Below are 144,179 nucleotides of genomic sequence, written 5' to 3' on the forward strand. Positions count from 1 at the left end.
TGACTGCACCTGAAAATTAAATATATCATGTAATTACAAAGAACATTCCTTGACAAGGTTGTGCAAAGGGATCGTTGACTTTATTTATAATTTTATTGGGGGGCTCGTACAATGCTTATCACAATCCATCCATCCAGCCATCCATCCATCCAATCCATCCATCCATCAAGCACATTTTCATATTTGTTGCCATCATCATTCTCAAAAAATCTGCTTTCCACTTGAACCCCTCGCATCAGCTCCTCATTTTCACTTCTCCCTCGCCATTCCCTCGTCCCTCATGAACCCTTGATAATTTACAAGTCATTATTATTTTATCATATCTTACACTGTCCAGCGTCTTTCTTCACCCACTTTTCTGTTGACTGACCTCCAGAGAGGAGGTTATATGTAGATTCTTGTAATCGGTTCCCCCTTTCTACCCCACTTTCCCTCTACCCTCCCGGTATCACCACTCTCACCAATGGACCTGAAGGGTTCATTTGTCCTGCATTCTCTGTGTTTCCAGTTCCTACCTATACCAGTGTACATCCTCCAGTACAGCTGGATTTGTAAGATAGAATGGAGATCATGATAGTTGGGGGGAGGAAGCATTTAAGAACAAGAGGAAAGTTGTATGTTTCATCATTGCTACACTGCCCACTGACTGGCTCATCTCCTCCCTGAGACCCTTCTGTAAAGGGAAGTCCAGTTGCCCACAAATGGCCTTTGGGTCCACACTCTGCACTCCCCCTCATTCATAATGATGTGATTTTTGTTCCTTGTTGTTTGATACCTGAGTTAGTTAGTTTAGTATGCCAACCTGGCCAATAAACATGTGGGATTAATTGAAGGGCGGAGGGATAAATGGCTTGGTGAGCCTCGCCTTTCGAGTTCTCAGATCTCTTGCTTTGTGATGGTCGGACCAGGGTGCAGCTGCCTTAGCAGTTCCCTGCTTCAGCTTGCAAGGCTGACTTCCTGTAAGACATCTCCAAGGAGAAGCCACATGAACCTACCCCGATTCATCCCTGCGTGCTGGAGCAGCCGTGTGGAGATGCCTGCCAGCATTGAGATGTTTACACATTCACTGACTCGGCTTTCCTCCCTGCAGTCGGCATCATTGTCTCTGCTTTGTGAGATGGAAGAGGACGGTGTGAACTGGTGTTGGACATATGGGTTAATGGGTGAATGTTGGGCTTGGGCAGAACTGGGTTGGGATGTTTTCTTGATGCACAGTTAACCTTTATATAAAACTCTCTCTTTTACATGAGTTTCTGTGGATTTGTTTCTCTAAAGTATCCAGACTAACACAATGCCTGATTCCTTGGACACTTCATGATCACACAGGCTGGTGTGCTTCTTCCATGTGGGCTTTGATGTTTCTGTGCTAAATAGCTACTTGCTTACCCGCAAGCCTTTAAGACCCCAAAGGCTACTATATCTTTTGATAGCCGGGCAACATCAGCTTTCTTCACTACACTTGCTTATGCACTCATTTGTCCACAGCAATCATATCAGGAAGATATGATTTTTCCTTTCTTGATGCCTGAAACTTGATCCCTTTGACACCTTGTGATCACACAGGCTGATGTGCTTCTTCCGTGTGGACTTTGTTGCTTCTTAGGTAGATGGCCGCCTGTTTATCTTCAAGCCTTTAAGACCCCAGAGGCTGTGCTATATCTTTTGATAGCTGGACACCATCAGCTTTCTTCACTACATTTGCTATGCACCTGCTTTGTCTTCAACGACTGTGTCAGGAAGGTGAACATCATGGAATTCCAGTTTAATAGAAGGGATCCTTGACTTTAATTTGATATTTAAAACATTTTTATTAGATAGTAGGCCTGAATTGAGTTAACTTTATAATGCTATGGATTGGTGAAGTAACAATATTATTACATTTCTAAGAAGCTAAGAAAAACCTCTTTCTAAAAATCAGATGAGTTTATAATCTGCTTAATTCAAAGCACTTAGTTTTATAGTTTTCCCTCATTTCCTTTTCTACTCTTGCCCTATTATAATCTACTTGCGTATATGATTTTTTCAGGTAGCCTAATGAAACTAACTGCATTACTGAGGGAATTGGTTTACAGCTGTCCACTTATTTCATAGATTTGTTTAAACACGTTTCTTTAGAATAATCCATGCATGTATGAACTGGAAACCTTTTCAGCAACACTTTTTGACTTACCCTCATACAATATTTCCCTTTTTGTTTTTGACTTATTTTACTCAACATAAAGTCTTCAAGCTCTACATATACTGTAGCAGGTATCAAGATTTCATTTCCCCTAAGATAATTATAGAGACCAGCTCTTATTTTATATTACAGCTGGTTTGAGAGGGGTACGATGGGCAATCAGAAAACTTACATACAGCAGATGACAGGATAGGTGGAGTTAAGGTGTGAGGGTCCCTGAAGCGTAGACACTTTAGAGCCCCGAACTTTATTAAATACTCTTCCTGTCATGCCAGGATTACACAGAAGGACAATTAAAAAAATTTTTAATGTATACTTCAACCAAGTTGTTCATAGACTGGAGGGGAGGATGAGGCGGTGGACATGAAAAAACTGATAAGTTTGCAGGTGGCTGCTTTCTGCAGCTTTTGCCAGAGAGAGCAGGAGGCAAAGTGTCCATTGTATCTCAGGCAAGGAGACAGGCCAGTGGCCACGTCAGTCAGCTCCCTGTGATGAGCTGCCAGCATGCTTCCATGACCTTGAGCCATGAAAGATGGTGGTCCTGTCCCATTTGCCTAAGGAACAAACATCCTTTTCCCCACACTATGGGCTGAGTAGTATTCTATCATGTATTTGTACCACAGTCTATATATTCTACATTTGGTGAGCATTCATTTTATTTTACTTTTTATTAAAAGATCATTTTATTGGGAGCTCTTAAAATTATTTATTTTCTTTTAAAAATCATTTTGGGGGCTCATACAACTCTTAACACAATCTATACATACATCCATTGTGTTGAGCACATTTGTATATTTGTTGCTATCATCCTTCTCAAAACATTTTCTTTCTACTTGAGCCCTTGATAACAGCTTCTCATTTCCCCCTCCCTCCCCACCACCCCTCACAAACCCTTGATCCACTGTCTGATGTCTCCCTTCACCACGTTTCTATTGCCCATCCCCCATGGAGGGAGCTACACGTCGATCCTCATGGTTGGTTTGCTCATTCTACCCCACCTTCTCCTCACCCTCCTGGTACCTCTGCTCTCATTATTGGTCCGGAGGGATTTATCTATCCTGGATTCCCTGTGTTTCCAGTTCTTATCTGTACCAGTGTACATCCTCTGGTCTAGCTGGATTTGTAGTGCTTACAATACATCAATGGTACCAAGCATATTTGTATATATGTGGCCATCATTCTTTTGTAGACATTTACTTTCATTTAAGCCCTTGGTATCAGCTCCTCTTTTTTTCCTTCCTCCCCTGCCCACTCTGTGACCGCCCCCTTGGTAGATTATAAATTATTGATATTATTTTCTTATCTCATATCAACTGCTGTCTCCCCTCCCCCATGGTTTCTGTTCTTCCCCCTGGGGGGGGGTGTGGTTATGTGTCGATCATTAAGATCAGTTGCCCCTTCCCTCCCCCACTTTCCCTACCCTTCTGATATCACTATTCCCATTCCTGTTCCTGTATTTCATGTGTTGTGAGGTCTTATGTCTTATCTATACCTGTGTACATGCTCCAGTCTAGTCAGAAGTTAGAAGCAGCACTGGGTTCTTGGTGGTGGTGGTGGTGGTGGTGATGGTGGTGGTGGTGGTGGTGATGGTGGTGGTGGTGGTGGTGAGGGAACCTCAACAAACCAGAGGAATACTGTGTGTTTCATTAGTGCTTTACTGTGTTTCATTAGTGCTTTACTGCGTTTCATTAGTGCTTTACTGTGACTCATCCCTTCCCTGTGATCCCTCTGTGGAGTTAGTGAGCATTTAGGTTGTTTCTACTTCTGTCTATTATAAATAATGCTCCTGCAATGAACAGTGTTGTACATGTCTGATTTTGAGTTTCTACTTTCATGTCTCTTGGGTATATATTCCTAGGATTGGAATTGCTAGGATTGGAATTGCTGGACCAGATGGTAATTTTATTTTCAGCTTTTGGTAGAACTACTATATTGTTATCCACATCAGCTGTCCCATTTTTCATTCCCACTAGCAGTGACTTAGGGTTCTCCTCACTAATGTTGTTATTTTCTGTTTGTGTTCAGTCACCTTGGTCGTAGTGAAATAGTAGCTCCCTGTGGTTTTGATTTGCATGTCTTTTTGGTTAATGGCACGAAGCTCTTTTCACAAGTTTGACATTCGTGCAATTGTCCTCTTTGATGAAGTGTCTGTTAAAATATTTTGCCAGTATTATGTTGAATTGTTTGTCTTTTTGTTTTATGCTGTATCCTAATCTTTTAAAAATCCAGAAGTGATTGTATTTAGAACCCATCTCACACTGCTAGTACCACAATGACACAAGAAAAAAAAAACATCCTTATTTCCTGATAGGGTTATATTTACTCATACAAGACTTAGGATTTCAGCATGTATTTGGGGGACACAATTTGATCCATAACAAGCTGTTCCTCTCCAGCCTTGTTTCATGACACTTTCTCCTTTGCTCCTTTTGCTTTAATAGCACAGGTGATCTTTCTGTTCCCATAATTTTCTGGTCATTCTTCTGAAATCACTTTATTGGGGGCTTTTAGCGCTCCTATCACAATTCATATATACATCCATTGTGTCTTGAAACCTTTGTACATACGTTGCTATCATCATTTGCAAACCATTTTCTTTCTACTTAAGCCCTGGATATCAGCTCTTCCTTTTACCCCCTCCCCTCCTCCCTCGTGATAATTTATCATTTGTTCCCTTCATGTCTTACACTGACCACTGTCTCCCTTTACATATTTTTCTGTTGTTCACCCCTGCCCCCAGGCAGGGGTTATATGCAGATTATTATGATCACTGCCTCCATTCTCCCCCCACCTTTCCCTTACCCTCCTGGTATCTATTCTCATCATTGGTCCTGGATTCCCTGTGTTTCTAGCTCTTATCTGTACCAGTGCACATGCTCTAGACTAGCCGGATTTGTAAGGTAGAATTAAGGTCATGATTGGATGGATGAGGGTTGGGGGAGGAGAGGAAGCGTTAAATAACTAGAGGAAAGTTGTGTGTTTCATTGGTGCTATATTGTACCTTGACTGGCTTCCTTGTGACCCTTCTGTAAGGGGATGTCCTGGGATTTGGGTCTCCATTCTGTACTCCCCTTCATTCACATTGATATGTTTGGGTTTTTTTTGTTCTGGGTCTTTGATGCCTGATACCTGATTGCGTCGACACTTCAGGCTGGTGTGCTTCTTCAATATGGACTTTGTTGCTTCTGAGCTACATGGCTGCTTGTTTATCTTAAAGCCTTTAAGACCCCAGAGGCTGCATCTTTTGATAGCCAGGCACCATCAGCTTTCCTTCTCATTGTCAAGAGCTAGAGATAATACCTTTGTTCTGAAAGGAGCATTGACATAAGTTCTGGCAGTGACTATGATGCTTTTAAAATTTTTATTTTTAATCATTTTATAGAGGACTCTTACAGTGGTGTGAGTGGTGTGACACATGTGGTGGGAGAGCAACACTAAAGGACAGAACAGAGCTGCCCCTTAGGGGTTCTGAGCATGTAAACCTTCATGAGAGCAGAAAGCTTCCTCTAGCTCTCATAGAGTAGCCAGTGGGTTTGAAATGCTGACCTTCCATTAGTAGCCCAACACCTAACCCTAAATTTGCCACCACTTCTCCTAATACAGGTGCTTAACCAGTAATGAATACTGAGTAAGGCAGGAACTTGGTTCAGTGGAAGAATTCTGGCATTCCATTCAAGAGTCCTGGGTTCAATTCCTGGTCAATGGACTAAAAGCACAGCCCACATCCACATGCAAATGGAAGCATGTATATTGCTGTGCTGCTGAACACCATAAAGACAGACAGGAAGAAAGAATTGGTAATCTAGTTCCTAAAATCAGTCCAAGAAAAACCTAGGCCCCCCAGCAGGGCTGTCACATTGTGCCTCACTTCACATTGTGCATTGACTCCATGGTAGATAACAAAACATAACTACCAAGGGAGGGAAAAATTCACACAATCAAACATTAGATTTGGAGTGATACAGCAATGCTCAGAGTGTTAGTTGTCCTCTCAGTGTATGTGCACCTTAGGAGGTAAAACATGGCTGAACTAGAGGATGAGGCCCGTCAGTAATGAGAGCTAAGTTTCTGAAAATGAAGTTGAGGGTTGTGTGTGGAAGGAGGAAGGAGCTCTTTCATTCTACCTTTAATGGTAATTAAGGGGGAGAGCTGGAATATGGTGTTGAGGGCTGACTTTAAGGGAATAAATCTCCAGGTATTTTAAGTAGGAGTTCATAGAGCCAAATATTTTCTGCCCACTCGTCGCTTTCTTGAGCCTTTGTGAATAATGCGGAAACCTAAGATTGATGGATAATCACCTCCCTTGGTAAGCGAGCCTTTTTCAAAAAGTCAAAGGGAAGAATTTGAAGTTAGGCCCCATAAGTGTACGTCAGGAACACGCACACTCCTGATACCATATGTGGTGTTTGTGTGCTTCCCTGATGTGAATTTATTTCTGAGGAAATTATTCACAATGTTTCTCAGATTAAGAGCCTGTGCTTGATGATTCTGGCTAAGGTAGCAGTATTTACGAGACCAATATCCCACTCTCCTCTTGGAAGGCGCTCTTGTAGTGCAGTGGTTAGAGACTCGACTAACTCAAGGCCGGTAGTTGACCTTCACCAGCTGCTCCTCAGGATGAAGATGCAACAGTCCACATCCCGAAAGACATGGGTCTCTGAGACCCTGAAGAGCACGTCTACTCTCCCCATAGGGTCACTACGAGTCCGAATAGACTGGACAATGGCAGCGGGGGTTGATTTGCCTCTCAGATAGTGACGATCAAGAAAAATCCATGCCTAGGGGACAAAATTGGCATGAGCAGCCTTTCCACAGCTTGGTGCGTTTCTGGATGGCAATGTAGGGGTCATAATGGAAGTGACGGTGGCTCTCAGGACTTCTGAAAAGAGTGACTGTGAATAAGTGTGAATAAGACGGTGGCTGATAGACAAATGACCTGTTGTGCTGCAGAACACTATGGAAAAGACTATGCTTTGTGTCTGCAGGATGTATGTTTTCTTTTGAATGACATTGTGATGACAAGCAATTTATATGGAGGGACAAACACAACATGTCATCTTGGCGGGCAGATGATCCTATTGGACGCTGAAGCTAGGATGAAGGTCCTTTTGAAAATGTGAAATTCCTTAAGGTTCTTGAATGACACTCGAAGCCCAGGCACAGTCTTTGACGCTTACCCTTGCTTTTCCAAAAAGTCTGCAGATTCAACATTCACAATAAAACACAAAGAGAGTATGCGTTTCATTTCACGGGGGGACTAGCCACGGCATGGTAGGAAATAAGGACGCTCCAGAGGGTCTTGTAACTGTAATTAGTGTCGGGATTTAGAATGCTTTCACCTAATTTGGCTTGTTGGTTTAAGACTCAGAAGTGTTTATTGCAATTTCTCTAGAAAATATCAAGTACTTGCTAAGCATTGGTCTCCACACTTGTTTTACTTATTGGCTAGAATGAATTATTCTCGCCTAATATCAAACATATGGAGATACCTTTGTGGTTCCTTAAATTAGCTGGGTGCTTTGGTGTTTGCCGGTTCTATGTTAAGTTTTAATATCATCAGGGAGTCTTATAAACTGGTGTTGCTCCCCAGGCTGCCAAGAGTCTGTTCTTCCAAGGAGCTTCCAGACTCTGGGAGACTCCGAGTCCATAAATATAACTTGATAGTATCCTTTCCCTACCCTGAAAACAAGATGGGAGAACAGTGTGTCCAATTCAATAATAGATCAGAGAAGCATACTTTTTCTTCTCTGAGAGCTATGTAATTTATGATTAATTTGGTTTAGAAAAGTTTTCTTTTTGTACTTTGCAGGCAGGTATGCACATACATCAATGAGTTTCTATCAAATGAGATGACCTACTTAAAAGAGGGGGGAGAAATGAGAAAGAGAGACAGAGAGAACAAGACCTTGGGCAAGCAAGCACCAAGCCCATTCATGGAGTCCGCAGAAGCCGAAAATCCTTTGTTTCTTTTCTCTACTGTCTGAGTCTGGGACTTCTGTGCTTTTCAGCCCCCCTGTGCTGGCTCTCAGGCGATATGCCTCACTGCACTGGGGCAAACACTATCCCCTGGAGGCCTCTTCAAATGCACACGCAGATTCTCTCAGTGGAGATCTCATGGGCTGGTTCCTCCAAAGTGATTTATCTCAGCAGAAAGGACTTACATCGAGCAGCTGGCTGTCATTCAAACTCCCAGGTCCCAGCCACCTTTGAGGATCTTCTACAACACAAGTCTGCCCCTGCTGCCCGCGTGCCATGCCCGGAAACAGGAGTCGCTGCTACAGGGATAAATGGAGCCACCACCAGGCGCTCCTGAGCTGGGCCGCTCAATTGCCACTTAGCATTGGAGGCTCTTTAGACATCACGATTTTGGTCACCTTAGTCTCAAGGGCCCAGAGCACCAGGCCTTCCCTACTTACTCCTTAGAACCCCGAGCGCAGCATCCAGGGTGTCAGAGGTAGAGAAACGGCTTCAGAGAGCTGAATACTATTGCTTGCAAGGACTTAACTTTCCTATTGTCATTTCTCTGAGAAATTCTGCTCTGTCACCCTTTTTTTATCACCCGACCCCCCTAAGTCACATTTGGTCCTGTTTTCCTTTTTTGGCTTGGAAGCATCTCTGACTTTTACTTTCTTACCTATCGGAAAGCTGAACAGTTATCAAACCTATTATTTAGTAAGTCTGCTCTTCCTCCCCATGAGAGAGACAGACAGACAGATGTACACACCTGGTGGGGAACGGAGAGCCGAGGACACATGCCTGGGTGTGCATGTCCCATTTATAAGAATTTCCCTCTAGATCTTTAGAAGTTTTTGGAAGATCTTTCTTTTCCCTTCTCTTTTTTCCCCAAACTTTTGTTATTTTAAAAAAATGACCTTTCGTGTTTTCTTTTACATTTTTGTCTTCCTAGTTTTGCACCTTTTTCTATTTTTTGTACATGGTCACCCTGGCTGTATTTCCTATGTTTGGGGTTGGAAGGGGATGCCAGGGTGGACATGGTGACGACTCTGCTGCCATCGGCCAAGGAGCTTCTTGGAAACTGACTTAGCTTGGTGTCCACAGCCCACGGGACACCAGCATTCTGCTCCAGATGTCCAGCCTGTCTGTGGGTCTCTGGCCACCTCTGGCCACCTCTGGCTCTCCAGGTAGCAGCCACATTCTCATCAGGGGTTGGGGGAAAACCGCCCGGCTGCAGGTAGTCATTCAGGGTCTTACCCGATAGACGGCAACCAGGTTCCAAGCATGATGGGGTGGAGGCATGGCGTTGGAAACTAGGGAAGTGATTGTGTCTGCATTTGACTCCAAAGCTTGGTGAAAATTACTCTTCCTACTCCATATACGAGGCCCATTGCCCTCTAGTTGATTCTGGCTCGTTGTGACCCCACAGGAAAGAGTAAACTTCTCCCATAGGGTTTTTAAGACTCTTCTTCTTTCCAGAAGAAGCATGCTCTGCTGGAAGATGAGAACCCATGAACTTTTGTTAGCAACTGAGACCTTAACCTGGGTATCACCAGGGCTCCTTCCACAATTGATAGGGAACCACATACAGCTGCAGAAGGTAAAAGACATTAGGGTATATATATATATATATATATATATATATATATATATATATACCCTAATGTCTTTTACCTTAAATATATATATTTTTACCTTAAATATATATATATTTAAGGTGGGGTTAATTGACAATCTGCATATTGAATGACAAGAGTCTCAGGCTACCTCTCTACTTCTGTCTTGGCATGTCAGCTATCAGGTTCATACCAACAGGGCAGACTAGCACCTTCGTTGGCAACTATTAGGAAAATCGGTAGGATGCCTTTTTTGCAATCCTGCAAGTAGAAGAAACAATGGGAAAATCATCTTGAAATCAGTGCATGCTGATCAGTCATTGTGAGGCCAAGACAAAACACTGTTCCTACCCCATTGACCAGTTGCCATTGAGTCCACGTGTGCCAGAGTGGGTTTTCCTCCATTGGCTTTTCAATGGGTGATTTTGGGGGTACAGATCAGTGCTTTCTTTCAAAGAAAGCCTTTGGCTGGACTCAAATCACCAGCTTGTTAGTAAGCAGCCAACTGCGAATGCTTAACTTTGTGCACCACTCAGGAATTCCTTGAGGCTGTTGATAAATTGTTTCCCACTTACAATGACCCTGGGCGCAACAGAATGAAGTGCTGCCCAGTCCTGCACTATCCTCACAGCCACTGCTGTACTTGACCCCATTGTAGTCACTGCGCCACTCCGACTTGATGGAGTGTCTTCTTTCCTTTTCCTTTCATTTAACTGACCAACTACTTTACCAGGAATGGTCTTCTTCTCCAGCCCCGCCCTCACTTCTAAAGCGTGTTCTCACTCTACCTCTTCCAGCCCAGATCTGTGCGCCCTTCTGGCAGTCCATGGGACAGCCAGTATTCTTTCCAGGCATCATAACTCAAGGGCATCAATTAGTGTTTGGCCTTTTGGTTTTTAATTCATTGACCATCGGGAGGTCTCTAGACATTGTTAACATTCCTCAGCTATGGCTTATCTTGCTTCTAAATGAATGGCTTTCGGCTTTTGGAACGCTTTGTGGTATTTCCCACAATAATAAAGAGAAATTTCTGAGGTGCTGGGAGATTCTGAGAGGTAGGAGGTTATCTGATTCAGCTTTGCATTTCCCAAGCCTTGCACAGTCTCTCCTGTAATAAGGCAAACAACATGCTGATGGTCCCAAGCAGCATTGTGAGTGCCTCCAGGTATATAGTTCTACTGACTAATTATTGAACAATCATAGGCATTTGATTACACTACATAAATGTTATGAAACCACTTAATTATGATATTTAGATAGTTATTTATACTCAAAGCATAGCAGCAAGTTTCATTGTGTTATTACCATAACTCTGAAATCAATATCTATGGCCCACTTTTAAAGTTGAAGGAACTACATTTTCCAGAGACTAGTTGACTTATTAACAAGGGGAGTAGATATTATTATCTTACTGGTGGGAATGTGAAGCTTAGGAAAAAGAAGTAAATTGCTGAAGAATAAGTACCTAATTTGGGGTGTTAAGGCAGTGGGATTTCAGAACAGATTGACAGACTTCAGAACCATAAACTGAAATTATGTATTACCTTACTGTACTGAATTGAATAGCATCTTTCAAAAGTTCAACTCTACCTAGACCCTCAAAAATGGGACCTTATTTTGAAATGAGTTCTTTGCACATATAACTAGCTAAGATGAAGTTATAGCGGGTGAATGTTAGCTCAAAATACAATTACTGGTGTCTTTATAGAGAAGGTCATGTGAAGACCTGGAGAGACATAGAGAAGGCTGCGTGTTGATGAAAGCAGAGGTGGGAGTGATCACATCTATAAGGATTACACCAAGTTCCCTGAGAACCACCGGAAGCTTGGAAGAAACCTGTAATATGAGCAGAGTTCTGCCAATACCACGCCAATACTAATTTCAGAATTCTAGATTCCCTAACTCTTAGGGAATGAATTTCTCTAATGTTAATCAACCACATTTGTGGTAATTTGTTAGAGCAGCTTTTGGCAATTAATGCAAGTATTGATACCAGGGCATTAATATACTCTCCAAAATGGAATAGAGTAGTTTTCCTGCTGGCTTTATCTAATAAAATAAGATTCCTTTAACTTATTAATATTTCTAGATTTTTTTAGAAATGAGATACTAATTAGAATTAATTTCATTTTCTTCCTATAGTCTGAGATTCTCCATTATTATTGGCTCATCCAGAGCATCTTGTCTATGTTGACTTATTTTATCTCAACCACAAAAATTATATGAGGATGCTGATCATGTAAGAAAAACATCTGGCTTAATATGGGGCGTGTGGGTGGGTGAACCTAAGTCTATTTTGCAGATATTTAAAAGAGGTGAAATAGATGTTAAATTTTTCTGTTCACCTATGCCCTCAACAAATATGTTTTCACTCTGAAAAACTATAATTGATTACCTATAACCTCAAACTGTTACTGTTTAAAATGCAATTACTTTCAATTACAATATGAATGTTAAAATACAAAATTATAGCAAATGACAGGTGAAAATGAACAGTGGCTGCTACCTCTCTTTAACCCTGGAGTTTTAGTTGTGAGGAAAAGTCTCCCATTGCTTTGCAAGATGTTTTTGAGAGCTATTGATCATGAATATAATCAAAGTAAATACTTGTCTGTCTGCTTTTTGCAGACTACTAAATAACAATAAAATGTTATCATTGTTAACAGCTATTTCTCCTGGCCATAGGATTTTGAGACCATAAATATCAGGTCTGGATGACCTTGTCCCTCTGCAGGGCAGTCAGTCCTCCCAATGCGGTCATTGGCACTGAGACTGTGGGCAACATTCTCTATCACAAATTGTAGGACAGCGAGACGTTGGTGGTGTTCTGTACCAACTGCTATTTCTTCCTTCTACAATTCATTCTGGGCCTGTCTGACTTAGCAAGTACTTCTGAAGAGATCCCCTTCAGAATCTGAAGCTTGGAAATAAAGCATGGGTCCCACTAATGCTGCTCTTACCAACCAACCAACCAACCCCAAACCAGTAAGACAAAGTAGAACTACCCCTGGGGCTCAGAAGCTGTAAATATTTATAGAACCAGACTGCCAGTTCTACATTCTCAGCCACTTTCCCACAACCCGACTGCTGGCGTTACCTAGACACGGTGCCTTTGCTTGGATACGAGAGACCAGCTACAGAGATGGCTTAGCTTCAGTCACCAGAACAGAGTGATGGCCTTGATCTTTCCTTTTCGTTTCCTACCCTGCTGAGGAAATGACTTCTAAGCTGTGTCCTTGAATCATTCAGATGGTTCTCAAATAGGGTTGAGAACTTTGCAGCTTGCATCCGCCCTACTTCTGTGAAACTCGAGCATTTGATTTCTGGCCAGCCATCTTCCTAACATTCTGTCAACAGTTGAGATTTTTGTTCTTAAACAAAAAGATTTTCTATTTAATTCTACTTCAGCCAACACAGATATTCTATTTCCATAACAATCCAAGTTGTTGCTCTTTTTCTGAAGTACCATTCGGTCCTTCTAGAAGGCTAAAATGTGGAGGCCTACAAAAATGAGAGTCGACGTTAACTGCATACATCCTGCATATCAGGAACTGTGCTGAGTGGTGTCCCTGAAATATTTAATTTCATCTTCACAGCATACCCAGTGAAGCTAGTATTCTTACTGAACTCATTTTACAGATGAGTGAAAAAAATGAAAAGAAATATTTAGAGAGGCAAAGTCATTTTTCCAAGGTCTCATACAGCTAGTGGAGTCAGAATTTGAATTCAGGTTAATTCCTTACTCACCTCTTTTCTTAATTGTGACACACACGTGCGCGCGCACCGGTGACGTGACTTTAACGAAAAGAAGTTAATTTTCTCTAATAGCGGCTAGAAGTCCAAATTCAGGGTGCTAGCTCTAGGGGAAGTTTTTGTCTTTTGGTTCTGGAGAAAGTCCCTTGTCCATCTGAGTTTATATTCCTGGGCGATTTTTATGTTGTTGGGTATGTTTTCACAGTCTCTGCTGCTCTTGCTGGGCTGGTTCAATTTCTTTTTTGTTTTCAAAGGAGAGTGATTTAAGATACACTATGCTAATACTATCACATTACCATAACAAACACAACCATTCTTAAATGGGATTATAAACACAGGCATAGAAGTTAGAATTTATAATGTATTTTGGGGACAAAATTGATAACATTTTATCCTCTAATCCCCAAATTCGTGCCTAGCCACGTGCACAAAACCTCCATTCCATTACATCCACCCAAGATTCATAAATCAACTCCAAGCCCAAAATCTTCAGAATCATTTCAATCAAATATGGATGAAACTGTAGGCATATTCCATCCTGGGGCAAAATTCTTCATTGGTGAATTTGTGAAATCTACATTACAAATGATCTGTTTCCAAAGTACAATGACCAGACTGGCACAAGAAAGACATTTCCATTACAAATCGAAGAAATAAGTGGCAATGGGAACCGAGGACAATCTCAATCAGTAGAACTCATTACAGTAACTCACAAGACTTCCAACTTTCCTTTTTTCTCTGAGACAAACTGGGCAATAGGCGTATGCTTCAGACTCTGGGTACTGACCAAACTCTAGATTCTGGGTGGAGGACCCTTGGATTTGGGCTCTGCCTTCTGTGCCCATTGAGTCACCAACTCTACTCCCTTGGCTTTGAGTGACCCCATTGACCTCGTCCATCTGAGCAGCAACCCCGTTCATTTAGATCCTGGAGTTCACCTTCCTCTATTCCTTGTGTGTGACAGACAGTCTCTTTCCCTCCACTTTGGGCAGTGACTCCATTCCTGTCAACCTCCTGAATAGAAACCCTACATTCTGGAACTGAGTTTTTTATGGCTTATTTCACTCAGTCTACAAGGGTTCAGTTCATACAAGCACAGGCTTTTCCCAAACAAAACGTCTCTGTGACCAGTTGGTGACCACAGGAAGGTCTTTCAGTAATATGTTTGTCTTAGTCTTATTAAGATTCCTTTAAAAAAGAAATAAAAGAAACCACATAAAAAAGTATTGGGCAACAACTGGTTAACTCAAAGGGCTGATGTTTCTGCCAGTCTTTTGAACGAGATCAAAACAAAGGTAAGTTTGTGGATTGAATCATCACAGGGGACTAGAATTGGCTTTAACATGAACGGAGAACAGCTCAGTTCAAAACCATGCCTTCTGGTGGCATCTGTTGGGCGGTTCAACTCGAGGCAGAGAAGAGAGTTCAGAATGTTTTGACAATTTTTTTTTGCAAAGGTTCTGAAAATATTGATAGATTTTTTGTGGGGGAGGACACAGGAAGATCATCGAGGCTGATTGGGAAGATATTTTAAGAAAATAATGTTGTGAGAAAAAGGCCAGGAAAGTTATTGGGAGGATCCACCCCACCCCACCCCGCCACGCCCAATCACAATGGACTTGCTTAGTCTTCAAGAGTAGCAAGGGCTGTCCCAAGAGACGTTCCTTGGGAAACCTTACCTCATCCGATCTACAGCCATTGGCTTGCACTTTCAGACTTCCTTGTGTTCTCCAAACTCAGAGGAAAATTTAAAGAAACACGAGTCCCTGTAGGATGCCGCAAGTGCAAACAGAGAAGCACAGCATTCGTTGGGGTGGGGCTAGAGCCTTCAGAAGTACATTGACTTGGAGGAGATGCTGAGAAACAGGAGCTTCACATTGATTTTTTGTCTGTCTGTCAATTTTACAGCAATAAATTTAAATTATTCTCATATTTCCCTCAGTTGGAAGGAACTTCATGAATTCTTCCTTATATTTTTATCATTTTGTAGTCTTTCTGTTTGTGCTTCACAGTTTGTTTATCCATCCATCCGTCAATGAACACTGCGGTTGTTTTCCTCTTTTTGCTATTGTGAATAACGGTGTAGTGAACATGAATGTGCTTATGCCTACTTATGCCACGGCTCTTATTTACCTAGGATTATCTAGGATATGTATAGCAGGATTGCTGGATTTTATGGTATTTCTGTTTATAATTTTCGACGGAATCACGGTATCATTTTGCACTTTTAAAAATTGCACTAACACTCTATTGTTGCTGACTGGTTCATGGGTTTTTATCATTGCCATTTGTTGCTGAGATGAATTGGCATCTGATTATAAGCATCTCTCCATGTTTGTGTTGACTGATGAAATGTCCATTAATATTCTTTTCCCAATTTTAAATTGGATCGTTTGTGTTGTTAAGATGAAGTCTCAGGAATCAATCAGAAGGATCAACCTATAACCCCCTCTCAGGGGGACAAACAACAGAAAAGTGGGTGATGGAGGACAATGTAAGATATGAAAATAATAATCTATATCGTATCAAGGGTTCATGAGGGAGGGTGATGAAATAGGGAGCTGATATCAAGGGCTCAAGTGGGAAGAGAATGCTTTGAAAATGATGGCAGCATATGTGCAAATGTGCTTGACGCACTGGATGAATGTATGGATTGTGATAAGAGATGTAAGAGCCCCCAATAAAAGTATTTTTTTAAAGATGAATTCTCTGTACATTTTAGCAATCAGTCCTTTGTTAGATATGTAGATGCCACAAGCTTGTCTTCATCTGTAGATTTTCTTTTGAGAAATTTTGAGATATTCTTTATATGTGTGTGTATGTATGATTTTTAAAACTCTTTTATTGGGGGCTCGTGCAATGCTTATCACAATCCATACATACATCCATTGTGTCATGCACATTTGGTGTATGTACAATTTTTAAGAAATCCCAGTCATCTAGTTTATTTTCTGCTGTTTGTGTATTTTATGGTTGATAGATTTTTACCATAAATAAGAGATCCTAAGCTTGCTTCTGTTTTTTCTTTCATGATTTTTGTAGCTATAGGTTTTTTGTTTATATGTATGTTCAATCTTGACTTAGTTTTGTATGCACTGTAAGATATGAACTTTATTTTCCCACAAATCAATATCCTTTACATGGACCAAAAGACTGTCATTTAAACAAAACAAGGGCATCATTAAATATAGGAAAGGAGTGCTTTAGGGTCATATAATTTCATCATATTTATTCAATCTATATCCTGAGCAAATATTCTGAGACACTGGCCTATATGAAGAACTCAGCATTAAGATCGCAAAAAGGCTCATTAACAGGCATCCACATGCAAATTACACGATCTTGTTTGCTGAAGGTCAAGAGGCCTTGAAACACTTATTGATGAAGACATATAAGATTAAGTATGGGTTGCAACTCAATCTAGAGAAAATAAATTTCCTCACAATGGGACCAATAGCTAACATCATGATAAATCAAGAAAAGATTGACATTGTCAAGGATTTCAGTTTAGTAGATCCATAACACTCATGGAATCAGTACTCAAGAAACCAAATGATATATTGCATTGGGGAAATCTGTTGCAAAAGACCTATTTAAAATGTTAATGAGTAATGATGTTACTTTGAGGAGTGAAGTACATCTGACCCAAGCACTGGTATTTTCAGTTACTTCAAATGCATCTGAAAGTTGGACAGTGAATAAAAACACCCTCAGAAAGATTGATTCCTTTGAATTCTAGTGATGGCAATGAGCATCACAGGTACTACAGGCTGCCAGAAGAACAAACAGATCTGTCTTGGAAGAAGTACACCAGAGTGCGCCTTAGAATCGAGGATGGTGAGACGTCATCTTGTGTAGTTTGGGTGTGTCATTAAGAGGGACCACTCCTTGGAGAAGGATATCATCTTACTTGTTAAAGGAAAGGGAGAGTAAACTCTCACGGAGATACATTGTCACAGTGGTTGCAGCAATGGGCTTCCATGTAACAACCATTGTGAGGATTGTGCAGGGCTGGGCAATGCTTGTTCTATTATGCATAGAGTCACTTGAGAAGGATCTTATTTGTTGTGTGCTGTGAAGTCAAATCCAAGTCAGTAACAAGCTATGTAATAAAGCAGCATTGCCCCATAGCTTGGTGATGCAATAGTTAAGAACTCAGGTGCCAACTGAGCACTAGAAACTTGAACTCAGTACCTGCTGAGTGGGACAAAAGAGTAGTATCTGCTTCTGTAAAGATTCCAGAGTCAAAAACTTTATAGTTCCATCTGTCCTACAGGTAGCTATAAATCAATTAGTTGACAATGGGTTTGCATTTGGGAATCTTTAAGGTAGTAGATGCCAGTTATTTTATTCTGCTGAAGAAGCTGGCGGGTTCAACCTACCAACCTTTCTTAATTAGCAACCCACAGCTTAACCATTAAACCACAAGGGTGATTAGATGAGACTCAAAACACACCATAAAATCAGTACCAGAAGTTGATTCAGACTCATTGCAACTCTATATAGGGTTTCCAAGGCTATACATTGTCACGGATACAGACAACCTCTTCTTTTTCTGCTTAGTGGTTGGTGAATTTGAGTAGTAGACCTTGTAGTTAGCACTCTGTGTTCGTCTGGGTACTTTAGAGAAACAAATCCACAGAAACTTATATGTGTAAGAGAGAGTTTTATATAAAAGTTAAGTGCACATCAAGAAAACATCTCAACCCAGTGCTGCTCATGCCCACAAGTCCAACATTAACCAATATGTCCCACATCAACCCCCAAAGTCCTCCCCCATATCACAAAACACATGCTACGATGTGGACTTCAGGAGGAAAGCTGAATCAGTGAATGTGTAAACATCTCAGTGCTGGCAGGGGTCTCTACACGGCTTCTCCAGCACCCAGGGTTGCATCCATGGGGCTTTTTCTCAGAGATGTCTTGCAGGAAGTGAGAGCCTTGTCAGCTGAAGCAGGGAACTGGCTAATGTGGCTACACCCTAGTCCGACCATCACAAAGCAAGAGACCCGAGAATTAGAAAGCCGAGGGTCACTGAGCCATTTATCTCTCGGCCCTTCAATTAACCCCATATGTGTTTATCGGCCAGGTTGGCACAATATATTTTAACTAAATCACACCCCAGTGCCTGAACCACAGGACCACCAGCACTTCTTAGGGCTTATTGAAAATTCTACTACATAGATGATTAAAATGGTAAGTGACAAATGATTTCCTTACTAATAGAGGGTATAGAATGTTACAAGTATAATGTGGAGAAGAAAATTGAGAATACTCTAAAATAACTTTAAAAAGAAACCTAATAACAGCAACAAAATTAACACAAACATTTTAGTGTGACAAGCACAACACTTAACAAGCAATTCTGTAAAACCACGTATTTTAAGTCTATGCCCAGGTCTGTTGAAAATCTTAGTTGTCCACTGAGAACTTTGTTTTAGAAATTGTCATTGGACTATTTTACGAGGGATGTGCTTTTGCCCTGTGTTTGGGAAATAGATATGCATTTCAAGTGTTGTACTTTTAGTAGTCAGCAAGCACTATGCTCCGTATCGACTGCTTTTGGAATCTAGGACACTGCTGAAATTGCTTAGCACCAATGATTGACTATCTCATTTGGAGTTAACTTTCTCACAGTCTTTTGTGGCCTAATAGATGTCTCAGACTCACCGATTCACCCAACATCTTCTCGCTTCTATTTCTACTGTTTACTTGTAGAAACCTGATTGTTCCCTGGGAAAAGAAAATGAAAATAAACTTTACTTTTAAGAACAATAGTGAATATCAAGGTTACAGCTCAATATATGATAAAATAGACTTGTCTGCATGCCCACCTGTGGAACCCTTTGTATATGCCCATAAGTTGTGTGGCATTGAAAAGCAAGAGTACTTTTGAGGGTCCATTACTCAGTAGAGAGGCACTTGACTTTTCACTTTGTGTGATTATGAATAAATCTGCTATAAAATATTCATGGAGAGGTGTTTTAAGCAAACAGAGATTGTCACTTCGCTTGGGCAAATAACAGTAGAACTTGGAGGTTATATGGTTGTTCTCCTAGTTGTCAGCAAATTAATCCCAATTCACGTTGGTCTCGTGTGGGGTCATAACCTTCAGAAGCTGATGCCCAGGACTATCTTCCAAGATGCCTTGAACCAATAACCTTTCAGTGATCAAGTGCTTAACCATTTGTGCCACCCAGAGGCTCCAGTTTCATATTTCATAACTCACTCACTCACTCACTCACTCACTCACTCACTCACTCACTCACTGCCATCAAGTCCATTCTGACTCACAGCCACCCTATGGCACCCAGAGTAGAATTGCCTCTGTGGACTTCGAGACAGAAACTCTTTTTTTAAAAAATATTTTATTGGGAGCTCTTACATATATCATAACATTCCATCAATCACATAAAATAGTATTGTACAATTGCTACCATAGTCGGTTTCAAAACATTTTTTACATAGATGGCATATAATATTTAAAAATACCATTAAACAATGTATTATTTAAGGTTAAGTATAATATGAGGGGAATTTTTTAAGTGTAGGAAAAAAATGAATTAAAATAAAATGGCATCTTCCCACTTTCCCCCCCACTTCTTTTTTTTTTAAGTCATTTTATTAGGGACTCATACACCACCCATCTCGATCCACATCAATTGTGTAAAGCACATTTGTACATTCATTGCCCTCAGCAGTCTCAAAACTTTTGCGCTCCACCCAAGCCCCTGGAATCAGGTCCTCATTTTCCCCTCCCTCCCCCCTCCCCCCTCCCTCATGAACCCCCGATAATTTATAAATGAGACTGAAACTCTTGACGAGAGTAGAAAGCCTCATCTTTCTCTCACAAAGCCACTGGTTGTTTCAAGCTGAGGACCTTGCACCATCCGCTGTGCCACCAGGGAACCTTCTGTGGTAAATATAGATAAATATTACCGGAACTGCCAAATTCTTTCCGAAGTTGAGGTACTATTTTACATTTCTGCCAACAATGGAGTTGAGTCTTGATTGAATATTTTTGAGCTCTTGGTATTGCCATTTGGAAAACATCGTATTTCTAATAGAAAAGAAGGGGAGTCTCGTTGTGATTTTAATGGTATTGAACATTTTGTTGGGTCTCCTTTTTATGAATGGATCGCTTCCAGTCGATTGGTCAAGCAGCTGTCTTCCAAACTTCCGTGAGTGCTTCCAGTGCTTCATCAGTTTGCTGAAAATTTCATTTGTTATTTCATCGATTTCTGGAGCTTTAATTTTGCTGTTTTCAGTGACCTTTGAACTTCTTTCTTCACCACCATTGATTCTTGCTCATATGCTACCTTCTGAAATGGTGGAATGTTTACTAGATTTTTTTTGACTCTGTGTATTCTTTCAATCTTTTGATGTTTCACACTTCATTCAATATTTTGTCCATAGAATCTTTCAGTACTGCAACTCAAAGCTTGAATTTTCTCTCTATTTTTTTCGGTGTAAGATATGCAGAGGATACTTTTCCTTTTTGGTTTTCTAACTCTAGGTCCTTGAATATTTCATTATACTATTGGCTTTGTCTTCATGAACTTTCCTTTGAATGTTTCTTTTATTTATTTTTCCTCATTAAAATGTGTTTTAATGGCTTATTCTCTGAGAAAACACCAAATGGCAGATGACGCCAGTGCACCGGTGCAGTGGGAGGGCCTGGAGGCCCCGGGGCCCGGGAGTGGGAGCTCATGGTGGCTTTCATGGAGGCTTCAACAGCGTCTTGCGAGGACGTGGTCGCAGCTGTGGTCGAGGATGTGAATGAGGCCGCGGAGCTCGCGGGGTGGGGGTAGGGGGCAAAACCGAACACAAGGAGTGGCTCCCTGTCACCAAGCTGGGTGATCTGGTTAAGGACATGAAGATCAAGTCCCTGGAGGAGATCGATTTGTTCTCCCTGCCCATCACAGGGAGTCTGAGATCATTGACTTCTTCCTGGGGATGGGCCCTCAAGGACGAGATGCTAAAGATCCTGTCTATGCAGAAGCAGACCCGAGTCAGCCAGCGGACCAAGTTCAAGGCCTTTGTCACCATCAGGGACTACAACGGCCACGTTGGCCTTGTTGTCCAGTGCTTCAAGGAAGTCGCCACCACCATCCATGGGGCCATCATCCTGGCCAAGCTGTCCATTGTTCCCATTCGGCGAAGCTACTGAGGGAACAAGATCGGCAAGCCCCATGGTCCCCTGCAAGGTAACCGGCCACTGTGCTGGTGCATCTCATCCCTGCTCCCAGGGGGACTGTCATGTCTCAGCCCCTGTGCCCAAGAAGCTGCAGATGTGGTGACTTGGTCAGCTCCAGCAGCCTTTTAATTTACCACCTTGATGAAACCCACAGTAAGTGTTTGTCTCATGTCTAGGACCACAAAATTAGCCAGAGGAAGATAGAGAATCTTTCCACACACATGGGCTTGCCAGGTACCATGTCAACAATAGCAGCATCACCAGGCTTCCAGAATTTGGGGCCATCTTTCAGCCCTTCCGGAAGGGCAATCCATCTTCTCTCTGAGCTCAGCAATCTTGCAGGCAATGTAGGCAGGATGATAATCCAACACAGGGGCATCTCTAGCACTGATGTGGCCTGGATGGTTCAGGAGGATCACCTGAGCGGTGAAGCCAGCTGCTTTCATTGGTGAGTCATCTTTTTAAAATCATTTTATTGGGAATTCTCCCAGATATCATAGCATTGCATTGTTCAATCGCATCAAGCAGTGTTGTACACTTGCTACCACAATCAGTTTCAAAACATTTTCTTTCTTCTTGATCTCCTTGCTATCAGCTCCTCTCTATCCCCTCCCCCCAGGGGAACTCTTATCCCCCCTTTTTTCTATAATAGTTATTTTGGCCATATCTTACATAAGCCAATTTATCCATTCACATACAATTCTGCTATTTGATATCATTGAGTGGGGTTATACAGTCATCAATGCAAACAGCTCCCCATTCCTCTCTTTAACACACATGTCTCTTCCACATCTCTTCTTGTACCCTCAGGGACCCATTGCTTCTGTTACTTTTTCTGATGGGATATCTATCTTGACTTTCATGTACCGAACAATCTTAAATATACAAAATAACATATATAAATCTAACATGATTAATGAGGTAAAACAAATAAAAACAGTAATAGTAAGGGCAGAAAATATTAAAGAACTAGAGGATAGCTATGTGGTTCATCAATGCTAAACTGTACCCTGGATTTATAATCCCTTCCATGTGGCCCTTCTGGGAGGGACTATCCCATTATCTTACAGGTGGGTTTTGGGTCTCTGCTACATCCACACCCCTTCACACTGACTTGGTTGCTTGTTTTTAACCTTCTGATACCTATTCGCATTGACACCTCATGATCACACAGGCTATTGTGCTTCTTCCATGTGGGCTTTGTTGCTTCCCTGCTTGATGGCCGTATGCTTAACTACATGACTTTAAGTTCCCAGATGCTATATCTTCTAATAGCCAGACACCATTGGCTTTCTTCATCACATTTACTTACTTACTCATTTTGTCTCTAGTGATTGTGTCAGGAAGGTGAGTATCATACAATACCACATTATTAGAACAAACTGTTCTTGTGGTAATTTAAGATTTAAGTAGAGGCCCAAAGTCCACCTGCTTCCTTGTTACATATGCATATATATGCATATATAAACAAATACACATATATTAATGTAATTTTTACCTCCTACACCACTATTCTGTTTGCCCTTATACACTTTGCTTAATCAAATACAACCAGAAAAGCTACACCCTCCTCGCCATCAATTTTAGAGAACTTATATTTTCCCTGTACCCATCATTGTTGGATTCCTGCTTGACTCCTCCACTCCCATGCTTCCCAGGAACCATCGGTCCAGTTGCTGTCTCCATAAGATTGCTTATCCTGCTAATCTTGTATAAACACACGCACATACACATCATTATCATCACAAGTTTAGCAGAGATCCTGACAAGTGGTGTTGGGAAATATGTTCAGACAGCAGGATGGAATTATAGACTCAAGGATGAAGTGGGATGATGCTGACGCATTGTGGCAGATACTGTTTGTGTTTCCTAGAAACACTATTTATCATCTGGGCTAGTTTACCACTTCCCATCCTCCCCCAACACACACAAAAACTCGCTGCCTTCAAGTTGATTCAAACTCAGAGAGACCACAGTACAGGGCAGAACTGCCTCTGTGGGTTTCTGAGACTATACAAGTTACCTGTTTTATTTATTGAGTTCCAAGAAACTTGTGTTATAGATTTTCCCATTTTTCTTTGTGTTTCCATAAGTTTCTGCTTTATTATCATCGAATTTATGCTATTGATTACATAAATAACTTTAGAATTGTTATTTCTTCCATGTGTGTTGAATCTTTCAATTTATGAGTTAAGCTATTTGTTTTGTGTTAATGAAATTTTAAAACCTTTCCTTTGGTTAGTATTTGCTTAGCATATAAATGTATATTTCCTGTATTTTACATTTTAGATATACTGCCGATAGCTAAGGTATAGTTTATAAAAATACACAGTTTATAGCTCTATGTTTTTAAGATGGAAATAGTCCAAATTAAGGAGCTCTGGTGATAGTAGGAGTTAGACATTAGATTGCTAACCACAAGATCAGTGGTTCAAACCCACCAGCCACTCCATGGGAGAAAGATGAGGCTGTCTTCCCCCATAAAGAGTGACAGTCTCTGGACCCAATATCAGGATCAACTTGATGGCTGTAGATTTATTTTATCTATATAATTTTAGTAATATTTAATACATTTGCATGCTCTTATGATTTTATGTGCCTCCTCATTTTTTAATGTTTTTTCTTTCTTTTAAAAAAATCATTTTATTGGGGGCTCATACAATTCTTACCACAATCCATACATACATACATTGTGTCAAACACATTTGTAAATTTGTTGCCATCATCATTCTAAAATATTTGCGTTCTACTTGAACCCTTAATATCAGTGCCTCATTTTTCCCTCTCCCTTTCCTTGCCCCCTCCCTCATGAATCCTTCATAATTCATAAATTATTATTATTATGTCATATCTTACACTGTCCGACATCTCCCCTCACCCCCTTCTCTGTTGACCATTTCCTAGGGAGGAGCTTATATATAGATTCTTGTAATTGTTTCCCCCTTTCTACCCCACATTCCCTCCACACTCCAGGCATTGCCATTCTCCCCACTGGTCCTGAAGGGGTTATCTGTCCTGGATTCCCTCTGTTGCCAGTTGCTATCTGTACCAGTGTACATGCTCTGGTCTAGCCAGATTTGTAAGGTAGAATTGGGATCATGATAGTGGGGGTGGGGGGAGAGGAAGCATTTAAGAACTAGAGAAAAGTTAGGCGTTTCATTTTGCTATCCTGCACCCTGGCTGGTTCATCTCCCAACAGCCCTCCAGTAAGGGGTTGTACAGTTGACTGCCAATGGACTTTGAGTCTCCACTCTGCACTTACCCTCATTTACAATGATATGATTTTTCGTTCTTTGATGCCTGACACCTGATCCCTTTGACACCTGGTGGTCACACAGGCTGGTGTGTTTCTTCCATGTGGGCTTTGTTGCTTCTGAGCTAGATGGCCGCTCATTTACCTTCAAGCCTTTAAGACCCCAGATGCTTTATCTTTAGATAGCCGGGCACCATCAGCTTTCTTTATCACATTTGCTTATGTACATATTTGTCTTCAGTGATCATATCAGAAAGGTGGGCACCCACTTGTGGGGGGAGGTCAGATGCTCACAGGCATCCTCCCATCAGTTGCCAGACTGCAGTAGGCCCCACTCCCTGCTGTTAAAGACAATAGACGCCTGCAGTCATCTATTTGGTTCCAGTAGGTGGGGTTTACACCCGACTGATAATGGTTCCTATGGAGATCTAGGGAATAGGTCAAAGTTAGCCTTCATCCTAAACCTAGGATCCGCCCATCTTGTCACATGTATATCCCCAATCCCTCCTCTTCCTATTATACCACAGCCCCTTCCTGGGACGTATGTCCTCACCTGTAATTAGGGGGATTGCACGTCCCCAGAGAATATAAAAAGCCTAGGCTAGCATTAAAGATCTCTCTCTCTCCCTCCACGTGGACCATCAAGCGGGGCTGAGGTGAGCATGCTACTATGAATCGTGTCTGACTCCATTTATTTCAATATTTCACTTCTATCTCTCATGCTCTCTCTAACTTTACTGTGATCCTTACTTATTATCGCTGTACAATTGTGCCTACCGCACCCGTAATGATGTGTTAGGGGCTGGCTTCCCCTGACACCCACTGATAAGAATTTTTGTTCTTTGACATCTGATACCTGGTCCCTTCTACACCTTGTGGTCACACAGGCTGGTGTGCTTCTCCCATGTGGGCTTTGATGCCTCTGAGCTAGATGGCCACTTGTTTATCTGCAAGCCATTAAGACCCCAGACACTATATCTTTTGATAGCCGGGCACCATCAGCTTTCTTCACCACATTTACTTATGCACATATTTGTCCTCAGCTATCATATCGGGAAGGTGTGCATCATGGAATGCCAATTTAATAGAACAACGTGTTCTTGCATTGAGTAAGTACTTGAGTGGAGGTCCAATGTACATTCACTGCCTTAATACTAAACCTATAACTATATGTACACAGTTCTATTTCCCCACCATCCTATATAAATATATTTATATATGTACATGCCTGTATTTAGACCTCTAAACATATGCTTTGTCACCTAGTTCTTTCCTCTATTTCCTTTTACTTTCCTCTTGTCCCACTATCATGCTCAGCCTTCATTTGGGTTTCAGTAATTTCTCTCAGTTACATTGCCTTTGCGGAATCCCTACCAGGCCTCCCACACCCTCCTTGCCACTGATTTTAGATCACTTGTTGCGCCCCTGTCCCTGGGTTGGTCAACACCATGTCCTTACCCCCACCTCTCCTTCTCCCCTGTCCCCCAGGAATCACTGGTCTTGTTTTCTCCTCCAGAGTGTTCATCCAGCCTATCTTATATAGATAGATCTGTAGAGATAATAATATGCACCAAAAGACAAGACAAATCAAGACAGGTGATGAATGAGAACACAGCAATGGCAACAAAAAAAACTAATGACCCATAAAAGAATAAATTAATTAGGAGAAAAAATTTTTAAAAGAAAGAAAAACCTGTGAATAGATCAAGGTGTGATATCTGACTTCTAAGCATGTCCTCCAGTCAAGTCTGATGGGGTACCCGGCTCTGGCTCCAGAGTCTGTCCTTTGTACTCCTTCAGGAGCTCCCTGCTCTGCTCCCCCTCTCCCCCATTGTTCTGTCCCATGCCTTTTGTGCTTTGCCTTTGTGGTGTCATGGGGTCAGTCTGGACCAGTGGTGTCACGGGGTCAGTCCAGACCAGTTCAGACACTGAGTCTCCAATGTTGTCCCCCATAGGGTCCTGGGCAAGTGAGGGATGGCAGGTGTCATAATGGGATCAGTCATATGGTCCATTCTGTGCATTGGCTGTTCAGAGCGAGGATATAGTCCTTCTGACCTGGTGGACAAGAATGTGCTCCACTCTCTCTTCCTCCCCATTCCTTTGCTCCCGTGTGCTCTGCTCAGACATGTCCCTCTCCCCTAGCTGCAGTTTCAGTGCTGTCCTCTAAAGGAAGTTCTTCCAGGGGGACGTGCAGTTGTTCACATAGCTGGTATAGGCGCCATGCCCTCAGGCACTTCCACTGGCTCCCCACTCCATGCCGGCAAGCTGCATTCACATCCCAGAACACTGGATTTAAGTGTGGTCCCTCTTTCCCTGTGGAGACACAAACAATACCCTTCCCTTGGGTGGGTCGGTGCCCTATTCCCCCATTACACTTCTCTCTTTTTTTTTCTTCATTGCATTTAATTTAAATGCTCTATCTCATCTCATTTTTACTTCATAAATTATATTCTCTATTTTTGTGCTTTTGTTTTCCCCTTAGAATTGTAAACTGCATAGTTGACTTTTCAATGACTAATATTAAGAATCATCTTTACTATCCCTTGGTATAATAGAGAAATATGGACACAAGTAATCTTGTTCCTGGATTAAATGCAGTGACTGAGATGGCTATCTATTCCTCAGATGTCAGTTTCTCTTGCTTCTGGATGTATTGTAGGCTATGTATTTCCCAAATTTTCCTTATATTCATCTATGACCATGTGACAGATACCAAAGGAATATGGGGAGACATTCGACAGGACTTCACAAATTTTGTAGAAAAATTCCATGACCTTTTATTCTATTTTCTACAAACATTTTGATGTCTTCTCATACATGTCACTTCTTCTGTCTGTTGTATTCTGTGATTTTACCTTTTTCAAGATTCCCTAAGAGATCCTTATAGTTACAGGTGTGCAATCATTGTCCATATCTTCTCATCCTTTCATGTAATCATTTATCCTTCCCCTCAGATAACCCTTCCAGGAGAACTTTATACATTCATCGTTTTATGTTTAAAAATTGATATCTTTTTATTGTCAATCAGGTGACAGTTTACAGAGTAAATATGGTTCTCCATTCAAAATCCATGCACATTCTGATTCAACACATCGCTTGGAATCCCCTCAATGTACCATCCCTTTTCCCACTTTCTGCTTGTGTTTTCTGTTTGCATTCTTCCCTCTCTGAACTTTGTCCTTGACTTGATTACACCGGCCAACACACAGTTCTGTACCTTACATTTTAGACTTATTTCTGGGCCTATTTGACTAGTTGATTGAAAAAAAAAAAAAAAGAACCATGGCATCAGTTTTCCCTCTAAACTCTAGGTTTTGAGATACAAAACATATTCCATATACCTTTCTTCAATCTGCAGCACATAAAAATTCAGGATATTTTAATGTAGTGTTAGCTGAGCTAGAGGAAGTTCACACTGGCTTTATTTAAAGTAGTTTGTTTGTATTAACTGTTTAAGCCACGTTAGACATCGCATGGCGTCCTTTGATCTATAGAGATTGGAACAGTGCCAATTACATGAACTTGGAATTTTCCCCAAGTATCACTTCATCTTTATGATGAACTGAATAGCAAGCTGTTCCAATTTGTTATCTTAAATAGGGTGCAGAAATAAGAGTTGCTTGCTGTACAGTAAATAAGGAGCCCTGATGACATATTGGGTTATGTGTTTCACTGCTAAGCTTTAGGTCAGTTCTTTGAGCCCACCAGCCACGCTGCAAGAGAAAGTCGTGTCTTTCTGTTCCTATAAAGATTTACAGCCACAGAAACCTACAGAACTCCCACTCTGTCTTATAGGGTTGCTATGTGTGGAAAATTACGGACTCTTAGTGAATTTGGGGAAATTAATAGAGATTCAAACGTTCTGAAACCCCACATGGGTCTGTCAATGTTCAAACTCCTTTATTAACTTTTGTTCAATATCTTTCTCCTACTCTGTCCATAACTTCTGATGAGATCCTTTTCAGAGAAGTTAGTAGTTGTAGCCAGGCACCACCTAGTTCTTCTGGTCTCTGGGTTGTGAAGACAGTTGTTTGTATGGTTCGTTAGACCACTGGACTATTGTTATCATGTTGTTGATTTGAGTTTTTTGCCCTTGTTCTTTCCTCTGAACAGTAAGAAACCAATAGTTGTACCTTAGATGACAGCTCACATGCTTTTAAGATTCTAGTTATTAGTCACTAAATGAGGGTGTAGAATCTTGTCTTTATGAACTATAGTATGCCAACTGACCTTGGTGTTACCCCAAGAAATACATTCTGTAGATGGTTCTTTGGAAAATCTCAAATGGAAACCTGTAATTATTGTTTAAAATGATCTTATCATTCTTTAATAAAATTTTCATTTGGAATTCTAAAGTAAGAAATATTTTGGAATGTATTTTAGACACCCATGCAAATTTGCTTGCAGACATCTGGGAGTGCTTAGAGAAAGCCACAACTCACTACCTGAGAAGTGTGTTCTTTCACAGGTTGGAAGTTTGACTAAAAATAAAATATTAGTACTTTCCATGTTGATGTTTAGATTTAGTGGTATCCCAATATAAATTCCATCAGCCTTTTTAATATAAGCTGATTTTAAAGTTTGTATTGGGATGAAAATACTCAGAATGGTCTTTTAAAAAGAAAATTTTGGAGGACTAATTTTGGAAGACTAATAAAACAAAATGAATAAAGATAATATTTTAGGTGAAGGATTTGTCATCTATTAGGTGATAAATATATCTTCATCAAAATTGCTAAAGTAATTTAGTGGTGAAAGAAAAATCTTGAAAAGTGGTGTTGGAATAAATAAATAAATAATTTTCATTTGAAAAATGTGAACATCATTCCTAACCTCAACATACATAAAAATTAGCTTGAAGTAGCTTATAAACCAAAGTGTAAAAATTAAAAAATATTAAATTTATAGAAGAAAACAGGAAAAAATCATTGCTCCTCTGAATAGAACATTTTTCTTAGATACTGACCCAAGGAGCATAAACCATAAAAGGAAATGTTGAAAATTTAGACCTTATCAAAAATAAAATGTTTTTCACATCAGTAGACAGTACTAAGAAAATGAAAGGACAAGCTATAAAATGGAATAAAATATTTGTAATACATATATGTACATATATAGAGATGACAAGACTTGTGTCTAGAATATATATGCCCTTTTAATTAAACATTAAAACAAATGACCTAATTTTAAAACAGGAAAATAATTAAACCAGGAATTTTACAAAAGAATGGTCAATAAAAATAATATCAACATTATTAGTTAGAGTAAAAAGGAAATCAAAACCACAATAATGCTATATATCATTTGGATATAGGTACCAATATTATTGAGAATATAATAGTGGCTAGGCTGTGAAGTAACTACAGTTCTAATATGCTCATTCTTAGAATATAATATTATACAAGCACTTTGGGAAATGATCACTTAATTAATAAGTACCTTAAATTTAATCATACCCCTAAAATGTGTGTCAACTTTGGCTAGGCCGTGATCCCAAGTACTGGCTTCTTCTATTTTGTGATCTGCAGTAATTATCCTCTATTTTATGATGTGTTGTGAATCCCAAACTCTATATGTTGATGAAACAGGATCACTATGGGTTTATCTTGGTTACCCCCTTACAAGAGCGTGCACAGGAAGTTCAGCCCTGGCTTATGTCACCATCCTTTCTTAATTCTGTCCTTGCTTGAATTACACCTTTCATCTCACAAGAGGGAGAGGTAAGCAGAGAATACAGGGACTTCACTGTCTCCAGGAGAGAGAGCTGGGAGCTGAGCACCTTCTTTAGACCCAGGGTTCATGAGAACCTCCTAGAGGGAAAGACTGATAAAAATTTTCAAGAAAATGCTCGGCTCACAGACATTGGAGGAGACAAAAACTTTCCCCTAGACCTGATGCCTTTAATTTAGAGCTCTGGCCTCTTAAACTATAAGTTCCTGATTGTCAAAGTCATCCACTTGTGGAATTTCTGTTACAAAAGAACTATGTAAATAAAACAATAAGGATTCACCTACCATATATCCTGCACATTTCCCTGTAGACATGAAAGGAAAAACAGTTGGATAAGCCATGGTGAATGTTTAGAATAGTTTTATTAGCAGTAGTCCCAAATAAGAACAACTTAATTTCGGTCAATAAATAATACATGGTGTATATATATACAATTTAATATTACCCAGAAATTAAGAATGATGTTATGCATACTCTATATACAAGGTAAAAAATTGATGAACCTCAAAATTATTACACCTAGTCCTAACTTGCTTTCTTGTCATTCTATATTTTGCACTTACAACAACAGTGAAACACTATCAGAATATTTCGTGCATTAATGACAGATAGCTGGCAGTAATGAAAACTGAAGGGTCAGGCAAGAGCAGTGCTGGCTCTGATGGTTAAAGTTACCTGTTAACTTGGCTGGGCCAGGTTTCACAGTTACTTAATGATGTAGTCACCCTCTGGTTTGTGGTCTGATGTGGCCATTCCTACATGTTCACATAACGCTCTCTGTAGCAAAAAGACCTGGTCTGTGAACCTTAACCAAGTTGATACATGATGAGTGAGTATTTGCTCGGTGAAGATAGCTAGATCTAATAAAGTAGATATCATATGATCATATTCATGTAAAAATATAGAAATTCAAACTAATACATGCCAGCAAAAGATATCAGTGGTTGTTTGATATATTGCAAATGGATTTGAAGGAACTTTAGAGTGATAGAAAAATATTTTGCTCATGGAAGTACTTTCACTGTTGTAGTAATTACATTGCAAAGCTTGTTTAATTTTGCACGTTAAATGGAGGCAGTTTTTTTAATGCGATCATACCGGTGTAACATTAATGAAAATATTTTTTCTTTGTGTATACAATCCTGACAATGAATTTATTTCCCCTTTATATTACTCCATTGCTTTCATGTTTCCATTGCTACGATTGTCAGCTGTCAATATGATGATCGTTTCTCACCTGACGCTATTTAGGACTTTAAGAGCCTTAGTGTCTTAGTGGTTACGTGCTTGGCTGCAGCCCAAAAGACCATTGCTACAAATCCACCTGCCACTCTACCGGAGAAAGCTGTGGCAGTGTGCTTTGTAAAGATTTACAGCCGTGGAAATCCTATGGGCAATTCTATTCACCTGTAGAATGTTTATGAATTGGAATTGACTTTATCGCAGTAGATTTGTTTTGATTTGGTTAATAAAACTCTATCTTTAGTTTCTTATTTTTGGGAAGTATACTGTAATGTACATTTATTTTTTCTTTAGTCTACATGAGTTTTACTAAAACTTCTGACAATATTAAAAGTTGTCTTCTATAAGTTCTAGAAAATTTCAGATACTTTAAAAAATATTGCTTGTGCATTTGCCCCCTTCTTTTCTTTGATTAAACTCTTCACTGTGGGTATGTTTGGACATTATTTTCTATGGCTTGCACTTGGTAAAGCCAAGACGACAAATACTTAAGCATCCTAAGTTTGGAAATTGCCTTGATTAAAGTAAATTTTTTCCACAAGTGTTATGCTTGCCTTTCTGGGTTCCTGCTTTCATTCCAATTTTGACATATTTCTTACTTATTAGCTCTTGGTATGTGAAATTTAAATATACCTTTTACTTAATATTTTAATTTGTTTCTAAAGAGAAGATGATTATGAGGCAAAGTCTGCTGTACTGTCAGAAAATGGAGTGGCATGGGATGGATGGGTACATTAAAAATAAATGATGCTATGTCCACGAATGTTTAAATTCTTCTTTTGACAACTATCTCTTGGTCATTACATAGCTAAGATATAAAGCTGCTTTAAACTGTGAAAGATGTAAAAAGAAAATCTATAAACACAAAACATACCAGAAAGTCCTGGAGAGCTTTGTTTCGGTGATTCATGACTGTATCTCTGACATCTGCATCCAATCTGAAGGCCAATGAGATTGCAATGAAACTGAAAGTGTGTAATGTTGAACAGGAAATTATACTGTGCAGAGTATGTTTTAACAGTTCACATTACAAATTGCATCTCCATCTCAAAATGATGCCAGACTTTCAAAGCAGAATTTAGTGGCGGTGAAGAGAATAAGCTGAGCCTCTTGTGACATCAGAAGAAAAAAGAACAAGTCATTTATTTCCTATAAACTTGAAACTAACTGCAAGCGAATTGAATCCGACTCATAGTAATCCTCTCGTGAGTTATGTATTGAACTGCTAACCAGAGGACTGGTTCCAACACACCAGCTTCTCCAGAGGAGAAAGCTGAGGGTCTACTCTCATAAAGATGTAAAGTTTTTTAAACCCCCAAGGGGTGCTTCAGCTCTGTACTCTAGAGTAGCTAAGAGTAGAGTTACTCAATGGCAGTACATCTTTCCTTTCTCTGGGTGGATGAAATAGTATTCTGAAAATGACATCTTGCAGATAGAGAGTTTTGAATGTATGATTATTCAAGTTCTTCCAACTTTAAACTGGGCATTCAACAAATCAGTTACTGTCAATGCTTTGGAATTGAATGCCTACTTTGAATTCATAGTTCACATCTCTAAGTTTCAGATCATGTGATATTGCCAATTAAGGATGAGTACTAGAGTTCCTAATCTCCAATGGCCAACAGTGCTAGTTTTAATTGTTCCCTAACTCTCTAAAGGCCTGGCTTAAGACTTCTCTAAGTAGTAAAATAAAATACATATGCCAGTGAAATAGGCATTATTTATTTTAAGTCTGTCTAACTTGACGTATTTCTAGGAAACTCATTTTACTTGTATTTTTACATCACTTTTACTACTAATTTATTAAGACTACATATATTTGCTGTCCGATGTTTGTTCATAAATAGGGGCAATTTTAATTTATGTCTCATGTATCATTCTGGAAGAAATTAATATTCTTTTTGAATTAAATAGCCCACCTTGCATCATTTTGTAATGCTCTTAAAAGTTGGTTTCTTCTGCATTCATTTTTCAGGCATGGTGATTTATCAGGCTAAAGTTCCGACAAAACATGTTATTTTAATAAACATTACTTAAAATTTCTGGACAGAAAATAAACCAGAGACCAGAGAGCAAGTTTGCGTTGTGGAATGAGCATGGGTATATGTTTGGCTTTAGTTTTAAAATAATACACAAGGCTTAAGTAAGCAATTATTAAATTACTGAACAGAAATGATGCTGGAAAATTGAGAACAATACAGAAGATCATGAATAAGCAGATATTTTGCAGTGTAACTTTGTACTCTTCCCAGAGTTGTAGCAGTTATAAAAATGTACTTTATCAAATTGCTTGACACATGGATATATATATAGATTGTGATAAGAGTTGTATGAGCCCCCAATAAAATGATTTAGAAAAAGAAAAGTACTTTTTAATTATACATTTTAAAAAGCTCAACTTTCAGATGAGTTCATATTATCAAATGGGATTACAATGTACATCAAATTGGGTGACAATTGTCACATGGCAGGTTATAAAAACTTGGTTTTTCTACTTTGGTGTCAGCTTTGCTCATCAAGTCAAATAGTAAACTTGTGCGACAAGGACTAAAGGAGCATAAAATTAAAAAATAATTACAACAACATTCCAATGACCTAATGATCTTTAGCGATAGGTTTCTAAAACACCACAAGGGGAAATGCTAATTTAGCATATCTCTTCCGCCGTTGTGGTGCAAGAGCATCATGAGATCCAGGCAGCTATAAGCAATAAGGAAAACAGTTACCTAGCAGGAGCAGAGACATTGGTGGTTCTGGGTAGCATTTTGTCCACATGAAAGGGTTGGGTCTGATTCTTGAACAATGTAGCTCCTGAGCATCCACTATTTATTTGTCCCTGGAGGCTTGGGGCTTATTAAATTCTAATCAGGTTTCAGTGGAGAATCCAGTCTAAGATAAGGAAGAAACACCTAGTGTTCTACTTCCAAAATTCAGCCAATGAAGACCCTGTTGTTACATGCTAGCTAGTCAGTTCGGACCCAAAGCAACCTTATGCACAACAGAAGGAAGCACTGCCTGGTCCTGTACCGTGCGCACAACTGAGCCCATTATTACAGCCCCGGTGACCATCCATCCCCTTTAGGGTCTTCCTTTCCTTCACTGTCCCTCTACCCTACCTAAAAGGACGTCCTTCTCCAGGGACTGCTCCCTCCTAATAGCATGTCAACGTGTGTAAGACAAAGTTTCACCATGCTTGCCTTTAAGAAGCATCTGGCCACATTTCTTCCAAGACAGATTGGTTTGTCCTTTCAGCAGTCCATATCTTTTCAATCTTCTTTTCCAGCACCACAGTTCAAATTAATCAATTCTCCTCTGTCTTCTTTATTCATTGTCCACTTTTCACATTCATATGAGGCAGTTGAAAATACTATGGCTTGCGTCAGGCACACTTTAATCCTCAAAGTAATAGCCTTGCTTTTCAAGACCCTGAAGAGGTCTTGTGCAGCAAATTTACCCAACGCAACTTGTCTTTTGATCTCTTGACTACAGCCTCTGTGATCAATGATTGTGGACCCAAGCAAGACACATCTTTGACAATTTTGACCTGTTGCCTACTGGTCCAATTGTGAGGGTATTGATCTTCACATTGAGTTGTAATCCACCTTGGAGGCTGCAATCCTTGATCTTCATCTGCAAGAGCTTCAAGTCCTCCTTACTTTCAGCAAGCAAAGTTGTGTTATCTGCCCATCAAAGGTTGTTAATAAGCCTTCCTCTTATCCTAATGCCACATTCTTCCTCATATAATCCACCTTCTCTGATGACTTGCTCAGCGCACAGATGGAACAAGCATGGTGAGAGGATATAACCCCGGCATACACCTTTCCTGATTTTAAATCCTACAACATTCCCTTGTTTTGTTTGCACCATTGCTTCTTGAACCATGTACTAGTTCTTCATGAACACAATGAAGTGTTCTGGAATTCCCATTCTTCTCAAGGCTACCCATAGTTTATGATGCACACATGCCAACACCTTTGCATAGTCAAGGAAATACAAGTAAACATCTCTTCTTTTAGTCAAGATCCATCTGACAGGAGCAGTGAGATATCTTATTCCATGTCCTCTTCTGAATTCAGCGTGAATCTGACAACTCTCTATCAATGTAGGGCTGCAAATGATCTTAATCAAAATTTTGCTTGAACATTATAATAATGGTATCGAACACTCTGTTGGGTCTCCTTTTATGAATGGATCTCTTCCAGTCACTTGGCCAAGTAGCTGTATTCCAAATGTCCTAGCATAGATGGGTAAGTGCTTCCAGTGCTTCATGAGCTGGTTGAAATGTTTCATTTGGTATTACATCAATTGTCAGAGCTTCGTTCTTGGCCAATGCCTTCAGGGAAACTTGAATTGTTTCCTTCATCATGATTGGTTCTTACTCATATGCTACCTCCTGAAATGGTGGAATGTCAACCACTTCTTTTTGGTGACTCTGTATTCTTTCTATCTTTTAGTGCTCCCTTCATCAGTTGGAAACCATCAGCAGCACCTCAGGAGAAAGATGGGACTTTCTACTCCCATTATACAGTTACAGTCTCTGAAACCCCAGGGTGTCTGCTGAGTCACCATTGAGTCAATGGCAGCAAGTAAGCGTATTTCAATATTTTGCCCATAGAATCTTTCAATATCGCCACTCAAGGCTTGAATTTATTTCTTCAGCTCTTTTAGTTTAAGATATGCTGAGTGAATCCTTCCCCTTTGGTTTTTTAATACTAGAGTTTTACAAGTTTAATGGTAATATTTGGCTTTGTCTTTTCAGGCTGACCTTTGAAATTTTCTCTTCGGGTCTTTGACTTCATCCTTTCTTGCATTTGCTTCCATTTGCCGCAGCTATTCTATGATTGAGCAAGTTTCAGATGTACACTTCTGACATACACTGTGATTCTTTCTTTCCTATCTTTTAAATGACCTTTTACTTTCTTTGTGAGTGATGTTCTCGATGTCCTCCCACACTTCCTCGGGTGTTCTGTCATTAGTGGTGTGTTAATCTGGGTAGACTAGAGAAACAAATCCATGGACACACATATGTGTATAAGAAATAGATTTATATACAAGAGCAATTGAACATTGAGAAAACATCCCAGCCCAGTCCAGATAAAGTCCATAAGTCCAATATTAGCCCATATGTCCAATACCAATCTATAAAGTCCTCACAAAACGCATGCAATGACTGAATGCAGAAGCTCACAGTGGATAGAAAGCCCTTGGATCCAGTGGCATTGGAAATATTTCAACACTGCCAAGGGTCTCTGCATGGCTTTTCCAGCACCCAGGGCTGCAGCAGGGTGGATCTATGTGTCTTGTGAGCTGCTATGTCTTCCAGGGTGTGAGCAGAGAGTCTCTCACCTCCAAGGAGGAAATTTCAGCAGTTCCCAGAATCCTTAGGGGAAGGCCATGTCCACACACACAGATCTCATGGGCCATATCCTGATTAACAGCATAGATGCCACCCCTACACTTTTAATCCTCAAATTAACAAATGATTCTATAACTACCACAAGTGGTGAGTGGGTCAAATCAGTTTTTCAAATTCAGGTGGTTTATATTCAAGGTCATATTTTTTGCTCTTGTGGACTGATTTTAATTCTCTTTAGATTTATCCTGAACTTACAAATGAGCAATTGATGGTCTATTCCACAGTCGGCCCTGGGTTGCCTTTAGCTGCTGATATTGAGATGCTCCATTTTCTCTTCCCACAGATGCAGTCAATTAGATTTCTGTGTCTTCCATCTGGAGAAGCCCAGGTGGATAGTAAGTCATCTTTTGTATTACTGCAAAAAACGTATTTTTTAACAAGTCTTTGGTCTTGCAAAGTTCTTTCATGCAATCTCTAGCTTCATTAAGTCCCTGTTTTCCAACTACTATTGTTCCTCTTTATTTCCACACACAAATCAATTATCAAGAATTCAAAAATTTTAATAACTTTTCTTAGCCCTGGGGAGTCAAAAAGTTTCTATAATTATATTGCTCTTTAACTGTAAAATTCATCATCCTATTTTCAAATTTTAAAGAGCCCCTTGAAGAAGTGGAAAATGGCAGTGTAAAGGTAACTTAATTTCCTTGTCAGGGAAGAATGGGATATAAGTGAAGTAATTACTTACTTCAAATGGATTTCCCTTTAAGAAACAACCTTTACCCCTTAAGAAACAACAGCTATATTTAAAAAAATTAAAATATCATACATAACTAAAAAAGTCTGAGATTGCAAATGGCAGTGTTTAAAATTGAGAAATTTCATGAATCATTAAACTTTTCACAAATGTGCCTCCTACATAATCAAAATCATCTTGCTGCTGGTGATTGAGTGATGACATGCTACCTAGGGGAAAGCTTTTTAAGTGAAAAAGCTTAGAAAGCTTTTAAGCTTTTTCATTGTAATCTGAATTAAGCGTTATCTTTGCCTATTGTGTCCCTCGTGTGTTGTTTTCTCAGTGATCTCACCGATGGAAACAGATTTATAGTTATTGTTTAAGTCACCCTAAAACATACACATCTGCTGGTTTCATTGTGTGGCAGGTCCTAAGCTAAAGAGTAAAACATGGCATGTCAGTGGCTACTGATGCATTTTATTATCCTTTTTGAAGCTCCTTTTCCCCCCACTTGGTCTGTCTTCTGTTTTGATTTCCTCTGACCTTGCTATTCCTTTCCAATTTACCTGCCTGGTTTCTTCTTCTCTGCCTGACCTTCAAAAATTGAATCCTCAGAGCTCAGTACTTGGCCTCTCCCCTCCCCCTCCCTACCGTCTACATCAGCTTCCTTGGAGATCTCATGCAATCTTTTGGTTTAAATAATATGCTGACAAGTTCAAAGTTTAGTTTTCTTGCCAGAGTTCTCCCTTGAATTATTCTTGTGTGTATCTAACTGCTTAAATTACATTTGCACTTTGATCTCTTAATAGGCATCTTCCATGTTGCCTTTGCACAACTGAGCTGTTTTGTCCTGAAGCTTGCTCCCTATCTGAGAATCTTCCTTATCTCAGTTAAATGTCATTCCTTTCTTCCAGTCGCTCAAGCTGAAAACCTTTCAGTCATCTCTGTCTCCTTTCTTCCTCTCCCATCCCATACACACACTATCAGCAAATCATATTGGATCGTTCTTCTAAAATTGTTTATTGTGAATTGGGTGACTATTTACAGGGTAAATTAGTTTTCCATTCAGCACTTTTTACACACTTTGTGACACGTTACTGATGGCAGTCTCCATAATGTAACCTGTTACCCTACTTCCCTTGGTTCATTTCAAGTGATATCCAGCTTTTGGCTGCTTCTACCTCTGTCATCAGCCTGATCTAAGACATTCTTATATTATACGTTATGGGACAGCTTCACGTAGTTCATGGAGAAATTCAATAATCTTTTAAATACTTTTTTTCCATGAAAATTTTGAAGTCCTTTCATACAGTAGTCTCCAGTTGACTAACATTGTTGAATTGTAAAGGTTATTTACCCAGTAAACTACACAATCACGAAAAAGTTTTCAAAATCTCATTCGTTTAGTGTAATAGATATTTATTATATATTTACGTCACAGACCATATGACGGGGTGGCGGTGCTTTGTTCTACATCGTCATCCATGGACCTCGGGTGGAGCCACCATTCTCTATGGCTTGAAGTTACCTACTGGTTGACTACGTCTTGTCGAGTGTGAAGAGGGTGCAAGTTTTCTTACAAGCTTGGGTTGACAGCAGAGTACGTCATAAGAAAAACAACTTTTCATTCGCCAGATACTGGTTGTCTGGACCTACCAAACTACAAGCAAATCTCTGAATAGAAAATATCTATTTGGGGGAAAGAAAGTTATTCCATAAGCACATAACAGCATGGTGAAGCTGTTAGCAGGTAGTTTTCAAAGTACATCACTGCTTTCACTCAGGAAAAAAAAATTAAACTTGTACAATGTGTGCTAGGGCCCAACACGAACTGGCTGCCGTCGCCTCTTTGATTTTATTTCTGCCACTCTTGTCCTTGTGGACTTCTCTGCTGTCATACTGGCTTCTTTGATGTTTCTTAAAGATGTCAGGCATGCTACCATCTCAGGATCATTGTACTTGATGTTCTTTCTGCTGGTAATGTAATTTCCCGGAATATCTGTATGGTGTTCTTTTCCCTCTTCTACACATCTTATCTCAGGTTTCACTTTCTCAGCTGAATCCTTTCCTGGTCATCCAGATCTAAATTAACCTAGTCTTTTCTTATCTCTCTACTTAATTCTTCCCTCCTCCCATATCCCTTATCACCTAGTATACGATTTATTTTGTTTATTGTTTCTTTCCCCAGATTAAAATCTAAACTCTTACAGGGTAGACATTGTGTTTGATATGTTCCCAGTTCTATCCTCAGAACTAGGAATACTGCCAGGCAACTAGTAACTACTGACTAAATATCTGTTGAAAAGATGAAAAAATTGTCTATTCAAAAGTGTTTTACAATTACTCCAGGAAGACCAACAGGCAACTGTATCTCACTATACGGGAGATGCATATCAAGAGTTATGGAAACAAAGAAAAGTGTGATTCGTTCTGTCTGGTGAACTCGGGCCTTGATTCAATTAGTACAAGATTTGTCTCTGCTGTTGAAGAATGAGTAGACATTTTCTTCAGGGACAAGTTCTTCTAGGGAAAAATGGCACAGCATGAAGACTTGAATTCAAAAATAGTTATGACACTTGGCAAACAAATGAAGAGTACAGCTGATCTGCTGATCTGGAGAGGGCATGGAGGCCGCGGGTGAGGCAAATGGTCAATGAGCTCGTCTGCTACCTGCAGGACTAGAGCTTGGAGTCTACCGAGATGCATGTTGAAGAAAGGCAGGGAGTTCTACATGTAAGAAAGCAGACTTGGAAAACCCTGTGCAGCACACGTTTACTCTGGCATCAGTGGCTCGCCATGCGTCAGAGTCAACTTGATGGCAACTGCTTTTCATTTTGTAAGTGTGTATGGGTTACAACAGAGATTGATGCTAATAGCTTAGATTAGTTAACAAGTGTCTAGCATGTTAACAAGTCAGCTCTGTTGGAAATGGAGACACTTTGGCGCCAATAAGCAAGTGTGGTGAGTTCAGTGTATATATGAAAGACAGATATGGTGAAGCCTGGATGACTGGAGGACAGCTAGCAGGAAACTAAGTTGAGAGGGTTTTGTATTACTTTAGGGCAGACAAGATAAATTCCTGACTCAAAAAAAGTTCTATGTTCATCGCTTAGGCTGAACATAACAAAATACCACAAAATGAATGGGTTTAAAGAATAAAAATTCAGAATTGGTCACAAGAATCTACATATAACCCCCTCTCAGGGGGACGAATAACAGAAAAGTGGGTGAAGGGTGACAGAGGACAATATAATATACAAAAATACTAATCTACTATTTATCAAGGGTTCATAGGGGAAAAAGCGTGAGGGAGGTAGGGAGGGAGGGAGAAAATGAGGACCTAATACCAAGGGTTCAAGTAGAAAGAAAATGCTTTGAAAATGATGATGGCAATATATGTACAAATGTGTTTGACACAATGAATGAATGTATGGATTGTGATAAGAGATGTAAGAGCCCCGAATAACATAGTTAATAATAAAAAGAAATTCATTTTCTCACAGTTATGAAGACCAGAAGTACACAGTAGTAGTGTGTTGACAGTGTCAATTTCCTTCTGAGGGCTTTGAGGAAGGAGTGGATCCGGTTTCTTTCTTAGAGTCTGCCAATGACCGTTGGTGTTTTTTTGCCAACTCTGCCATCACATGATATCTTTCTCCTGTGTGTGCAATCCCTTTGTATGCCTCTTCTATCCTTTTATAAGACATCACTCAGAAAAGATTATGATCAGTGTATGAACTCATTAACTGTTAACAAAAACAAAGCAAGATCACATTCACAGGTACAGAGTTTAGAACCTCAGCACTCTTTTTGGTGAACGTAATTCAGTCCATAACAGGCTCATTTATGGATGAACCTAGTCAGTTACAAAAGATATCACCACAGTTATTTATTTGCCTATCTTCAAGTGGGATGAGGACTCTGCCCAAATATGGATAACCTTCTGGATCATAGAGAATATTAAGGTCTTGGTTTAAGCTAAGTGCTCCCGATCGCTGTCCTTGTGAAAAACTCTGGTAGTTTTCATGGCCATTGCAACCAACTCCTCCCAATCAGACCCTCAAACATCTCCTTGTGAAGGTCTTATTGTCTAAGCAGAAAGGGCCGTGGTCATTTGCATTACTAAAAAGCTGACAAAACGTTTGCTTTTGAATTTGATACTTGATTGATCAGGGCCTATCTGTCCTTTCTCAAATAAACACCATGATTTTTAAACTGTTGATGGCAATATTGACTTTACCCATAGAACTCAAAATACATTTGTTGAATACCCACTGTATTCACATTGAGAGCTGTAGCCAGACATACGACTATGGCTGGTCCTCTGCATCTACAGGTTCTCCTGCATCCCCAGATGCAGCAAACCACAGATCTGAAGTATTCAGAAAACAACTTCCAAACCCACCATTAAAGCTGAAAGCAACCCCCTAAGAACCGAGAGAGAGAGCACAAAGCATTTACATTGTATTAATTATTATAAGTGATTTAGTGATGACTTAAGAGCCGTGGGAGGGTGTCCTTAGGTTAGATCCAAACACCATGCTCTCTTATGTAAGAGACATGAGCATCAATAGAATTTGAAATTCACAAGGGTCCTAGAACCAATTCTCTAGGGATACAGAGGACTACTGTATAATTAAAGCACAGAGGAAAACATTGGAGGTAAAACGCCTATTGACCACTGTCTTGGCATATTACAGACATCTCCATAATAAAAGCAATAATAAAAACTGGTGGGCCTTGTACAACATACTGGTAGTAGGCTTACTTCTCTGTCTGTTCACCATTTTTATTCATGTTATTAACCTTCTAAATCTGAATTGACTCATTTCCAAAAGATGATGTCTTAGTTTTGTTGTCCTTGAATGCTTTGCATTTTTATGCTTAACAGTTGTATGATTTCAGATATGTGTGTGTTTATGCCAGAGTAAGGTATAAATAAGGCTGATGAGTAACTGGCCTGTGACCAAAAATACAAAGAAACTATAACTGACTATCAGTTTCTTACTGACTGACATGTTCTTTCAGAGAATACAATATCCAGAAACATTCTTGTTTGTGCTTTTTTAATGATAGAAGCTGTTAGCTACTAATGATTTTCTCTGTTCAATACATGTGTATATCAATAGTGAAGGGATTGAAAAGTCCACATTTATTAACAAACTCCACATTAAAAAAAATCCTCCAACAGGTGCTCTAGCAAAATGTGAAGAAATTAGATGGTGCCCGGCTATCAGATAACATAGCATCTAGGGGTCTTAAATGCTTGTTTCCAAAAAAAGCATACATTTAAGAGAGATGTCAACTAAGCCCACATGGAAAAAGCACACCATCATCAGTCACCAAAGGATGGTGAAGCACCTAATCTGTAGTCGAAGGAGGGATTAATATCAGAGCCTAAAGTCTGATAATCTGGTGTGCAGAAGGCTATGGATGGCAGTGAGAGTCCAAGATTCACACAGGAAGCAAACCTCCGGTGAACTCCCTCTGTCCACAATTGAGGGACAGAAGGATAGGAACCATTCAACAGAAGGTATCGGTGAGTTGAGTATGGAAGGTCAAAGGCATAAGCCTAACTTGAGTTGAAACTTGTCAGCATATCCCCCCACTAGGAGGCATGCTGGATCTGATCTGGAATCTACAATCGAATGCATTTTGAGTTGTATTGTTTTGTTTGTTTTTTTGATTGTACATATTAGGAGGGATCTCGGGAGAGTCATGTCTTTGGGGGTCAACCTCTTAAAGTTGCAGCAGTTTTTTTTTTTCATTTTCTGATATAAAACCAGGGCTGATGAACCTATAGAATCACCAAAAGGAATAAAGATTTGGGGGGAGGGGAGCACAAAGGTCGTGGTAGAGTGAAGGGGTGATGACATCAAGGGGTCCATATAGAAAAAGAATTGGAAACAGATGGCGATAGTAAAGGTACAGTTCTGCAGGAAATAAAAAATCCTCCAACTCAAAGCATTATGAATGATGTGCTCTTTCCTAGAACTGGGGAAATAAACCTTCTAAAGAGTATAAACCTGAATGGCCATCTCGGTGTGAATTCATTTTACAACGAGCAGTAGAACCTGATAAACATATACTGACTCTATTCTGGGCATGGATGGTATTTCATTTTTGTGGGTCTTTCAGGTCCCCTGGTCTTGGAAATGGCTCCCACAGTGTCGTCTAGGAGTGTAAATAACAGTCTTTTTATATCCTTTCCTTGCCTTATATTTTCATAACGGCATACTTTTTGGCCCGTGGTACCAGCTTTTCATTCTATACACACTTTTCTTTCTTCTCTGCTTTCTTCACCAGCACTGGGCTCTCTGAAATAAGGGATTTCTTTCTGAATCCTGACCTTAGCCAGCCTCATCATCACACAATGCATGGTCATGAGAGACTTTCTTTTGATTTATCTTTGTATAATTATTAAGTTAGAGATCCTGGGTATGTGTGTGAATGAATGGTTCACTCCTTTATATGCTGACGAAAAGGGTTGGGGTTCAAGTCCATCTAGAATCACCTCGGGAGATTTCCTTCTGAAAAACCAGGTATTGAAAAACCGATGACAAGGATCTACATATAACCTCCTCCCTGGGGGATGGACAACACAAAAGTGGGTGAAGGGAGACATCGGACAGTGTAAGATATGACAAAATAATAATGATTTATAAATTATCAAGGGTTTGGGGGGAGGGGAGTGAGGAGCGGGGGGGATGAGGAGCTGATGATACCAAGGGCTCAAGCAGAAAGCAAATGTTTTGAGGATGATGATGGCTACAAATGTACAAATGTGCTTGACACAATGGATGTATGCATGGATTGTGATCAGAGTTATACAAACCCCCAATAAAATTATTTAAAAAAAAAGAAAGATCACGGGTCACAGTTCTCTGACACACCCGAGTCCATCTAGATCCAGAAGGAACTGATTTTGCTTCTTATTGGATGCGTGCTTTGGATTTTGACTCTAGAATGAAATCAAGATGATTCTCACACCTCTTTCCCAGCAGATGCAAAGCCTGTTTCCATTGTTAGACGTCTTCCAAGTGTCGGAGGCCTACACGTATCATTTTAAGGTAGACTGGACACAAATGAAAAATGTTCTCCCTAAAAGGATGGCTTAATAGTTGTTCATTTAGGACATAGGTGTCCAAATTTATTAGGCCTACATTCCCTTTATACAGAAAAAAAAACCCACCCCCAAACGTAGCACCTGCCCTAACAATTAACCCTTTTGTACTATAGCCCACAGTCCAGGCTACCGTGCACGTATTTGATTTTGCAGCTTGCCTGGACTATGCCAGCGCCACCAGGGGGCAGTAACACTCACGTTGGGAAACGGATTTAGGAGAACACTATAGTTTGGTATCTCTGTTTTGAAAGGGTTTTGATATGCTCAGGAAAGATGTAACATGGAAGCAGCAATTACTTGTGCAGCAGGGAAAGCAGATGCTCACTAAGGAGGTGCCTCTGTGTGTGCGGTTCCTGAAAAGGAAATCTCTGTTGTCTGAAAGTGAGCGCTACTGAGCCTGCAGTTTGACCTTGGTTGCAAGAAAGTCAGAGATGTAGTTTTAAGTCTCAAGGGACATAAACCGCAGTTTCTTTCCAGTCTCATCCTTTTCTGCCTTATCTTTAGGGGTTACTGAGCGAGGCAAGTCCGAATTTGGTGTGATAGGTTAGGCTGTATGTCCGCAGGGCAGGATGCTCAGTGGTTCGATAGTGAAGATGTAGTCATTCTCCAGGATGAGATCAAGCGTAATGCATCAATCTCCGTGATGAGATCTGCTATGAGCAGTTAGCTGAAAGGAAGTTTCTAGGAGAGATGGCAAAGCGTGCTTACTTTCTGTTGCATCTGGCTCATCCTCTGACCTACGTATTATTATTATTATTTGGATTTGAAGAAGTGTCATGTTGTATTTCCTGATGCTCCTAAGAGTTGCTGTCAGCAACATGCCGTCTTATCAGGCAAGCTTGAATTCCTTCACATCAGCAGCCAGCAGCCTGTCATCCGACCTACGGATCTTGGGTTCATCAGTTATGCCAGTCAAGAGAAGCTGCGAGCCTGATGTTTGACCCGCAGACTTGGAACTTGCCTGACTCTATAACTACGTGAGACGTGTACTGGCTAGAGACCTCTCTGCATCCATCCATTCATATAGAAGCTTTGCTGGTTTTGCTTCTCGAGAAGACTCAGTCTAAACAGCTGGCATCTCAAACTCACCCAGAGATGCCTTGGATGTCAGCTCTGCTTATCTCCTTCGGAGAGGTCTTGAAACCGCTTGCAACCCCGAGCCACCGTGAATGGTGTAAATTCCAGGGACACCAACAGCAACAATTTATTGTCTTAACTTTTCACTTTTTATGAACGTTTTACTTATTATTGATTCAATTGTTCCCTCTTATTGTAGAGAATTGAAATCCATTTCAGAAGTAGGTTGATGTAAACAACCAAAAGTCTCTAGTTTAGTTTCCAGTGAACAATGAGAGCAGATCTTCATCTTTCTTTCAAATTCATGGAATGTTTTAAGCTGGGCATCAAGGCCTTATTCTGTCTAAAAATGAAGCTTGAGAAGTGGGATGTAGGCACCCAATAGGAGTCTAGGGTAAGGTTACTTTTGAGCTACCCATTTTACGTGTGACAAACACTTAGTTACCTTTCCCATGTATACATGTATCTGTACTTTGCCATTCCCTTTTAGCCATCCATTGTTTGCTTTTTGAAAGTTTATACATAATCAATTACATTAAGCCTCACAATAACCTTATAAAACGAGTTCTGTGTATTGGTCCCAGGGATTAATTATCTGCCACCCTAGCACTGGCAGTTCCTCTCACTTTCAAAAATAGTTTTATTGACATAAAATTCATAGTCATAGTCAATAACATAGTTTATTCATAGTCCATAAGAATAGTTTTATTGACATATATCATACACGTCTACGGTTCATTTATAGTACAAAGAGTTGTGTAATACATCACTACAGTCATTTCTAGAATATTTTCCTCCTCTTACTCATTATCCGGTTCTCATTTCCCTCCAACCTCCCCTGTCAGACTCCCAATAAACCATTCATCCTGTTCTGTCTCCGTAGATGTACCTATTCTGTATTTCATACACTGGAAAGCATATAAACCATGTCTGACCTCTCCCCTTGACTCAGATGCGAGGAGTTTTTGGCCAGCCCATGAGTTCATTGCCTATTCTTACCTGTGACTCTGAATCCACCTCTGTCTTTGCCTTTTCTGGCCTGGAGGTTTCTCCTTGTGCTGGACCAGCCACCTTCCTTTTTCTCAGCATCTTCCTGCGCCACAATCAGTCTCTCCCCAGGGCTCCATCCCGCACCTGGTTTCTCCTTTGGGACAGAAGCAGAATATTCAAAGTAAGGCAACATGGTGTTTTTGGAGACCAATATGCGTGTCTAGTTAGAGCATAAATGTAGGGCATGGCGAGAGGTAAATGTGTACAAATAATCAAAACCTTTTGCTCTTGACTCAATTCTGTCTCACGGCGAGCCCATGTGTGTCCAAGCAGAACTATGCTTCACGGGGGCTTCAAAAGCTAGGACCTTCTCGAAGGAGATGTCCAGTTTCCAGGCCTTTATTCTGAGTGGCTCTGGGTGGACTTACATGGCCAATCTTTTTTTAAAAATCATTTTATTGGGGGCTTGTACAACTCATCACAAGCCAGTCAGCCCGGCATTGTGTCAAGCACATTTGTACATTTGTTGCCATCATCTTTCTTAAAACATTTGCTTTCTGCTTGAGCCCTTGGTATCAGCTCCTCATTTTGCCCCCTCCCTCTCCAACCCCCTTCCCTCATGAACCCTTGATAATTTATAAATTATTATTATTTTGTCATATTTTGCACTGTCTGACATCTCCCTTCACCCACTTTTCTGTTGTTCATCCTCCAGGGAGGAGGTTATATGTAGATCCTTGTAATCAGTTCCCCCTTTCCTCCTCACTCTTCCTCCACCCTCCCTGTATTGCTACTCTCACTACTGGTGCTGAAAGGATTATCTGTCTGGGATTCCCTGTGTTTACAGTTCCTATCTTTACCAGTGTACAGGCATGGCCAGTCTTTTAGCAGTCAAGTGCTTACTATTTATGACAGTCCGTGACGCTCTGTAAACACATTTCACCTGCCTACCCTCCCCTCACTGCCGTTGAGTTGATTCTACCTCACATTGACCTTATAATACAGGGGAGATCTGCCCCTGGGTTTCTGAGATAACTCTTTCTGGGAATAAAAAACTTTGTCTTTCTCCCACCAAGTGATTGCTGGTATCAAACTGTGGACCTTCCAGTTCCCAGCCCAGCGCTTGACCCACTGTACCACCAGCACTCCTTAAACACACAGGAGAGGGCAAACTATTCTAAAGCGCTTGGGATATCACGCAGTTAATGGAAGTCGATAAAGAGTTTTCAGCAATACTTGGCTTATCTTTTAAGTAAGCCATTTTGGCAATTGTTATGAAAAACAAACAAGCAAAACCCAACTTAACTCACTGCCATCATATGCTGACTCAGAGTGACCCCCTGTGGGTTTCCAAGACGGTAACTGTTGACAGGAATAGAGAGAGCCCAGTCTTTCTCCCACAGAGCTACTGCTGGTTTCAAACTGCCAACCACGCAGATCACAGCCCAACATATAAGCACTATGACACCAGGGCTCCTTGTTCTTATGGAGCCACCGAGTCTATTTAAACTCATTGTCACCCCATGTGACAGAGTAGAACAGCTCCTGCGGACTTGCTTCAAAAAGAGACAGCATTTTTATAACGCATACTTTAAAAGTCTTTTAGAATTGTACACTTTCAAGATTGCCATGCATTTGTATGGTTTGAAGAATGTGATTTAAGCTTGTTGCAATTTTGTACGCCCTCTTTTGCCCTGTCTTACTTTATGAAGTTTATAATGAAGTTACATGTTGATTTGGTATGACTTCATAATGGAGCTTCATAACTGGTATTTGCCAAAGTTAGGACAGGTGAATCTTTTCACGTCTGTGAAAATAAAATAAAAGCGATATGAAATATTTTCTGTCTTCTCAAACACCTTCCTTTCACTTCTCATATTCAACCAACACCAGTGTAATTTCTCCGCCCACTGTAGAGCAAGCATCTTGATAGCATTTTCTCAGTCTTCACAGGACTATCTTCTCATTCGTTACCAAACTCACACCAGTACCTTCTGCTTTCATATGGTTCTGCAACATTTCATAGCCTTAACCTCTGTGTAGCTCAGCGGTTCTCAACCTGTGGGTAGTGACCCCTTTGGGGGTCAAATGCCCCTTTCACAGGATCGGCTGAGTCATAAGAGTAGCAAAATTTCAGTGATGAAATAGCAACAAAAATAATTTTATGGTTAGAGGGTCACCAAAACACGAGGAACTGTATGAAAGGGTCACAGCATTAGGAAGGTTGGGAACCACTGATATAGCCAGCCAAATAGCCCATCTTACTTGACTGAGCAACATCATTTGATATCATTGGTTGTGCCTTCATTTTTGATATTCTTTCCTCACTTGGTCTCCAAATTATAATTCTGCTTTTGCTTCGGAAATACCTCACTGAGCTTCAGTTTCTCTGTTTGTTTTCCTTCTGAATCCTAATCCATTTTCTAACTTTAAATATTGTTGGACATATCTTAGAGCCCAGCCTTTAAATAGTTTTTTTATCAGTTAGTAAGCATTTACTTGGTTGTCTTATTTTGACTAAGGGTTTGGGTCTCAAATTTTATCTACATTTCCCTTTAACTCCATACCTAGAAGTATCAGCAAATCTAATCTCCCCCATTTTCAAAATAGATTCTGATTTGGGGCTAGCCATGAAATATTATTGCTATTTTAGGCCACTGTTATTTTTACTTGGCCTATTGAAGCAGGTTTATAATGCATTTCCCAGCTTCCTCTATTATCTTTTGTTCCAACAATGGTTTATAATTTTACTCAGAATGAAACCTCTATTGCTGGAGTTTCTTGTTGTTACTCTAACAAGATATCCAATCGGTGGCTTTAATGGACAGAGAGTAATTTTCTCACAGTTCTGGAGGTTGAAAGTCCAAACAAACAAACCATGGTACATAAATGCAATAGGAGAAATGACATTTTGATGCATGCTACAGGGTGGGTGCAGGTTGAAGTCATCGTGCTCAGTGAAACAGGTCAATCCCCAAAGGACAAATACTTTATGACTTTACATACAGCAACAGGGAAGATAAATGCTCAGAGAAAGTTTATTAGTGTTTGCAAGGCGGAAGGGATATGAACTGTGATGGACAAATAGCTTAGAACCATTGTCAGCTACTGAGGGCCCAATGAATGAATGGCAGTAGAGCATTGTCAGAGAGAGTGCCGGCGGATAGATGGGTCCTTCGAGTCAGAAGGCACTTGAACACTGTAGAGTCAACCATGGTGACATGAATGAAGTATAGCCTGTAGGAGTACAGCTTCAGGATCTTCACTTGCCGATGGGCACTGTTCAAGGTTAGAAGTCATAGCTGAAAAAATGATTGGAACTCAGAATATGCAAAGTATGAATCTAGAAACTGTCAAAGCCATCAGATATGAAAAGGAATACATGAAGATCAATATTTTATGCATTAGTGATTTCTAATCATCAAAACTTGGAATGTATAAAGCATGAGCTATTGGCCATTTTAATCAGAAAATCTTAGTTTATTATGCCAGGAATGACACAAAAGCTAGTGATGAAGAAATTGAAAAACTACCAATATCTTCAATCAGAAATTGATCAGACATACAATATAAAGATGCATTGATAATGAAAAAGTTGGAAGCAAAGAAGGACAGTAGTTGGAAAAAATGGTCTTGGTAATAGAAATGAAGCTGGAGTTTGTGTGATATAATTTTGTAAGACCAACGACTTGTTCACAGAAAATACCATTTTTCAACAACATAAATGGCAACTACACATGCGGGTTTCTCTAGATGTAATATGCAGAAATCAAATTGACTACATCTGTGGCTTCCCACAGATGATGAATAAGTTCAATGTCAGCAGCTAAAACCAGGCCATAGGCTGACTGTAGAACAGTCATAGATAAGAAGTTCAGGTTAAAGCCTAAGAACATGAAAACAAGTCCACAAGAACCAAAATATACCTTGAAGATATCCTACCTGAATTTCTAGAACATCTCTTCTTTTTGTTTCCACGAATGAAGAGGGACATGAAAAGACAGTGATTTGACAACATAGAAGAGGTGAAGAAAAAAATGAGGGAGGTGCTGTCAGCCATCCAAACAGATGAGTTTGAAAAATGTTTCCAAGAATTGAATTGCAGATTTAACAAATGAATTAAGTGTAATGCAGAGTACTTTGAAGGTGATAACACTGTTTTATAAAAAAATTTAAATACATAGCTTTGAAAAGAAATCTATTTGGGGGGGTACCCCCCTTGTATTATTAGAATTACTTTCTCATGGAGGTTATTTAAATTATTTCTCAACAACCTGATAATGCTGCCTCTAAAATGGATCAGGGATACAGATATAATATATAGTATAATATTGATATGATTATGCAAATAATATTGATATTGATTATGCAAACTGATTTTGAGCTCACACTTAATCATAAGCTGAAATATAAGAAAAATTAATTCTTATTCTAACTGAATTTTGAGAATATCTCAAGAACAGGGTTGACCGATTGATCCCTAATCACAGACATATTTGATGAGCTGTGGGATGATGTTAAGAACATTGTACATGAAGAAAGCAAAGCTCCCTGAAAAAAAAAAAAAGAACGAAACAGAAGATCAACCTGGATGTCAGAAGAGACGTGAAAACTTGCTCCTAATCACAGAGTAGCTAAGGCAAATGGAAGAAATGATGAAGTCCACAGGACGGAAAGATTCAAAGGGCAGCTTGGGAAAACAAAATAAAATAATATAATGAAATGCACACAACAGCAGAGTTAGAAAACCTCACAGGAAGAACACACCCAGCATATCTTAAACTGAAAGACCTCAAGAAAAATAACTCAAACCTCGAGTTGGGGTATTGAAAGATTCTGTGGGCAACATATGGAATGATGCAAGAAGCATTAAAAGAAGATAGAATGCACATTCATGGTACTAGTAGATATCCCATCATTTCAGGAGGTAGAAAATTAATAAGAACCAAAGGATATTACTTTGAGGACACATGTACACCTGACCCATGGTATTTTCTGTGATCTCATATACATGTAAGAGTTGGTCACCGATGCTCTTGAATTGTGATGCTGGGGAAGAATATGTTAAGTGTCATGGATTAGGTTGGTGGCTCACTGGCTACACATTGGGCTACTAATGACCAGGTCAGCAGCTGGCAGCCACTGCCCACTCCTGGGGAGAAAGATGGGCTTTCTACTTCCATAGAGAATTACACTCTTGGGAACTCACAGGGGCAGTTCCACCCCACTCTAAAGGGTTGCTATGAGTCGGCATTGACTCAATGGCCATGAGTTATGGATTGCCCAAAGTACCGACAAATCTGCCTTGGAAAGAGTCTGTCCAAAGTGCTCCTTAGAAACCAAGATGGTGACACTTCCTCTCCCTGTATTTTGGGCATGTCAGGAGAACCAGTCCCTGGAGAAGGACATCATCATTGGCCAAATAGAGGAGCAGTGAAAGAGAGGAAGGGTCTCAATGAGATGGATTGACACAGTGGCTACAACAGGGGCTCAGGCATAGGAACAATTGTGAGGATGGCTCAGGACTGGGCAGGGTTTTGTCCTGTTGTGCATCAGGTTGCTGTGAGTCCGAGCCAACTTGATGGCACCTAGCAACAATTACATGTGATATCAAGTGACAACAGCAACGTGAAAAATTACATAGAAACCAAATGAGGTTGTGAGTTTATGATAATGGGGGAAGAAAATTTAGCAGAGGGAGTAAGAATGCACAACTGGAAGAATGTAATCACTATCGCTAAATTATCCATAATGGAAATTGTTGAAATGGTCTGTGTTTTGCTGTGTATATTCTAAACAAAAACAATAAAGAAAGTTTAGGGGAAAAAGGCAAATGCCAAAAAGTGAGGGCTGAGAACCCTTCAGTGACTGTCAATCTTCTTACATCTCTTTCCTTTCTAGTATTTATTGAAACTAATTACCTATTGATAGATGAGTGACTTTCTCTAGTATCAAAATGAAAAATCAAACCCCAAACAACTAAGAAAACAAAACAAAAAGGCCCCTAACAACCCACTGCCTTTGAGTGAATAATTACAACTCATCTAAGATTTTGAAGGCTACAAATCTTCATGGGTAAAGAATACCTCATCTTTAGTTCTTGGACTGTCTGGTGGGTTTCAACCGCTGACCGTTTGGTAGGCAGTCCAACAAGTCACCCACTATACTACCAGTGCCTTTTTCAGTAGGATAGACACATCCTAATACCAGGGCCCTTGCCTTTGTGTTGATAGTTATAGCTTCAGCACTGGAAGAACACCTAGCCTAGGTAAGTGCTAAAAAAATAAGTTGTCAGCGAAGGAATGAAAGAAATTGGAAATGAATTTCAAGTGTGTTGTGTTGGTCTGGTTTGTCTAAAGAAATGAAAACCAGTGACACTCATAAGAATAAGATGATTTTATTTTTTATTTATTTTCCCCAACAGTTCCAGTGGCATAGTGTACAATTGAATAGTTGCATCACATCAGGATGAGTTTCACAATCATCACTACAATCAGTTTTGGAACATTTTCTTCATTCTTGTACTTAGCATTATTAGTGCCTCATTTTCCCCCAGTCTCCCCAGCCATACACCTAAGGGACCATTAATCTATTCACTGTCTCTATAGATTTGTTCTCCTGGGTTTCATGTACAGAAAACATTAAACAACAAATAAACAAAAATGAGCAAAAATAGCAAAGGAAGACAGATAAACACCTCCATCAAAAACAAAGCAAAAAAATATTAAAAGCTAGAACAAATTTACATGGATCATTCTCTGTGTGTGTGTGTGTTTTGCTAAGCTGTTCTCACTGCAAAGCCCGCAGACTACATGTAGGGATACTGGGGATGCTTTTCTAGGTATTTTGTACTAGAAGAATCTCTTCTTAGTTAAAGCTCTACCTAAAAGCCGCTCCATCACTGCTGAGAAATATGGTTGGTGTAAACTTCTGCAGCACCACTGAACAGCTCTCTTTCTCCGACAATGATGCATCAGGGGTTGTTCAAGAGCAATACTCTTTGCACAGAGCAGGATTTATTTTCAGTGCCAACCAATTAATGTTCTGGATTCCAATTTAGTAGTGTACCTGGGTAAGAACATCGTGCTAGGTTAAGTTGAGGGTCAAAAAAGAAAATTAAGATGCTAAACCAGATGGACACAACTGCTTCAACAATGGGCTCAGACACAACAAAATTTGGGAGGATGGTGTATGCCTGGATAGTACTTGGATAACTCTCGTACATAGCGTTGCTATTGGTTGAAATCAACTCAGTGGCAACTAACAGCTTTGTAATATAATTAATTTGTTGGTTTTAGTGGGATGTTGGAGGATGGTGTGTTAATTTTCTCTAAAACAAGCCTATATTAAATTTCTTCAGTGGAGAAATTGTCCAAATTTGCCTTTGGAGTCAGTTATTTTACTGGATATTTTGTGCTTATCAAAATAGTTTGCCGGCAAACTAAAATGTCAATCAGAGGCATATATTCTATTACTAAAAGTTCAAGAAGTTGTGGGATTTTTGTGATATATATCTCTTCAAGTTAGTTTGACAGAAATTAAATTAAATCTGTCATTTCAAAAGATTTCTCAGGTTGGAGGTTTATAGATAATCCATTTCTAGAAGTTAGTACCACAAAGTAAATATCAAATAATTGTAAAGATGGGAATAAGCTACTTGCTTTCAGTAACAGACATTATTATAGCTAATGACCATAAATTCAGAATGAAATAAATACTACAACAGGAAGAAGACTAAATTCCTCAAACAAGCTTCATGAGTCATAAAATTAATGTTATTTGATTTATTGACAATATTTTGTTCTTTTAAAGACATCATTTTATTGGGGGCTCATCCAACTCTTATTACAATCCATCCATCAATCCATCGTGTCAAGCGCATTTGTACATTTGTTGCCATCATCATTCTCAAAATATTTTCATTCTATGTGATCCCATGGTATCAGCACTTCATTTTTCCCCTACTTTCCTTTGCCTCCCTCACGAACCCTTGATAATTTATAAATTATTATTATTTTTTCACACATTACACTGTCCAATGTTTCCCTTTGCCAACTTTTCTGTTGTCCATTCCCAGGGAAGGCATTTTATGTACGCCATTGTGATTGGTTCCTCCTTTATCCCCTCACCTTTCCCTTACCTTCCTGGTATCACTACTCTCATTATTAGCCCTGAGGGATTTATTCCTGTGTTTCCAGCTCTTATCGGTACCAGTGTGCATCCTCTGGTCTAGCCAGGTTTGTAAGGTAGAATTGGGATCATGATTGTGGGGTGGTGGTGGCAGGGGAGGAAGCATTAAAGAACTAGAGGAAAGTTGTATGCTTCATCGTTGCTCCACTGCACCCTGACTGGCTCATCTCCTCCCTGTGACCCTTCTGTAAGTGAATGTCCAGTTGCCTGCAGATGGGCTTTGGGTCCCCATTCCACACTTCCCCCTCATTCACAATGACATGATTTTTTGTTCTGGGTCTTTGATGCCTGATACCTGATCCCGTCAACACCTCCTGATCACACCGGTTGTGTGCTCCTTCCAGATGGACTTTGTTGCTTCTCAGCTAGATGGCCACTTGTTTATCTTCAAGCCTTTAAGACCCCAGATGCTACATCTTTTGATAGCTGGACACCATCAGCTTTCTTCACCACATTTGCTTATGCACCCGCTTTGTCTTCAGAGATCATGTCAGGCAGGTGAGCATCATGGAATGCCAGTTTAATAGAACAAAGTGTTCTTGCATTGAGGGAGTACTTGAGTCAAGGTCCAATGTCTATCTGTGACCTTAATCCTAAACCTAGATGTACATAGATCTATTTCCCCATCATCATATATAACTATATTGACATATAAATGCCTGTTTTTAGACCTCTATAAATGCGTCTTTGCCTTATAGTTCTTTCCTCTATTTCTGTTTACTTCTTTCTTGTCCTACTATGATGTTCAACCTTTCATTTGGATTTCAGTAATTCCTCTAGGTTACATTGCCCTTGATCAAGCCCTACCAGACCTCCTACACCCTCTTCACCATTGATTTTAGAACACTTATTGTTCCCTTGTCCCTGGGTTTGTTATCACCCACTTGTTTCTCCACTTCCACCTCTCCCATGTCCCCCCCTCCCCCGGAACTGTTGGTCCCATTGTTTTCTCTTCCAGATTGTTTATTCAGCCTATCTTATCTAGCTAGACCTTCAGAGATAATAATATGCACAAAAAAGACTGAGAAAAACATAGCAACAAAAGAAAACAAAACTAACAACAACAAAAACCAATGGGGAAAAAAAGCCTACAAATAATTCAGGGTCTGTTTACCTTTAGGAGTGTTTTCCAGTCAAGTCTGATGGGGTGCCATGCCCTGACCCCAAAGTTTATTTTTGGTATTCCCTCCGGACTTTGTTGCTCTGTTCCCCTTGCTGTTCTCTTGTCCACCCTTAGTGTTTTGTCTCGGTGTGGTGGGATCACATTGGGTGCCATTCCCACACTAGTTATTCAGCGTTGTCCTCTGTAGTACTATAGGTCAGTGACGGACATCGTGTCTCATGGTGGGGCTGGCCCTATGGTGCTCTCTGTGCATTGGCTACTCTGAGCAGGAATATCATCCTCAGGGATAGGTGGGCCAGGATGTATTCACAATGTTTTCAAACATTAGCAAAATATTATATATTTAATAAGAAAGGTATTTGTTAGACTTCTTATCATATATAATAAAATACCTTATGCTAGAATAAACAATACATCAGACTTTTAATTTTGAAAAATATTTTAAAAACAAACAAACCAGACCCAAAGGGAAGCCTTGTAGATGACATACTACTCTAACATTGTAATAGCTGTTATATAAAATTATATTATTTTATATTTGAAATAAATATGAAATTAATTTAAAAAGAAAGAAATCTAAACATTCTGATGTATCCTTTATGCTATTTTTCTATTTTTCAATTTCTTATCTAAACCCATGCATACTTTCATCATGTTAACAGATATAATCATTAGATGTGTAAGAATTTATATCCATTATTTTTACATAAAGTCATATATTTTCATATCTTGTTACAAATTCTTATAAATATCGCTTTTAGTGGTCACGTCATATTCTATGCAGTGGCTTGCTATAATTTGCCTAACTACTTTTCTATTGTTGAACGTAGTCACATTCTGTTTGTTTCCTGGAAGGGTGCTGGTATTTAGTTATAAATAGCTCTCTGTGCGCTATGTTGGGAATAGTACTGGAAAATATTTCCTATTTCACGACTTCCATGAAGATTTATTATTCATCAGTATACCTGAGACTGAATTACTTAGCATAGGCTTTCTGGCCAAAAAATAAGAAATGCAGTTTGAACAGATAAGACAGGCGGAATGTGGTGGAACCTAGTGTCAGCCTGGCAGGTTAGATCTGGTGGGCTAGCCTGACACATCAGTCAGGAATTAGGTGAGAAGGAAGGAATGCCTCCAAATGCCAGAGGGGCATGTGATTTACAGTATAAAGCCTCTTATGTTACTGAGAAATACAAATCTACTATTTACATAAAGTTTGACTTTGTGAAGCAGTATAAGGGATATATAGATACAAAATAACAACTGCTAGGTGGATTTTTTGTTTTGTTTTTATGTCCTTAGGTGAGAGGAATTTTGAAGAGATGTAACTGGATCACAGTGTGCCTCAAGTTTGGGTGGAAAAATAATATATTTTCTTGGAAAATTTTTTTAATCAAAACTGGGCATGAGTGTGGTAAACAGATTTCTGAATTTAGAATGTGTGAGCAGCCTTTGCCAGTCTTGTTGTTGGTCATTAAATCAAAAGAAAATAGAGATGAATGTAAGGATTTTGACAAGTCACCTATTATTTTTGGACTCTTTCACAGTCCAAATGACCAAAACATCATTGTAAGAAAACTTCATCTATATTGGAAGGCAGTAAAACAGATCAATGAGAATTTTTTCATGATTGGACAATGAGAATTTTTTCATGAGTGGACAGAGTTATAATTTTAGAACTAATTTTTGCTCACTAAGTGAAGTAATGGTCCTGTATAATCAAAATGGCAATACTGAACTTTAAGGATTGAATTGGAGCAATGACGTAACTTGTCAATGACATGAATTGTAAATTATGTGCATAAGTATAGCAGTACTTATGCTATTTCATTAATAAATGTACCAAAATATTTGAATTCTTTATATGTGTCAGGCACTGTTCTAAATGATACAAAAATTAAAAACAAAAAAAACCCCAACAAAACAAAAACAAAACTGCCAAACAAACCACAAAACCCCAACAAACCAAACTCACTGCCATCAAGTTGATTCTGATTCATAGTGATCCTATAGGACAGGGTAGACCTGCCTCTCTGTGAATGCTGGGACTGTAAGTCTTTACAGGAGTTGAAAGCCCAGTCTTCCTCCTGGGGAGCAACTGGTGAGTTTTCAGTACTGTCCTTGTGGTTAGCCACCCACCATGTAGACACTAGGAGGCAGAATGGTGAACAAAAAGGCCCTACGTCCATGGAAGGACTTTTAATTACATTTCAGTGGAGAGAGAGAGATCTTACCCAAGTAAGCAAATATACATTTTAGGTACGGGTATGTTGAATACAAACATAAAATATTGGCAGTGGATCCGCTTTTTGTATGGTGGTCGTAGATCTTCCTACGTTTGAGCTATTTGAGTCAAGGCTTGAAGGGGAACAAGACCAAGTTGTGCAGGTTTGCGGGATGAAGATCAAGAACAGTAAGTTCTAAGGTCTTCTCGTAGGAGGATTGTGGGTATGGGAAGATCTCACAGTGTTTCCTCCTTTTCACGGAATCTTGACTTTATCAGGTATGATATGATATCCTTCTGGAAAGATCCTTCCTGAGAGCATGAGTCAAGTAGGTGAGAAAACGTCTGGAAGCTTCTTGAGTCTACAGAGCATTCTGGCTTCACTTTTCCCAAGACAGATTTGGTCACCTTTGGGCTGTCCGTGTATATTGCATGTTCTTTGTCAACACCGTAATTCAGGTGCACGGTCTTTCTTGTTCATCATCCAGCTATCACATGCATGGAAGATCACCGAGAGTACCATGACTTGAGTCAAGGGCACTGCAGTCCCCAAAGTGGCATCTTTGCTCTTGGATAACACCTTTAAAAAGGTCTTTTGAAGCAGATTCTCCAAATGCAATATATCCATTTGAGTTACTGTTGGGTGTTAATAGTGGATCCAAGTAAAGCAAACAGTAAATATTTTTTATTTCTCATGAAGTTGCTTATTGGTACAGTTGTAAATATTTTATTATTTCATGTTTCTGTATAACACATACTGAAGGCCTTTGGTCTTCATCAGTACATGTTCCTAGTCTTCCCTCTTAGCTAGCAAGTTTTTATCATCTGCCAATTGCAAGTTCTTAATGGATGTTCCTCTAATCCTGACACTGTGTTCTTTATCACGTAACAGAGCGTCTCAAATTCTTTGTTGAGCATATAGATTGAATAAGTATGGTGAGAGTATTCAACCTTTCCTGATTTATAGTATACAGTATCCCCATATTTCCTTCTTGTTTATGGACAGGATCAGCATCATGCTAAAGTGTTCTACAATATGCCCCATTTTTAAAATGTCATTAATAATTTGTGACCCTGTAAAATCAGTGTGGGGGCCTCATCTGACCTTCTGTACTTCAAGAGTGAGATAGAGCAGAATCGCCATCAGTGTCAGTCAAAGACCAATTCTTTTGTGAGAGATGTCACACGTGCCTCATAGCTTGGCTTTTGCTGACCAGTTTTAATCTTCTTCCATCTCTAATTAACTCGTATAGAAGGCATTCATGGTCTGTTCTGCAGTTGCTCCTGGCCCCAGACCGATGATAACTGGTATTTCTCTATTGTCTTTTCCAGAGAGGCAGTTGACTTGATTGCTGCATATTCTATCCCGTTAGGGCCACAGGCCTCGTCACTGTTTATGCTATTGATAAGAGGTATTTGCAATGAAAATGTGGTTGATCTTGCGAAATCCTGTTGTGTGATCTCTGATGTCATTTCTGTAACTGATATCGTTGTTTCTAACTACTAACCTTTCCTGTTTTTTCAATTTTTGCATTCCAGTAACCAGTAAGGTCACATGGCTGATCAATTTCTAACAGAAGTTGGTCAAAATCTTCAATTCCTTGATCTTGATCACTAGTAGTTGGTGCATACGTTTTTGATTATGTGCCACTCTGTCAACCTCCTCCAAGAAAATGTTTCCTGGGGTGTTCAGTGGTATAGTGGTACAGATGAAAACTTCCCCTGGAAAAGGTTCTGTAGCCACAGAAAGGTTGAAAACACATGGTACAGAATACTTTTCTCTTTTTGTCAGAAACCATACCAGCATGCTACAGCTTCAAAGAAGCCTGATGGTAAATCAACATTTTTCTTTACTTAATGTTATATGTCCTATGTAACCCTGAGCACTGCAATCCTATTCTAGCTCTCCGACAGCACCGTTTAACGTTTAAGACTAGTGTTCTGAGGTGCGCATTTTAGGCAATATTACCCACAAAGGTATTATGTTTGTATTTTTCTTTTTTTTAAAATTTTCAGTATGCAATTGGTTTTTCTTTTTTTTAAAATGTTTTAGTAGGGGTTCTTACAACTCTTACCACAATCCATACATACATCAATTGTGTAAAGCACATCTATCTGTACATCCATTGCCCTCATCATTTTCAAAGCATTTGCTCTCCACTTAAGCCCTTGGCATCAGGTCCTCTTTTATTCCCCCTCATCTTTAAAAAAAATTTTTTTTTTTTACAAAAAAGCTTCATAGACTTTCTTTGAACCTATTTGCCTTTTCAGGAGATTTGGAGATGTTTGTGCCATTTTAAACATTTACGGTGAGTTTTAGCCTTATTTATTTGGAAGGAAGTGGTTCCAATTCACTGCCACCAAGTCAACCCTGACTCAGAGTGATCCTAGAGGAAAGCCTTGAGCTGCCCCGTGAGTTTCTGAGACTGTACCCCTCTCACAGCAGCAGGCCTCCTCCCCTTTCTTCCGAGGAGATACTGGGGGTTTTGAACTGCTGATCTTGTGGTTAGCAGCCCAACCAGTGACCAGCCCCACGAGGATGCCACCGGGCTCCTTAAAGGAAAGAAAGCCCCGTATCATTAGGATAATGACCACTGTCCAGTAAGAGTTGGTTTATCCATTTTCCAGAACTGCTTTTATTGACATGTCACTAATCCAAGGCTACAGTGTAGAATCTCAGCTCTACCACCTGTCAACGGAATGGTGCTGGAGATCCTGTCTCATGCTGCAAAGCCTCAGCATTCTCATCTGTAAGATGGGATGAAACAATGCGTCATTTACCATTGCTATATAATCTGATGGGACTGGTGTGTTTGCTTCATTTCCTTTTGTGGTGTGCTTTAGATTGGGAATGATGAACGTAGAGTGCGTCTTTGATTTGCTCTCTTTCTTTTAATGTTCTAAGAGAATCGATGGACTTTTAAACAGGCACCATTTCTTCATTGGTGATAAAACAAAGGAATGCATGCGTATGGTAAGACCTGGCAGTAGTGAATACTTAGCTGTTAATTCATCTGCTGAGGATTAAAAGCATGGGTTGATTTCTCGATTGCTCTGAGGTTGTCTGGTAAAGAAGGTTTGAAAACCTCAAAGCAAGTAACACGTTCTGAGGTCAGGGAGTAGTAAAGGTGAGAAGATGCTAGATGTGCCTTTGGAGAGAAGACGTCTGAGCAAGGTTAGTGAGCAAACCTCAGTTACCATTGGGGGCCTTCTTCTCATTAAAAAGAACACACACAAGGTTTTTAAAAAAAATCATTTTATTGGGGGCTCGTACAATTCTTATCACAATCCATCCATCCATCCATCTATCCATTGTGTCAAGCACGTATGTACATTTGTTGCCATCATCATCCTCAACACATTTGCCTTCTGCTTGAACCCTTAATATCAGCTGCTCATTTTCCCCTCCCTCCCCACACCCCCTCCCTCATGAACCCTTCATCATTCATAAATTATTATTTTGTCATATCTTACACTGTTCGTCGTCTCCCCCCACCCTCTTCTCTGTTGTCCATCCCCCAGGGAGAAGGCTATATGTAGATTCTTGTAATTGGTTCCCCTTTCCACCCCACATTCCCTCCACCCTCCAGACATGGCCACTCTCACCAGTGATCATGAAGGGATCATCTGTCCTGGATTCCCTGTGTTTCCAGTTGCTATCTGCAGCAGTGTACATCCTCTGGTCTAGCCAGATTTGTAAGGTAGAATTGGGATCATGATAGTGGAGGGAGGGGGAGGACACACAGCTGTTCTGATTGAGCCCCATGTACTGTGCAAAGAGCTGCTCAGTGACAAGGATAAAACCCCACGACTGTCCTTTAAATCATGGACTGCAGAGGCTTGTGGATCTTAGAGTGATGGTTTGGGATCGTTTCTTTTTTTCCCTTATTCAGGGTTGGGGAATAGATGTATCCCTGAAGACAGTAATTACTCTTGTTAGCTCTTTCAGAGAAGTCTAAACTAACTTCTTCTCTGAAGCCTGAGGGGAGGCACTGCCACGATCACTGCAGTTAATGTGCTCACTGCTGTACAGAGAGAGCTGCAGGCATTCCCCAGAGGGTTTGCTACCTCAGCAGGGAAGTCACATCTCGGATAAAATACTGGGTTACTCTGTGCCGCCGATTCAATTTGACTCATAAATGAAACCACGCCGAACCCATTGGGTGTTTAATGAGGTCTCCTGTAACCAAGCCTAAATGGGAAGAAACTGTGGGGTGTGTAATTAGGGCTGCTTTAACCAAGCCTCAATGGGAAGAAACGGTAGGTGTGTAAGCAGGGATACTGTAACCCAGCCTCAATGGGAAGCTACAGTGTGGTGTGAAAGCAGGGCTCCTGTAACCCAGCCTCAATGGAAGAAACAGTGGGGGGTGTGGTGGGGTGTAAGCAGGGCTCCTGTAACCCAGCCTCAATGGGAAGAAACAGTGGATGTGTAAGCAGGGCTCCTATAACCCAGACTCAAGGGGAAGAAACAGTGGGGTGTGTAAGCAGGGCTCCTGTAACCCAGCCACAATGGGAAGAAACAGTGGGTGTGTAAGCAGGGCTCCTGCAACCTAGCCTCAATGGGAAGAAACAGTGGATGTGTAAGCAGGGCTCATGTAACCCAGCCTCAATGGGAAGGAACTGTGGGGTGTGTAAGCATGGCACCTATAACCCAGACTCAATGGGAAAAAAAGGTTGGTGTGTAAGCAGGACTCCTGTAACCCAGCCTCAATGGGAAGAAACAGTGGGGTGTGTAAGCAGGGCTCCTGTAACCCAGCCTCAATAGAAGAAACAGTGGGGGTGGAATGGGGTGTAAGCATGGCGCCTGTAACCCAGACTCAATGAGAAGAAACAGTAGGGTGTGTAAGCACGACTCCTGTAACCCAGCCTCAATGGAAAGAAACAGTGGGTGTGTAAGGAGGGCTCCTGTAACCCAGCCTCAATGGGAAGAAACAGTTGGGTGTGTAAGCAGGGCTCCTGTAATCCAGCCTCAATGGGAAAGAACAGTGGGGTGTGTAAGCAGGGCTCCTGTAACCCAGCCTCAATGGGAAGAAAGAGTGGGTGTGTAAGCAGGGCTTCTGTAACACAGCAATAATGGGAAAAAACAGTGGGGTGTGTTAGCAGGACTCTTGTAACCCAGCCTCAATGGGCAGAAACAGTGGGGTGTGTAAGCAGGCCTCCTGTAACCCAGCATTAATGGTAAAACGCAGTGCGGTGTGTAAGCAGGACAGCCGTAATTCAGCCTCAATTGGAAGAAACAGTGGGTGTGTAAGCGGGGCTCCTATAACCAGCCTCAATGGGAAGAAACAATGGGGTGTGTAAGCAGGGCTCCTGTAACCCAGCCTAAATGAGAAGAAACAGTACGGTGTGTAAGCACGACTCCTGTATCCCAGCCTCAATGGAAAGAAACAGTGGGTGTGTAAGAAGGGCTCCTGTAACGCAGCCTCAGTGGGAAAGAACAGTGGGGTGTGTAAGCAGGGCTCCTGTAAAACAGCCTCAAAGGGAAGAAAGAGTGGGTGTGTAAGCAGGGCTCCTGTAACCCAACCTCCGTGGGCAGAAACAGTGGAGTGTGTAAGCAGGGCTCCTGAAACCCACCATCAAAGTGAAGAAACAGTGGGTGTGTAAGCAGGGCTCCTGTAACCTAGCCTCAATGGGAAGAAACAGTGTGGTGTGTAAGCAGGGATCCTGTAACCCAGCCTCAAAGGGAAGAAACAGTGAGTATCTCAGCAAGGCTTCTGTAATCCAGCCTCAATGGGAAAAAGAGTGGGTGTGTAAGCAGGGTTCCTGTAACCCAGCCTAAATGGGAAGAAACAGTGGGGTGTGGAAGCAGGGCTCCTGTAACCCATCCTCAGTGGGAAGAATCACTGGGGTGTGTAAGCATGGCTCCTGTATCCCAGCCCTAATTGGAAGAAACAGTGGGGTGTGTAATCAGGGCTCCTGTAACCCACCATCAAAGTGAAGAAACACTGGATGTGTAAGCAGGGCTCCTGTAACCCAGCCTCAATGGGAAGAAACAGTGTGGTGTGTAAGCAGGGATCCTGTAACACAGACTCAATGGGAAGAAACGGTGTGTATCTCAGCAGGGCTCCTGTAATCCAGCCTCAACGTGAAAAAGAGTGGGTGTGTAATCAGGGGACCTGTAACCCAGCCTCAATGGGAAGAAAAACTGTGAGAGGGGGTGGAGGGTAAGCAGGGCTCCTGTAACCCAACCTCAATTGGAAGAAACAGTGGGGCGTGTAAACAGGGCTCCTGTATCCCAGCGTTAATGGGAAGAAACTGTAGGGTGTGTAAGCAGGGCTCCTTAATGCAGCTTAAATGGGAAGAAACAGTGGGGTGTGTAAGCAAGCCTCCTGTAACCCAGCCTCAATGGGAAGAAACAGTGGGTGTGTAAGCAGGGCTCCTTTAAACGAGCCTCAATGGGAAGAAACAGTGGGTGTGTAAGCAGGGCTACTGTAACCCATCCTCAATGGGAAGCAACTGTGTGGTGTGGAAGCATGGCTCCTGTAACCCAGCCTCAATGGGAAGAAACAGTGGGATGTGTAAGGAGGGCTCCTGTAACCCAGTCTGAATGGAAGAAACAGTGGGGGGTGTGGTGGGGTGTAAGCATGGCTCCTGTAACCCAGCCTCAGTGGGAAAAAACAGTGGGTGTATAAGCAGGGCTCCTGTAACCTAGCCTCAATGGGAAGAAACAGTGGATGTGTAAGCAGGGCTCTGTAACTGAACCTCAATGGGAAGAAACAAGGGGTGTGTAAGCAGGGCTCATGTAACCCAGCTTAATGGGAAGGAACTGTGGGGTGTGTAAGCAGGGCTCCTGTAACCCAGACTCAATGGGAAAAAACAGTTGGTGTGTAAGCAGGACTCCTGTAACTAGCCTCAATGGGAAGAACCAGTGGGGTGTGTAAGCAGGGCTCCTGTAACCCAGCCTCAATGAGAAGAAACAGTACGGTGTGTAAGCACAACTCCTGTATCCCAGCTTCAATGGAAAGAAACAGTGGGTGTGTAAGAAGGGCTCCTGTAACGCAGCCTCAGTGGGAAAGAACAGTGGGGTGTGTAAGCAGGGCTCCTGTAACCCAGCAATAATGGGAAAAAACAGTGGGGTGTGGTAGCAGGGTTCTTGTAACCCACCCTCAATGGGAAGAAACAGTGGGGTGTGTAAGCAGGGCTCCTGTATTCCCAGCCTCAGTTGGAAGAAACACTGGGGTGCATAAGCATGGCTCCTGTATCTCAGCCTCAATGGGAAGAAACAGTGGGGTGTGTAAGCAGGGCTCCTGTAAACTAGCCTCAATGGGAAGCAACTGTGTGGTGTGGAAGCACGGCTCCTGTAACCCAGTCTCAATGGGAAGAAACAGTGGGTGTGTAAGCAGGGCTACTGTAACCCATCCTCAATGGGAAGCAACTGTGTGGTGTGGAAGCACGGCTCCTATAACCCAGTCTCAATGGGAAGAAACGGATGGGTGTGTAAGCAAGGCTCCGGTAACACAACCTCAATGGGAAGAACCAGTGGGGTGTGTAAGCAGGGCTCCTGTAACCCTGCCTCAGTTGTAAGAAACACTGGGGTGCGTAAACATGGCTCCTGTATCTCACCTTAATGGGAAGAAACAGTGGGGTGTGTAAGAAGGGCTCCTTAACCCAGCCTCAATGGGAAGAAACAGTGGCATGTGTAAGCAGGGGTCCTGTAACCCAGTCTGAATGGAAGAAACAGTGGGGCTTGTGGTGGGGTGTAAGCATGGCTCCTGTAACCCAGCCTCAGTGGGAAGTAACAGTGGGTTTGTAAGCAGGGCTCCTATACCCCAGCCTCAATGGCATGAAACAGTGGGTGTGTAAGCAGGGCTCCTGTAACCTAGCTCAATGGGAAGAAACAGTGGATGTGTAAGCAGGGCTCTGTAACTGAACCTCAATGGGAAGAAACAAGGGGTGTGTAAGCAGGGCTCATGTAACCCAGCCTCAATGGGAAGGAACTGTGGGGTGTGTAAGCACGGCTCCTGTAACCCAGACTCAATGGGAAAAAACAGTTGGTGTGTAAGGAGGACTCCTGTAACTAGCCTCAATGGGAAGAAACAGTGGGGTGTATAACCAGGGCTCCTGTAACCCAGCCTCAATGAGAAGAAACAGTACGGTGTGTAAGAACGACTCCTGTATCCCAGCCTCAATGGAAAGAAACAGTGGGTGTGTAAGCAGGGCTCCTTAACCCAGCCTCAATGGGAAGAAACAGAGGAGATGGGGGAGTAAGGAGGGCTCCTGTAATACAACCTCAATGGGAAGAAACAGTGGGTGTGTAATCAGGGGACCTGTAACCCAGCCTCAATGGGAAGAAATAGTGTGAGGTGGGGGCGGAAAGCAGGGCTCCTGTAACCCAATAACCAGGGGAAGAAACAGTGGAGTGTGTAAAGGGCTCCTTTAACCCAGCCTCAATGGGAAGAACCAGTGGGTGTGTAAGCAGGGCTCCTGTAACCATGCCTCAAAAAGAATGAAACAGTGGGTGTGTAAGCAGGGTTCCTGTAACCCAGCCACGATGGGAAGAAACAGTGTGTGTGGAAACCGGGCTCCTGTAACCCAGCCTCAATGGGAAGAAACAGTGGATGTGTAAGAAGGGCTCTGAAACCCAGCCTTAATGGGAAGAAACAGTGGGTGTGTAAGCAGGGCTACTGTAACCCATCCTCAATGGGAAGCAACTGTGTGGTGTGGAAGCACGGCTCCTGTAACCCAGCCTCAATGGGAAGAAACGGATGGGTGTGTAAGCAAGGCTCCTGTAACACAACCTCAATGGGAAGAACCAGTGGGGAGTGTAAGCATGGCTCCTGTAATCCTGCCTCAGTTGTAAGAAACACTGGGGTGCGTAAACATGGCTCCTGTATCTCAGCCTTAATTGGAAGAAACAGTGGGGTGTGTAAGCAGGGCTCCTTAACCCAGCCTCAATGGAAAGAAACAGTGGGTGTGTAAGCAAGGCTCCTGTAACACAGCCTCAATGGGAGAAACTGTGCGATGTGAGCAGGGCTCCTGTAACCCAGCCTCAATGGGAAGAAACAGTGGGATGTGCAAACAGGGCTTCTGTAACCATGCCTCAAAAGGACGAAACAGTGGGTGTGTAATCAGGGCTCCTGTAACCCAGCCTCAATAATTAGAAACAATGCGGTGTGTAAGCAGGGCTCAGGTAACCCAGCCTTAATGGGAAGAAACAGTGGGGTGTGTGAACACGGCTACTGTAACCCATCCTCAATGGGCACAAACAGTGGGTGTGTAAGCAGGGTTCCTGTAATCCAGCCCCAATGGGAAGAAACAGTGGGGTGTGTAAGCAGGGCTCCTGTAACCCAGCCTCAATGGGAAGAAACAGTGTGTGTGTAAACCGAGCTCCTGTAACCTAAACTCAATGGGAAGAAACAGTGGAGTGTGTGAGCAGGGCACCAGTAACCCAGCCTCAATGGGAAGAAATAGTGGGGGTGCGGGGGTGTTAGCATGGCTCCTGTAACCCAACCTCCGTGGGAAGAAACAGTGGAGTGTGTAAGCAGGGCTCCTGTAACCCACCATCAAAGTGAAGAAACAGTGGGTGTGTAAGCAGGGCTCCTGTAACCCCGCCTCAATGGGAAGAAACAGTGTGGTGTGTAAGCAGGGATCCTGTAACCCAGCCTCAATGGGAAGAAACGGTGAGTATCTCAACAAGGCTTCTGTAATCCAGCCTCAATGGGAAAAAGAGTGGGTGTGTAAGCAGGGTTCCTGTAACCCAGCCTAAATGGGAAGAAACAGTGGGGTGTGGAAGCAGGGCTCCTGTTACCCAGCCTCAATGGGAAGAAACAGCGGAGTGTGTAAACAGGGCTCCTGTAACCCATCCTCAGTGGGAAGAATCACTGGGATGTGTAAGCATGGCTCCTGTATCCCAGCCCTAATTGGAAGAAACAGTGGGGTGTGTAATCAGGGCTCCAGTAACCCACCATCAAAGTGAAGAAACAGTGGGTGTGTAAGCAGGGCTCCTGTCACCCAGCCTCAATGGGAAGAAACAGTGTGGTGTGTAAGCAGGGATCCTGTAACCCAGACTCAATGGGAAGAAACGGTGTGTATCTCAGCAGGGCTCCTGTAATTCAGCCTCAATGTGAAAAAGAGTGGGTGTGTAAGCAGGGTTCCTGTAACCCAGCCTAAATGGGAAGAAACAGTGGGGTGTGGAAGCAGGGCTCCTGTAACCCAGCCACAATGGGAAGAAACAGTGGGTGTGTAAGCAGGGCTCCTGTAACCCAGCCACAATGGGAAGAAACAGTGGGTGTGTAAGCAGGGCTCCTGTAACCCAGCCTCAATGGGACGAAAGTGTGGGTGTGTAAGCAGGCCTCCTGTAAACTAGCCTCAATGGGAAGAAACAGTGGGTGTGTAAGCAGGGCTACTGTAACCCATCTTCAATGGGAAGCAACTGTGTGGTGTGGAAGCACGGCTCCTGTAACCCAGCCTCAATGGGGAGAAACAGTGGGATGTGTAAGCAGGGCTCCTGTAACCCAGTCTGAATGGAAAAAACAGTGGAGGGTGTGGTGGGGTGTAAACATGGCTCCTGTAACCCAGCCTCAATGGCAAGAAACAGTGGGGTGTGGAAGCAGGGCTCCTGTAACCCAGCCACAATGGGAAGAAACAGTGGGTGTGGAAGCAGGTCTCCTGTACTCAGCCCAGGGGGAAGAAACAGTGGGTGTGTAAGCAGGGCTCCTATAACCCAGCCTCAATGGAAGAAACTGATTGTGTAAGCAGGGCTCTGTAAATGAACCTCAATGGGAAGAAACAGGGGGTGTGCAAGCAGGGCTCATGTAACCCAGCCTCAATGGGAAGGAACTGTGGGGTGTGTAAGCAGGGCTCCTGTAACCCAGACTCAAAGGGAAAAAACAGTTGGTGTGTAAGCAGGACTCCTGTAACTAGCCTCAATGGGAAGAAACAGTGGGATGTGCAAACAGGGCTTATGTAACCATGCCTCAAAAGGACGGAACAGTGGGTGTGTAATCAGGGCTCCTGTAACCCAGCCTCAATAATTAGAAAGAATGCGGTGTGTAAGCAGGGCTCATGTAACCCAGCCTTAATGGGAAGAAACAGTGGGGTGTGTGAACACGGCTACTGTAACCCATCCTCAATGGGTAGAAACAGTGGGTGTGTAAGCAGGGTTCCTGTAATCCAGCCCCAATGGGAAGAAACAGTGGGGTGTGTAAGCAGGGCTCCTGTAACCCAGCCTCAATGGGAAGAAACAGTGTGTGTGTAAACCGAGCTCCTGTAACCTAAACTCAATGGGAAGAAACAGTGGAGTGTGTGAGCAGGGCACCAGTAACACAGCCTCAATGGGAAGAAACAGTGGGGGTTGGGGGTGTTAGCATGGCTCCTGTAACCCAACCTCCGTGGGAAGAAACAGTGGAGTGTGTAAGCAGGGCTCCTGTAACCCAGCCTCAATGGGAAGAAACAGTGTGGTGTGTAAGCAGGGATCCTGTAGCCCAGCCTCAATGGGAAGAAACGGTGAGTATCTCAACAAGGCTTCTGTAATCCAGCCTCAATGGGAAAAAGAGTGGGTGTGTAAGCAGGGTTCCTGTAACCCAGCCTAAATGGGAAGAAACAGTGGGGTGTGGAAGCAGGGCTCCTGTAACCCAGCCTCAATGGGAAGAAACAGCGGAGTGTGTAAGCAGGGCTCCTGTAATCCATCCTCAGTGGGAAGAATCACTGGGGTGTGTAAGCATGGCTCCTGTATCCCAGCCCTAATTGGAAGAAACAGTGGGGTGTGTAATCAGGGCTCCTGTAACCCACCATCAAAGTGAAGAAACAGTGGGTGTGTAAGCAGGGCTCCTGTCACCCAGCCTCAATGGGAAGAAACAGTGTGGTGTGTAAGCAGGGATCCTGTAACCCAGACTCAATGGGAAGAAACGGTGTGTATCTCAGCAGGGCTCCTGTAATCCAGCCTCAACGTGAAAAAGAGTGGGTGTGTAAGCAGGGTTCCTGTAACCCAGCCTAAATGGGAGGAAACAGTGGGGTGTGGAAGCAGGGCTCCTGTAACCCAGCCACAATGGGAAGAAACAGTGGGTGTGTAAGCAGGGCTCCTGTAACCCAGCCACAATGGGAAGAAACAGTGGGTGTGTAAGCAGGCCTCCAGTAACCCAGCCTCAATGGGAAGAAACAGTGTGGTGTGTAAGCAGGGCTCCTGTAACCCAGCCTCAATGGGAAGAAATGGTGAGTATCTCAACAAGGCTTCTGTAATCCAGCCTCAATGGGAAAAAGAGTGGGTGTGTAAGCAGGGTTCCTGTAACCCAGCCTAAATGGGAAGAAACAGTGGGGTGTGTAATCAGGGCTCCTGTAACCCACCATCAAAGTGAAGAAACAGTGGGTGTGTATGCAGGGCTCCTGTCACCCAGCCTCAATTGGAAGAAACAGTGTGGTGTGTAAGCAGGGATCCTGTAACCCAGACTCAATGGGAAGAAACGGTGTGTATCTCAGCAGGGCTCCTGTAATCCAGCCTCAACGTGAAAAAGAGTGGGTGTGTAAGCAGGGTTCCTGTAACCCAGCCTAAATGGGAAGAAACAGTGGGGTGTGGAAGCAGGGCTCCTGTAACCCAGCCACAATGGGAAGAAACAGTGGGTGTGTAAGCAGGGCTCCTGTAACCCAGCCTCAATGGGAAGAAACAGTGGGTGTGTAAGCAGGCCTCCTGTAAACTAGCCTCAATGGGAAGAAACAGTGGGTGTGTAAGCAGGGCTACTGTAACCCATCCTAAATGGGAAGCAACTGTGGTGTGGAAGCACGGCTCCTGTAACCCAGCCTCAATGGGGAGAAACAGTGGGATGTGTAAGCAGGGCTCCTGTAACCCAGTCTGATGGAAGAAACAGTGGGCGTGTAAGCAGGTCTCCTGTACTCAGCCCAGGGGGAAGAAACAGTGGGTGTGTAAGCAGGGCTCCTATAACCTAGCCTCAATGGAAGAAACAGTGATTGTGTAAGCAGGGCTCTGTAAATGAACCTCAATGGGAAGAAACAGGGGGTGTGCAAGCAGGGCTCATGTAACCCAGCCTCAATGGGAAGGAAGTGTGGGGTGAGTAAGCAGGGCTCCTGTAACCCAGACTCAATGGGAAAAAACAGTTGGTGTTTAAGCAGGGCTCCTGTAACTAGCCTCAATGGGAAGAACCAGTGGGGTGTGTAAGCAGGGCTCCTGTAACCCAGCCTCAATGAGAAGAAACAGTACGGTGTGTAAGCACGACACCTGTAACCCAGCCTCAATGGAAAGAAAGAGTGGGTGTGTAAGAAGGGCTCCTGTAACCCAGCCTCAATGGGAAAGAACAGTGGCGTGTGTAAGCAGGGCTCCTGTAAAACAGCCTCAAGGGAATAACGAGTGGGTGTGTAAGCAGGGCTCCTTTAACCCAGCCTAAATGGGAAGAAACAGTGGGGTGTGTAAGCAGGGCTCCTGTAACCATGTATCAAAAGGGCGAAACAGTGGGTGTGTAAGCAGGGCTCCTGTAACCCAGCCTCAATGGGAAGAAATAGTGTGTGTAAGCAGGGATTCTGTAACCCAGCAACAATCGGATAAAACAGTGCGATGTGTTAGCAGGATTCTTGTAACCCAGCCTCAATGGGAAGAAACAGTGGGGTGTGTAAGCAGGGCTCCTGTAACCCTGCCTCAGTTGGAAGAAACACTGGGGTGTGTAAGCATGGCTCCTGTATCTCAGCCTTAATGGGAAGAAACAGTGGGGTGTGTAAGCAGGGCTCCTGTAACAAAGCCTCAATGGGAGAAACTGTGCGATGTGAGCAGGGCTCCTGTATCCAAGCCACATTGGGAAGAAACAGTGGGGTGTGTAAGCAGGGCACCGGTAACCCTGCCTCAGTTGGAAGAAACACTGGGGTGTGTAAGCATGGCTCCTGTATCTCAGCCTTAATGGGAAGAAACAGTGGGGTGTGTAAGCAGGGCTCCTGTAACAAAGCCTCAATGGGAGAAACTGTGCGATGTGAGCAGGGCTCCTGTATCCAAGCCACATTGGGAAGAAACAGTGGGGTGTGTAAGCAGGGCACTGGTAACCCAACCTCAATGGGAAGAAACAGGGGATGGGGGTATAAGCAGGGCTCCAGTAATACAACCTAAATGGGAAGAAACAGTGAGTGTGTAATCAGGGGACCTGTAACCCAGCCTCAATGGGAAGAAATAGTGTGAGGGGGGGGGTGTAAGCAGGGCTCCTGTAACCTAATATCCATGGGAAGAAACAGTGGAGTGTGTAAAGGGCTCCTTTAAAACAGCCTCAATGGGAAGAAACGGTGGGGTGTGTAAGCAGGGCACCTGTAACCCAACCTCAATGAGAAGAAACAGAGGGGATGGGGGTGTAAGCAGGGCTCCTGTAACACAGCCTCAGTTGGAAGAAACATTGGGGTGCGTAAGCATAGCTCCTGTATCTCAGCCTTAATGGGAAGAAACAGTGGTGTGTGTAAGCAGGGCTCCTGTAACACGGCCTCAATGGAAGAAACTGTGCGATGTGAGCAGGGCACCTGTATCCCAGCCACAATGGGAAGAAACTGTGGGGTGTGTAAGCAGGGATCCTGTAATCCGGCCTCAATGGGAAGAAACAGTGGGTGTGTAAGGAGGGCTCCTGTAACCTAGCCTCAATGGGAAGAAACAGTGGATGTGTAAGAAGGGCTCTGAAACCCAGCCTCAATGGGAAGAAACAGTGGGTGTGTAAGCATCGCTACTGTAACCCATCCTCAATGGGAAGCAACTGTGTGGTGTGGAAGCACGGCTCCAGTAACCCAGCCTCAATGGGAAGAAACGGATGGGTTTGTAAGCAGGGCTCCTGTAACACAACCTCAATGGGAAGAACCCGTGGGGTGTGTAAGCAGGGCTCCTGTAATCCGGCCTCAATGGGAAGAAACAGTGGGTGTGTAAGCAGGGCTCCTGTAACCTAGCCTCAATGGGAAGAAACAGTGGATGTGTAAGAAGGGCTCTGAAACACAGCCTCAATGGGAAGAAACAGTGGGATTGTAAGCATGGATACTGTAACCCATCCTCAATGGGAAGCAACTGTGTGGTGTGGAAGCACGGCTCCTGTAACCCAGCCTCAATGGGAAGAAACGGATGGGTGTGTAAGCAGGGCTCCTGTAACACAACCTCAATGGGAAGAACCAGTGGGGTGTGAAAGCAGGGCTCCTGTAACCCTGCCTCAGTTGTAAGAAACACTGGGGTGCGTAAACATGGCTCCTCTATCTTAGCCTTAATGGGAGGAAACAGTGGGGTGTGTAAGCAGGGCTCCTTAACCCAGCCTCAATGGAAAGAAACAGTGGGTGTGTAAGCAAGGCTCCTGTAACCCAGCCTCAATGGGAGAAACAGTGCGATGTGAGCAGGGCTCCTGTAACCCAGCCTCAATGGGAAGAAACAGTGGGATTGTAAGCAGGGCTCCTGTAACCATGCCTCAAAAGGACGACACAGTGAGTGTGTAATCAGGGCTCCTGTAACCCAGCCTCAATAATTAGAACCAGTGGGGTGTGTAAGCAGGGCTCATGTAACCCAGCCTCAGTTGTAAGAAACACTGGGGTGCGTAAACATAGCTCCTGTATCTCAGTCTTAATGGGAAGAAACAGTGGGGTGTGTAAGCAGGGCTCCTTAACCCAGCCTTTGAGAAGAAACAGTGGGGTGTGTGAACAGGGCTACTGTAACCCAGCCTCAATGGGTAGAAACAGTGTGTGTGTAAGCAGGGTTCCTGTAATCCAGTCCCAATGGGAAGAACAGTGGGGTGTGTAAGCAGGGCTCCTGTAACCCAGACTCAATGGGAAAAAACTGTTGGTGTGTAAGCAGGACTCCTGTAACTAGCCTCAATGGGAAGAACCAGTGGGGTGTGTAAGCAGGGATCCTGTAACCCAGACTCAATGGGAAGAAACTGTGTGTATCTCAGCAGGGCTCCTGTAATCCAGCCTCAACGTGAAAAAGAGTGGGTGTGTAAGCAGGGTTCCTGTAACCCAGCCTCAATGGGAAAGAACAGTGGGGTGTGTAAGCAGGGCTCCTATGAAACAGCCTCAAAGGGAAGAAAGAGGGGGTGTGTAAGCTGCGCTCCTGTAACCATACCTCAAAGGGACGAAACAGTGGGTGTGTAAGCAGGGCTCCTGTAACCCAGCCTCAATGGGAAGAAACAGTAGGTGTGTAATCAGGGGACCTGTAACCCAGCCTCAATGGGAAGAAATAGTGTGAGTGGGGGATGTAAGCAGGGCTCCTGTAACCCAATATCCATGGGAAGAAACAGTGGAGTGTGTAAAGGGCTCCTTTAACCCAGCCTCAATGGGAAGAAACGGTGGGGTGTGTAAGCAGGGCACCTGTAACCCAACCTCAATGAGAAGAAACAGAGGGGAAGGGGGTGTAAGCAGGGCTCCTGTAACACAGCCTCAATGGGAAGAAATAGTGTGAATGGGAAGAAATAGTGTGTGTGGGGGGTGTAAGCAGGGCTCCTCTAACCCAATCTCCATGGGAAGAAACAGTGGAGTGTGTAAAGGGCTCCTTTAACCCAGCCTCAATGGAAGGAACAGTGGGTGTGTAAGCAGGGCTCCTGTAACCCAGCCTTAGTTGGAAGAAACTCTGGGGTGCATAAGCATGACTCCTGTATCTCAGCCTTAATGGGAAGAAACAGTGGTGTGTGTAAGCAGGGCTCCTGTAACACGGCCTCCATGGGAGAAACTGTGCGATGTGAGCAGGGCACCTGTATCCCAACCACAATGGGAAGAAACTGTGGGGTGTGTAAGCAGGGCTCCTGCAATCCGGCCTCAATGGGAAGAAACAGTGGGTGTGTAAGCAGGGCTCCTGTAACCTAGCCTCAATGGGAAGAAACAGTGGATGTGTAAGAAGGGCTCTAAAACCCAGCCTCAATGGGAAGAGACAGTGGGTGTGTAAGCATGGCTACTGTAACCCATCCTCAATGGGAAGCAACTGTGTGGTTTGGAAGCACGGCTCCTGTAACCCAGCCTCAATGGGAAGAAACGGATGGGTGTTTAAGCAGGGCTCCTGTAAAACAACCTCAATGGGAAGAACCAGTGAGGTGTGTAAGCAGGGCTCCTGTAACCCTGCCTCAGTTGTAAGAAACACTGGGGTGCGTAAACATGGCTCCTGTATCTCAGCCTTAATGGGAGGAAACAGTGGGGTGTGTAAGCAGGGCTCCTTAACCCAGCCTCAATGGAAAGAAACAGTGGGTGTGTAAGCAAGGCTCCTGTAACCCAGCCTCAATGGGAGAAACAGTGCGATGTGAGCAGGGCTCCTGTAACCCAGCCTCAATGGGAAGAAACAGTGGGATTGTAAGCAGGGCTCCTGTAACCATGCCTCAAAGGACGACACAGTGGGTGTGTAATCAGGGCTCCTGTAACCCAGCCTCAATAATTAGAACCAGTGGGGTGTGTAAGCAGGGCTCATGTAACCCAGCCTCTGTTGTAAGAAACACTGGGGTGAGTAAACATGGCTCCTGTATCTCAGCCTTAATGGGAAGAAACAGTGGGGTGTGTAAGCAGGGCTCCTTAACCCAGCCTTTGAGAAGAAACAGTGGGTTGTGTGAAAAGGGCTACTGTAACCCAGCCTCAATGGGTTGAAACAGTGGGTGTGTAAGCAGGGTTCCTGTAATCCAGCCCCAATGGGAAGAAACAGTGGGGTGTGTATGCAGGGCTCCTGTAACCCAGCCTCAATGGGAAGAAACAGTGTGTGTGTAAACCGGGCTCCTGTAACCTAAACTCAATGGGAAAAAACAGTGGGGTGTGTAAGCAGGGCTCCTGTAACCCAGACTCAATGGGAAAAAACAGTTGGTGTGTAAGCAGGACTCCTATAACTAGCCTCAATGGGAAGAACCAGCGGGGTGTGTAAGCAGGGCTCCTGTAACCATACCTCAAAGGGACGAAACAGTGGGTGTGTAAGCAGGGCTCCTGTAAACCAGCCTCAATGGGAAGAAATAGTGTGTGTAAGCAGGGCTTCTGTAACCCAGCAAATATGGGAAAAAAACATTGGGGTGTGTTAGCAGGATTCTTGTAACCCAGCCTCAATGGGAAGAAACAGTGGGGTGTGTAAGCAGGGCTCCTGTAACCATGCCTCAAAAGGACGAAACAGTGGGTGTGTAAGCAGGACTCCTGTAACGCAGCCTCAATAATTAGAAACAATGCGGTGTGTAAGCAGGGCTCATGTAACCCAGCAATAATGGGAAAAAACAGTGGGGTGTGTGAACAGGGCTACTGTAACCCAGCCTCAATGGGTAGAAACAGTGGGTGTGGAAGCTGGGTTCCTGTAATCCAGCCCCAATGGGAAGAAACAGTTGGTGTGTAAGCAGGATTCCTGTAACTAGCCTCAATGGGAAGAAACAGTGGATGTGTAAGCAGGGCTCCTGTAACCCAGCCTCAATGGAAAGAAAAGTGGGTGTATAAGCAGGGCTCCTGTAACCTAGCCTCAATGGGAAGAAACAGTGGATGTGTAAGAAGGGCTCTGAAACCCAGCCTCAATGGGAAGAAACAGTGGGGTGTGTAAGCAGGGCTACTGTAACCCATCCTCAATGGGAAGCAACTGCTCGGTGTGGAAGCACGGCTCCTGTAACCCAGCCTCAATTGGAAGAAACGGATGGCTGTGTAAGCAAGGCCCTGTAACACAACCTCAATGGGAAGAACCAGTGGGGTGTGTAAGCAGGGCTCCTTTAACCCTTCCTCAGTTGTAAGAAACACTGGGGTGCGTAAACATGGCTCCTATATCTCAGCCTTAATGGGAAGAAACATTGGGGTGTCTAAGCAGGGCTCCTTAACCAAGCCTCAATCGAAAGAAACAGTGGGGTGTGTAAGCAAGGCTCCTGTAACACAGCCTCAATGGGAGAAACAGTGCGATGTGAGCAGGGTTCCTGTAACCCAGCCTCAATGGGAAGAAACAGTGGGATGTGTAAACAGGGCTCCTCTAACCATGCCTCAAAAGGTCGAAACAGTGGGTGTGTAATCAGGGCTCCTTTAACCCAGCCTCAATAATTAGAAACAATGTGGTGTGTAAGCAGGGCTCATGTAAAACAGCCTCAGTGGGAAGAAACAGTGGGGTGTGTAAGCAGGGCTCCTGTAACCCAGCCTCAATTGAAAGAGAGGGGTTTGTAAGCAGGGCTCCTGTAACCCAGCCTCAAAGGGAATAAACAGTGGGTGTGTAAGCAGGGCTCCTATAACACAGCGTCAATGGGAAGAACCAGTGGGGTGTGTAAGAAGGGCTCCTGGAACCCTGCCTCAGTTGGAAGAAACACTGGGGTCCGTAAACATGGCTCCTGTATCTCAGCCTTAATTGGAAGAAACAGTGGGGTGTGTAAGCAGGGCTCCTTAACCCATCCTCAATGGAAAGAAACAGTGGGTGTGTAAGCAAGGCTCCTGTAACACAGCCTCAATGAGAGAAACTGTGTGTTGTGAGCAGGGCTCCTGTAACCCAGCCTCAATGGGAAGAAATAGTGTGTGTAAGCAGGGATTCTGTAACCCAGCAATAATGGGAAAAAACAGTGGGGTGTTTTAGGAGGATTCTTGTAACCCAGCCTCAATGGGAAGAAACAGTGGGGTGTGTAAGCAGGGCTCCTGTAACACAGCCTCAATGGGAAGAAATAGTGTGAGTGGGGGATGTAAGCAGGGCTCCTGTAACCCAATATCCATGGGAAGAAACAGTGGAGTGTGTAAAGGGCTCCTTTAACCCAGCCTCAATGTGAAGAAACGGTGGGGTGTGTAAGCAGGGCACCTGTAACCCAACCTCAATGAGAAGAAACAGAGGGGAAGGGGGTGTAAGCAGGGCTCCTGTAACACAGCCTCAATGGGAAGAAATAGTGTGAATGGGAAGAAATAGTGTGTGTGGGGTGTGTAAGCAGGGCTCCTCTAACCCAATCTCCATGGGAAGAAACAGTGGAGTGTGTAAAGGGCTCCTTTAACCCAGCCTCAATGGAAGGAACAGTGGGTGTGTAAGCAGGGCTCCTGTAACCCAGCCTTAGTAGGAAGAAACCCTGGGGTGCATAAGCATGGCTCCTGTATCTCAGCCTTAATGGGAAGAAACAGTGGTGTGTGTAAGCAGGGCTCCTGTAACACGGCCTCAATGGGAGAAACTGTGCGATGTGAGCAGGGCACCTGTATCCCAACCACAATGGGAAGAAACTGTGGGGTGTGTAAGCAGGGCTCCTGCAATCCGGCCTCAATGGGAAGAAACAGTGGATGTGTAAGAAGGGCTCTAAAACCCAGCCTCAATGGGAAGAGACAGTGGGTGTGTAAGCACGGCTCCTGTAACCCAGCCTCAATGGGAAGAAACGGATTGGTGTTTAAGCAGGGCTCCTGTAAAACAACCTCAATGGGAAGAACCAGTGAGGTGTGTAAGCAGGGCTCCTGTAACCCTGCCTCAGTTGTAAGAAACACTGGGGTGCGTAAACATGGCTCCTGTATCTCAGCCTTAATGGGAGGAAACAGTGGGGTGTGTAAGCAGGGCTCCTTAACCCAGCCTCAATGGAAAGAAACAGTGGGTGTGTAAGCAAGGCTCCTGTAACCCAGCCTCAATGGGAGAAACAGTGCGATGTGAGCAGGGCTCCTGTAACCCAGCCTCAATGGGAAGAAACAGTGGGATGTGTACGCAGGGCTCCTGTAACCATGCCTCAAAAGTACGACACAGTGGGTGTGTAATCAGGGCTCCTGTAACCCAGCCTCAATAATTAGAACCAGTGGGATGTGTAAGCAGGGCTCATGTAACCCAGCCTCTGTTGTAAGAAACACTGGGGTGCGTAAACATGGCTCCTGTATCTCAGCCTTAATGGGAAGAAACAGTGGGGTGTGTAAGCAGGGCTCCTTAACCCAGCCTTTGAAAAGAAACAGTGGGTTGTGTGAAAAGGGCTACTGTAACCCAGCCTCAATGGGTAGAAACAGTGGGTGTGTAAGAAGGGCTCTGAAACCCAGCCTCAATGGGAAGAAACAGTGGGGTGTGTAAGCAGGGTTCCTGTAATCCAGCCCCAATGGGAAGAAACAGTGGGGTGTGTAAGCAGGGGTCCTGTAACCCAGCCTCAATGGGAAGAAACAGTGTGTGTGTAAACCGGGCTCCTGTAACCCAGCCTCAATGGGAAAGAACAGTGGGGTGTGTAAGCAGGGCTCCTGTAACCCAGACTCAATGGGAAAAAACAGTTGGTGTGTAAGCAGGACTCCTATAACTAGACTCAATGGGAAGAACCAGTGGGGTGTGTAAGCAGGGCTCCTGTAACCCAGCCTCAATGAGAAGAACAGTACGGTGTGTAAGCACGACTTCTGTAACCCACCCTCAATGGAAAGAAACAGTGGGTGTGTAAGAAGGGCTCCTGTAACCCAGCCTCAATGGGAAAGAACAGTGGGGTGTGTAAGCAGGGCTCCTGTAAAACAGCCTCAAAGGTAAGAAAGAGTGGGTGTGTAAGCAGGGCTCCTGCAACCATACCTCAAAGGGACGAAACAGTGGGTGTGTAAGCAGGGCTCCTGTAAACCAGCCTCAATGGGAAGAAATAGTGTGTGTAAGCAGGGCTTCTGGAACCCAGCAAATATGGGAAAAAACATTGGGGTGTGTTAGCAGGATTCTTGTAACCCAGCCTCAATGGGAAGAAACAGTGGGGTGTGTAAGCAGGGCTCCTGTAACCATGCCTCAAAAGGACGAAACAGTGGGTGTGTAAGCAGGACTCCTGTAACCTAGCCTCAATGGGAAGAAACAGTGGATGTGTAAGAAGGGCTCTGAAACCCAGCCTCAATGGGAAGAAACAGTGGGCTGTGTAAGCAGGGCTACTGTAACCCATCTTCAATGGGAAGCAACTGCTCGGTGTGGAAGCACGGCTCCTGTAACCCAGCCTCAATTGGAAGAAACGGATGGCTGTGTAAGCAAGGCTCCTGTAACACAACCTCAATGGGAATAACCAGTGGGGTGTGTAAGCAGGGCTCCTTTAACCCTTCCTCAGTTGTAAGAAACACTGGGGTGCGTAAACATGGCTCCTGTATCTCAGCCTTAATGGGAAGAAACATTGGGGTGTGTAAGCAGGGCTCCTTAACCAAGCCTCAATCGAAAGAAACAGTGGGGTGTGTAAGCAAGGCTCCTGTAACACAGCCTCAATGGGAGAAACAGTGCGATGTGAGCAGGGCTCCTGTAACCCAGCCTCAATGGGAAGAAACAGTGGGGTGTGTAAGCAGGGCTCCTCTAACCATGCCTCAAAAGGTCGAAACAGTGGGTGTGTAATCAGGGCTCCTTTAACCCAGCCTCAATAATTAGAAACAATGTGGTGTGTAAGCAGGGCTCATGTAAAACAGCCTCAGTGGGAAGAAACAGTGGGGTGTGTAAGCAGGGCTCCTGTAACCCAGCCTCAATTGAAAGAGAGGGGTTTGTAAGCAGGGCTCCTGTAACCCAGCCTCAAAGGGAATAAACAGTGGGTGTGTAAGCAGGGTTCCTATAACCCAGCGTCAATTGGAAGAACCAGTGGGGTGTGTAAGAAGGACCCCTGGAACCCTGCCTCAGTTGGAAGAAACACTGGGGTCCGTAAACATGGCTCCTGTATCTCAGCCTTAATTGGAAGAAACAGTGGGGTGTGTAAGCAGGGCTCCTTAACCCATCCTCAATGGAAAGAAACAGTGGGTGTGTAAGCAAGGCTCCTGTAACACAGCCTCAATGAGAGAAACTGTGTGTTGTGAGCAGGGCTACTGTAACCCAGCCTCAATGGGAAGAAATAGTGTGTGTAAGCAGGGATTCTGTAACCCAGCAATAATGGGAAAAAACAGTGGGGTGTTTTAGGAGGATTCTTGTAACCCAGCCTCAATGGGAAGAAACAGTGGGGTGTGTAAGCAGGGCTCCTGTAACACAGCCTCAATGGGAGAAACTGTGCGATGTGAGCAGGGCTCCTGTATCCAAGCCACAATGGGAAGAAACAGTGGGGTGTGTAAGCAGGGCACCTGTAACCCAACCTCAATGGGAAGAAACAGAGGGGATGGGGGTGTAAACAGGGCTTCTGTAATACAACCTCAATGGGAAGAAACAGTGGGTGTGTAATCAGGGGACATGTAACCCAGCCTCAATGGGAAGAAATAGTGTGAGTGGGGGATGTAAGCAGGGCTCCTGTAACCCAATATCCATGGGAAGAAACAGTGGAGTGTGTAAAGGGCTCCTTGAATCCAGCCTCAATGGGAAGAAACAGTGGGGTGTGTAAGCAGGGCTCCTGTAAAACAACCTAATGGGAAGAAACAGTGGGATGTGTAAGCAGGGCTCCTGTAACCATGCCTCAAAAGGACGAAACAGTGGGTGTGTAATCAGGGCTCCTGTAACCCAGCCTCAATAATTAGAAACAATGCGGTGTGTAAGCAGGGCTCATGTAACCCAGCCTTTGGGAAGAAACAGTGGGGTGTGTGAACAGGGCTACTGTAACACGGCCTCAATGGGAGAAACTGTGCGATGTGAGCAGCCCACCTGTATCCCAGCCACAATGGGAAGAAACAGTGGGGTGTGTAAGCATGGCTCCTGTAATCCGGACTCAATGGGAAGAAACAGTGGGTGTGTAAGTAGGGCTCCTTAACCCAGCCTCAATGGAAAGAAACAGTGGGTGTGTAAGCCGGGCTCTTGTAACACAGCTCAATGGGAGAAACAGTGGGATGTGAGCAGGGCTCCTGTATCCCACCACAATGGGAAGAAACAGTGGGGTGTGTAAGCAGGGCTCTTGTAACCCAGCCTCAATGGGATGAAACAGTGGATGTGTAAGCAGGGATCTTGTAACCCAGCCTCAATGGAAAGAAACAGTGGGTGTATAAGCAGGGCTCTTGTAACCTAGCCTCAATGGGAAGAAACAGTGGATGTGTAAGAAGGGCTCTGAAACCCAGCCTCAATGGGAAGAAACAGTGGGTGTGTAAGCAGGGCTACTGTAACCCATCCTCAATGGGAAGCAACTGTGTGGTGTGGAGTCACGGCTCCTGTAACCCAGCCTCAATGGGAAGAAACAGTGGATGTGGAAGCAGTGCTCCTGTAACCCAGCCTCAATGGAAAGAAAAGTGGGTATATAAGCAGGGCTCCTGTAACCTAGCCTCAATGGGAAGAAACAGTGGATGTGTAAGAAGGGCTCTGAAACCCAACCTCAATGGGAGGAAACAGTGGGGTGTGTAAGCAGGGCTACTGTAACCCATCCTCAATTGGAAGCAACAGTGTGGTGTGGAAGCACGACTCCTGTAACCCAGCCCCAATGGGAAGAAACAGCAGAGTGTGTAAGCAGGGCTCCTGTAACCCAGCATCAGTGGGAAGAAACACTGGGGTGTGTAATCATGGCTCCTGTATCCCAGAGTTAATTGGAAGAAACAGTGGGGTGTGTAAGCAGGGCTCCTTAATGCAGCCCCAATAGGAAGAAACGGATGGGTGTGTAAGCAGGGCTCCTGTAACCCAGCCTCAATGGGAAGAAACAGTGGTGTGTAAGCAGGGCTCCTGTAACCCAGGCTCAATGGGAAGAAACACTGGGTGTGTAAGCCGGGCTCCGGTAACCAAGCCTCAATGGAAAAACAGTGTAGTGTTTAAGGAGGGCTACTGTAACCCAGCGTCAGTTGGAAGAAACACTGCGGTGCGTAAGCATGGCTCTTGTATCCCAGCCTTAATGGGAAGAAACAGTGGGGTGTGTAAGCAGGGCTCCTTAACCCAGCCTCAATGGGAAGAAACAGTGGGGTGTGTAAGCAGGGTTCCTTAACCCAGCCTCAATTGGAGAAACTGTGGGATGTGAGCAGGGATCCTGTAACCCAACCTCAATGGGAAGAAACGGTGTGTATCTCAGCAGGTCTCCTGTATTCCAGCCTCAACGTGAAAAAGAGTGGGTGTGTAAGCAGGGTTCCTGTAACCCAGCCTAAATGGGAAGAAACAGTGGGGTGTGGAAGCAGGGCTCCTGTAACCATGCCTCAAAAGGACGAAACTGTGGGTTTGTAATCAGGGCTCCTGTAAGCCAGCCTCAATAATTAGAAACAATGCGGTGTCTAAGCAGGGCTCATGTAACCCAGCCTTTGGGAAGAAACAGTGGGGTGTGTGAACAGGCTACTGTAACCCAGCCTCAATGGGTAGAAATAGTGGGTGTGTAAGCAGGGTTCCTGTAATCCAGCCCCAATGGGAAGAAACAGTGTGGTGTGTAAGCAATGATCCTGTAACCCAGCCTCAATGGGAAGAAACGGTGTGTATCTCAGCAGGTCTCCTGTAATCCAGCCTCAACGTGAAAAAGAGTGGGTGTGTAAGCAGGGCTCCTGTAACCCAGCCCCAATGGGAAGAAACAGCGGAGTGTGTAAGCAGGGCTCCTGTAACCCAGCATCAGTGGGAAGAAACACTGGGGTGTGTAATCATGGCTCCTGTATCCCAGAGTTAATTGGAAGAAACAGTGGGGTGTGTAAGCAGTGCTCCTTAACGCAGCCCCAATAGGAAGAAACGGATGGGTGTGTAAGCAGGGCTCCTGTAACCCAGCCTCAATGGGAAGAAACAGTGGTGTGTAAGCAGGGCTCCTGTAACCCAGGCTCAATGGGAAGAAACACTGGGTGTGTAAGCCGGGCTCCGGTAACCAAGCCTCAATGGAAAAACAGTGTAGTGTTTAAGGAGGGCTACTGTAACCCAGCGTCAGGTGGAAGAAACACTGGGGTGCGTAAGCATGGCTCTTGTATCCCAGCCTTAATGGGAAGAAACAGTGGGGTGTGTAAGCAGGGCTCCTGTATCCAGCCACAATGGGAAGAAACAGTGGGGTGTGTAAGCATGGCTCCTGTAACCCATCCTCAATGGGAAGAAACAGTGGGTGTGAGGAGGGCTCCTTTATCCCAGCCTCAATGGGAAGAAACAGTTGGGTGTTTAAGCAGGGCTCCTGTAACGCAGGCTCAATGGGAAGAAACTCTGGGGTGTGTAAGCAGGGCTCCTATAACCCAGCCTCAATGGGAATAAAGAGTGGAGTGTGTAAGCAGGGCTCCTATATCCCACCCTCAATGGGAAGAAATAGTGGGTGTGTAAGCAGGGCTCCTGTAACCCAGCCTCAATGGGAAGAAAAAGTGGGTGTGTAAGCAGGGCTGCTGTAACCCAGCCTCAATGGGAAGAAACAGTGGGTCGGGTGGGAGGTGTAAGCATGGCACCTGTATTCTAGGCCCAATTGTAAGAAACAGTGGGGTGTGGAAGCAGAGCTCTTGTAACCCAGCCAAAATGGGAAGACACAGTGGGGTGTGTAAGCAGGGCTGCTGTATCTCAGCCTCAATGGGAAGAAATAATGGGTGTGTAAGCAGGGCTCCTGTAACCCCGCCTCAATGGGAAGAAACAGTGGGTGTGTAAGCAGGGCTCCTATAACCCAGCCTCAATGGGAAGAAATAGTGGGTGTGTAAACCGGGCTCTTGTAACCCAGCCTCAATGGGAAGAAACAGTCGGGGGGGGGGGGTGGGAGTGGGTTGGGGTGGAGCAGGGCTCTGTAACCCAACCTCAATTGTAAGAAACAGTGGGGTGTGTAAGCAGGGCTCTTGTAACCCAGCCAAAACGGGAGGACACAGTGGGGTATGTAAGCAGGGCTGCTGTATCCCAGCCTCAATGGGAAGAAACAGTGGGTGTGTAAGCAGGGCTCCTGTAACCCAGCCTCAATGGAAAGAAACAGTGGGTCGGGCGGGGGTGTGTAAGCATGGCTCATGTATTCCAGCCCCAATTGTAAGAAACAGTGGGGTGTGTAAGCAGTGCTCTTGTAACCCAGCCAAAATGGGAAGACACAGTGGGGTGTGTAAGCAGGGCTGCTGTATCCCAGCCTCAATTGGAAGAAACAGTGGGTGTGTAAGCAGGGCTCCTATAACCCATCCTCAATGGGAAGAAACAGTGGGGTGTGTAAGCTGGGCTCTTGTAACCCAGCCTCATTGGGAAGAAACAGTCGGGGGGCTGCGGTGGGTTGGAGCAGGGCTCCTGTAACCCATCCTCAATGGGAAGAAAAAGTTGGCTGTGTAAGCAGGGCTGCTGTAACCCAGCCTCAATGAGAAGAAACAGTGGGTGTGTAAGCAGGTCTCCTGTAACCCAGCCACAATGGGACGAAACAGTTGGTGTGTAAGCAGGCCTCCTGTAACCTAGCCTCAATGGGAAGCAACTGTGTGGTGTGGAAGCATGGCTCCTCTAACCTAGCCTCAATGGGAAGAAACAGTGGGATGTGTAAGAAGGGCTCCTGTAACCCAGTCTGAATGGAAGAAACAGTGGGGGGTGTGGTGGGGTGTAAGCATGGCTCCTGTAACCCAGCCTCAATGGCAAGAAACAGTGGGTGTGTAAGCAGGTGTCCTGTACCCAGCCTCAATGGGAAGAAACAGGGGGTGTGTAAGCAGGGCTCATGTAACCCAGCGTCAATGGGAAGGAACTGTGGGGTGTGTAAGCAGGGCACCTGTAACCCAGACTCAATGTGAAAAAACAGTTGGTGTGTAAGGAGGACTCCTGTAACTAGCCTCAATGGGAAGAAACAGTGGGTGTGTAAGCAGGGCTCCTGTAACCCAGCCTCAATGGGAGAAACTGTGCGATGTGAGCAGGGCTCCTGAATCCAAGCCACAATGGGAAGAAAAAGTGGGGTGTGTAAGCAAGGCTCATGTAACCTAGCCTCAATGGGAAGAAACAGTGGATGTGTAAGCAGGGCTCTGTAACTGAACCTCAATCGGAAGAAACAAGGGGTGTGTAAGCAGGGCTCATGTAACCCAGCCTCAATGGGAAGGAACTGTGGGGTGTGTAAGCAGGGCTCCTGTAACCCAGGCTCAATGGGAAGAAACAGTGGGGTGTGTAAGCAGGGGACCTTTAACCAAGCCTCAATGAGAAGAAACAGTACGGTGTGTAAGCACGACTCCTGTATCCCAGCCTCAATGGAAAGAAACAGTGGGTGTGTAAGAAGGGCTCCTGTAACACAGCCTCAGTGGGAAAGAACAGTGGGGTGTGTAAGCAGGGCTCCTGTTAAACAGCCTCAATGGGAAGAAAGAGTGGGTGTGTAAGCAGGGCTCCTGTAACCCAGCAATAATGGGAAAAAACAGTGGGGTGTGGTAGCAGGGTTCTTGTAACCCACCCTCAATGGGAAGAAACAGTGGGGTGTGTAAGCAGGACTCCTGTATTCCCAGCCTCAGTTGGAAGAAACACTGGGGTGCGTAAGCAGGGCTCCTGTAAACTAGCCTCAATGGGAGGAAACAGTGGGTGTGTAAGCAGGGCTACTGTAACCCATCCTCAATGGGAAGCAACTGTGTGGTGTGGAAGCACGGCTCCTGTAACCCAGTCTCAATGGGAAGAAACGGATGGGTGTGTAAGCAAGGCTCCGGTAACACAACCTCAATGGGAAGAACCAGTGGGGTGTGTAAGCAGGGCTCCTGTAACCCTGCCTCAGTTGTAAGAAACGCTGGGGTACGTAAACATGGCTCCTGTGTCTCAGCCTTAATGGGAAGAAACAGTGGGGTGTGTAAGAAGGGCTCCTTAACCCAGCATCAATGGGAAGAAACAGTGGGATGTGTAAGCAGGGCTCCTGTAACCCAGTCTGAATGGAAGAAACAGTGGTGGGTGTGGTGGGGTGTAAGCATGGCTCCTGTAACCCAGCCTCAGTGGGAAGTAACAGTGGGTGTGTAAGCAGGGCTCCTATACCCCAGCCTCAATGGCATGAAACAGTGGGTGTGTAAGCACGGCTCCTGTAACCTAGCTAAATGGGAAGATACAGTGGATGTGTAAGCAGGGCTCTGTAACTGAACCTCAATGGGAGGAAACAAGGGGTGTGTAAGCAGGGCTCATGTAACCCAGCCTCAATGGGAAGGAACTGTGGGGTGTGTAAGCAGGGCTCCTGTAACCCAGACTCAATGTGAAAAAAAAGTTGGTGTGTAAGGAGGACTCCTGTAACTAGCCTCAATGGGAAGAAACAGTGGGGTGTGTAAGCAGGGCTCCTTAACCCAGCCTCAATGGGAAGAAACAGTGTGGTGTGTAAGCAGGGATCCTGTAACCCAGCCTCAAAGGGAAGAAACAGTGAGTATCTCAGCAAGGCGTCTGTAATCCAGCCTCAATGGGAAAAGAGTGGGTGTGTAAGCAGGGTTCCTGTAACCCAGCCTAAATGGGAAGAAACACTGGGGTGCGTAAACATGGCTCCTGTATCCCAGCCCTAATTGGAAGAAACAGTGGGGTGTGCAAGCAGGGCTCCTTAACCCAGCCTCAATGGAAAGAAACAGTGGGTGTGTAAGCATGGCTCTTGTAACCCTGCCTCAGTTGTAAGAAACACTGGGGTGCGTAAACATGGCTCCTGTATCTCAGCCTTCATGGGAAGAAACAGTGGGGTGTGTAAGCAAGGCTCCTGTAACACAGCCTCAATGGGAGATACAGTGCGATGTGAGCAGGGCTCCTGTAACCCAGCCTCAATGGGAAGAAACAGTGGGATGTGTAAGCAGGGCTCCTGTAACCATGCCTCAAAAGGACGACACAGTGGGTGTGTAATCAGGGCTCCTGTAACCCAGCCTCAATAATTAGAACCAGTGGGGTGTGTAAGCAGGGCTCATGTAACCCAGCCTCAGTTGTAAGAAACACTTGGGTGCGTAAACATGGCTCCTGTATCTCAGCCTTAATGGGAAGAAACAGTGGGGTGTGTAAGCAGGGCTCATTAACCCAGCCTTTGAGAAGAAACAGTGGGGTGTGTGAACAGGGCTACTGTAACCCAGCCTCAATGGGTAGAAACAGTGGGTGTGTAAGCAGGGTTCCTATAATCCAGTCCCAATGGGAAGAACAGTGGGGTGTGTAAGCAGGGCTCCTGTAACCCAGCCTCAATGGGAAGAAACAGTGTGTGTGTAAACCGGGCTCCTGTAACCTAAACTCAATGGGAAGAAACAGTGGGGTGTGTAAGCAGGACTCCTGTAACTAGCCTCAATGGGAAGAAACAGTGGGGTGTGTAAGCAGGGCTCCTGTAACCCAGCCTCAATGAGAAGAAACAGTATGGTGTGTAAGCACGACCCCTGTAACCCACCCTCAATGGAAAGAAACAGTGGGTGTGTAAGAAGGGCTCCTGTAAAACAGCCTCAAAGGGAAGAAAGAGTGGGTGTGTAAGCAGGGCTCCTGTAACCATACCTCAAATGGACGAAACAGTGGGTGTGTAAGCAGGGCTCCTGTAACCCAGCATCAATGGGAAGAAATAGTGTGTGTAAGCAGGGCTTCTGTAACCCAGCAATAATGGGAAAAAACAGTGGGGTGTGTTAGCAGGATTCTTGTAACCCAGCCTCAATGGGAAGAAACAGTCGGTGTGTAATCAGGGGACCTGTGACCCAGCCTCAATGGGAAGAAATAGTGTGAGTGGGGGATGCAAGCAGGGCTCCTGTAACCCAATATCCATGGGAAGAAACAGTGGAGTGTGTAAAGGGCTCCTTTAACCCAGCCTCAATGGGAAGAAACGGTGGGGTGTGTAAGCAGGGCACCTGTAACCCAACCTCAATGAGAAGAAACAGAAGGGATGGGGGTGTAAGCAGGGCTCCTGTAACACAGCCTCAATGGGAAGAAATAGTGTGAATGGGAAGAAATAGTGTGTGTGGGGGGTGTAAGCAGGGCTCCTGTAACCCAATCTCCATGGGAAGAAACAGTGGAGTGTGTAAAGGGCTCCTTTAACCCAGCCTCAATGGGAAGAAACAGTGGGTGTGTAAGCAGGGCTCCTGTAACCCAGCCTCAGTTGGAAGAAACACTGGGGTGCGTAAGCATGGCTCCTGTATCTCAGCCTTAATGGGAAGAAACAGTGGTGTTTGTAAGCAGGGCTCCTGTAACACGGCCTCAATGGCAGAAACTGTGCGATGTGAGCAGGGCACCTGTATCCCAGCCACAATGGGAAGAAACTGTGGGGTGTGTAAGCAGGGCTCCTGTAATCCGGCCTCAATGGGAAGAAACAGTGGGTGTGTAAGCAGGGTTCCTGTAACCTAGCCTCAATGGGAAGAAACAGTGGATGTGTAAGAAGGGCTCTGAAACCCAGCCTCAATGGGAAGAAACAGTGGGTGTGTAAGCATGGCTACTGTAACCCATCCTCAATGGGAAGCAACTGTGTGGTGTGGAAGCACGGCTCCTGTAACCCAGCCTCAATGGGACGAAACGGATGGGTGTGTAAGCAGGGCTCCTGTAACACAACCTCAATGGGAAGTACCAGTGGGGTGTGTAAGCATGGCTCCTGTAACCCTGCCTCAGTTGTAAGAAACACTGGGGTGCGTAAACATGGCTCCTGTATCTCAGCCTTCATGGGAAGAAACAGTGGGGTGTGTAAGCAGGGCTCCTTAACCCAGCCTCAATGGAAAGAAACAGTGGGTGTGTAAGCAAGGCTCCTGTAACACAGCCTCAATGGGAGAAACAGTGCGATGTGAGCAGGGCTCCTGTAACCCAGCCTCAATGGGAAGAAACAGTGGGATGTGTAAGCAGGGCTCCTGTAACCATGCCTCAAAAGGACGACACAGTGGGTGTGTAATCAGGGCTCCTGTAACCCAGCCTCAATAATTAGAACCAGTGGGGTGTGTAAGCAGGGCTCATGTAACCCAGCCTCAGTTGTAAGAAACACTGGGGTGCGTAAACATGGCTCCTGTATCTCAGCCTTAATGGGAAGAAACAGTGGGGTGTGTAAGCAGGGCTCCTTAACCCAGCCTTTGAGAAGAAACAGTGGGGTGTGTGAACAGGGCTAATGTAACCCAGCCTCAATGGTTAGAAACAGTGGGTGTGTAAGCAGGGTTCCTGTAATCCAGTCCCAATGGGAAGAACAGTGGGGTGTGTAAGCAGGGCTCCTGTAACCCAGCCTCAATGGGAAGAAACAGTGTGTGTGTAAACCGGGCTCCTGTAACCTAAACTCAATGGGAAGAAACAGTGGGGTGTGTAAGCAGGGCTCCTGTAATCCAGACTCAATGGGAAAAAACAGTTGGTGTGTAAGCAGGACTCCTGTAACTAGCCTCAATGGGAAGAAACAGTGGGGTGTGTAAGCAGGGCTCCTGTAACCCAGCCTCAATGAGAAGAAACAGTACGGTGTGTAAGCACGACTCCTGTAACCCACCCTCAATGGAAAGAAACAGTGGGTGTGTAAGAAGGGCTCCTGTAACCCAGCCTCAATGGGAAAGAACAGTGGGGTTTGTAAGCAGGGCTCCTGTAAAACAGCCTCATAGGGAAGAAAGAGTGGTTGTGTAAGCAGGGCTCCTGTAACCATACCTCAAAGGGACGAAACAGTGGATGTGTAAGCAGGGCTCCTGTAACCAAGCCTCAATGGGAAGAAATACTGTGTGTAAGCAGGGCTTCTGTAACCCAGCAATAATGGGAAAAAACAGTGGGGTGTGTTAGCAGGATTCTTGTAACCCAGCCTCAATGGGAAGAAACAGTGGGGTGTGTAAGCAGGGCTCCTGTAACCATTCCTCAAAAGGACGAAACAGTGGGTGTGTAAGCAGGACTCCTGTAACTAGCCTCAATGGGAAGAAACAGTGGATGTGTAAGCAGGGCTCCTATAACCCAGCCTCAATGGAAAGAAAAGTGAGTGTATAAGCAGGGCTCGTGTAACCTAGCCTCAATGGGAAGAAACAGTGGATGTGTAAGTAGGGCTCTGAAACCCAGCCTCAATGGGAAGAAACACTGGGGTGTGTAAGCAGGGCTACTGTAACCCATCCTCATTCGGAAGCAACTGTGTCGTGTGGAAGCACGGCTCCTGTAACCCAGATTCAATGGGAAGAAACGGATGGCTGTGTAAGCAAGGCTTCTTTAACACAACCTCAATGGGAAGAACCAGTGGGGTGTGTAAGCAGGGCTCCTTTAACCCTGCCTCAGTTGTAAGAAACACTGGGGTGCGTAAACATGGCTCCTGTAACCCAGCCTCAATGGGAAAGAACAGTGGGGTGTGTAAGCAGGGCTCCTGTAAAACAGCCTCAAAGGGAAGAAAGAGTGGGTGTGTAAGCAGGGCTCCTGTAACCATACCTCAAAGGGACGAAACAGTGGGTGTGTAAGCAGGGCTCCTGTAACCCAGCCTCAATGGGAAGAAATAGTGTGTGTAAGCAGGGATTCTGTAACCCAGCAATAATGGGAAAAAACAGTGGGGTGTGTTAGCAGGATTCTTGTAACCCAGCCTCAATGGGAAGAAAAAGTTGGCTGTGTAAGCAGGGCTCCTGTAACACAGCCTCAATGGGAGAAACTGTGCGATGTGAGCAGGGCTCCTGTATCCAAGCCACAATGGGAAGAAACAGTGGGGTGTGTAAGCAGGGCACCTGTAACCCAACCTCAATGGGAAGAAACAGAGGGGATGGGGGTGTAAGCAGGGCTCCTGTAATACAACCTCAATTTGAAGAAACAGTGGGTGTGTAATCAGGGGACCTGTAACCCAGCCTCAATGGGAAGAAATAGTGTGAGTGGGGGATGTAAGCAGGGCTCCTGTAACCCAATCTCCATGGGAAGAAACAGTGGAGTGTGTAAAGGGCTCCTTTAACCCAGCCTCAATGGGAAGAAACGGTGGGGTGTGTAAGCAGGGCTCCTGTAAAACAACCTCAATGGGAAGAAACAGTGGGATGTGTAACCAGGGCTCCTGTAACCATGCCTCAAAAGGACGAAACAGTGGGTGTGTAATCAGGGCTCCTGTAACCCAGCCTCAATAATTAGAAACAATGCGGTGTGTAACCAGGGCTCATGTAACCCAGCCTTTGGGAAGAAACAGTGGGGTGTGTGAACAGGGTACTGTAACACGGCCTCATGGGAGAAACTGTGCGATGTGAGCAGCGCACCTGTATCCCAGCCACAATGGGAAGAAACAGTGGGGTGTGTAAGCAGGGCGCCTGTAATCCGGACTCAATGGGAAGCAACAGTGGGTGTGTAAGTAGGGCTCATTAACCCAGACTCAATGGAAAGAAACAGTGGGTGTGTAAGCCGGGCTCTTGTAACACAGCTCAATGGGAGAAACAGTGGGATGTGAGCAGGGCTCCTGTATCCCACCACAATGGGAAGAAACAGTGGGGTGTGCAAGCAGGGCTCTTGTAACCCAGCCTCAATGGGATGAAACAGTGGATGTGTAAGCAGGGATCTTGTAACCCAGCCTCAATGGAAAGAAACAGTGGGTGTATAAGCAGGGCTCTTGTAACCTAGCCTCAATGGGAAGAAACAGTGGATGTGTAAGAAGGGCTCTGAAACCCAGCCTCAATGGGAAGAAACAGTGGGTGTGTAAGCAGGGCTACTGTAACCCATCTTCAATGGGAAGCAACTGTGTGGTGTGGAGTCACGGCTCATGTAACCCAGCCAAAAATGGGAAGAAACGGATGGGTGTGTAAGCAGGGCTAATGTAACCCATCCTCAATGGGAAGCAACTGTGTGGTGTGGAAGCACGGCTCCTGTAACCCAGCCTCAATTGGAAGAACCAGTGGGGTGTGTAAGCAGGGCTCCTGTAACCCTGCCTCAGTTGTAAGAAACACTGGGGTGCATAAACATGGCTCCTGTATCTCAGCCTTAATGGGAAGAAACAGTAGGGTGTGTCAGCAGGGCTCCTTAACCCAGCCTCAATGGAAAGAAACAGTGGGTGTGTAAGCAAGGCTCCTGTAACACAGCCTCAATGGGAGAAACAGTGTGATGTGAGCAGGGCTCCTGTAACCCAGCCTCAATGGGAAGAATCAGTGGGATGTGTAAGCAGGGCTCCTGTAACCCAGCCTCAATAATTAGAAACAATGCGGTGTGTAAGCAGTGCTCATGTAACCCAGCCTTTGGGAAGAAACAGTGGGATGTGTGAACAGGGTTCCTGTAATCCAGCCAGCCCCAATGGGAAGAAACAGTGGGGTGTGTAAGCAGGGCTCCTGTAACCCAGCCTCAATGGGAAGAAACAGTGTGTGTGTAAACCGGGCTCCTGTAACCTAAACTCAATGGGAAGAAACAGTGGGGTGTGTAAGCAGGGCATCAGTAACCCAGCCTCAATGGGAAGAAATAGTGGGGGGGGGTAGGGTGTAAGCATGGCTCCTGTAACCCAACCTCCATGGGAAGACACAGTGGAGTGTGTAAGCAGGGCTCCTGTAACCCACGATCAAAGTGAAGAAACAGTGGAGTCTGGAAGCAGGGCTCCTGTAACCCAGCCTCAATGGGAAGAAACAGCGGAGTGTGTAAGCAGGGCTCCTGTAACCCAACCTCAGTGGGAAGAATCACTGGGGTGTGTAAGCATGGCTCCTGTATCCCAGCCTTAATTGGAAGAAATAGTGGGGTGTGTAATCAGGGCTCCTGTAACCCACCATCAAAGTGAAGAAACAGTGGGTGTGTAAGCAGGGCTCCTGTAACCCAGCCTTAATGGGAAGAAACAGTGTGGTGTGTAAGCAGGGATCCTGTAACCCAGCCTCAATGGGAAGAAACGGTGTGTATCTCAGCAGGTCTCCTGTAATCCAACCTCAACGTGAAAAAGAGTGGGTTTGTAAGCAGGGATCCTGTAACCCAGCCTCAATGGGAAGAAACAGTGGGGTGTGTAAGCAGGGCTCCTGTAACCCAGCCCCAATGGGAAGAAACAGTGGGATGTGTAAGCAGGGCTCCTGTAACCATGCCTCAAAAGGATGAAACAGTGGGTGTGTAATCAGGGCTCCTGTAAGCCAGCCTCAATAATTAGAAACAATGCGGTGTCTAAGCAGGGCTCATGTAACCCAGCCTTTGGGAAGAAACAGTGGGGTGTGTGAACAGGCTACTGTAACCCAGCCTCAATGGGTAGAAACAGTGGGTGTGCAAGCAGGGTTCCTGTAATCCAGCCCCAATGGGAAGAACTGTGTGTATCTCAGCAGGTCTCCTGTAATCCAGCCTCAACGTGAAAAAGAGTGGGTGTGTAAGCAGGGCTCCTGTAACCCAGCCCCAATGGGAAGAAACAGCAGAGTGTGTAAGCAGGGCTCCTGTAACCCAGCATCAGTGGGAAGAAACACTGGGGTGTGTAATCATGGCTCCTGTATCCCAGAGTTAATTGGAAGAAACAGTGGGGTGTGTAAGCAGGGCTCCTTAACGCAGCTTCAATAGGAAGAAACGGATGGGTATGTAAGCAGGGCTCCTGTAACCCAAACTGAATGGGAAGAAACAGTGGGGTGTGTAAACAGGGCTCCTTTAAGCCAGCCTCAGTGGAAAGAAACACTGGGGTGCGTAGCAGGGCTCCTGTAACCCAACCTCAATGGGAGGAAACAGTGGGTGTGTACGCAGCGCTCCTGTAACCCAGCCTCAATGGGAAGAATCAGTGCTGTGTAAGCAGGGCTCCTGTAACCCAGCCTCAATGGGAAGAAACAGTGGTGTGTAAGCAGGGCTCCTGTAACCCAGGCTCAATGGGAAGAAACACTGGGTGTGTAAGCTGGGCTCCGGTAACCAAGCCTCAATGGAAAAACAGTGGCGTGTTTAAGGAGGGCTACTGTAACCCAGCGTCAGTTGGAAGAAACACTGGGGTGCGTAAGCTTGGCTCTTGTATCCCAGCCTTAATGGGAAGAAACAGTGGGGTGTGTAAGCAGGGCTCCTTAACCCAGCCTCAATGGGAAGAAACAGTGGGGTGTGTAAGCAGGGCACCTGTATCCCAGCCACAATGGGAAGAAACAGTGGAGTGTGTAAGCAGGGCTCCTTAACCCAGCCTCAATGGGAGAAACTGTGGGATGTGAGCAGGGATCCTGTATCCCAGCCACAATGGGAAGAAACAGTGGGGTGTGTAAGCACGACTCCTGTAACCCAGTGTCAATTGGAAGAAACAGTGGGGTGTGTAAGCAGGGCTCCTGTAACCCAGCCACAATGGGAAGAAACAGTGGGGTGTGTAAGCATGGCTCCTGTAACCCAGCCTCAATGGGAAGAAACAGTGGGTGTGAGCAGGGCTCCTGTATCCCAGCCTCAATGGGAAGAAACAGTTGGGTGTTTAAGCAGGGCTCCTGTAACCGAGGCTCAATGGGAAGAAACAGTGGGTGTGTAAGCAGGGCTTCTATAACCCAGCCTCAATGGGAAGAAACAGTGGTGTGTGTAAGCAGCGCTCTTGTAACCCAGCCTCAATGGGAAGAAACAGTCGGGGGTGGGGGGGGGGGAGCAGGGCTCTGTAACCCAACCTCAATTGTAAGAAACAGTGGGGTGTGTAAGCAGGGCTCTTGTAACCCAGCCAAAACGGGAGGACACAGTGGGGTGTGTAAGCAGGGCTGCTGTATCCCAGCCTCAATGGGAAGAAACAGTGGGTGTGTAAGCAGGGCTCCTGTAACCCCGCCTCAATGGAAAGAAACAGTGGGTCGGGCGGGGTGTGTAAGCATGGCTCATGTATTCCAGCCCCAATTGTAAGAAACAGTGGGGTGTGTAAGCAGGGCTCTTGTAACCCAGCCAAAATTGGAAGACACAGTGGGGTGTGTAAGCAGGGCTGCTGTATCCCAGCCTCAATTGGAAGAAACAGTGGGTGTGTAAGCAGGGCTCCTATAACCCATCCTCAATGGGAAGAAACAGTGGGGTGTGTAAGCTGGGCTCTTGTAACCCAGCCTCATTGGGAAGAAACAGTCGGGGGGGGGGTGGGGAGGGTTGGAGCAGGGTTCCTGTAACCCAGCCTCAATGGCAAGAGACAGTGGGTGTGTAAGCAGGGCTCCTGTAACCAAGCCTCAATGAGTAGAAACGTGGTGTGTGTAAGCAGGGCTCCTGGGACTCTGCGTCTTATAGGAAGGACCACAGAGTGAGTCATTGGCTGTCTGGCTATGTATAATACAACTGTGAATTAACACGTCTTTTACAATGATATATGTTTATAATTCCCTATCTGTTATTTCTTCTCACCAAACTCTCTGCCGTAGATCTCTCAATTATAAAATTGATACGGGTCACACCTGCCATTTACCTTTCTGGAATAATTTGAATACTCGTGTGCTATCTATTATAACAATTTAGAGATTTCCTGGGAACTCGCTTGGGAAAGTCCTGGTTTGGGGAGACACCTGGAAGGGGCATGCTGAGAGGAAGTAAGTGTTGACCTGGGATCCTCTGGGAGCTCTGGGGAGTCATGGTGGCATAGTAGTTATGAGTTGGGCTGCTAACTGGAAGGTCAGCATTTCAAAACCACCATTTGCTCCCCTGGAGGAAAGAGGTGGCGTCCCAATTCTGTAAAGAGTTAAGGTCTTAGAAACCCACAGAGGGTCTCTATGATATATAACACTTGTTAATGGGCTTGGGTTATATTGCGCATTATAGGGAGCACCTGACATCTCTGGGGAGGAAACAAAGGGGTGATTGAAGCTGAATGCCCAACACCCATTGTTTGATGCCCACTTCAGAGAAACACAGCAACAAAATTCATTTGATTCTACCAGATTCATGGAAAGGAAAAATATCAGGCATTCTAGTTATTTGACAAGAGGAACTTAAAATGGTCAACAGTGGCGCTGCTGAAGTGACTGCCTCCACACGGGACTGGGATTGAAGTGACACAGTCAGTAAAATAGATTCCATTAGGAATACCCTACAGGGGCCAGGATGGCTGCTGGTACCCATGGTTCCTGTGTTTGTTCTAGCATACACTTGCTCCCGATGCAAACCTGAGAAAATCAACTAGCTAATGCTTTTGCACAAGCATTCTCAGCAGATTTTCACCGCCCACCACAATTTAGCTGCAAGGAATGGGGTTTTTTTTGAAATGATGCTAATATGATAAAGTCTGTCTAGGTAGGACTCATACATATTCAAATATTCAAATCAATTCCATGTAGTTCTGGGCTTTCGTGCTACGAAACTATAAGGGAAGAACAGCTCTGATCCTCAGTGGGGGAGGTTAATTGTTGGGTGAAATCCAAACAATTATGAAAAGGGGCATAAAAAGGTACATGAAATTTATGTCTGAAACACAGACATTCAGGACAACATGTGGCAAAGGACACAAAGGAGCATCTCAGCTAAGGAACTGGAACGTATATGGGGCAATTCTACTCTGCCATCTCTCTCTCACTGCCCCTTAGTCAATGCTTACTCAAAGCGACTGGATAGGCTAGGCGAGAACTGCCCCTGTGAGTTTCCCAGACTGTGACTCTTTGTGGGTATAGGAAACTTGTCTTTCCCTTGCATAGAGGCTGTTGGTTTCAAACTGCTGAGCTTGAGGATACCAGACCAAAGAATCACCACTATGCCCCAGGGTTCCTTCACAGTTACTCATTGACTTCATGGCACCCAAAATGAATACAATACGATTATTGGGTAATTATCAGAGGAGAAAGGTAAATTTTCATAAGGAAAAGCTTCCGTCAGAAATTTACCAATTTTGATTTAACTTTTTTTGATTTTTTTTTCCCCCAACAAGTGAGTTACAGCTTTTCACTAGGAGAAAGATTTATCAGTCTACTTCTCTGAAGGTTTCCAACCTTGGAAACCTTCTCAGGCTGGACTCACTGCTATGGGGTCCATTCTGACTCATAACAACCCTATAGGGCAGGGTCAAACTTCCCCTGTGGGTTTCTGTAAGTCTTCAGGAGAGGGAAAGCCTCATCTTTCTCCCACGGAGCAGCTGATGGTTTCCAAATGCATCATCTAGAGTTGCAATGAGCCAGAATCAACTCAATTGCAGTGGGTTCTAGTATCATCTTGAAGCTGTGTTTTTAGTAGCTAAAATTCATCAACTTATTGTTTTGGTTTGCATACTTGGGTTGTCAACTTGTTCATATTGATTAGCCACTTGTTTTATTTTCCTTCTTCCAGTTGGTGATTTATGTTCATCTACCTTAAAAAAAATCAGAGTTTCGATGTTTTTTTTTGAACTTAGAATTTTAGTTAAGAACCAGAGCAAAACTAGCACAATGAAGACAACAATGCCACAAGGAAGTCTCTGAAATACATGATTATTCATGGATTATACTAAATTAATGAGGAATTGAGATCGGACATAAATTAACTCTTAAAAATGAAGCTTGACATTTCGCCTCAAAATATGTTGGTTATCACAGTTACTGGCTAAATTGTGAGTTTCCAAAATGCCACAGCAATACTGCCTATAATATGATATGCTTTTGACACTCCTCTCGAGTGGTAGGATCTATATTTCCATATCCTCCAACCTGGGTGGGCTGTGACTATGGTGGAGGTGACAGTATGTAATTTTTGAAGTTAGATAATAAAAGATGCTATCAGTTATTCCTGGTTTGTTTGTTTTTTATTTACTTACTCTTGGAACTCAGCTAACCCAGAACAAGGAAATCCGAGTCAGTCCAGTATTAGAGACCACACAGGTTTTCTAGACAGCTGCTCAACTGCGGTCCTACTCAACAATCATCATCAATGGCCGAAGAGGTGAGTGAAGATGCCCTCATTGCCTGCCCCTTGAGGCACAGTCTAGCCATTGAATCATCCATCAAAAGCTGCAAACAGCTTGGAGTCCAAACAACCAGGGAGTCAGTATACTCTGCTTGAATTCTTAACCTACAGGATCCATGAACATAGCAAAATGGTGTGTCATACCTCTATGTTTTGGGTTGCTCGTATATAGTAAAAGTAACTGGAATAGCAAGGAAGCAAAAGAGTATTTTGGTCAGATAATTTTAATGCCCACTGTAACAGTTACCATCAAGCCAGTTTTGGATTCTGCATGTGTCAGATTAGAATTGTGTTCCAGAGGATTTCCAATGGCTGATTTCTTTGGAAATAGAGCACAAGGATTTTTTGTTTCTGAGGTGACTCTGGGTAGATTAGAACCACCAACCTTTTGCTTAAGAGCTGCACTTCTATTTGTACAGTGCAGGGACTCCAACTCCCATTTCGTGGTGGGGAAATACAGGGAAGAGAGGGTGACACATGTAGGGTTCCTGAATAAGTTGGTGTCAGTTAAAGACTGGGATGTAGCTACAGTTTTTAATGTTGTTTTGATTATTGCTTTCTTTCCACCAGTTCATACTATTTTAAAATTATAATTAAGAATAAAAATTTGTCTTGGATAAAGTACAACCAAAATGTTCATTAGAAGATGGAGAGACTTCATCTTATGAACGTTAGACTCATTATCAGAAGAGGCAAATACCTGGACAAGGACATGATGGTTAGCGAAGCAGAAGGACTGTGAAAAAGAGGAAAATCCTTAAGAAGATGGATTGATACAGGGACATCAACAGTGAGCTGCACCCTACCAATCATGGGTGGTGGTGCTGGACTGAGCTGTGTTGCGTACTGTTGTACATAAGGTCTTTATGATGGGAACCGACGTGATAGCACCTAACAGCAACAACAAGGCATTTTACACTTAGCCATTTATTCAAAATTATTTACAAAGCAGCACTACTAGGTTCAAATCACCAGACTAGACAGTGGGGAGTCAATGGAGAACAACAGCATAAACCAGGTATAGACTTTGCTTTTGTGAAACTTGTATGGAGATGGACATTAATAAACTAGCCATAGATATATGTAAACATTAACAACTGGATTCATCCAAACAAGGGAACTGTCAGAGTTTTCTGAGACCAAAATCAAATAGATGGAGGTCTGGGAAACCGGTGACATTTAATTTGAGAGCTGACGGATGGATTTCATTTTGTAATTTATATGTTATCTTTTCCCACGTTATCTAGTTTTTAATTTGCTCTTCACCATTAAATTATGCCCATCTGCTTAGGCCAGAAACTATGTTTTCTATTTCATTTGGATAACTCCACCGAACATATTATAAACTCTGTCTATTACAAATGACTTATTGGTACAAAGTGGACTTAAGAGCAATTGGATTTAGGTTGAACTTCGGTAGTTATTTGACACTGTTCCTTGCCCGTCACTGACCTCTGGGGTGTAGGTTAGAGCTCTAGATGTCTTGTACAAAGCTGTTTGAAAAAGCTTGGACTCTAGTCTTCAGTAAAGGATGCAATTGACAGATGAAGCATGGACGTGTTTGATGAACTGATGCATTATGTCCAATAGCATTAGTTCTTCCCATGCTACCAAATAGACAAGAGCACTTGTTGTTATTAGCAAGATGAACGTGTAACAGCCTGTGAAGATTTGCAAAATCGAATTTGTTTTCACTAGAAATGTAAAAAATGGCAAGAGAAGGCAGTGGGTGAGGATCCAAAGCACTGAAAGTTTCTAAGCCTCGTTTTATAAGTTAAGGCCTGACTTGGACTCCCAGTTTTTATCATGGATTTTAGTTGAATGCATCCCAACTGTATAGGAAAATCCTGGAAGGCCCACACTGAGAGGGTGTGGAGGAACACAGGATCGATAAACAAAAGGGTTGTATCAGGCAATAAAGGAACCCGAGACAGAACACTGATGGCTCTCTGGTTCAGTTATCCTCATCAGGGTCATAACAAACAGATGAACCTCTCAAACATTGTTCTCATTTGTGGCCTCCTGTTTTGGGAAAACACATCAGGTATGGTCCTGAGTCTTTCTATCCTTGCAGAAGTAAAGGTCATTTATCTTGCTCAGGACTTAGCCATCTAAGGGTCGGGCATTGGTTGTACGGGGCAGGATCGTAGCATGTGTGATATATTTGGCTGTGCACCTGGCTATTTTCTTTTCTTTTGCTATGCTATTTTCTAGCACAGCATGGAGTGATTTGTATCTGAGGCAAGTGGGTGGCTCAATTGTGCTAAGTTTGAGCTCTTTATATCTTTCAAAGCGAGTACATTCTGGTTGTTTATATAGCGGGGAATGAACATCATAATATCTTGGGTGTGAAAGGGAACGCCGCAGATATGGGATAAAAATATTGGTCCTCACTCAATGATGATGTAGTTTGGAAAGAAGCCTTCTAAGAATTGGTTTTCTTTTTTGATGAGCTTAAATGAAAAGACCGATTGCTCTATAATCATGGCAACCAGCAGACCAACAAACTTTATTTTAAACTTATTTCATTAGTCAATGACAGTTCTAAAGACAGGGTAACAACTACTAGTTCTGGTTTTAAACATCTTTGATTCATCAACAACTAATCCCTTTAGTTAAACACACATATGAAAGCCAATCATGGGTGACGGACAGCCTCACACTTGGAAAGTAAGTCAAATTGACTTAAAACAAATTTGCATCAAGCTACTCTGCTAACCTAACCAATAAAACTCTAAAATCAATATTTCTTTAAACTAGATAAAATCAATATTTTTTGCCAAATTAGACTGTGCCTAATAAGCCCAAGCTCAACATTGGTTTTCCGTAATTAATTAAATAATAAAGTTTTTAGCCTCAAATATGAAATGGTTTTCATTTCCTTTTAAACCTCCCAAAGCCAACATGGATTAGAGCTTATCATTGAAATTTAGGAAGGAGATAAGTTGGTCTTTTTGTGTACCATATTGGATTAGGAACTGGATTTCTGATCACTGGCAGCAGGAACTGGACTTCTGATGATTGACAGTAAAGAAAGATCACTTGCAAGTGGTGTGGTTGGAAATTTACAGGAGATCGTCTCCGTGGGTTTGCCTTTCTTGTGAGAAGAGCCATTCACGATTTTTGTTGCAAACTCTTCTATAATGTTTGTGTAGTGAAACACTTTGGAAAATAGAGGTCGTGTTTCCATCTGGGGGATATGGAAATTTGTTCATTGTACCAGGCGAGAGGCGGTAGGTCCTTACAGGACAGCAGACTAGGTAGAAGACAATGGGGTCTTGAATTATTAAAGTAACTTGAGGAATGAAAACCATGACAACTGTGTCTTATGTTGTTACTTTGTTCCTTCATAAGCTTCTGTTCTCCAGCGGCTTGTCAGTGTCTAGAGCTTTGATAGTTTGTTACACGTCAATGGATATTTTTATCCTTTTATATTTCCAGTTAAGTTCAGCTAATGATGTGCAGTGTTTGGAGAATGTCAGGGGGATGAGAAAGGATGAGGTCAGGATACTTATTACTCTTCCTACCTCAGTTCCTTCTCTTAAGTACTGTCATGGTCCCACTGTGATGCAAGGTAAGAGAATGGGTCCTATCAAGCGCTCTTTTACAGGTTGGTTTCTTCTTCTTTTAAAAATCATTTTATTGGGGGCTCATGCAGCTCTTATCACAATCCATACATATATCCATTGTGTCAAGCACATTTGTTGCCATCATCATTTTCAAAACACTTGCTTTCTACTTGAGCCCTTGGTATCAACTCCTCATTTTTCCCCTTCCCTTCCCAATCCTCTGAACCTCATGAACTCTTGATAATTTATAAATTGTTATTATTTTTTCATGTCTTGCACTGATCGGTGTCTCCCTTCACCCACTTTTCTGTTTCTGTCCCCCAGGGAAGAGGTTATATGTATATCATTGTGATCGGCTCCCTCTTTCTCCCCATACCTTCTTACCCTCCTGGTATCACTACTTTCACTATTAGTCCTGATGGGATCATCCCCCCTAGATTCCCTGTGTTTCCAGTTCCTATCTGAACCAGTGTACATCCCCTGATCTAGCCAGATTTGTAAGATAGAATTAGGATCATGATAGTGTGGGGGTGGAGTTGGGAGAGGAAGCATGAAAGAACTAGAGGAAAGTTTTATGTTTCATTGGTGCACCCTGACTGGCTCATCTCTTCCTTGAGACTTTTCTGCAAGGGGATGTCAAATTGTCTACAGATGGGCTTTGGGTCTCCACTTCATACTCCCCCTCATTCACATTGATATGATTGTTTGTTCTTTGATGCCTGATCCCACTGACACCTCATGATCACACAGACTGATGTACTTCCTCCATGTGGACTTTGTTGCTTCACAAGATGGCTGCTTGTTTATCTTTAAGCCTTTAAGACCCCTGGCATTATATCTTTTGATAGCCGGGCACTAACAGCTTTCTTCATCACATTTGCTTCTGCACCCATTTTGCCTTCAGTGATTGTATCAGGAAGGTGAGCATCACAGAATGGCAGATTACTAGAACAAAGTGTTTTTGTATTGAGGGAGTACTTGAGTAGAAGCCCAATGTCCCTCTGCTACCTTGATACTTAACATATAAATATATGTACATAGATCTATTTCCCTATCTTTATATATAAATATATTGACATATGTACATGCCTGTATTTAGACCTCAATAAATGCCCTTTGCCTCCTAGTTCTTTCCTCTATTTCCTTTGACTTTCCTCTTGTCCCACTATCATGTTCAGCCTTCATTTGGGTTTCAGTAATTCCTCCTGGTTACATTGCCCTTGATCAAGCCCTACCAGGCATCCTACATACAGGTAGTTTTCTGTCTCCACTAACTTTACTGACATTGCTGACTTAGGAGTAGTGACTACCTCTCCCATCCCTCTTCCCACAGAATTATATTCAGTATCTTTATTAATTTCCTGTCTAATTACCTCCCCCCCCCTTTTTAACCAATTGCTAAGCAGTACTATATGCTCCTGCCAAGATCCATCTGAAGACACTGTGGTGCTCATGCAAAGGGAGAAGGGATGGGCCATGGCAACTGATTGAATGTCAGTGATTGAGGAGACGCAGAATGCACATTAGATAATAGATAGCTGAATGCAGGTGGTTTTCACTGTTTAGAGAGGAAGAACAGATCAGCCGAAAGTTTAGAAGAAACACTGATAAATGTAATATTAAGGATATTGTATTGAGGTGCAAGCTGTGAAAAACAATATGGCTGTTGAGGGCAGAGAGTAGGACTATAGATATAAATAAGGGGAGTATTGGAGTCCATGGGAATGGTTGAATATAACCAAAGACTCTACAGTAACTCCACTAGGCAAGAGCTGGTCTAGTCCAGGCATGAAACAATATCATCCAGAGAGATGTGGTTCGCCGATATCAAGTCAATGTTGTCAAATACGGGGGATTAGACCAGCTATCCTGCAACAAGCTGGGTTCGAAATGAGGCGTGTGGATGAAAGGAAAAGAGAGATATATACAAAGCATGGAATTGGGAGGACTTAAATCTGATGGACTGAAGTCTCAAGTATATTTGAAGCTTGGTTTTTATACTCTTTTTACACAAGGGAGTTGGTTACAAAACAAATATCAAAGAACTTAAACATTCCTAAACTCTTATCTATGCAAATGTTACTTAATTAGTCACAGTTTCTTAACCTTAGAATAATCAAAGCACTAGGTTCAAAGACAATCACAGGGATATGCAAGATTCAAGAGAGTCTCTAAGAGATCATAAATAACTCAGTTATCTCTCAATGTTTTTAGCAGCAAAGTCACAAATAACAGTCATTTTGCAGTGCTTCTGTCTGCAAAGACACAGAGGCACAGGGGATTAATTGATCACCCATTAGTAAACACCTTGATCAGCCGGATGCCTCCTACAGTCAAATACTATGGAGGAGATGCCTCCTCCTCCCCACACCATCCACTGTCTCTCACTCTCCTACGTATGATAATTCCGTGCCCGTCTTCTAGAACCTTTCCTCCTCAAACAGTACCCACCTCAAGAAGCTCCATTTCTCCTCCTCATTCTAGTGCACTTTTTACTGATTCATCACCACACAATTCTAAAAAGGGAGACACAAGTGGCCGTGATAAGAAAGGGTCACTGTATTCTGAAGATGTCAGCCACACGAACCCAAATGTAGACCAAACAAAGGCAAACAACAAAGCCAGTGTCCTTCCAGGTGACCAGGTGTGTGTGAAGTAGAAGTGTGTTCTCGAGGACTTGCAAGGGTCTCACCTTTCGGAAGCAGATGACCAGGGCTTTCTTACAAGGGGCTTCTGGATGGGTAAGAACCCTTAGGTTAATCATCTGGTGCTTAATCATTTTGAACCCTCCTTTGGAAGGAAGCACCAGTCACAATCAAGTATGCTAAAAGCAAAATTTTGGCTGTGAGGAAAAAGGTGACTTGTTGGTTTGTACAGCGAAGACACTAGTAAAAGGGATAAATGTTGGGAAAAAAATCAATGAAATGGAGTAAGAAAAGAAACACTTGACATAGGATTCCTTTGACCGTGCGGCCTGGCAGAGACTGCCCCAGGTCACGCAAGGATCTCTCTCCTCCCACGAAGACGACCAGACCACCAAGCAAGATCCTCTCCCTCTCTGTTCCTGCCTTCTTAAGGGGTCCTGGGGGAGGCGTGGTGAATGACCCCAGGTCGATCCCATTGGCTGAACTGCAGTAACCTGGCCCATGTTGGCTGCTCCAGGTGTAACACCCATCTCCACCCACTGGCGGGAAAATCCAGCTTTGTCCTTTGCTGGCTCTCCTGGGCATGCGTAAATGGACTTCCCAATTCCCTAGGCTACACTACCTAACAATTGCATGTTTATATTTCTCCTCTGTCTTAGCATATTGTGTTTAAAGTTCATTTTTAAAGTTCTCAATACATATTTATATCTTTTAAAATAGTTTTAGATGTTGACATTCTCCTAAACCGACTTGCAGAAGAAAGTCTCTGGGTGATGCTCAGAAGGAATGCTGATGCAGGACCCATTCAAGTTATACTCTAGTAGCTTGTGGACAGCATTCAGAATGGACAATGACAAAAAGGTGGAACAATGTATGAAAGGAAAGAAACTCTTAAGTTCAGTGAATGTGTAAATATTAATTTCAGGACAGGGTAACTGTTTATCTCCCCTAAAATATCTACAGTTTTAATTTTAGAATAAATTCACTAAGAGTTGCCTCAAACTGACAGTGATAGTTGTTGTAAAAGGAAACAATTGATCATATATCATTGTTAGTGTGGTGTGCCATAGATAAAGTCCGATTCATTACAACCCCATATCACAGAGTAGTTGGTTTGATAGACTGCAGTCTTCATGAGAGCCGATCACCACATCTTTTCCCTATGGAATCTGGGTGAGTTTGAACTGGCAACCATTTTGGTTTAGCAACTGAATGCCTAGATCTCATACCAGCTGTGCCCTGTTATTTAGTACATATTGCAAGAACATACATAAATATTTTGTTCATTTTTATAATCCCCTTTCTCTCCACAATCACTGTTTTAGAGTAGGCTTTGAGTAGATCTTCCTAACCCTACAGAGATTAAACAGATTATTGCATAAAACACTATCCATAAAATCCTTTATTGTCTGCCCTAATCACTCCCATCCCACACTTGAGTAAAACATATAGGCCAAGATACTCTTTGCTGAACGCGTTCTGCCTTTGTGTATGTGATCCTGCTTTCTGTTTGCCTGGAAAGCCTTGTACAATTTATACATATCCTGATCAATTTGTCGTTCTATAATCCTAAATTTAGAGAAGGATTTGAAACAAAGCTCTATTTATATCCCAGCAGAACAGTGTATTTTTCAAAGGTTCACTTAGCTACTACACATCTACTACATCCCACAAAGAACAGCCATGCTTTCCTCACATGTCAATAGACCATGGACAGGAAAAGCACAGATCTATTTTTACTTATATTCCTGTTCCCAGAAGCAGACAAACCTTATGCAAATGTTTGTTGAATGGATATAAAAATTTTATCCCAAATATTAGTATGCTAAATGATGCGTGAGAAATAGTAAATAATAAACGAATACTTATGACTGACCAGTGAATAAGAAGTTTTAATTTTGCTATACAAATTTATGTGGACCCCCCAGAAGACTTTACTTCAGAGGACAGCACTGAAGCTACAGCTCAGGGAGAGGAACATGTCTGATCAGAGCACATGGGAGCAAATGAAGGGGGAGGAAGAGAGAGTTGAGTGCATCCTGGCAGAACAAGCCCTGAGGACGAGATCCCTGCTCAGAGCAGCCAATGCACAGAGAGAACCATATGGCCTGCCCCACTATGAGGCACAACATCCTTCACTGACCCATAGCCCTACAAGGGAGAACACTGGAGACACAGTGTGGGAATTGCACCCATCTGACCTCACCACACTGAGGCGAAACACTAAGGGCGTGCAACAGAACAACAAGGGAGCAGAGCAAGGAAGTCCCGAGAGAATAATAGACTTTGGAGCCAGGGCATTTCACACCATCAAACTCAACCACAAAACACTCCTGAAGGTCAACAAACATTGAACTATTTACAGGCTTTTCTCTTTTTCTTTGTCCTTGGTTTTTGTTGTTATGTTTTCTTTTGTTGCTTTGTTTGGCTCTGTCTTGTGTTTGTGCGTAGTAATTTCTCTGCAGGTCTGTCTAGATAAGATAGGTGGGATAAACAAACTACAGGAGAAACAACAGGACTGATGTTTCAGGAGGACCTGGGAGAGGGGGACGTGGGGGAAAGGAAGTGGTGTTAGTAAACCCAGGGACAAGGGAACAACAAGTGATCCAAAATTGGTGTCGAGGGGGGTGCTTGATCAAGGCAAGAGGAAAGTAAAAGGAAATAGAGGAAAGAACTAGGAGTCAAAGGGCATTTATAGAGGTCTAAATACAGGCCTGTACATATGTAAATATATATATATAAATGATGACTGAGAAATAAATCTATGTGCAGATATGTATAGGTTTAGTATTAAGGTAGCAGATGGACATTGGGCCTCTACTCAAATATTCCCTCAATACAAGGACACTTTATTCTATTATACTGTCATTTCTGTCCCACTATCATGCTCAGTCCCCACCTGGGTTTCAGCAATTCCACTTGGTTACATTACCCTTCATCATGCCCTAACAGACCTCCTACACCCTCCTCACCACCGATTTGGATCACTTGTTGTTTCCTTGTCCCTGGGTTTGTTAACACCACTATATTTCCTCCCCTCCCCCTCTCCCATGTCCCCGTGGAACTGTCAGTTCCATTGTTTTCTCCTCCAGATTGTTCTGCAGAAATAATAACATGCACAAAAACAAGACAGAGCAAAACCAAGCAACAATATACAACAAAACAACAACAAAAACAAACCAATGACAAAAAACAAAACACAAGAAAGAAAAGCTTGTAGTAAGTTCAAGGACTATTTGTTGGCCCTTAGGAGTGTTTTCCAGTCCAGTCTGTTGGGGCACTGTGCCCTGCCCCCAAAATCCACCTTCAGCATTCCCTGGGACCACACCGGTCTGTTCCCTTGCCATTCTGTTGCACCCCCTTAGTGTTTTGCCTCAGTGTGGCCCGATCAGATCAGGCGCAATTCCCACACTGTGTCTCCGGTGGTGTCCCCTGCAGGGCTATAGGTCAGTGAGGGACATCAGGTCTCATAGTGGGGCTGGCCATATGGTCCTCTCTGGGGATTGGCTGCTCTAATTGGGAACATTGTCCTCAATGCCTGGTGGGCCAGGATGTGCTCCACTCTCTCCTTCCCCTTCATGTGCTCCTATCAAATATGTCCCTCTCCCGGAGTGGCAGATTCAGTGCTCTCCTTTGAAATAAATTATTCTGGGGGGAGGAGCAGGTGTCCACATAATAGTTGGGATTGGGGCTGGCCCCTCAGATCTCTCCACTGGTTCCCTACTCCATGCCGATATGTTGCATTAACATCTTGGAGCACTGGGTTGAAGTCTGGACTCTCTTTCCCTGTGGAGATATAAACAATCACTGAAGACAAATGGGTGCATAAGCAAACGTGGCAAAGAAAGCTGATGGTGCCCAGCTATCAAAAGATATAGTGTCTGGGGTCTTAAAGGCTGGAAGGTAAACAAGCGGCCATCTAGCTCAGAAGCAACAAAGCCCACGTGGAAGAAGCACACCAGCCTGTGCAATCATGAGGTGTCAAAGGGATCAGGTATCAGGCATCATCAGAACAAAAAAATCTTGTCATAGTGAACGAGGGGGAGGCGTGCGGAGTGGAGACCCAAAGCCTATTTGTAGGCTACTGGACATCCCCTTACAGAAGGGTCTCAGGGAGGAGATGAGCCAATCAGGGTGCGATGTAACTATAATGAAACATATACAACTTTCCTCCGGTTCCTAAATGCTCCCCCCTCCCACCCCCACCCATGATCATGATCTCAATTCTACCTTCCAAGTTTGGTTAGACCAGAGGACGTACACTGGTACAGATAGGAACTGGAAACACAGGGAATCCAGGGTAGATGAGCCCTTCAGGACAAGTGGTGTGAGTGGTGTTACTAGGAGGGCAGAGGGAGAGTTGGTTGGAAAGGGGAACTGATTACAAGGATCTACATGTGACCTCCTCCCTGGGGGATGGGCAACAGAAAAGTGGGTGAAGGGAGACGTCATTTGGTGTAAGCTATGACAAATAATAATTTATAAATTATCAGGGGTTCATGAGGGAGGGAGGAGTAGGAAGGGAGGGGAAAATGATGAGCTGATGCCAAGGGCTTAGGTGGAGAGCAAATGTTTTGAGAATGATGAGGGGAACGAGTGTACAAATGTGCTTTACACAATCGATGCATGCGTGGATTGTGATAAGAGTTATATGAACCCCCAATGAAATGATTTAAAAAATAATTTAAGTGGACATTAAAAATGTAATCCTAGTGATTCACAGTTGTTACTTTAAAACTCTTTATTATCAATTAGATAAAGGTTTAGAGAGATCATCAGTATTCCAGTCAAAGACTCATATGCATTTTGTCTCATCTCACTGACAGCAATCCCAACAATGTAACGTCATTTATCCTACTTCCTACTTATGCTTCCTGGGTCCATTCCTCTTTCATTCCTAACCCTTCTGGACTTTGTCTTTGCATAAATGCTGCTCTTTTGATCTCAGATGGTTGATTATTCGAAAGCGTGTGTATCCCTCTAGTGTTATTGTTTCTCTTGTAGACCCATCTAATCTTTGATCAAAAAGTGAGTTTAGATCAAATCTTGAAGGGTGATTTAGAATCAAACTCTTGAAAGTTCCACCTATCTTTATCTGACCAGAATTCTTTATCTTTTCTATGACTTGGAGGTTCGTGCCACATTTTTCTTCCAGGCTTGCCAGTACCATCTTCAACAATCTCTTTCAGAGCTGCAGACCACCTAGTTCTTCTGTTCTCAGGGTCATGGAGACTTGTATGTTTATAGTTCATTAGTCTACTGAACAAAGTGTGAAACAACATTCTTAAAAATAAAAGTCTACGTACTTGACTTAATACATGTTACATCAAGACTATGCATAGCATACCAACTGGCAACATTTTTGGAAGGAGTTTAAATTTATGATGGTGTCATTTAATAGATTTTCTTAAATGGCAGAAATCTGAACAAAGGACAACATTATACACAATATTATTTACTTTAAGTTTTAGTAAAAACTTATCTTTCCTGGAATAGGGACTCAGGTAAAATCATGCTTCCCCAAGAGCTACTCAGTCTTTTGTGAAAGCAGGACCTTGCTTGAGAAATCTTGTTTTCCTGAGTTTTGTGCTGTGCTTTTCTTTTCCAGAATGGCTATTAGCAGGCTTTGAAGACCCTTCAAGTCAAACTTTAACAAGCCTGTGGCTCAGATGAGGTGGTGAAACTTTCAAAATGAAAAAGAAAAGCAATAACATGTATAAAATACATATAAACTTACTAAAATGTCTCGGGAAAATTATTTCTTACTTAGAGTGGAGTGCACTTATAAAAAAAGACTTTTAGATCATTAGGAAGACTTTGGATGACACAGTTGGAGCTGCAAAGTCTAGAGAAAAAGCGTCATTTACTTCTGAGTTCTTTTTGTAATAGTAATCAGAATGTGTGATGCCAGCATTGGATCTATATTCAGATTATATGTGCTCAATTCATTGACAACAAGCATGGGTTTGCACCAGCAAAGTTAGACACTGTTATTTAGCAAATGTCAGGAAGGAACTCGTTTTACTAAGGGTCATTCCCCTTCAAAGTGATCCTCATTTCGAAGCATCCTTACCAACAAGACCCAGGGCACACCTGATCAACAAGCTGACCACCCGAGTCACTCTGTTCCTACCTAACATGACACACCTTTCCGTGTTGGAACTAGGCTACAGAGAGCAGAGACATCAGCAAATAAATTCTCTTCTCAGACCCAAACCAAATCCCATTGAGCAACAAATAAAAACCTAAAAGCAACCCTGCTTCACTCCCTTTAAAGAAGCCATCACTCACACCACATTTATAGAGGACGGATCAGTAGCTTCCTAGGACATGATGAATGTATATTCAAAGAATGAACTACCAACTTTCAGAAACTCAGAACTGAGCATTTCATATAAAAACAACCACCACCATGATTTTTGTTAGTAACGCTGTACTAGACCATAGTGGGTTATGGTCCTGCAGAGGACAGATGTCTTGAACTCTATGCTATGCTTGGTAGCCAGGACATATATAGTCTCAAAGTATATTGTGCCAAGAATGACGCTGGTTCCTCATCAAAATGCAAATTCTGTATGCTTAAGATAGAGATCTTACATTGCTAGAGTGGGTCTCTGGAATACATATGCAGCATCCCACTCCTATAAAGATTTACGGTCTTGGAAGCCATCAGGTGCACTTCTACTTCTTACTGTAGGCTTGCTCAGAGTTGGAATCAACTCGATGGTGGTCTTGTTCATGTGTGTGTGTGATTCTTACATGTGATCAAATTAGGGAACTGCATATTTAATGAACTCTGGATTCTTTAAGATTGTCTTAACTATAGCCTTTATCTATGGGCAGAAGTTACCAAAAATCCTCATTCATTTGCAAGTCACCATTGACCATTAAGTGTTTTGCTTCCACTGAAGCTTTGGTATTAAACACAGCCATATGTTGAAGAGCATACTTTATAAAATTGCTGTAGAGCTCACAGGTCATTACTTTCTCAATGTTCCTTATGTAAAGGCCCTTGCATCAATTTTTTGCCCCCGACACTCAAATTTTAAAAGTTTGTTTCTCCTAAGTAACGGATACACTTTCATTTACTAGATAAGGAAATTATGTAACACATCAAAATATTGTCTTTCTCTAATGCAGTGGATTGAGTAGTGTTCCCAGACCACCACCAAAACAAGCGCCCCCTCCAAAAAAAAAAAACCCCAACAATAATAAAACAAACAAACAAACAAAAAAAAAACGACCACTCCGGACCACTGGATGTGATCCCTCCTGGTATCGCTACTCTCATTATTGGTCCTGAGGCGCTTATCTGTCCTGGATTCCCTGTGTTTCCAGCTCTTACCTGTACCAGTGTGCATGGTCTGGTCTAGTCGGATCTGTGAAGTAGAATTGAGGTCATGATAGTGGTGGGGAGGAAGCATTAAAGAACTAGAGGAAAGATGTATTTTCATTGGTGTACTCTGACTGGTTCATCTCTTTCTGTGACCCTAAATTTTTAATATCCTCTGATTTGTCTTAGATTGATGTTTCTCTCTGTTTTATATAATCATTATTGCTAGATCCTTTTTGTTTGTCCTTAGCTCTTGTTTTAGAACAAACAACATGGAGGAGGTGGTGGTTTACTGACATCCAAAGAGAAGGAAAAAATTCATTGTGATGGATATAAAAAGTAAAGGTATGCTGGGTGTTGGACCCAGCAAAACAAAGGTACTACCCTGTATGTACTACCCTGGAGAGAAGTATGGTATCCATACTGTATACACTGTGTGTATTGAAGAGAGGTGTGGCACATGTACTGCATACACTGTGTATACTGGAGATAGGTATAGTATACATAATATATGCAGAGTGTGTACTGGAGAGGTGTGGTATACATACTGCATACACTGTATATACTGGAGATATATATAGTATATATACTGTATGCATTGTATGTACTGGAGAGAGGTGTGGTGTACATAGTGTATACACTGCATGTACCAGATAGGTATGGTATACATACTGTATACACTGTATGCACTGGAGAGAGGTATGGTATATGTACTGTATGCTCTGTATGTACTGGAGAGAGGTGTGGTATACATACTGCATGCACTGTATGCACTGGAGAGAGGTACAGTATATGTACTGTATGCACTGTATGTACTGGAGAGGTATGGTATACATACTGTATGCACTGTGTATACTGGAGAGAGGCATGGTATACACACTATGCACTGTATATACTGGAGAGAGGTACGGTATACATGCTGTGTGTACTGGAGAGAGGTATGGTATACATACTGTATGCACTGTGTGCACTAGAAAGAGGTACGGTATACATACTGTATGCACTGTATGTACCGGAGAGGTATGGTATACATACTGTATGCACTGTGTATACTGGAGAGAGGCATGGTATACACACTGTATGCACTGTATATACTGGAGAGAGGTACGGTATACATGCTGTATGTACTGGAGAGAGGTATGGTATACATACTGTATGCACTGTGTGCACTAGAAAGAGGTACAGTATACATACTGTATGCACTGTATTACTGGAGAGAGGTATGGTATACATACTGTATACACTGTATGTACCAGAGAGGTATGGCATATGTACTGTATGCAATGTATGTACTGGAGAGAGGTATGTATACATACTGTATGCACTGTATGTACTGGAGAGAGGTATGGTATATACAGACATACAGAAGTAACACATTCTTTTGTTTGCATGAAGGGATTGAGAATCTAATGAAATCAATGTAACCCATTCTCCCAAACAGTGTCTATATGCTCAGCGTCAAACTTTTGCATTTAATTTTAGAGAGTTAAACTTCTTTACAGCTATTGGAAAAAAATAAAGCATAACTGATTGTGTTTCACAGTGGCTCTTGACTTTTTATTAATCATTTTATTGCAAGCTCTTACAGATCATATACCAATCCATAATTTAATTAAATCAAGCATAATTGTATGTTTACAGCCACCATTAGTTTCAAAACACTTTCTTTCTTCTTGAACTCTTTGATATCAGCTTCCCTTGATCCCCTTCCTTCCCCACTCAACCCCCCAAGAACCCTTATTAATATATTATTATTATTATTATTTTCCTGTATTTTACACCATCCAATGTATCCGTTCTCCTACAATTCTGTATTCATTCTCCTCCAGTGGGTTATACAGTCATCACTGCTACTAGCTCCCTCTTCACCCCTCCCCCACTTCCCTTACCCTCAGGGAATCATTCCCATTACTGTTTCTGAAGGGTTATCTATCTTGGCTTTCATGCATCAAATGATCTTAATTATACAAATGAACATATGCGGATCTAGCAAGATTAATGAGGCAAGACTAAGACTATCGTAGGAAAGAGAGGAAATATTAAAGAACTACATCATGAGTGCTATACCGCATCCTGGATATACCATCCCTTCTGTGTGGAACTGTCCAATTATCTTACAGACGGGTGTTTGAGTCTACTCTACACTACATCCACACCCCTTCACATAGATTTGGTTGCTCGTTTCTGAACTTCTGATACCTCATCCTGTTGACACCTCATGATTAGACAGGTTGAGGTGTTTCTTCCATGTGGGCTTTATTGCTTCCCTAGGGGCAAAGGACCAACATTGGGGGAGGGGATGGGAAAGAGGGGGTGGGGAGGGGAGTGGCCAACTAATAATGACAGGGACAGGGGAATAGCAAGAGTTCTAAAATTGACGGCGAGGAGGGTGTAGTGCTCCTGATCATGTCTGACCAATTGAAATATGTATCCAAGAGGAATTACTGAAAGGTGAACAATGGGTAGACATGATAGTGGGGCGGGAGGAAGGAAAAAAGAACACTATTTCTGTCAAACTCTAACAGTTTCTCTTTATGTTTGACAGCCTTCTCTAAGTCAGACTTAATTCGAGATTCTTATAGAGAAGAAGGTCCTTAGGGGAGAGATCCACCTTCCCAGAATTCTCCATCCCTGACATGAACTTCTTCAGCAGTGTCTGGCTCTTGTTTGGGTCACGTTGTAAGATGTCCTGTTCTTCACGAGTACATACCAGAGAGCCACAAACAAAATGAAAAATAAAGAGAGAAAAGAAGAAGAAAGTAAAACTTATATCTATAGGATGGTATAAATACATATATGTATATATGAATATATATATATATATTTGTCTATATATGTAAATACAAGGAAGCAGACGGTCTTTGGGCCTGTACTTAAATCTTACCTTAGTACAAGAACAGTTTGTTCTAATAATGTGGCACTGGATGATACCTTCGTGACACGATTGCTGAATGCTATTGACTTTGAGCAGGGGTGTGGAATTAATGCAGTAGAGTTCATAGACAGTTTCCTGATGGAGGTAAAGAGAGCATGACTGGAAATAGGAAACAATAGGAAATTGAGGGAGGCAACTATGACATGAAGCTGACCTGGGCTAGAATAGAAGCTTTCAGAGCAGAGAGGACAGGCAGAGAGAAATGTATTTCTCCTTAACGAGCCGATGGACTGTTCATAACAAGATTCCCTGGGCTGTACATCTTCATGGGAGCGCGGGCTTCAGCTTTCCCTGGGGAGTTGCAGATGGGTTTGATCTTGCTTGTTCACAGCCTAACAATTAACCCATAGTGCAACATTAAACTCAGCATGCCAGCAGGCTCCTTTGATAATCCTTTCAAATTCTTCAAAGTGGTTGGAGCAGCCAAAAAAAAATTTTTTTTTTGCATAAACTAAGCATTCATTGATATATTAAGGTCCATGTTTTTAAGAAGCCTTCATATTTTGTTCCTCCATAGATTACATAGTTCCATTAGGTCTTTATAAGGAAAGAAATATGTTATAGAAAGTCTGAACGTGAAAAGAAAATCTGATGCGTAAAAGAACACCATAGTAGAGGATGAAATAATACAGTTGGGAGCATCAAGCTTGAGGTAGACAACTACTCACCAGCAGAGGGAGTATGTTAACTGGATTTTCAATAGCTGTAAAATTTCTCACACCAGTGATCAACTAATATAAAAAGCTTTACTCTAATAGACTGAAAAATCAAAATTATAAAAGAGTAACATCTACGTTGGCCAGTGGGATTAATTACATTTCTTCAGGAACATTTCTATATCGCACTTTTATGAAATTAGGCATGAGATTGGAATTGGAAAATATAAGAAAATGTATTAAAATTATTTTATCCTTGCTGGCTGTTGTGAAGTTCATAGATTTTCTTGCTGTCTGCTAAGATCAAGCAAATCATGTTTGATTTTCAAGAGCTGAAGTGTGGTAGCATAGATGCTCACATGTTTTGACAAAAGTATAATTTTTCTACAACTTATAATTTTTGAAGAAGCTGACTTATGAGCCACACTGTCTTACTTTCAGGTTCATTAAACTATAAATCAACTTAAAACAAGTAGCTAACTTTATGCAATATTTTTGTTTACAACAAAAGCAGACTGGCTTTAGAACAGGTTCAAACCACTTAACCTGTTAAAATTAGTTCAAAGAACACAGTAAGAGTACTAGCACCCAGAGATTCAAGCAAACTATCAATTGCTTTGATAAAAGTGTTTAGATATATATATTCAAATATAAAGAATTGTCTGATACAGTAGAGATTTAATTTTTGTTCTTATGATATTCATCATAATGGGAAGATATTAACTAACCTTTGGTTAAATGAAGATGAACTTTCCAGATAGGGGAAATCTCAGCAAATTAAATTTTTGTATAAAATTCAAGTTTGTTTCTTTGTAAAAAGAATTTGAAAATCCAATGTATAATGTACCTATTAGAACATTGTTGTACTTGAGGTAATTAGTTTATTGTGCCAACCTGGCCAATAAACACGTGTGGAGTTCATTGAAGGGCACAGGGATAAATGGCTTGGTGAGTCTCGCCTTTCTAGCTCTCCGGTCTCTTGCTTTGTGATGGTCGGACCAGGGTGCAGCTGCCTTAGCCAGTTCCCTGCTTCAGCTGGCAAGGCTCACTTCCTACAAGACATCCCCAAGGAGAAGCTGCATGGACCTACCCCGATGCAGCCCTGGGAGCTGGAGCAGCCAGTGCTGAGATGCTTACACATTCACTGACTCGGCTTTCCTCCTGCAGTTGGCAGCATTGTGCGTGTTTTGTGGGATAGAGGAGGACTTTGTAGATTGGTGTCAGACATATGGTGTTGGATTTGTGGGCTTGGGAAGCACTGGGTTGGGATGTTTTCTTGACGTGCACTTAACCTTTATATAAACCGCTCTCTTATACATATGAGTTTCTGTGGATTCGTTTCTCTCAAGTACCCAGACTACCACATACCCTTAGAGGTTGCCACCTTCAGAAAAGGTTGGAAGGACCTTTGTGGGAGCACTCCCTTCTAACAACTGCACCTGATGTGCACCGGACACACAGTTACTGTCTCCTGGGGTGTCTGAGGTAAAAGGGGCCTTTCAATCTATCGGGATCAAGGTGGATTGGGTTATGCAACAGAGCGGTCCAAATGCCGCCAGTGATGGCTAGGCAGCATGGCTTCATGGACTGCCTTTTGGTTGCAGAAAAGAGGAAAGAGTTCCATTATTTCCAGGTATACTGAGCTCTTCAGGGGTAGCAGAAGAGAAAGCAGAGGATTTTATGACCCACCAAGAAGATTTCTGGAACAGCCACCGGGACCATAGGAGAGACCCACAGGAGGAAGAGGGGCGATTATGGAGCTGGGTGTGGAAGTATGTATGATGGAACGTGATGATGAGGTGATGGGTATGATGGTGATGATAGTAATTGTGGAGATGGAAGAGGTATGGGAGGAGATGGTTATGGTGGTGCTGGCGATTCAAGTTAAGGTTTTCATGGCGGTCATTTTGGACCTATGAGAGGGTTGTCTGTTCATGCAACTGAAAATGATATTACTAAGTTCTTCTCACCATCAACCCCGGTACAACTTCATATTGACCTTGGAACCCAATGGCAGAGTCACAGGAGAGGCTGTTTGTGACGCATGAAGATGCAGTAGCTGACACCTCTAAACATAAAAATAACAAACAAACAAAAGAACGTGACACCACTAAACATAAATATAGCAATGCTGCACTGAACTCTTCATGAATTCTACTCTGGAATGGGAGGTTCTGGAATGGGAGGCAACAGCAAAGATAGGATGGATAATTAGGGAGGGTATGGATCTGTTGGAAGAGTGGGAATGGGGAATAATGACAGGGAAGGATATGGTTCTTCTTTCTGAGGACTTGGGTGGTTGTGGCCGTGGTGCCTGAGTGGAGATGAATGATGGGTGCTGACATGTAATCAACCACATGTAAGTCCTGGCCACAGTATCTGGTTTACCAGCCATTCTGACAGATTTAATTTCTTTTGTATTTTAAGAAATTTTCGAGGAATTACTAAATCCAAATGAAGGCTGAACATGATGGTGGGACAAGAGAGAAGTAAAAGGGAAATAGAGGAAAGAACCAGGAGGCAAGGGACACTTATAGAGACCTAAATACAGGCATGTATATATGTAAACATATATAATATATAATGAGAGGGGAATAGAACGATGGACTCATATCTGTCTGTTAAGAATTAAGGTTGCAGATAGACATTGGACCTCAACTCAAGTACTCCCTTAATGCAATAATACTTTGTTCTAACAATCTGGGTGCATGGGCAAGTGTGGTGAAGAAAGCTGATAGTGCCAGGCTCTCAAAAGAGATAGGGTCTGGAGTCTTAAAGGTTTGAAGGTAAACAATCGCCTATCTAGCTGAGAAAAAACAAAGCCCACATGGAAGAAGCACACCACCCTGTGTGATCATGAGGTGTCAATGGGATCATGTATCAGGCATCTAAGACCCAGAATAAAACCATACTCAAGGTGAATGGGAGGGGGGCCATGGAATGGAGACTCAATGCCCATCTGTAGACAATTGGACATCCCCTCACAGAAGGGTCACAGGGAAGAGCCAGTCAGGGTGCAGTATAGGACTGATGAAACACACAACTTTCCTCTAGTTCTTTGGTGCTTCCTTCTCCCCACTATCATGACCTCAATTCTACCTTACAAATCAGATTAGATGCACACTGCTGCAGTTAAGAGCCTGCAACACAAGGAATCCAGAATAGATAAACCCATCAGGGCCAACAAGGAGAGTAGAGATACCAGGGGAGGGTGAGGGGGGAAAGGGGTAATTGATCACAAGGATCAACCTAGAACCCCCTCCCAATGGGATGAATAATGGAAAAGTGGGTGAGAGGCAATGGAAGGACGATGTAACATATGGAAAAAATAATCTATAACTTAACAAGTGTTCATGAGGAAGGGGGAGTGGGGGAGGGAGAGGGAAGAAATGGGGAGCTGATATCGGGCTCAAGTGGGAAGAGAATGCTTTAAAAATGATGATGGCAGCATATGTGCAAATAAATGTGCTTGACACACTGGATGAATATATGTATTGTGATAAGAGATATAAGAACCCCTGATAAAAATGTTTTTTTAATAAAAATGTTTTTAAAAGGAAAATAACATGGCTTGGGTCAGGCACCCCTTAATGTTCAAAGTAACATCATTGCTTTTTAATACTCTAAAAACATCTTGTGCCACAGATTTACCAAATGGAACTTGTATTTGATCTCTTAACTGCTGTTTCCATGAACATTGGTTGTGGATCCAAGCAAGATAAAATCCTTGACAACTTCAAAAAGTAAAAAAGAACTTTTAAGACTTTGCTAGATGGAGGGAATGTGTTTTCAAAGATATTATTTGGGAAAGCAAAAGACTGGTGAGAAAATATGTTTTTGGTAGGTTTTATTTGCTGTATACTTTGACTTAAAATTTTATATTCAAACCACGGATGCTGATACTTTTTATACACTAGTTACTTTTCAGCATGTGCAGACTCCGTAAGATTTGGGTTAAAGCATTTTGTTAGCGCTACAAGTAGTGGTGTAGTGTAAATTTTAGAGGACAATGGCTCACCCCTTCATAAACTGAAAATCTTAGACATCTGGACTAGTGTTTGAAGAGTAATGTATACTTTCTTTAATTTCTACTGGATAATACTGTAAGTACAAATAAAGCCTAAAAGTGAATTTAGGTGGATTCAGGAGTATAAATCCAGCTAATTCTATATTCTTTTTCAAATGTCACTCATCAACAATGAAATGATTATCTAAGAGGTATCTGGACTTAGGAATATTGTGGAGCATGGGAGTGCTGGAATTTTAAATTCTAGCCTTAAATTTTAGAATATATTCCCCTCAGCACTTGACCAAAATAACCAAAAGGTTTCTAAAAAGTTATAGAGTTGCACATTGTCTCAAGGTGTCTTAGAGTAGGTTAAGGTTCCCAGTGACATGAAAATTCAGTATATAAATATATAGTTATTTACTGTGGAGCGTATTTCACAAATGTATCTTCAGTCTCCTGCCCAGTAGTTAAAACATGATTTAAAAATAATACTATAAATGACTCTTTAAAAGATGAGCTCATGCATCATTTTAAAAATGAATAAGATTTTTGCATCTAACATCTGCTTGGAGTTTTTAGCATCCTTGTGTTAAATATGTAACAAGGAGAAAGGTGCTTTTTACTTTTATCCCATTGATCATTATGGATTTATTTTTGCAATGTGGTTAAAATGGAAATCTGTGAATGTGAATCGAGTTATCGAACTTAGTATTTGCTTTTGCTTGAAATGTTATTAATGTAATAAATATCAATGTGTTGTGTGGGGGTGGTGGGGATAAATGTTGTTGTTGTGTTGTTAAGTGCAGTTGAGTTGCTTCCAACTCACAGTGACCCTAGGTACAACAGAATGAAACACTGCCCCATCCTGTCCCATCTCCCCAAATGTTCTTATGTTTGAGCCCATCAATGCAGCCACTGTGTCAATCCATCTTGGTTTGATCTCTTTTGCTGTCCCCACTACATTTCCAGGCATGATGTCCCTCTCTAGTTACTGGTCTCTCCTGACGACATGTCTGAACAATGTGAGACACAGTCTCACCATCCTGCAAAATACCTGCTAAATAAACAAACAAACAAACAAACAAATAAATAAAGCATCCTTAAGGTTGGTGGTGGAAGAAGTGGAAAAATAAGAATCAGGAAATGGAAGCTAGAGCCAATTGAAATTAGTTTTTTGACAGCACAATCCAGAAAGCTTATACATTTGCTAACGTTGTACCGAAATTTGACTTTGACTTCTTAAAAGACAGAATAGAACAAAACAAAAATCTCACTGCCACTAGGTTGATTCCGACTCAATAGGACAGAGTAGAACGTCCCCTGTGGGTTTCTGAGACTGTAACTATTAAGAGGAGAAAACCTTATCTTTCTTCTGTAGCGTGGTTGCATGTAGGAGAATGTCCACTTCAGCTTCTAGTCGTCTGCTGAATTCAGTTCCTGAGCTTGTAGAGGCCTCTGCTTTGCATATTGGCTTCCCCCTGTGTGTTATATTTGTGATTATTCTGCTCGTTTGATAACTCGGATGTGAGGAGATTTAGTATCCATCCTTCCTCATATGGTCAAAAATTCCTATTTGCAAAAGGGGTCATATTTCCAGGTCCACGGGTTGTCATTTTAACACATCTTTGGAGGGGTACAATTTAATCCATAACACTCAACAAATTATTTCTTTTTTTCCTACAGACATTATTTCCAGCTACTAATGAGTGGGCGGGGGGAAATGGGAAAGAGATGAGGCTTTCTACTCCCATAAAGAGTGACAGTCTCAGGCTTTGCCCTGAAATAGACATTCTCCTGTATCTATAACCTGCACTCGGCTATCTAGCCTCTTCAATGACGAGAAAATCCATTTCTCGTCTTTGAAACGACTTACTTCTGACTCTTGTTTGTGTTACAGAAGTACCAGGTGATGAAGGCATTGGCATCCATTTCTGCTATGTTCCTGGGCCTGGAGAACTGATGGGTGGCCTTGAAGGGGACTGTTTCATGTGACACAAACACCTTGACCTCAGCGACGAACAAAGGTTTGTGTTTTGAACCTATCCAGGGGCATCAGGGAAGAGCCACCTGGCACTTTGCTTTCATGAAGATGAACCCATTGCTGTTGAGTGAATTTGGACTCCCCGATACCATGCAGGACAGAGTAGATGTGTCCTACAGGATTTCCAAGGCTGTTCATCTTTTTCTTCCAGAGTTGTTTTTTTAAAAACATTTAATTGTGTTTGGGGAAAGGTTTATAGAAGAGATCATGAGTTTGACATTCAACAATTAATACACATTTTGTTTTAGCTCATCTATTTCCATCCCTTAAATGAACTATCACATAGTATACTTGCTCCAAGTGCTTCTTTCCATTCCACCTTCTTTTTTAAAACAAATCATCTTGTTGGGGCTCTTATAGCTCTTCTCACCATCTATCTATCCCTCCCTCTATCCATCTATATCCATCCATCTATCCATCCATCCATCCATTTTGTCAAGTTCATTTGTACATTTGTTGCCATCATTTTCAAAACATTTCCTTTCTACTTGAGCCCTTAGTATCAGCTCATCCCCCCTCCCTCCCTCCTGAACCCTTATTAATTTATATATATATATTTTTTTCATGTATGTGGACTGCTGTCTCCCTTCACCCACTTTTCTGTTGACCATGCCCCAGGGAGGGGGTTATATGTAGATCATTGTGATTGGTTCACCCTTTCTCCGCCCACCTTTCCCTTCCCCTCCTGGTATCACTACCTTCATTGTTGGTCCCCATTCCACCCTCTTTCCTAATCCTCTGTACTTTGCCCGTAAGCAATTGCTGCCTTTTTGATCTGACATGGTTGATAATTCTAACGGAGGAGGGAGTTCCATTCCAGACAAGAAAGATGACTAAAGGCCATCGTTCTGTGGGTCCCACTGGTCCCCAACCAGCTAATCAGCCTATTTCCTCTGTCTTTTTTAATTTGGGGTTTTGTTCTGCATTCTCTCCCACTCTTTCCAGGACGTTCTCATTCGATTCAGAGCAGTAGTAAGTGGTATGCAGGCACCATCTTGCTCGTCTGGTCTCAGGGTTGTGGGGCATGTTCCGTTAGTCCAGTGGTCTGACTGTTCCCAGGTGCTTTTTAATCTTTGTCACTCTTTCTTTCCTCTGGACAAGGAGAGTCCAAGAGTTACGCCTTTGATAGAACTTTCATGACCCTCATATGTACTCCCCAATCTAAGATGTGGAACCTTGTGTCTGTGAACTGTGTTATGTTGATTGACCTTGGGAGTCCCTTGAGAATATGTTGCGGAGGCTCCAAAACCTGGTGTGTATTTGTCAGTGTTAGTGACTACCTCCATGGCTGTCAAGATGAGCCGACTTTGAAGCAGCAGCCGAGACCCCCAAGGATCTTGGGAGAGCACTTCCAAGATTTCTGTCTAAAGTGGCGGACGGGACCAAGACGAGATTCATCACAGACTGTGGTATAAACACTCAGAGGAGAGACACTGAGATGACGAGGGACCTTCTTATCTGGCCTGAGACCATGAGCTGTAGGACAGCGTGGCAGGTGGGCTGCCTTCCTGGCCCATGGAGCCAAACCCAACGTACCATGTGACTGAGAGACTAAAGATGAGAGAGAGAATTGACTTCCAAGTGGCTAAGAGGCTGAGAACCTGAGTGAGACTTGGTTGCCAGCTGAGGAGGCCAATGACTGTTTCCTTATTGTTTGCTGATTCTGACTTATTGCAATTTATTAACTTCCCTAACACGACCCTTTAGTTGTGAGTATTGTTTGTGAGTTCTGTGGGGCCATTGCACTGCATTATTGAACCCAGCGTAAATTTGGAGTGGGAGGAATCGTTGGTGTCAGAATAGCTAAAGAAGAATGGGCCATGGAGGTTTGCCTGACTCCTGCCTGTGGCTTGGGGAAAGCCAGAGGTTAGCTAGGGCCCTCCACTGCTGTTTATCACACAGGTGTGCTGATTTTTACCAGCTATAATGCCACATTTTCATTTCTCCTCATTATTTATTGAAACAAAAAAGAAGCAACTTAAAGCTACCCTGAAGAGTTCATTCGAATACATTCTTATTTTTCTTTCTGGGATCCTGTGAGTAGCTAGCTCTGCAACGATGCCGACTCTTTTGATGAATTTCTAGCCCATTAGGAAGTCGGCCTTGCTTAGGCTCTAATCTCCATTAAATTCTATGTTGGCTTTTCCAGACCTCTGGAATTGAGTTGAAAACAATCATAGACAAAAGTAATGAGAAAGATTCTGTCCCTTAGATGTTTTTTACGGCGCCACACTGAAATAGTGCTGTTTTTCTGGACTCTTTTCTTAAAACTGCAGCAGAGCTGACAAAATCGGGGCTACTATTAAGAAGGAAAAATACTGTACTCCTGTGCTTTCCCCCTCAAATTAAACCCTGAGTTTCTGAGTGAGCCCCTAGAGGCGATTAAACATGAATAGTGCATCTGTTCAATGAGATGCTTCACAGTTAATAAGACTGCAGTTGATGGTATATCATTCCCCTGTCTGACCATTATAAAGCATTCCATACTTTAAAAAATACCGTAGGAAGTGATCATAAAACTTCGCCATTCTTATTAGCAGCTCTTTGTGACTGCCTGTTTCTCTTAGCTTTGGGGGCTTCCTCCTTTTGATGACTTAGTTAAGGTGCCCTCGATTCTCGGAGGATGGCCAAGGAAGTGCCATTTCAAAAAGTTACTAACTGCCCTCTGTGTAAAATTTATAGACTTTAAACCCGGTGTTATAAATTTTTTACCAGGCAAAAAGATCAGTAATATATAAATATTATGGTAGATAAGTTAAGAAAATAATATAAAATACCAGACCCCAAATGTTCTGATGCTGTCATCATGTGGCACACAGTGTACTTGTATTAGGCTTTTTCTCTTTCATGGTTCACTTTCAACTACTGGGGAGATTACGTACCATGAGAATCAGACCAGAATTTGTGATTCTCCTTGACACGACATTGAATGAAGAAATAAATGTGGCCTGAGCAAGCTGCAGACAGAGGCTCAAAGAGTAGATTTACTTTCCAAAAATTGTGACAGTTATTCAGTAACATTGGGGCTATTCATTAAATGCAATGCCAATAAAAGTTAAAAAAACAAAAAACAGAAAAGGAACCAAACATTCAGAAAGTCTCATTTTCTCATTGAAGATTTGGTTAAATCTTGTTTCTGGTTTTTTTTCCCCCTTTTTCTTTGGCACCTCAGTAGAACCAGTAAGGTAAGGTAAAATATGGTAAGGAGAGCTTTCCTACATAAGAATAGCGCATTTTGTTAAACTCAGACTCTTATTTGTAATTGTCTAATCAGTCCACTGGAGCCCGGGTGGCACAGTAGGGTAAGCATTGTGCTGCTAAGCATAGAGGTGGTAGTTCAAACCAACCAGCTGCTCCCTGGGAGAAAGATGAGATTATATGCTCCTGTAAGATTTACAGCCTTGCAAGCCCTAAGGTGCCATTCCAGTTCACCCAGAGGTGCTTTGAAGAACAGCCTGGCAATCTATTGCTGAAAAATCAGCCACTGAGCACCCTGTGAGCACAGTGCTATCTGGCACCCATGCAGCTGCCAAGAGTCAGAATCTAGTGGAGAGAAACCAGTCGATTGGCCCCTGTGCCCTCAGTTTGAACAGGATGTCTACCATCAGAGAGGGCTTTGTAGGTGGGTGACGTGTGCAGTTCATCCGGACAGCGGAGCCGTGGGTCCTGTGGGTTCCCATCTCTATACTCCTGGGACATAGTCCTGGGTACTGACAGCTGCTCATTTCCTACCAGGCACTGGTGCGCACCAGCTGCACATGGGCTTGTGCCTCAGGCCCAGAGCTGGGGGGCTAGAGACACTTAGGGGTGCCTGGGAGGCTCTGTACTCCCTCAGTGAATCTCCCTGTGCCTGGCAGAGGGAAACACTTTCTGTAACATAGAGAAATACTGCAGCGGGTCAAGGGAAGACTGCAAAAGAAAGGAAAAAACCTTTTGCCAGTTTGGGGGACAAGTTTCTTTTCCACTGGGCCTTATGAATTACCGTGTATACTTGAGTATAAGCCAACCCGAATATCAGCCGAGGCACCTAATTTTACCACAACTGCATTAAAAATGTGCTGAAAAAACTCGGCTTATACTCGAGTATATATGGTATGTGCTGACTGTTACACAATAGATCTCCTGGTCACCTCCTTGCTACCAGGCATTTCCTTCTGAAATGTATGATTGATTGGATAAAAAGAAATACAATTTTCTCTGTTTTGTTTATTTCCCAAGAGTCTGAGGATTTCAATGAAGTTTCTCACTGGCCAGTTAGTTATAGGAAGGCAAGCCACAAAGTATTGCGGTCATACATGTACAGGTTTATTTCAAGCAAAATGTTATTCAATGTGCCTTTGCCATCAGTGGATGCCTGCAGACAAGCTCTCTCAGTAACTCAATTGTCGGAGCCTCATTAGGGTGCCTTCAAAATAGAAGTCCCACCACGCAATGGCTTCCAAAGCTATCTGCTGGGCCAGGTACATTCCAAACAGAGAATCCAGCTCAGAAGTTTATGTCAATTGTGTTTTGGGAGCCCAAAGGATTAATCTTAATAGATTTGCTTTATTTTTTTCCTCCAATTTATTTTGATATTAAAAGGTACAGTCAGCATTTTTGTGCAGAGAAATTATACATCTTTTTTAAACATTTTATTTTTTAAATTGTGAGTTAGGTGGGACTTACATTTAACACAATCAATTTTGTACCCAACAACTGAAACCCCCTGGCCACTTAACCATCCCTCTCCCCTGTCCCTATAACCATCAAAGTTTGTTTCCTGTGGGATCAGCATAGTATTCTCCAAATCCAACCATGAGGGGCTCCCCAGTCTCTTCACAATACATAGCATTCCATTGTGTGGCTGTACCAATGTTTACTTGTCCATTCCCCCACCAACCAGCATTCAGGTTATTTCATTCTTCTGGCTACTGTGAACAATGCTCTGATGCCCATACATGTACACTTCTCTGCCGGTGCTCTGGCTCTGCCTTGGTTAGGGTAGATGATGAGCAAAGGGCTTGCTGAGTCCTGCGGTCATATTTCTATTCCTCATTTTGTGAGGAAGCACCAGGTCACTTTCCACAGTTGGTGTAGTTTTACAGCCTTATCATCAGGGTATGGGGCGTTTCTCCAGTATCTGTTAGGCTCTGTTTATTTAAACTTTGTCTTCAATGTAGGTGTGAGGTGGTCGATAGATCTTGAAGAATATAGGATGTCCATGAAGTCTTATTCTGAAGAAAGGTTGAGGAAATACAAGAAACTGCATTGGTAATGGAAAGGCCAGGAATATTGTACCAATGCAATCCCCCCCCCCCCAGGTCACAATGCACCTACTCATTCTTTGAGGGCATCAAGGACTGTACTATTGGGAGAATTTTAAAAAATCATTTTACTAGGAACTCATACAATTCTTATCACAATCCATACATACGTCAAATGTATAAAGCACATTAGTACATTCATTAACCTCATCATTCTCAAAACATTTGCTCTCCATGTAAGCGCCTGGCATTAGCTAATTTCCCCTCCTTCCCACTCTCCCTCATGAACCCTTGATAATTTATAAAGTATTATTTTTTCATATCCTACACTGTCTGATGTCTCCCTTCACTCACTTTTCTCTTGTCCGTTCCCAGGGAGGAGGTTATAGGTAGATCCCTATAATCATTTCCCCCTTTCTACCCTACCCTCCCTTCACCCGCCTGGTATTGCCACTCTCAACACTGGTCCTGAAGGGATCATCCCCATGGATTCCCTGTGTTTCCAGTCCCTATCTGTACCATTGTACATCCTCTGGTCTAGCCAGATTTGTAAGGTAGAATTGGGATCATGATAATGGATGGGGAGGAAGCATTTAGGAACGAGAGGAAACTTGTATGTTTCATCATTGCTACACTGCACCCTGACTGGCTCATCTCCTCCCTGAGGCCCTTCTGTCAGGGGATGTCCAGTTGCCTACAGATGAGATTTGGGTCCCCAATCTGCACTCCCTCTCATTCAAAATGATATGATTTTTTGTGCTTTGATACCTGATACCTCATCCCTTCGACACCTCATGATCACACAGGTTTGTGTGCTTTTTCCATGTGGGCTTTGTTGCTTCTGAGCTAGATGGCCGCTTGTTCACCTTCAAGCCTTTAAGACCCCAGATGCTATATTTTTTGATAGCCGGGCACCATCAACTTTCTTCACCACATTTGCTCATGCACCCATTTGTCCTCAACAATCATATTGGGGAGGTAAGCACACAATGATAAGATTTTTTTGTTGTTGTTCTTTGATGCCTGATAACTGATCCCTTTAGCACCTCATGATCACACAGGCTGGTGTGCTTTTTCCATGTGGCCTTTGTTGCTTCTGAGGCAGATGACTGCTTGTGTACCTTCAAGTCTTTAAGCTCCTAGACACTGTATCTTTTGATAGGTGGACTCCATCAGCTTTCTTCACCACAGTTGCTTATGCACCTGCTTTGTCTTCAGTGATCATGTCAGGAAGGTGAGTGTTATGGAATTCCAAGTTAATAGAACAAAATATGCTTGCATTGAGGGAGTACTTGAATAGAGGCCCAATGTCCATCTGCTACCTTAATACTAAACCTACAAATATACATACATAGATATATTTCCCCATCCTCATATATAAATATATTTACATATGTACATGCCTTTATTTAGACCTCTATAAATGTCCTTTACCTCCTAGTTCTTTCCTCTATTTCCTTTGACTTTCCTCTTGTCCCACTATCATGCTCAGTCTTCATTTAGGTTTCAGTAATTCCTTTTGGTTACATTACCCTTGATTATGCCCTACCAGGCTTCCCACACCCCTATTCAGAGAATTTTATTGGGAAACCTTGCCCCATCCACCCTGTTGTTTTCATCTTAACTCCCAGGCTTCTTTATGTTCACCAAACTCAAAGAACATTAAAAAGGAACACAATTTGTTTCTGGTTCAAGATGGCTAATGAATCAAATGGAGAGGGGAGTCCTCTCCAACAAGCAGGAGGAAAATGTACAGAGAGAGCAGTGTGCAAGAAATCTTGGAGAAGAACTCAATAGATAGGTTACTGGAACAGAAATGGTGGGAACAGACAGAGGGGACAAGAAGGAGCCTGGTTTCTTGAATCCTTTCAGTTTAAGATATGCTGAGCCTACTCTTCCCTTTTGTTTTTCTAATGGTAGGTTTTTGCACATCTTATTAAAATATTTTACTTTCCCCTCGGATAATATCTAACTGCCTACAAGAAAACACAGTCAATACAATTATTCAAATTTATACACTAACCAGAAAACTAGTTATGAAGAAATTGAGTTCGACCTAAGTCTTCAGTCTGAAATTGATCAAGTATGCAATCAAGATACATCAATAATTATTGATGATATAAATTCAAACTTTGGAAACAAAGAGGAAGTAATAGTAGGTGGGAAATAGGGTCTTGGTGACAGAAACAAAGCTGGAGATTACTTGCTAGCATTTGCAGGACCAAACAAATGACTTCATTGCAAATACATTAAAAAATACTTTTCTTGGGGTCTTTTACATCTCATCACAATCCCTACATTCCTCCAGTGTGTCAAGCATATTTGCATATATGCTGTCATCATCATTTTCAAAGCATTTTCTTCCTACTGGAGCCCCTGATATTAGCTCCCCATTTCTTCCCCTTCCCTCCCCTGGCCACCCTCCCTCATGCACCCCTGATACGTTATAGATTATTTTTTCCATATCTTACATCATCCTCCATCACCCCTCACCCACTTTTCCATTATTCATCCCCTGGAAGCGGGTTCTAAGTTGTTCCTTGTGATTGATTCTCCCTTTCTCACCACCCTCCCCTAATTCTCCTAGTACCTATACGTTCCTTGTTGGCTCTTTGGGGTTGATTTATTCTGAATTCCCTGTGTTGCAGGCTCTTATCTGTAGCAGTGTGCATGCTCTGATCTAATCCAATTTGTAAGATAGAATTAAGGTCATGATAGTTGGGTGAAGGAAGTACCAAAGAACTAAAGGAAAGTTCTGTGTTTCATTGGTGCTATACTGCACCCTGGCTTCCTCATCTCTTCCCTGTGACCCCTCTGTGAGGGGATGTTCCATTGTCTACAGATGGGCATTAGGTCTCTATTCCATGCCCTCTCCCCATTCACCTTGTATATGGTTTTACTCTGGGTTTTAGATGCCTGATACTTGATCCCATTGACACCTCATGATCACACAGGCTGGTGTGCTTCTTCCATGTGGGCTTGGTTGCTTCTGAGCTGGATGGTCACTTGTTTATCGTCAAGCCTTTAAGACCCCAGAGGCTATCTCTTTTGATAGGCAGGCACCCTCAGCTTTCTTCTCCACACTTGCTCATGCACCCATTTTGTCTTCAGTGATTGTGTCAGGAAGGTGAGCATCACAGAAAGCAGGATTGTTGGAACAAAGTGTTCTTTTGTTGAGGTAGTACTTGAGTTGAGGCCCAAAGTCTGTCTACAACCGTAATTCTTAACGTCATGATATGAATACATATTTCTATTCCCCTCTCATTATATATATGTACATACCTGTATTTAGGCCTCTATAAATGTCCTTTACCTCCTGATTCTTTCCTCTATTTACTTCTCCCTTGTCCCACCATCATGTTCAGCCTTTATTCGGGTTTAGTAATTCCTCCCTTATACATTGCCCTTGATTGAGCCCCAGTAGGCAACCTACAGCCTTCATTCCACTGATTTTGCTCCCCCTGCTGCTCTGCTACATTCCCTCAGTGCCTCACCCCAGCATGATTGGGAAGACTGTGCACTATTTCCGCATGGTGTCTCCAGTGCTGTCCCCCACAGCGTCATAGTTCAGTGTGGGATGCCGTGTCCCATGATGGGGCCAACCCTATAGTCCTCCAAGTGTACTGTCTGCTCTGGGCAGGAACATTGTCCTTGGGGCTTGGTGGGCCAGGATGTCCTCTCCTCCCTCTCCATCAATTTGTGTTTCTCCCGTATGCTCTAATCCAACGTGCTCCTCTCCCCAAGCTGTAGCCCCAGTGCTGTCTTCCGAAGTGCATTCTTCTGAGGGGGTGTTGTCCACATAGTTGGGATTGGGCTAGCCCCACACACCTCTTGTGTTAGTCTGGGTACTTTAGAGAAACAAACCCACAGAAACTCATATGTATAACACAGAGTTTTATAGAAAGGGTAAGTGTACATTAAGAAAGCATCCCAACCCAGTGCTGTCCAAGCCCATAAGTACATTAGCCCATATGTCCAACAGCAATCTACAAAGTCCTTCTCAATCTCACAAAAACACATGCAATGACACCTGCTGCAGGACTGTGTTTGTATAATTCCCTATTTCCTATAGTCTATGTATTCCCAGTGCCAAGGTTCTCACGTTTGTCCCAATTTCCTCATTCATCAGCCGAATAATTTGGGGTTTTACCTCAAGGTCTGTGATTCACCTTAAGTTTATCCTTGTGCATGGAGTGAGGTAACAGTCTTGTTTCATTTTTCTGCAGGGAGATATCCATTTTTTCCCCAGCACCACTTATTGAAGAGGGCATCCACTTTCCATTTGATATTTTTGGGACTGTACCCCAAATCAATTGCCTGTATGCTGATGTTTTTAATTCTGGGTCTTCAGCTCTTTTCCATTGGTCTGAATATCTGTCATTATAGCAGTCCCACACTGTTTTGACCACTGTGGCCGAGTAATATGTGCTACAGGCAGGTAGAGCAAGCCTCCCACCTTGTCCTTCTTGAGGAGTTCTCTGCTAATTCTGGTTGTCTTCCCTCTCCATATGAAGTTGATAATCAGTTTTTCAGAATCTTTGAGGAAGGATGACGGTATTTGTATACGGATAGCATTGAACTTATATAGTGCCTTGGGCAGAACTGACATCTTTACTATATTAAGTCTGTCAATCCACAAGCATGGAATATGCTCCCATTTGTTGAGGTCACTCTTGGTTTCTTGTAATAGTGTTCTATAGATTTTCTCATACAAATCTTTCCTTTTTTAAGTCAGTTATATCCCTAGATATTTCAATTTGTGCTTGGCTATTGTAAAGGGTACTAATTTTTAATTGTCTCTTCTGTGACCTTGTCTAATGTATATAGCAATCTGATAGACTTCTGTATGTTGATATTGTATCCTGTCACTCTGCCATATCCCTTTATTGCTTCCAACACTCCACTTGTGGAGTTTCAGGATTTTCAATGTATAAAATAATATCCTCTGAGAATATTGATAGTTTTGCCTGATCCTTCCCCAGACAAATACCTTTGATATCTTTTCTTTGTCTTATGTTGTTATCTAGGACTTCCAGTACGATGTTAAATAGGAGTGGGGACAAGGGGCATTCTTGTCTGGCCCACCGTTTCAGTGGAAATTTTTTTCATCTTTTCTCCATTGATTACCACATTGGCTGTTGGTTTTTCATATATAGCTTTTATAATATTGAGGAATTTTCCTTTTATTCATATCTTCTTGAGTGTTTTAAACAGGAATGGGTATTTGATGTTGTTGAATGTTTTTTCCACATCTATCAATATTATCATGTGAGTCTTATAATTTTTCCTGTCAATGTAGTGAATAATACTAATGGTCTTTCATATGTTGAACCATCCCTGCATCCCTGGTAAAACTCCCACGTGGTCATCATGAATTATTGTTTTGTATGCTTTTATATTCTTTTGGCCACTATTTTGTTAAGGATTTTTGCACTGATGTTAATTAGGGATATTGGTCTGTAGTTCTCAATTCTCATGGATACTTGCCTGCTTTAGGTATCAGAGTTATACTAGATTCATAGAATTTGGGGTTTTTCCATCTTTCTCTATGTTCTAGAAGAGTTTGTGTAGGTTTGGTGTCAGTTCTTCCCTGAATGCTTCAGAATTCTCCTGTGAAGCCATCTGGCCCAGGGTATTTTTTGTTGGTAATCCCTTAATAACCTTGTCTATTTCTTCCATTGCTATGGGTCTGTTGAGGTTCTTGATGTCCATCTGGGAGAGTCTAGTGACAGATTGCTTTTCCAAGTATTTTCCCATGTCATCCAAGTTGTTGAATTCATTAGAATACAGACCTTCATATTCCTGTATAATTATCCTTTTGATTTCATTGGGGTCTGTTGTAATGTCTCCTTTTTCATTCCTCACCCTTGCTATTGAAATTTGTTCTTTCCTTTCTTTGGTTAGTTTGCCAGTGTTCTATCAGTCTGTTAATACTTTGAAAGAGCCAACATTTACCTGCATTAATATTTTCCATAGTTTTCTTCTTTGCCCTCTCCTGTATCTGAGCTCTGATTTTCATTATTTCTTTCCTTTTGCTATTAGTAGGATTGTCATGTTGACTCTGCTGTAATTGGTGTAAATTTTATGCCAGAATAGCAACAAGTCTCTCTTCCTTTTTCATGTGTACATGTATTGCTATCAGCCTTCCTCTGATAAATGCCATTGCTGTATCCCAAAGGTTTTGGTATTTCATATTTTCACTCTCATTGGTTCCTTGAAACTTCCAGGTTTCATCTCTGATCTGGGCCAATACCCACTCTTTTTGGAATAGAGAGGTATTCTTCCTCCAATTGTTTGTCCTTGTTTTCTTTATTAAAATGTAATTATTTTTTAATCTTAAAAAAATAATTTTATTGGGGTGCATACAATGTTTATCACAATCCAGACAAACATCCATTGTGTCAAGCACATTTGTATATTTGTTGCCATCGTCATTCTCAAAACATTTGCTTTCTACTTGAGCCCTTGTGTCCTTGTTTTCTTCGTCATTCTTTTGCTAATTTCCAACCTTATGGTACAGTGGTTGGGGAGAGATATCTGTATAATCTCTATGTGCTTTAATTTACTCAGGTTCAACTTGTGTCCCAGCATGTGGCCTATCTTCCAATATGTGCCATGTTGTTTTAAAAAGAATGTGACTATTTTTACCTTTGTGGGGAAAGCTCTGAAAATATATATCAGGTAAAGTTGTCCAATTTTGCTCTTTAGATCTATAGCCTTTTTGTTGACTTTATTTCCCTGTGACCAGTCTTCTTCACAGAGCGGTGTTTTAAAATCACCTACTAAAATTGTTGAGCCAGTGATTTCTTTTTTCATCTTTTGGAGTGTTTGACTTACAAATTTCACGGTTCTCTTGTTAGGTGCATATATATATATTTATTATGCTCACGTTTCTTGGTCAACTTTTCCCTTAAGCATTTTATAATACCCCTCCTTGTCTCTTGTTATATCTTTTACCTTGTGATCAATTTTGTCAGAGATTAAGATTGCTACCCCTGCTTTTTTTTGTATAGCCATTTGCTTGGTATATTTTTCTCCAGCTTTTAATTCATAGCCTGTTTTTGTCTGCAAGCTCGAGATGTGTCTCCTATAGGCCACAGATCAATGGGTTATGTTTTCTGAGTCAGTCTGTTAGCCTCTGCCTTTTAATGCCTGAGTTCAGTGCATTGTTATTCAGTGTTAGTACATCATTTGTGAACTCTGCGATGTCATCTTGTACCTTTGGTGTTGGGTGTTTTCCTAGCTACATATCTTATCAGTTTGTGTTGTGTGTCTGTGTGGTTCATTCTCTCCTTGTTTCCACTATTGAGCAAATGCTATCTTGGGAGCTGTTTTCTCTTTGTCGCCCTCTGGGTTAAGTTGTTTTATGTGATGATCTCTTATTTGTGCTCTGTGAGTTTTGATCTTGTGCCTATACTGGGTCGGAAAAGATCTTTTGTAGGGATGGGTTTCTTTTGATGTGTCTTTGAGTTTTTCTTTGCCTGCAAAGACTCTTACTTCTCCATCTCAATTGATAATTTGGCTGGATATAGTATTCTTGGGTTTATGTTATTTTCCTTAAATTTTTATATTATGTTACTCCATTCCCCCCTTCTCCATTGTGTCTACTGATAGTTCTGAGGATATTCTTAATTTGGGTATATTTGTAATTGACTTTTTGTTTTTCCATAGCCACTCTTATGATTTTCTCTTTTTCCTCATAGTTAGATAATTTAACTCTTGTGTGTCTTGGTGACTTCTTTTTGGGTTTAGTCTGGGTGGTGTTATTTCAGCCTCCTGAATGGTTCCCTGATTTTTATTTATTAAGCTGGGGACATTTTCCTCTATGAATTCCCATGCTATTTTCATGGTTGACTTCTTTGTTGTGTCTTGTTCTGGTAGTCCAATAATTCTAATATTGTTCCTCTTCACAACATCAAATATGGCTCTAAGATTTTCTTCAGTTTCTCTGATTGTCTTATTTCACTGCTTTTCCTGTTTGTTGAGGTCTGTTTGTTTATCCTCTAGATCACGAGTTTGATTCTATTTCTTCTCACATCTGTTGGCAAAGTCTGTTAATTTGCAACTGGGTTTTGTTATTTCACCCCTTAATTCTTCTATTTCCCTGTGGTGCACTACCTTTATCTCTGCTATCATGTCATCCTTTTTCTGTATTGCTTCCCTCATATTCTGTATGACTCCAAGCAGCATTCTGAATATCTCTTTGTGTGGCAGGTAAATATCTGCTTCATCTATGCACATGATTAGGTTCATGAATTCTTCAACCATTGTCTTAAGTTTCTCCTGCTTTTTTGTTGAGGCTGTTGGGACTGGTTTCTATTTACGTGTTGTTTTAGATGAATCAGGTGCCATCTTCCAGAGTCAACGGGTATTGGGCTCTCTATTGGGGGGCGCGTATGAATGCTTTTACAAACTACCTGCAGGTAGCTGCACTGGCCAATGGGGGGAGGCTACCACTGTATCTTCCCATGTTTTCACTCTTACTCTAGCTGACCAGTATTTCATTATTTGGAATGTGAGTTGGATAGTCCTCTCATGGGATTCTGGTCAGGTGGTTGTGGGCCCACGAGGGTGGTGTTTTACTGGATAATCTCTCAGTAAGCCATAATGGTGTGTCTCACAGTGCTTGGAGCACCTGGGGTGGAATGAGTTGTTTCCCTCTGCCACTGGAGTGCCAAGGAGGATGTGTGGTTGTACCCTACTTTGTTTAGAGCACCATAAATGGCAAAGAGAATTACCTTAGTCTGATAGGTAGGGCGTGAAGATTGGGTGGATGGTCCCTCAGCAGCATGGAGCACCACAACGGTGGGCAGGAGTTCCCCCAGTCACTTGTAGAGCCTTGGAGTGTAGGCTGGAGTTCCCCCAGCTGTTTGAAGGGGAGATCCCTCAGCTACTTGGGGTATGGTGTGATTTTCCCAGATGGATGTAAAGCCAACAAGCTTGAGCAGGAGCTCCCCCAACGGGGATGTCAGAGTTGCCCTAATCAGAGGGGAGTGGCCTGGAGGCCAGTAGTGGCTTGTGAAAGGAGAGGGAGAAGATAAGAAAAAGAGAAAGGATAAAACAAGACAAGAGCAAAAATAAAAAGAAACTAGCACGCAAAAATACAAAGACTAAACAAAAGTAAAAACAGTCAGAAAAGTAAACACCAAAGAAGGATAACTGAATCTGCTGATACTGTGACAGGAAAGAGAGAAGAGATAGAAGAAGGGGAAGAAGAAGAAAAAAAGCAAGAGAAGAAGAAAAGAAAGAAAAAAGAGAAGAAAAATAGATTAAGATAGTTGAGCCCACACCATGCCATGAGTTGCACTTCCTTGTGCTATGTGCAGTACTGTCACAAGGGGCAGGCTGGAGCTCTCCCAATTCTGTGGGCAGAATTTCCCTAGGCAAAGGGTAAGGAGCTGGGAACCAGCTGTGGCATGTTGAAGAAAAGAGAGGGAGAGGAAAGAATCAGAAAAGAAGAAAGAAATAAGAGAAAAAGAGAGAGAAGAAAGAAAAGAAAGAGAACAAAGGAGAACTAACACAACTGTGCTCTTTAAGATTGACTGCGGTGGAAAAGAGAGATCAGAGAATAGAAAAAAAAAAGATTAAAGAGATAGCAGACCCCCCGATTACCTGAATGTGGAACTGTAGGGGTTTAAACTCTGTCCCAAGGTGGCAGGCAGGTGTTCCCTTTTAGGTGTAGGGTTCCACTGGTTCTGGGCAGAATTGCCTAGTGGGCGAGATCACTGTACATTCCAGAATGAGTTTTCCTCAGCCGCATGGAGTGCTGTAGATGGATGTCACAGCTGCCTCGTGTGATGTGCAGCACTCCCACAGGAAGCAGGCTGGAGTTCCCCCTGCTATGTGGGTTGAGTTGCCCAAAGTGGAGGGTAAAGGCAAGGAAGGCAGCAGTAGCGTATGAAAGAAAAGAGAGGGAGAGAAGAGGAAAAAGTGAGAAAAAGAAAGAAAAAGAGAATTAAACAAAATAAAACTGGGTTTGTTGAGACCGACTATGGTGGAAAAGATACCAGGGAGAGAGACAAAAGAGAGAAGAAAAATAGTAGTAAGTAAGAAGATAACTGAGGCTTAATAGCCTGACGTTGGGGCTGGAGGAGTTCCAACCCTGTCTCAAGGTAGCAGAGTGGTGTGCCCACTTGGTGTAGGGTCCCACAGATGCTGGATGGAATTGCCCTCAAAGGCAAGATGACAGCAGAGGCAAAGCAGTGCTTCCCACAGAAGTGTTGAGTTCTGGATTTCACTGGTATAGCTGCCTTGTGCTGTAGGCAGCATTTCAGCAGTGTGTGTGTGTGTGTATGTGTGTGTGTGTACCCTCAGGCCCGTGTAGGGCCCCAGGACAGACAGGACCTCCCCAGCTGTGTGTGGGATCACAGAGTAAACAGTAGCTCTCCATGCTGAGCTTGTTTTCCTAGCTTATGCCAGGACCATTGACGCCCTAGAAGCTCAGATGTTTAGTTTAGTTCATTCTTTTTCTTTCCCTTGGCCAGCTGGAATTGAATTACATTATTCTGAAACTAAGACTTGTTCCAAGTGGTCTTTGTTATGTTGATAGACTCTGGGCTCTGTAGCTAACTTCTGGCATTCCTTAGCCTGGGCTCCCTTATTATGCTAATGTATGTTAAAGGACTTGTTATACCAGATGTCAAAATGAGCCTGGGATTTGCAGTTTTTACTGAGAAAATATTTTTTCTCCCTTTTTTATATTGGGTTTATGGGGTGCCCTGATTTGGGGGCTCTTATGCTGACCTTCAAAGGAGGAGATCTAACTTATCAGAGAGGTTGTCTTCTTGGCCAACTGGAACTGAATTCACCCCCTGGACTATGACTGTCCACTTATTTTCTTCCACACCGTGACCTGACTCAGGTAAATTTCCATCTTTTCCATTGCTCCAAATCTATAGTTACCTGCCAACCCCGATCCCCAGGCTATGAGCTCAAAGAAGCTAACAGTGTGGGGCACTCTGGTGTTGGGTCATGTGACTTGGTTTCAGAGGTTCTCCTCAAGTCTGGGATTATGGCCCCTTTAGGGCGTCAGCCTGGAGAAGTGGCTACTGCTGCCAAACTAGGACACAGGTAGCTGCTCATCCGGAGCCCATGAGTCTAGCACACCAAACCCAGAACATTTTAGTGCATTCTCTGTTTGCTTTGTGAGTAGAAATGAAAAAAAAAAGTGAGGTTCAAGATAGACCCTAGTACACGGATTCTAATATCAGGACCCTGCCTCCCAGTGTACCTCACATTACCTTCCAATTTTCTGGTCTGGGAGCAGGAGCTCTGGGTGGGTGAATCTAACTAGATGCCATCTTCTTCCATCTCCATCCCCATTTTTTAGCAACACAAAAGGCGATTATACATGTGTACTTCTCCAGATGGAATACACAGGAACAAAACTGATGTTATCTGTGAAAAGAGAAGATGGAGAAGTTCAACATCAGCAGCAGCGCTGGCGGTAGTGGTTATGTGTTGGGCTGCTAACTGCAAAGTCAGCAATTTGAAATTTCAGCAGCTTTGCTGGAGAAAGGTCAGGCTTTCTACACCCATACAGAGTTACAGTTTGGAAACTCACAGTGGCAGTTCTACCCTGTCTGGAAACTCACAGTGGCAGTTCTACCCTGTCTTCAAGGGTCAATATGAGTCAGTATTGGCTCAATCATATATAATTTTAATTTCTTTCTTCCTTTCTTTCTCTCTTTCTCTTTCTTCCTTTCTCTCTCTCTCTCTCTCTCTCTCTCTCTCTCTCTCTCTCTCTCTCTTTCTTTCACCAGGCCAGGGGCTGTGTGTGAAACAGACCATCAATTGCTCATATGTCAGTCAGTTCAGGTTAAAATTGAAGAAAATTAAAACAAGTCCACAAGGGCCAAAATATAACCTTGTATATATATCCCAGCCGAATCACAAAAACATCTCAAGAACAGATTTGGTGCATTGAACATGAATGACAGAAGACTGATGTGATGCAGGATGACATCAAGAATGCCGTTCATGAAGACAGGGTAAGGTTAATTAGAAAGATAGGAAGAAAGAAAAGGTCAAAGTGGATGTCAGAAGAGATTCAGAAACTCATTCTTCATTGTAGAGGAGCAAATGCAAGAAATAAAAGAGTTTCCTATGATTACATTAACCCAAAGCAAAACCATACAAATGTGTCTGTTCTATGATACATAAGACATAGCAAAACAAACACAAGTTGAGTACCTTGAGGATGCTAAAACTGCTGTTTCAATGTGGGTTGAATAGAAGAGCGGAAGCTTCTTCGGGGGAAGAATTCAATGGAAACCCTGAAAAAGTGTTTAGACCTAGATGAAGTATATGTTGGGAAACAATAGCTTCACAATTTGATACTTTTCTTTAATAAATGTTCCTGTGATTTCGTAGCAAACCTTTTTGTTGTTATTGCTTTAGTTACTCTGGTTTTACTAAGGCTCCAATCCAGGGGCCCTTTCTTACAAACACAGTGTCCTGAGTTCTCCAATCATTAAAGAGCCTCTTTGAATGAGTCCATTGGGCATTTTTTCCCTTCTGTGAAATTCATGAAACTACTATGCAAAAGTTTTCCTAATATTGTCATGTCATTTTACTTATTTTTGCTATTGTTTGTATTGATCAGCGACATAATCTTACACTGAGAAACATAAGCAAACCCCATAAAGGCTCTCAGCATGCCTGAAGAAAAATATTGGGTTTTTTTAGTGTGTTTAATGCTGTGTTTTCCAAAGAAATTTGATCATGATACGTACTTTCCTTCATTAGCATCTGTCAATATTTTAAGACCAGGGAAATCCATTATAAGGAGGTGAACGGCTAGAAGAAGGTGGGAATGGTGCCCTTAATCAATTTTATTTACTTGAATGGGATGACATAGGTGGACTAAGTGATCTATGCAGATATCACAATGCCTAGAATTCAGAACTATTTGTTTCGGGACTAATTGGCTGTAACGGTGTGCTGCACAAAACCCAAAGTCTAAATGAATAAGATAAAACACATCAGCTGGACCCTATGAGGACAGATATCTCTAAAATGCAAGCAGAGATCCCTTAGGACACTTCTCTCCACAATATCCTACCTCTTATTATGGGATCCAGACTCCCATGTTCCTGGGAGGGACTAAATTTGCAAGGCAACTTGAATCATTTTGTAATGTGAATGTAATCGACTGAATAATTACTTCTAGAGCCGTTGCGTTTAAATCCTTACAAATTGTAAATGTTACCTTTCTAACCTTTTTAGGCAACTATGAGCAACAAAAGAGCCTTGGTGCGCTGTGGGTTAGGCTCTGGGCTGCTAACTGCAAGGTTGGTGGTTCAAACTCATGCAACACTATGAACAGAAACATAAGGCTGTCTACTCCTGTAAGTACTTGCAATCTCAGAAACCATATATAAGATGGTTTCCCCATCAATTGGAGTTGGCTTGCTGGCAATGGGGGTGGGGTATCTCCCCCCAAAGCCACTTTATGGGAAGCATAAATACAGTTATCATATCATCTCATAGTTCAGTCACATCGAAGAGTATTGTATAATTGCTACCACAATCAGTTTCAAAACATTCTCTTCCTTTGTGAACTTGATATCAGCTCCCTTTACCCTACCTCCCCGAATGTACCCTCCAAGAACCCTTAATCTACTTGCTGTCTCTGTAAGTTTATCAGTCCTGAATTTCATATACCGAAAAACAGAAAACCAAAAATCAAGAGCTACTCCCAATGACAAAATGCACCGAGATAAACTTAAATATGAAAAACAACAACAAAGAACAAAAACATGGACAATTGAATGAACATATATTTTAGGAAGAGCAACATCAAAATTATAACTCTTTGTTAAGAAGGATAGAAATATACTCATCTGCATCATGAATTTTTTCTTGAATATATGATGAGGAACTACAAAGATCCGATGAATATAAACTGGAAAGTATTTTTTGTCTATACAGAAAAAAATATGTTTAGATAAAAAGATGTCTCACTTATCTTTGCTTTTTAACATGTGGCTTAACTTTGTGAGATTGTCATGATTAACCTTTGCATCACTGAAAAAGAAATATATAGCCAAAAGTTCAATAAAGGCCCCACGTAAATACTGAAGAAATATACACGGAGATTTATCTTTTAGTACACATGTTTAAGATATACAACCTTTTAAAGAAATTTAATTTATCTTTAAACTTATATTTCATACCACAAAAGTCCTGCCTTTGCTAATATGTTATCTAGTAAAAGCGAAAATTTTGCACCAGAACTGAAAAGGCCTATTGAAGCTCAGTTAGGAGACCTGGTTATGTAGGGGGTTAAGCATTGGGCTGCTAATTGCATGGTTAGCAGTTCAAAACCACCAGCTTCTCCTCAGGAGTAAGACGAGGCTACAAGTTAGAATCAACAAGCGGCAACGAGCAAGTCTTTTGTAGGAAATCTCACAAAACAAGTGCATACAATGATGTGATATTTATTTCAAAAGGAGAGACTAAACTAATACTAAAACATGTCCCTGTGATAAATTGTTAATCAGAAAGAATCCATCCACATGCATTGATGTCCAGGATGGTCTGGTCACCACATGCCTAGAACAGATCCTCCTAGTCTTGGCAGGCTGGCTGTGTCACATCTGAAGTCTGGCAGCCTGGTGTCCGTCCAGAGTTCTTTTGCTCAGACAGAACTGGCACCGCTGACAAGTAGTCCATTCAAACAGAAATGAAAAGCTCGGAGCTACTGTTCAATGTTGTTCTGCCCCAGGAGCTGCCCCTGTTGGCACCCCTCCCCTTCCTGCAGCCTCAGTCCTGTGTTGAGACTGTGATTTAAGGACATCCTGTCGATTTGGGATGCCTGGGACAATTCTTCATCTAACTTTAGCTGGACTTAATCTGTCCCCCTGGCTAGTTTATAATTCTTGATGAGACCCACTACAGCGACTTCTTTTCTTTCATTTTCTTATGACGCTCAGCTTGAAATGCTGGTAATTGGGAACTTGGCATATTGGGGAATAGAGAGGATCACAATCTTTCTCTCTTTCTCGTCCAGTATTGAGCTCAATTATCTTCCCTCCATCGGCAGTAATCTTATGGACCTGCATAAATGGATACTGCCACAGGAGCTGTATTGCCCAGCTGAATCTGGCACATAAATGTCATTGTAAGAGACAATTTTCACATCATCCAGGCAAACGTGCACCTCAAACTATGTCACTTTCCATGGTTTATCTAATTAGAAAATGGTTAAAAGCTGCATGTTAGGGAAAATAGAACAGTATATTCCAAGAATAGAATTAACAAACTAAAATAATTATTCCCAACCTCTGTTCCTTGGGTGGGAGAAAGATGATGCTTTCTGTTCCCACAAAGCTTTATGACCTCAGAGATCCACAGGGAAAGCTATACTCTGTCCTGTAGGGTTGCTATGAATCAAAATTTATTTGATGGCAGTGAGTCTGGTTTGGTTTAGTTTTGCTGATGGTGGTGCAAGTATGTGTGAGTGTATTTGTGTTTGTGTGTGTGTGTGTGTGTGTACTAGGTAGAAATTGATGAGAGAAAGGAAGTGCCCATGCTTCTTTGTAATTGAGTCAACTCAGTAATTTATTTATTTATCTATATATCTGTTTATAACAAATATCAGACATCAGACTTAAAAAATCATTTTATTGGGGGCTCATAGCTCTTATCACAATTCTTACATACATCCATTGTGTCAAACACATTTGTACATATGTTGCCATCATCATTTTCAAAACCTTTTCTTTCTATTTGAGCCCTTGGTATCAGCTCATTTCCCCCCTCCCCCATACTCCCTCATGAACCCTTGATAATTTGGATCTATTTTTTCATGTCTTACACCGACCCCTGTCTCCCTTCATCCAATTTTCTGTTGTCTGCCCTCCTGGGAGGGAGTTATATGTCGATCATTGTGATTGGTTCTCCCTTTCTCCTCCCCACCTCCCCCTTACCTTCTTGATATTGCTACTCTCATTATTGGTCTGGAGGGGTTTATCTGTCCTGGATTCCCTGTGTTTCCAGCTCTTAACTGTACCAATGTACATGCTCTGGTCTAGCCTGATTTGTAAGATAGAATTAGGATCATGATAGTGGGAGGGGAGGGAGCATTGGCGAACTAGAAGAAAGTTGTATGTTTCACAGGTGCTATACTGCACCCTGATTGGCTCTTTGTGACCCCAAAAGGGGATGAACCACCCAAATTTTGCTAGTGATGCAATTTGACTTCATAAAAGGCAATGTGGATATACTCGAACCTGCAAGACCTTAGGTTGAAGAAGTTGGCTCAGCAACTTCATATTTTTTTTGTTTTAGTGAACTTCCTCCTTGGTGTTTAATGAAAGATCATTATAAAATTTATTAATTCAGATTAAGAGTACTCTGGAACCTTGAAACATGAATAAATATAGAAGTGATATGCCATTTGTGCTATTGTATACCATCGTTAATGCTTGGGCTCTATGTGGAGTTAAGCTTCTTCTTTGTCCTCTCCCTCAGTCTTCAAGCTGGAAATGGTAAGTTCAGTAAAGGCACAGAGATGAAAGGAGGAAGCCCATTTGTTTTCTACACATGCTATATCCCCCCAAAATTATAGCGAAGTAGGTCTAATACTCCTCCCCACTTCACCCCCTCCCTCTGGTTGAAATAGGTTCAGAGAAAAACAGACGACGGTAGTCCTCAAAGATTTTGTCTATTGTGCTCAGAGATTCTGGGCTTTTGGGCATTCAGAGTGAAATAATGAAAAAGATGTTTTCCAACTTGCTAAACTTTTGAAAGCTAGACAGCATTTTAAAAGAATCCTGATACAGAGGGAAAAAAATGCCCTAAGGGTTTTTGTTTTTTTTAAGCCCAGTATGGTTTGTTTACTTTCTGTACTCATTTAATAGCTGCTCTTATGTTCTCGCATTTGTCGTA

General features: G+C 42.8%; 2 pseudogenes; both read left to right on the forward strand.

Moving 5' to 3' along the window:
- Positions 1–21,141: 21,141 nt before the first annotated feature.
- On the forward strand, positions 21,142–21,803 carry LOC142451735 (small ribosomal subunit protein uS5 pseudogene; annotated as a pseudogene).
- Positions 21,804–32,833: 11,030 nt separating this feature from the next.
- On the forward strand, positions 32,834–118,311 carry LOC142451736 (heterogeneous nuclear ribonucleoprotein H3 pseudogene; annotated as a pseudogene).
- Positions 118,312–144,179: the final 25,868 nt, after the last annotated feature.

The sequence above is a fragment of the Tenrec ecaudatus genome, chromosome 6, assembly GCF_050624435.1.
Source record: "Tenrec ecaudatus isolate mTenEca1 chromosome 6, mTenEca1.hap1, whole genome shotgun sequence".
NCBI lineage: Eukaryota > Metazoa > Chordata > Mammalia > Afrosoricida > Tenrecidae > Tenrec > Tenrec ecaudatus.